The following is a 144,179-nucleotide window of genomic DNA, read 5'->3' as shown; positions in this document are numbered from 1 at the left end:
CCCACTTTAAAGACTTCAAGTGGGGGAAAAAAGTGCGGCCTATATTCGAGCCAATACGGTAATTCATCTCAACCAATGCCTGCAGTCTGGGTAAATGTGGCTCCTTCTTCAGGATGGGACAGGTGCTACAGTGCCACCTAGTGGTAGTTGTTGGTAATGTCATTCATGTTTTTATGACCTTTATGAACTCAAATCTCCGAGCTGCCTGGATGGCATTCCTGGGAGATCTCTAAATGAGCTGACCCTGAGACGCCTGAAATATTAACCCTTTATCCGTGAAGATTCTATATAGTAACTCGCCAAGTGTGTTACCCAAATCTGGTATTGATATAATTTATGAACCACATTCTTAGTACCAGATCAATAGTTCATTTTAATTTGTTCTTTGGGATAAAGTATATATGTATATATTTTCATTTTATATTATAATTTAGAGTATATATATATATATATAGTTTATTCAACGTCATACTGTACATGTCACAAACATGCTATTTATTTACAACGGCTATATCGCGTCTGTCTGCTGTCAGGCAGCACTACCAGGCATGTTTGCACGCACACGTGTGTTTGATTTGCACTAGTATTTTAGGCATGCATGCGCAAGCTTTCAATTCATTCTCATAGTCGCCAAAAGTCCCCAAGTTGTTGTGACAGTCTTGACAGCTGGGCTCTCCCAGAGAGTGTCATCATAGGAGATGTCCTCCAGAACCGAGAACTGCGCATGATGGAAAAAAGAGAGCGACTGGGGCTTTCTACGGCTGATATGGAGCATTGGAGTACTCTTTCTATATACTGGATGCGATAGCCTTGTCATTGTGAGAAAGTAAAGGCACGACCGTCGTTTAGGAAACTGGTGGTGACAAAAAAAGAGATGGGGGTCGAGAGAGATAGAGAAAAATGACGGGTGAATAGAGAGAAGTGAGAGAGAACACGAGGAAAACAGAGAAAGGGAGAGAGAAGTGGGGAGAAGGTTTTTTTTTTTGATGGGCACATAAATTGTGGCTAATGATCTGAAAATCTATTTTATGTATTTATTAAAATAAATATATCATTGTTCTTTTAAATAGGAAAAAGATTTCCCCTTTGAGCTTAATCATTTCTTGGTATCTTCTTATATTCAGGAGCCCTGGGTCTATCCCATGTGTATTTACATTCCCTCACAGGATTAGCCTTTAACACTTCTTCTGGGAGGCTGATCCACTCATCTACCACCCTCTCAGTAAAGTAAATATTTCCAATTTAACAGAAAGATGATGATGCTGTAGTACAGAATATGACCACAAGGTGGCAGCCAACACCTGGGCTAATCACTTCCATTTTATTTGCCAGGGATTTATCATTTCTAACATCCAAGTATGTTTTGTTTGTTGAGCTTTGTTTATTACACGGAGAAGACACGGCATACAAGAAAATAGCAATGTGAGCGCGGTCACGCACAGACAATCCACACGTCCAACATTGTTCACGTTAGGGCAATCACAAAACACAGAAAACAAATAAAAATAAACTACAGGCTTGGAAAGTACAGCGGTGCAAACATATCCGCAGCGGTGACCGGAAATGCATTAAAACCCCGATGTGGGGGTAAATATAAGAGTATACCGGGTATTAAACTTCCATTTGTGATAACGGATGAACAGAGTAGCCATTAACGTGCAAAGCAAGCTGGAGCAAAGTAACATTGTTTCCGAATTATTTAAAGGGACCGCAAACAGCCCCTGACAGCCCCCCCTGTAAAGAAGAATTAATACTAAAGTCCCCACCGAGTCCCTGCCAACAGCACCATACATCCTTGCATTGTACACTGACACACACTATACACTAACACACACTGTGCAGTGACACCCCCCTCACACACTATACACTGACACACTGTACACTGACACACACCGTGCGGTGACACCCCCCTCACACACTATACACTATAAACACTGTACACTGACACACACTGTGCGGTGACACCCCCCTCACACACTATACACTATAAACACTGTACACTGACACACACCGTGCGGTGACACCCCCCTCACACACTATACACTATAAACACTGTACACTGACGCACACCGTGCGGTGACACCCCCCTCACACACTATACACTATAAACACTGTACACTGACACACACCGTGCGGTGACACCCCCCTCACACACTCATTTTAACCAAGTGTAGGCGCAAAAATGGTTCAGTTGCTGGATTTAGGAAGGAGACTGTCAATTTTTTTTTAAAGTAAAACAATACTAAATAGCGCCCCTGGAGTAAAGGTGTGTTGGGTTGGCCCCTGGAGTAAAGGTGTGTTTGGGTGGCCCCTGAAGAAAAGGTGTGTTGGAGTGGCCCCTGGAGTAAAGGTGTGTTCGGGTGGTCCCTGGAGTAAAGGTGTGTTGGGGTGGTCCCTGGACTAAAGGTGTGTTGGGGTGGTCCCTGGAGTAAAGGTGTGTTGGGGTGGCCCCTGGAGTAAAGGTGTGTTCGGGTGGTCCCTGGAGTAAAGGTGTGTTGGGGTGGTCCCTGGAGTAAAGGTGTGTTGGGGTGGCCCCTGGAGTAAAGGTGTGTTCGGGTGGTCCCTGGAGTAAAGGTGTGTTGGGGTGGTCCCTGGAGTAAAGGTGTGTTGGGGTGGTCCCTGGAGTAAAGGTGTGTTGGGGTGGTCCCTGGAGTAAAGGTGTGTTGGGGTAGTCCCTGGAGTAAAGGTGTGTTGGGGTGGCCCCTGGAGTAAAGGTGTGTTGGGGTGGCCCCTGGAGTAAAGGTGTGTTCGGGTGGCCCCTGGAGTAAAGGTGTGTTCGGGTGAATCAAGGCCCATAACAGAAAAAGTGTGTAAAGTCTATCAAAATACATACATATACGCACGCACATTCACACTTGCCCTTGCAGCCACACACTAACTTGCCCGTAGACACACTTGCCATAACACACACTTTCACAAATGTTTTCTTTAGTTTTTGGTCCATTTGTTTTCGGACAACAAACTTAATTTCCTGCCCGTTTGGTTTGGACGAAATTCGAAGGGCTTTTTAAATTCAGAAATGAAATTGGTTGTAACTCAACCTCCTTCCCTTTCGGGTGAAAATGTTGAGCTTTTGGCTTAGTTTTTGTCATGCTTCATGGGGGGGGGTCTGGCCTCGTTTTCATGGATTTGTAGGAATCGTCAAGTTTGCCAATTTGCACTCATGCTGACACACACACTTATACTTACACACTTATACTTACACACACACAGACTGACACATACATATTCCTGCTAATACTGACACTCATAATAACACACGCACACACTTACTCTAACACATACATACACAGTCACGCTAACACACGCACATTCACTTTTACACACATGCATGCAGACTCACTCCCTCTCCAAGTCCCTTATCAACGCTCTCATTCTCTGCCTCTCTCCCTGCTTGTTTGCAGGCTTAATAAAACGTAATACAGAGATCTGTGGAATGCTCGCGTTTGGCTGTATTTGGGTTAATAATCACATTTCCAGAACAGGAAACAAATATTTGGCTTTTTTTTTTGTTGATCTGCTGAGAATCTGTTTACGTCTTTGGCAGACTATACAAGCCAAGCGTCCCTAAAATCATTTGAAAAGGTTTCTTTATCTTCAATTGGTTTGTCAAGTGTCCTGATTCTGTTTAAATCCTAATTATTTACTTTTCTTTTTATACTAAAAGCTCTTTTTCTTATTTAATCTTCCAGCACCATATGTGGGTGCGACTCCTACCTGGCACTGAAAAGGTTAACTCAAGCCAATTCTGCTTTAATAAAAAAAGATGAAAGAAGTTTCTTTAAAATGTTTTTTTTAAGCAAAATCGGGGGACAAGTTCTAACTTGATGGAAACAAAATTTGATAACACACAGTAGTGTATTGTGGTTGGGGATCCCAGAAGCCTGACCCAGGGAATGGTCCCAGTGGCCACCCGGCTCTCAACTCCATGCCCTGTCCATTTAGTTAAGTGCCGGGATATGATGTCATATTCCAGCGTTCTCAAGGGTGATCTTAGGGTTATTAGCTCCTAGCTGCAGTATTTCTTTTGGTTCCCCCATTACCAACACACATACTAACACGCAAGCTCACTCTAACACCTACATGGATACGCACTCTAACACCATACACATACATACATATACATTCTAACAGCATGCACTTACACATATATACAGTACATACACACACACACTATAACACCATACACTTACACATATATACAGTACATACACACACACACTATAACACCATACACTTACACATATATACATTCTAATAGCATGCACTTACACATATATACAGTACATACACACACACACACTATAACACCATACACTTACACATATATACAGTACATACACACACACACTATAACACCATACACTTACACATATATACATTCTAATAGCATGCACTTACACATATATACAGTACATACACACACACACTATAACACCATACACTTACACATATATACAGTACATACACACACACACTATAACACCATGCACTTACACATATATACAGTACATACACACACACACACTATAACACCATACACTTACACATATATACAGTACATACACACACACTATAACACCATACACTTACACATATATACAGTACATACACACACACACTATAACACCATACACTTACACATATATACAGTACATACACACACACACTATAACACCATGCACTTACACATATATACAGTACATACACACACACACACTATAACACCATACACTTACACATATATACAGTACATACACACACACTATAACACCATACACTTACACATATATACAGTACATACACACACACACTATAACACCATACACTTACACATATATACAGTACATACACACACACACACTATAACACCATACACTTACATATATATACAGTACATACACACACACACTATAACACTATGCACTTACACAAATATACAGTACATACACACACACACTATAACACCAGGCACTTACACATATATACAGTACATACACACACACACACTATAACACCATATACTTACACATATATACAGTACATACAAACACACACTATAACACCATACACTTACACATATATACAGTACATACACACACACACTATAACACCATACACTTACACATATATACAGTACATACACACACACTATAACACCATACACTTACACATATATACAGTACATACACACACACTATAACACCATACACTTACACATATATACAGTACATACACACACACACACTATAACACCAGGCACTTACACATATATACAGTACATACACACACACACTATAACACCATATACTTACACATATATACAGTACATACACACACACACTATAACACCATGCACTTACACATATATACAGTACATACACACACACACACTATAACACCATACACTTACACATATATACAGTACATACACACACACACTATAACACCATACACTTACACATATATACAGTACATACACACACACACACTATAACACCATACACTTACACATATATACAGTACATACACACACACACTATAACACCATGCACTTACACATATATACAGTACATACACACACACACTATAACACTATGCACTTACACATATATACAGTACATACACACACACACTATAACACCAGGCACTTACACATATATACAGTACATACACACACACACACTATAACACCATATACTTACACATATATACAGTACATACAAACACACACTATAACACCATACACTTACACATATATACAGTACATACACACACACACTATAACACCATACACTTACACATATATACAGTACATACACACACACACACTATAACACCATACACTTACACATATATACAGTACATACACACACACACACACACTATAACACCATATAATTACACATATATACAGTACATACACACACACACACTATAACACCATACACTTACACATATATACAGTACATACACACACACACACACTATAACACCAGGCACTTACACATATAAACAGTACATACACACACACACTATAACACCATGCACTTACACATATATACAGTACATACACACACACACTATAACACCATACACTTACACATATATACAGTACATACACACACACACTATAACACCGTGCACTTACACATATATACAGTACATACACACACACACTATAACACCATATAATTACACATATATACAGTACATACACACACACACTATAACACCATACACTTACACATATATACAGTACATACACACACACACTATAACACCATGCACTTACACATATATACAGTACATACACACACACACTATAACACCATACACTTACACATATATACAGTACATACACACACACACTATAACACCATACACTTACACATATATACAGTACATACACACACACACTATAACACCATACACTTACACATATATACAGTGTGACAGGGCCAGGCTAGCTGGCTCATATGAAGTTTAGCCGGGTCACGGAGCACTTTTGTGTCCGGTTCTGTATACCGTGACCCGGTAATATATTATATTGTGTTTATTGTGTAACCGGCCCAGAGACTGATGTGGATTCAGCCCCAGCCTTCAAAGAGACGATCCTATAATCTGGCTGGGGCTCTTAATCAGCCAGCACAGCCCTGTCTGCCCAGACGGCCCCCGCACTACAGGGGGGATAACACAGGTGGGGGAACCCATTGTATTCTGTAATCCCCTCACCTGATACATCCCCTGTATACTGATGGGATTTGTGATGGGATGTGGCTGATGGGATTGGGGGTTGGGTTCGGTACACATTGCATTGAGATTGTATAAAGTTCTGTGTGTTTGTAATAAAGAGAGTTCTTCTTGGTTTACTACGAATGGTGGTCTGGATGATCCGTGGATAGCTGAGTGCTATCCGTATGAGGGACTGACTGGTGATTCCTCAGCCCTCAAACAGGGGGACCCAGCCTTGGGTACGGTGACCCTGTAACATACAGTACATACACACACACACTATAACACCATACACTTACACATATATACAGTACATACACACACACTATAACACCATACACTTACACATATATACAGTACATACAAACACACACTATAACACCATACACTTACACATATATACAGTACATACACACACACACACTATAACACCATATAATTACACATATATACAGTACATACACACACACACTATAACACCATGCACTTACACATATATACAGTACATACACACACACTATAACACCATACACTTACACATATATACAGTACATACACACACACTATAACACCATACACTTACACATATATACAGTACATACACACACACACTATAACACCATACACTTACACATATATACAGTACATACACACACACACACTATAACACCATACACTTACACATATATACAGTACATACACACACACACTATAACACCATGCACTTACACATATATACAGTACATACACACACACACTATAACACCATGCACTTACACATATATACAGTACATACACACACACACACTATAACACCATACACTTACACATATACACACCTGCATCCAGTCTAACACCATACACCTACACATACCTACAAACTCTTACTTTGTCTCACCCTCCCCTTATCCATGTTGCTCAAACAGTTCTCCCTCCATGCCCTTCCCACCCTGCCTCTTACTCTTTCACAGGTGTGATGCCTTCCTACCACAGGGTCATCTAACACATGGTTACTGTTTGGAGGTATGTAAATGAGTCAGTTACAAAGCAGATCTCTGATTTCCGCAACCAACCCATTTAATAATTGGTGCGTTGAGGGGGGCATGACCCCCCCTATTGAGTGACCCCCAACCCAACCTGTCGGCAGAGACAAGAAAAATCCATGCCTGAAACTTTCCGGGATGGGCTACCTAGCACTCCTCCTCTGCTTGGGAAGGGGCTTTGGGTTGGGACGGGCCTAGATGCCTGTGGAGTGGGGAAAACAGCACACAAGGGCAAGGCTGGTTACACACAGGGGTTAACCCTAACAAAAACTTTAATGGAAAGGAACTGGGTGGGAGAAGAAAGTGAGATGGGGGTCTGCCCAACATGAGCAGAGAGTTGGCATGGCCACTCGTCGCTCTCCTGACCAGGCAAAGAGGAAACAGGAAACGGTCCCGGAGACTCAGGGAAGGAGCTCTTTACCCGGGGACTCTGGGTCCAACTCGAGCGTTCCGAGTCATGCCGATAACACGGCAGCTTCATTCCCAAACAGGGTGTTTCTAAACGTTGTATCTCTGTTGGGCGGGCTGGGGGTGCGGGGCAGAGGTACGTAACTTGTTTTGGTTCTAAGGACTTTAGAAATACGATGTATTATGAGCGGAACGCGGCTCCGCTACAACGATCACCTTGGACCAAGCGGGGAGTAAAACATTAAACAGAGCCGAGAGCCCAATGGTATAGCGCGCCCAAGAAAAACATGTTTATTTCCACGTTTTCTGGTTAAATAGAGTTCATGGTCACGCGTGTAGTAACTGAAGAGCCAATCATTAACCAATAAGAAGAGGATATTAATTCCATAAAACAGTGACCATGAGCATAAAATGTAAGCACCTGGACAGACGGCGCGCTCCCCGATCACCCTCCATCCCAAGCTATGCATCGTTTATCGAGAACATACGGTTCCGAGCTATCTTCTAGATAACGTTTATTGCCCCGCTGCACGATTCCGTGGGAGCTCCTCAAAATTCACGTTGAAGCCATAATAAATATTTACCTTCTTAAGTATTTATGCCTCGGACGTGGGATCATTCAAAAAGTCACAGGAACATCGATGTGAGAAAATAGAGATAAATATTCAGCATTGCGAAATGCGTTAGCAAAATTGTGCCCCTTAAGGACAATGGGCGGTCCCTAAACCCATTGAAAACAATGCATTTTGAGCCCGTGCATGTACGGGCTTTGTCATTAAGGGGTTAACTTTTTTACTTCTAGTGAAGCACCTCAACAAACATAATCAACAGCGCGGTTCTTCATGGCGGGGCGTTTAAAGACCCTTTCATGTTATTGCTGTATTAATGCCAATTTCCATAATCAAAGTGCACTAATTACTTACATTAAGGGGACACTTTAATTGAAAATAGTGCGTATTAGAGTGTGGTCTAAGTCACTTCATCTGGATTCTTTAAAACTGGAAAATAAAATTATCTTAGGGAGAAGCTGCAGCTCCAGAGTTGCAGCGGAATGCCTGCTCCATGGTTCAACATTTCTCTCCATTGATTGGCTGCTTTTGCAAAGCAGACCACATGAAAATTTAAAGAGACTGTTTAGCTATCATGTGATATGTGATTTAAAACGGGACACTCAGCTATCATGTGATATATGATTTAAAGGGACCACTCACTCACCTATAATATTATATGTGATTTAAAGGGACCACTCGCCTATAATATTATATGTGATTTGGGGGGGACACTCAGCTATAATATTATATGTGATTTAAGGGGGACACTCAGGTATAATATTATATGTGATTTAAGGGGGACACTCAGCTATAATATTATATGTGATTTAAGGGGGACACTCGCCTATAATATTATATGTGATTTAAGGGGGACACTCAGCTATCATACGATATAGGTTTTAAAGGGACCGCTCTGTTTTTATGTTGTTATTGTGTTCACGTCATTGTTATTTAACACCCCCCCCCCCCCCCCCGGGTTCGTTTCATCCTCGCAGCGTTAATCAGTCATTGAACTTTATAAGCAATGTTGCCGATGACTCTAAGTAAACAGCCTCGGGGGCATTTAAGGCTTTTGAACAAATTTAGGTAACAATTAATTTCACAGAGGGTGGGTGTCCTGGTTTTACCCAAATCCAGGGAAATCTTTCATACGGTAGATCTGCAATAAAATGCTTAATGCTTATTTTTTTAGAGGCTTCTGCAGACTGGAAATGAACCCAGAGCGCGTTCCCTTTGTTTTGAATATGTCACGTATTAGAGCTCGATGGCGTAAGACGGCGACCTGTTTATTTATATTCATAGTTTGCCTTTAACTAGACGGAGCAGCATAGAGCGCGTTGGTCATCGGAAATCTGTGCCGCTCGATTACCAGGAATCCGTCAGGACTCCAAATAATTCCGGTAGAGACACAATTCCGCCTTAAACAGAGGGGGGGGGGGTTAACAGAGAGAGCCGTAAAGCTACGGAATCCGCAACCTATAGTGGGGCTGGCCGCAGGTAGAATAGAAAGTGGGTTGAATTTTAGCAAAAAAAAGGGGTATTCAGGGTACAAGGGAAAATTTAAAACCCATGGATCCGGGGCTTATGCTCACTACCTACGGGATTATGAAGGATCCGTTCCCCTTTCTGGGCCAAATTGGCATGAACTTTAACCAGTTTGTTTCCTTCACCTGAATCAAAGCAATTAGGGATGTTTTGGATCAATTTAATGTCATCAACATACAGTACGTCTTTTTCTAGCTTTCTAACCATACATTGTTACGATTCAGTGAGATAGGAGTAAGAGAGAAAATCATTTTCAAAAATATTGTTTTCTTTTTCACCCCAGTTGTAGTTTTTCCCCCCCATAATATAAAGTTTTCAGGCAGCTGCATATCAGCCGTTTGTATGATTCTCGCTCTGTTATCTGACCCCCGATCTACTAACCCCCCCCCCCCCGACTCTTTATCATACTGCCTGTGGGGGACAATAGAATAATGGCTCAGTCTTTATCACCCAGACGGACTCTCTGACTAATGAAAGTCTATGGAGGGACGGACTTCATTAGCATCGCCATAAAGCGTCAGCTCAGTGTGGTGTTCCCAGAAAACCGGCGGGTGGCGAGATTTATTTTGAGATCGTTTTGTTTTGAAATGGAAAAATAAAGAATTAAAGACTAAAAAGCACTTTTTGGGTGAATCACAGGAATGTCGCATTTTGATTATTTCTAATAAGCAAAAGACATAAATATTTGTCTCTGACTTGTATTTGTTTTTAACCAACCATATCTGTTAAATTGCCGTAATCTAATCTCCCACCGATTAGCGCAGATCAATAAACCTGTATCGCTATCGCGTTACTTTGTCGATGTGACGAGCGTGAAATAACGTGATACGGGGGGGGGCTGCCACGAAACCGACCTTTGTGAGCGCCGATTAACCCATTCTTGGGTCAGAGGCGACAAAAACAAGTGGCGGGAAAAAAAGTTTGTTTTTTTCGCATTTTTCATTTTAAGTTGATATGTTGTATACATTTTTATGTTTTAAGTGGTTAAAGGGAATATCGCACCAAATTATTTTATTCCTAGCATCAAATTAAAAATATTTTATTTCATAAATATCGCTGTTTTTTTTTTTACCCCAGTTGCAGTTTTTTGCCCCATAATATAATGTTTTCAGGCAGCTGCATATGATTCTCGCTCTGTTATCTGATCCCCCATCTACTAAACCCCTCGACTCCTTATCATACTTCCTGCGGGGAACAATAGAATGGCTCAGTCTTAATCACCCAGACGGACTCTCTGACTAATGAAAGTCTATGGAGGGACGGACTTCATTAGCGTCGCCATAAATCAGCAGCTCAAACAGGGAAGGTCACCCACAATTGAATTCACCCATATCAATTCCCTCACTTTTTAAGCCTCTGCCACTGGGAGGCTGTTCCACTTATCTAGCACCCTCTCAGTGAAACGTCCTTATTTATTATACTTATTATTATTATATCCTATTGTTAAGTCTTTTTCGTTGTGTTTTCTGTATTGCAGCTGGTGAAAACAGCCGACTTGGACCCACAGCAGAACTATATATTTGGCTCGCACCCCCACGGGGTTTTGATAGCCGGGGGGTTCACCAATTTTTGCACAGAAGCAACGGGATTTCATGAACTTTTCCCCGGAATCACTCCGTATCTCCTGATGCTTCCGCTCTGGTTCCGAGCTCCATTTTTCAGGGATTATATTATGAGCGGGGGTAAGAACTTTCGAAATAAAAAAAGAGTATAATCACAACAAGCTTAACGATTCAGGAAAACCTGTGCGTGACATCAGTGGAGAAACGAATGCTGGGCATGCGCAGCCCCAGGCACTGAACACATTTTGTTTGTCCAGCGATTAGCAAAAACTCCATTTCTATAACCAGGAGATCCAATTTAACGCATTCTGGGTTTTTAGTCAATAAGCTGTAATTCACCCAAAAAATGAAATGTTATCAAAATAATCTAAATTCAGAAATAAATATTTTCACGACTAACGCGCGTCTTCCCATATTGGCCCTTTAAGCCCTTTAAGCAGCTGCCCTTCATTGGCTGAGGCCAGTGGAGCCCCCTGACGGTGACCAGTAGAGTCTCTCTTATGGACCTTTAACGCCTGGTGCCGAAGCCATTGGTCTCCCCAGGCCAAGTTGCTCCGAGCTGTACCTTGCCCTGCACTTTGCCAGGCGGACTTTTATGCCAACCTTTTATGTTTCTTTGTTTTTAGTAACACATTAGGGGAAGATACATTCTTTACTCTGAGTGTTCTGACTCCTTACATGGATTCTTTTGCACAATACAACGGAATGGTAGTGGAACAGCCTCCCAGCAGAAGTGGTAGAGGGTAATACAGTGAGGGTATTAAACATGCGCGGGATAGACACACGGCTCCTGAATCTAAGACGAGACCGACGACTGATTAAGGTTTGAGTCTTTACAGCAGGAGAAACGGGCGACTAGACGGGGGGCCGAATGGGGCCGATCCACCGTCAGGGTCTGGGTTTCTATGTAACGCTATTTGATCTGCCGCACCTTCTGTTTATCCAGCGACCCCCGGGGTGCAGCCGTGGGAAGGTGAGGAGCACTCAAGCTCCGTGAACACTCTGTAAGTTTGGTTACCTCGCTATTGACTTCACGCCGAACCTGCGGTAAACTCTTGAGTTTTTTCTCGGTGGCGTCTTTTAGAAAAGTCTCCACTCAACTCAACGGGGCGCCGGGACAGAGAGAGCCTACAATCATCACATAATAACTTGGCTCAGGTTACTAACATTTCCCAACAGTCATAATAACCAAAAATCACCTGAGGTCTCAATAAACAGAATTTCCCGGCAGATCGGCCCCCATCCGGCCCCCGTCTGGTCACCCGTTTCTCCTGCTGTAAAGACTCAAACCTTAATCAGTCGTTGGTCTCATCTTAGATTCAGGAGCCGTATGTCTATCCTGCGCATGTTTAACCCCCCTCACTGTATTACCCGCTACCACCTCTGCTGGGCGGCTGTTCCACTTATCTACCACTTCTGCTGGGACACTGTATTAAAACATTTTTTTTTAAAGTTAAATTGATGCAGAATATTTGTATTTTTTTATGTATTATTTTTTATTTTTTTTTATATATTTGAATATTTGTCATTTTTTTTTAGGTCTCATTCCATCAGATCGAGAAAGCGCGGCTTATTTACTGCAGAATAAACAGAAGGGAAATGCCGTTATAATCGCGGTGGGCGGGGCTCCAGAATCATTGGATGCCCGACCCGGAGCTTACACTCTACTGCTGAAAAACAGAAAGGGATTTGTCAAACTCGCGATACAACACGGGTAATGCTTTATGCTTCAATAAGGACCTGTTTATTCCTCCCCAAAAAGTTATCCCTCCCCTATCGTTAAGTTGCTGAATGTTGTTAAATGGTTCCGGCAGCCTTTGTAAGGGCGGGGTTAAGATTCTTTCTACACCAAGTGGGGCTACCTGGAGATCTCCTTCTTCAAGGGGAGTGGCTATGTAAAGGGGTGTGGCTAGTTTATATAGTGATAGGGCCCTTGGAGGGGCCCGTTAGTGGATGGGGAGTGGAGGGAGAGGGAGTTTGGCGAAACACTCATTCCCTGGCTGGAAAAAATGTCCCGGAGACCCTGGAGAGCGAGGCTTTAGCAGAAGACTCCGGGTCAAACCTGGAGAGTCCCCAGTATACCAACAACGCAAGATGCGGACAACCTGATTGGATAAGTCATAATGATGTCATAGCTCAATAGATTAATCCCCCCTCCGCTGTTCACTTTTCTTCCAAAATAAAGCCCACCCTGAATCCTCTATGGGGGGTTTTAGCGGGGGGACCGGAATGCTCGGCGGGGCAGCGCCAGCTACAATCTTTCTTTACTCGCTCATTGTGGGTCCTCGACGACGGGGGACAGCCCCGTGTCCTGAGCAAGAACGGAGACAACGAGGGCCAAGCTGATCTTTAATCCAACCTCCCAAATTCCACCCCCCCCGAAAACATAGCCACCCGCCGTTCCTTTCTAAATAAATGAAGAATAATAATTTGTTCGCTTGTTTTGTTCTTTTCTAACGTTTCTTTTCTCTCATGTTTTTAGTGCGTCTCTCGTCCCCGTTTTTTCTTTTGGGGAAAACGAACTCTTCGACCAGGTGGACAACCCAAAGGGCTCGTGGCTCCGATTCATACAGGAGAAGCTCCAGAAAGCCATGGGGGTGGCGCTGCCGCTGTTCCACGCTCGCGGGGTCTTTCAGTACAGCTTTGGTCTCTTACCCTACAGAAAGCCCATATGGACCGTAGGTGAGTCGGCGCCACTCCAGTGATCTCCAACGAGGGGCTGAAGTATTTGGAAAGGACTAAAGTATCTATGAAATGAATACATTTGTATCGAATCTCAATGTTCTAAGATTGGAACACGGAACAGCCAATAGAAGCTGAGCAGGGCACACGTTCCAGCTTCAGTTAGTCGCATACAGTCTGGCCTTCTGTAGCTCCAGTAATTCTTCCTTTCCGCTATTAAAATATCTGAATATTCTATAAAATTAGCGCCTATTATTCTGGAAAACCCAAGAAATTATAAAAGTGCAGATATTTAAACAAACAAACAAAAAAAAAAGTCAGGGTTTTAAATGTATATACATCTTATATATTTATATATATCACTTTCAGTATCAAGGGGATCTGGACACATTTTATGGCCACGTTAGCTTAATTGAACCTGATATTACAGATATGCAAATGGTGCATTTTCTGGGTGCCTGTGCATGCGCGGAGCTATATATATATACATATATATATATATATAATGTGATTACAAGATAACTTTTAAGACAAAGATACTGTTTAGCTTATTTTCTCACAAATGGTAACTCTAGTATGAAACAGTATACATGAACAAATCATCCAGGACATCCCCCTTACCCCACAACATTTGAAATGACTGGAGAGGGGGGCTTTTATTTTAGGGGGTGTAGTTAGGGGCACGAATTTCCCAATACTCTTTATATTACTTCGTGCCATTTTTTTAGCTATTTGTGTAACTGAGGGGGACATTTAGAAGAAGAATAATGGGGTTTATTTCCCCCGTTTAATTTATAAAGCCGTTCTCTGCTGTTTCTATACACATTATCGGGGCTTTTAGGGCTGCAGAACCCTGCGATCCCCTCATACCCAGCAAACATTCTGACCTCCTAGAAAAGAGGGGCATCAGGGAGGAGAGAGGGGCATCAGGGGGAGGAGAGAGGGGCATCAGGGGAGGAGAGAGGGGCATCGGGGGGAGGAGAGAGGGGCATCAGGGGAGGAAAGAGGGCTATCAGGGAGGAGAGATGGATGTCAAGGGAGGAAATAGCGGCACAGAGGAAGGTAGAGGGGCATTGGGGAGGAAAAAGGGGCAACAGGGAGGAAACAGAGGGTATCAAGGGATGAAGGAGGGGCACAGAGGAGAAAAAATGGGATTTGTGGAGCAAAGAGGGACTGGTAAAAATAAACAAGGACAGCTGGGAGGTGTATTTTGTAGATTAATGAGGACACACTTAGGAGATATGCTAGCATCTGCAGAATGTCCTATCAAGGGACCTGGGAGCCTGGATTTATGGAGTGTTAGTAAACATACTATCACAATTCTAGAAAAAATTTAATTTAATGAGTCTGTACGTTACTTAAGGCATCCGCAATTAGTTACCGAGAGAGCGCAAGAGAGCACCGCGTGGGTCATTAGCGATACCATTAGTGAGGAACACGGCAGTCCTTCCCAACACGCCTAACACGCGGTTACTTCCGGAGACTTGGCTTTAGATGGAGGGACAAACAATTGGCCTTGTGATCGGCGCTAATCGCGCACGTACTCGGCGTATTCAGCAGATTGTTTCTCTTCGCCGTTATTAATAGTATCAGCAAACTGTCCAGATGGAACGTTATAGGCGGACTTACCTAGAAAAGGGTGAAATATTAATAGAAAAAAAAAAAATCTCAGCGGAACTCTGAACATCATTTTTTTTTTTTTGCGTTATTATTAAAAAATTATACATTCTCAATAATAGATAAAAAAATATAAATAAAATAATCACTAGCCTTTATAGATACATTGATCTATTTTATAATTAGTATTTTGGAAATGTAAGTATTATTAAAAAAAAATACTTAAAAAAAATAATAATTGTAAGTATTATTTTAGAATTAATAACTAATAGTTATAGGTTTAAAAAAAAAATAAAAAATACACATTTTCCTGAGGTCCAAATAAGGTCATGAGTTTTTTACTTTAAAAAAAAAAAAAAAAAAAAAAGGTTTTATTAGAAAAAAGTTGAAAAAATACAGTCCATGTCCTGCCATGCCACGGTCTCTTCCTGGATATATAACGTTATATTATAAGATTGGCAGATACTTAGTTTCTGAACGTTAAACAAGATTCTTTTGCTGTCTGTTCCAGTTGGAAAGCCCATTAAAGTCGTCGAAAATTCAAACCCGTCGGCTGAAGAGATTGATAGGATGCACCAGACGTACATCGAGGAGCTCTGCAAACTGTTCGAAGAGCACAAAACCAAATACAACGTCCCGGCCGACAAGCACCTGACTTTTATCTGAAGGACCCTCGCACGGAATAAGGACTTTGAATATCACATGGACCCCCGGCTTATCAGATCTCATATTGCTGGCATATAACAAATCCAGAACGTGATTCTAATGTAATTGTTATTGTTCACACCATTCAGACATTCCAATAAATACAGTTTTTTTGGGGGTTTTTTACTTAGAATTGAATGCTCTACGTGAAAAAAAATATATAATTTATAAAATGTAAAAAAAAATTGCATGTTATTTCTAAAAAAAAAACTGAATAAACAAAATATAACTCAATCAATGGAATCGCAGCTTTTTCTTCTGGGGTATATTTACTAAATAGCAAGTTGCGGAAGAATTTCGATACGCGATGCCACGCTATGCACTAAAATGAATCGGTCTCTTCCCAAATCTTCATTTTACAGACTAAATAAACCCATTTATCTGTCTTTACAGATTAAAATAAGATATATACCTGTATATGTATTAGAAGCCAGCCTAATGTGCATACTATGGAAGCCACCATCTAAACTACCGGTTCTTAGGATCGCCTATTGTTATGTCGCTGATTGGTTTAGGCAGCCTTTGTAAGATTTTTTTGCCCCTTTGGGGCACAGATCCCCTTCAAGTCTTCATTGCAAGAGGGACAAAGATGGATTGGGTGCAAGTCCACCCCGCGTTCCAGGCTCCTGTATTATTTATTCTGGTTTTGTGGATATTTCCACTTGGAGCCTCTAGTGGCCGCTCTCACGGCTTTGGGAACTCTTGCTCTGATGGTGTCAGCTGGGCCTCGTTAACTGCAATCCTGCCAAGCGATCTGTCCAAGGGCCATCCTCACAAGCGATGTGTCCAAGGGCCATCCTCACAAGCGATGTGTCCAAGGGTCATCCTCACAAGCGATCTGTCCAAGGGCCATCCTCACAAGCGATCTGTCCAAGGGCAATCCTCACAAGCGATGTGTCCAAGGGCAATCCTCACAAGCGATGTGTCCAAGGGTCATCCTCACAAGCGATCTGTCCAAGGGCAATCCTCACAAGAGATCTGTCCAAGGGTCATCCTCACAAGCGATCTGTCCAAGGGCCATCCTCACAAGCGATGTGTCCAAGGGTCATCCTCACAAGCGATCTGTCCAAGGGCCATCCTCACAAGCGATCTGTCCAAGGGCAATCCTCACAAGCGATGTGTCCAAGGGCCATCCTCACAAGCGATCTGTCCAAGGGCAATCCTCACAAGCGATGTGTCCAAGGGCCATCCTCACAAGCGATGTGTCCAAGGGCCATCCTCACAAGCGATCTGTCCAAGGTCCATCCTCACAAGCGATCTGTCCAAGGGCCATCCTCACAAGCGATCTGTCCAAGGGCAATCCTCACAAGCGATCTGTCCAAGGGCCATCCTCACAAGCGATCTGTCCAAGGGCAATCCTCACAAGCGATCTGTCCAAGGGCCATCCTCACAAGCGATCTGTCCAAGTTCCATCCTCACAAGCGATCGGTCCAAGGGCCATCCTCACAAGCGATCTGTCCAAGGGCCATCCTCACAAGCGATCTGTCCAAGGTCCATCCTCACAAGCGATCTGTCCAAGGGCCATCCTCACAAGCGATCTGTCCAAGGTCCATCCTCACAAGCGATCTGTCCAAGGGCCATCCTCACAAGCGATCTGTCCAAGTTCCATCCTCACAAGCGATCTGTCCAAGGGCCATCCTCACAAGCGATCTGTCCAATAAAACATTTTCTCACAAATACAGTCTTCTTTCTCCATAAAATCCACGTTTCCATTTCCTGACCTTTTAGTTCGGACAAAATTCATGGTTGTGTCTATGGCTCTGTTCTGTAGAGTGAGGCCAACGAGAAGCTGGCCATTCGCCCAACATTGATTCATACGCATCCGATCTGCTGCTCCAATGGCGGATCAGGTGCTGCAGTGATCCGCCACCAGCGGGACATGGTACGTGAGCATAAAAGCATAAGGTCTGTCGGCTGTGCTTATGTCATTAGGCAGCTGCCGGCCTTAAAGTGCCAGACAGTGCCCCACTTTCTTCACCCGATGCCCCACTTTCTTCCCCGATGCCCTTTTTGTAGGAGTTCACAATGTTTGCCGGGTTCTACAGTCATAAAACAACCAATTTCACAACATTTTAAGAAATCTATACTAAATGTAACTGCATGCAGCCTTCTGGATTCTAATAACTTCCGGAAAAGAAGCTCCAGCCCCCCCAGACCATCCAAACTTCGCCCGACATGGTAACTTTGTAACTTTTCGCTGTTTCGAGAAGCCAATATTTTCTTCTGCACGTGATAGGAACTGAACATTAATCCTTAAACAAAACCTTTTTATGTTCCATGGTAATTAAGCCTATTTATTTCTCCCGTTCTGCACCTTGTTTTTTGGGGCAGGACTCCTGAGACCCTTCAGAATTTAGCATTTCTGGAATGTGGTTATTAAACCAAAACACAAAAGAAGTAGCGGCTTCTTTACTAAGTATTCTGATTTTTCTAAACCGCACTTCCCAACTGTCCCATTTCAAAGAGAGCAGTCCTGATTTTCAAGCACTGTCTTGACGTGCTGCCAACGGTCTTGCTTTTGCAGGCACTGGTGATCATGGTCGAAGAGGTTCACAATATGACATCATATCCAGGCTCTGTTTAATACATCATTGGGTGGATAGTTCTGGCCCAGACTCTCTTCTATCCAGCCCCCAAACGACAGGGTCCAGCTTCGAGGACTGAAATGTTTGAGGGTCTCTTAAATCTATATTGTTCAACATGATAGGCCTTCTAAGAACCTCAACAACTGTCTAGTTTGTCCAGTCCCTCTCTCTCCTCCCCTGATGCCCCCTGTCCTCCCCTGGTGCCCCCTCTCTCCTCTCCTGATGCCCCTCTCTCCTCCCCTGATGCCCCTCTTTTCTAGGAGGTCGGAATGTTTGCTGGGTATGAGGGGATCGCAGGGTTCTACAGCCCTAAAAGCCCCGATAATGCGTATAGAGACATTTTTTAGATGTTGGGCTGTATGGTGTAACACATAAATCTGCTCACATCACTCATATGAAGACACAAACAGTCGTAACCTTTGTAATGTGTCGAAGTATTCAATGAGCTCAAAGGTCTGGACACTCGTCGTGTGAATAATGCTGACCGATGATTAATGATTATTATTATTACAGTATTATGCCCTACTTCATCATAAATAAGTAAAAATAATTTGATGTCACACAGAATGATTATATTAACATATTTATATTCTAAAACTAGAGGGTCCGTGTCTTAGATAACACTAGGAGGGCGATACACTGTATTAGAGGTTACTAGAGTTAAAGGGTTAAAGGATAGACTTACGGCTCTGAATCTAAGACGAGACCAACGACTGATTAAGGTTTTTGTGAAATAACTCCAAAGACTTTGGAAATGATACGTTCAAATTACAGGGTGGTGGATAAGTGGAACAGCCTCCCAGCAGAGGTGGTAGAGGGTAATACAGTGAGGGTATTAAACATGCATGGGATAGACACACGGCTCCTGAATCTAAGACGAGACCAACGACTGATTAAGGTTTGAGTCTTTACGGCAGGAGAAACGGGCGACTAGACGGGGGCCGGATGGGGCCGATATCCCGGCGGGTATCCATTGGGAGGTTGAGAGGGAATGAGATGGACGAAGGTAGATGTGGAGATGTTGGTGGCTGGATATCTCGAAGGTGGGGAGCATGGATGGTTTCTTCCGGATGCTGGTTATGGGTATTAGGAGAGTAGATTGTAAGCTTCGCAGAACAGGTTGGCTGTTAGTGAAAGTTTACCGTTAGAATAAGTAGCATTGAGTCAGACGGAATGATTTCCTGCTTTGTTGCATTTTTTTTGGTGCTGAAGGTCATTGGATATTCAACCAACATTAGATAAAAGACACAACATGTCATTTTAATACTTATATCGTTTATTTATTAACCAAAATGAAGCGTCACCTATGACCCCATGTGATAAAATTATTAACCCCCTTAGCCTCAAAACCAGGTATTGATGAGTCTCTGTCAGCGCGGCGGGGGAACTACGTCCCGCTGTCTACGGCCGAACCGCTTTAACTCAATGTTTGAGCGTGGACTGGCCATGCCTGATCCTGAACACTGACTTATTATTTCACCAACACAAAAGACTAAAACGCTACTCCTATTTTTCCTGCATTTCTCTTTTCTTTAACAAAGTTCCGGAACACTCCGCCAACAGCCCCGTTTCTCCCACTGATTCCCCCCCGAGCGGCGTGACCGCCCTCAACACAAAGAGGGGGACTATTTCCAGTCCGGGGCAACTCGTTCTCATGAACCCCCCAGTCCACGGTTCACATTCCCGAATTTTATTATTGTCTTTCTTCTCTGGTGGGTCATTGTTTCCGACTTTATAAAAATTCTTATCAAACGGCCCCTGATTACGGCAAATAAAAAGCCAATGGAGAGGAAAAAAAAATAGCACCAGAAAATAGTTTATAAAACAGAAAAAATAGGCAAAAAGCCTTGTGGTTAATGTGAAATCCGAGACGGAGATAAAGTCAAACATCAGGCTGTCTTTGACCTTCAGAAGGTCTCTGTAATTAGCAGACGTTGGGCAGACGGACATCCCAAAGATTACAGGATCGCTGGCTTTTGTTGCGTAATATAATAATATTTGTCGCTGGAGCAGTTTGGGGAAAAGTCAGCTGATAAAATGATGCTGATCATATTCCTTAGGATATCGTTTCCTTCTGATGTGGAAGGGAACTCCCACCGAACTTTTTTTTATTAAAAATATGAAGCTGTTTTTCTTGTTAAAACGGCTTTTTTCCTTTTTCTGAGCCGATCTACTAAACTCCTGACGCCTTATCACACTGCCTGTGGGAAATAATAGAATGACTCGGTCTTAATTGCCCAGCCAGACTCTCTGACAGATAAGAGTGTATGGAGGAACGGACTTCATTAGCATCGCCATAAAGCGTCACCTCAGTGTGGTGATTGAGCAGGGAAAATCATCCAAAATATCACATGACCGACAGCAACGGCGGCTCCAGGGGTGCAGATAAAGGGAGATTATTGGAACAAAACGAGATAAAACCAGATTGCCTGAACTCCACTCCCTCGACCAATGAGATTCTCTGCAGTGGCCCGGAGACCCGGAGAAGCGGAATCTCCTTTTATATATATAACCCTCCATGCTTTCTGCATGATGCACAGCCTCACTCCATGATTGGCAATAACGTTACAAAAAAAGCACAAAAACCCAAATCAATAAAAAAAAAAAAATAATTATGCAAGGGAGGGTTTGCTTACCCCATATCTGTCTGTCCAGGAACGAGATAAAAGAGATGAGATAAGAGTTCAGCAAGTTCACAGTTTACATTTTTTCTCTTTGGTGAAGAAAAAGGGGGAAAAAACTAACTAAATACCGCTCTGACATCACAGGACAGACCCCCGTTATCACGACATATATAACACGAATATACGCAAATATTATATTCTAAATATTATTCTATATATATTTTAAATCGTCATATCCATCATACTCACTGTGTGGAGTGGGGAAAGGTCACTGTGTGGAGTGGGGAAGGTCACTGTGTGGAGTGGGTAAGGTCACTGTGTGGAGTGGGTAAGGTCACTGTGTGGAGTGGGGAAGGTCACTGTGGGGAGTGGGGAAGGTCCCTGTGTGGAGTGGGGAAGGTCACTGTGGGGAGTGGGGAAGGTCACTGTGTGGAGTGGGGAAGGTCACTGTGGGGAGTGGGTAAGGTCACTGTGTGGAGTGGGGAAGGTCACTGTGTGGAGTGGGGAAGGTCACTGTGGGGAGTGGGGAAGGTCACTGTGTGGAGTGGGGAAGGTCACTGTGTGGAGTGGGGAAAGGTCACTGTGTGGAGTGGGGAAGGTCACTGTGTGGAGTGGGGAAGGTCACTGTGGGGAGTGGGGAAGGTCACTGTGTGGAGTGGGGAAGGTCACTGTGGGGAGTGGGGAAGGTCACTGTGTGGAGTGGGGAAAGGTCACTGTGGGGAGTGGGGAAGGTCACTGTGGGGAGTGGGGAAGGTCACTATGGAGGCTGTTCCGGCTTCCCACGATGCTCTGGCATATTTTGGTAGGTATGGACGGTTTTTGTCTCTGCAAAAGATGCCCCGAGGAGGACTGGCGCCCTTCAGCCTGAGGGGGACAACCGGCCAAACTAGGGGTGAGCCCAGTTCCAGCCGGAAGCAGCACTTTGCTTCGGCATAGACTGGCAGGTGGTTGGCAGCCCCTTTGCCACATAACAGGGAGCCAATAGCCCTACCGGCCAATCGGGGCTCCCGGCAGCACCACTGCTCAATGGGCCGGTGAAAAAGGAGCATCGCTGATCTCCCAAACCGACTCATTAACACTACGGAGCAGGAACAGCTTCCTTAGGATGCATTAAGACGCGGCGTGTGCCTTTATGATATTCCGCCACATCCCGACGCCTAGCAGTACGGCCGGGTAGCGCGCATGGAGATGGCTCGTGGCCCTGCTTTGGGCTAGACCTAGGCCAGCGCTGAAGATAAATATGCCGCTGCAGGCATCCTCTAAAATAGGCTACCTCTGGAATGGTCCTATGTATACACACAATGCAGTCTATTACCTTAATTCACCTGTTTCATCGAGCTAAGCCTTGGAGAGCTGACACTGCATGACATCACACTCCATGACATCACACTGCATGACATCACACTGCAGAGCTCGACCTCAAAAGGCAACATGTGGCCTGAGGAAGAAAGGGCATTTCAATCTGTGCCCACAAACATAGATGATATAAGGTCTGCGACAGGGCAGACATTCCCGATAGAACGACTCAAATGGTGAGGGATTGAAGTAAATCAGAATAATGGCGGAGAGCGCAGCAGCTGCAGTATAATGTTGATAAATGTAAAGTAATGCATCTGGGATGTAAAAATTCCAAGGCAGAATACGTCATCGATGATACTGTCCTGTCAGTGACAACGAAACAGAGGGAGTCCTTATTTCTGATGACCTAAAGGTAAGCAAAGGTAAGCATCTCAAAAAGCAAGCACGGTGATGGGTGTATAGAGAGGGGCATTAGGGGCAGGAAGAGGGAGGGGGTTCGGCCACGTTACAAATCTCTGCTCAGGCCTCACCTAGAGCATTGGGGGCCGTTCTGGAGACCCCATCTACAAAAATGGCAAGTGGTCTGCAGGACAAAAAATGATCAAGATCGTAATACGTCTTGGAGGAAAGAAGAGAGAGAGGGGCGATGCAATGGAAACATTTAAATACCTAAAGGGGTTAACAAAGGAGGCGAGGCTTATTGGAAAGGAGGAGCAATGTAAGAACAAGAGGTCATCGTCTAAAACTAAAGGATCAAAGCCTAAGATGTAACGTAAGGAAGTTCTACTTTACGCAGTGGGTAGTAGATAAATGGATTAGTTTCCCAGTAGAAGTGGTAGAGGCTGCGTAAATTAACCCTACATCTGCAATATTCCTGAATCCTGCTTTTCACAGCTCCGCACACTAAATAATCCCACGTGGCCTGGATTCAAGACGAAAAGAAGAAATATATATAAAATCCACCAAATAATCGGAAAATAATTGGTTCATTTTAATATCTTAAAGTTCACCCCTTTCCCCAAAGGTCACATTCGTGGCTTTAGATAAGATCTGGAATGCATTGCTCCGTGATGCACTAAGCTCACTCTTTAAAGCTGCTGTTCCGCCTACTCTGCCGAATTTAACACTTTATAACTCAATTCCGCATTAGAAACATCATTCCTGGGGCTGCTGGATCCCCAAAATATTCACAGAAGTCATTCCTTTTCCATAGATTTTCGCTCCATTCATAACTTCTGATGGAACACCTATCATGTGACACGAAGGGAGACACAGGCTGTAGAAAGTTGGTGTGTGTGTGTGTGTGGCTGACAGTGGGGTGTGTGTGTGTATGTATGGTGAAATAAAAGACACTACAAAATTGAGTGCTGCTGTAAAGACTCAAATCAGTCGTTGGTCTCGTCTTAGATTCAGGAGCCGTATGTCTATCCCATGCATGTTTAATCCCCTCACTGTATTACCCTCTACCACCTAAGCTTGGAAGCTGTTCCACTCAACTACCACCCTCTCAGTTAAAGTAAAGCTTCCTTTCATTCCATCTAAACCTCTGACTCTTTAAAACAACGGAGGGCACTAGACAGAATCCCCCTAATAAAGGACTTGCTTACAAAACCCAGGACAGAGAGCACCTACATTTTTGTTGTGCAAAAAGAATTTATTTTTATAATTCTTTCCAAAAAAAACAAAAACGGTAATTCTTAACCATTCTGGGGTCTCTCAGTCAGAAAAGTCCTGCAAAAAAATGAAATAAAAGGGCCAAGTAATACTGAATATTAAAGTGTTATAATCAGAAACCCGAGGAGCAAACAAACCTTAGCGGATCTATCGTTTTTTCACTTTCTACGGCAACAGCCTATCAGTGCCTGCTTTTGTGTCACATGACAATTAAGCATTCCCTAAAGATTCATGAATACGGCAACATTTTACCCGATTAACGAATTATTCCTGGGAAAGGTTCGAGCCGCGAACAGTACTAAAAATAACGTTTCTAAGGGCGAGTAGGTGGAACCTTTAAGAGGTATAACCATTTATTTGCCCAAAAATTCAGATTTTTTATTATTTTTTTTTTTAATCAGAAAATCCTACGGAATATTCTCCCTCTGCTAGAATAAAAGTTCGAATCTCTACTTCCCGGTTCTTTATTTAACAAGATGCTAGGATTTTTATTTGAACGAACCCAGCCGACTCTATGGATCTTTTTTTTAAGTAATGGGTGAGAGGGCGAAGCTTCTGTATTGAGACAGCTTCAGACCCCGGCTTCTAATGAGACAGCTGTGCAGAAAGTATCAGGACGGTTACATCATTAAAGGTCTCTCTTGCACTCTTTCGTGTGTGCTTATCCTTTCACCTGTATTCCAGTATAGATTTCTTCACGTGAACAAAGCATGGCGTTAATAAAAATCACGCAACAGATATCCAGCGACATTGAACAGTATGGGGACTGGAAATGTATATTTTTTTTAAATTACATTTATTAAGGGAATATTAGGATTTAAAATAATGAATTAAACAGAATTAAATAATAGAGAATTAAATATGCGATTTAATGGTAATTATATTGAATTATGTATTTTGTTGTATTTTTCTTATTTTAATGTACTTAACTTATAACTCAGAGAGCAATATTTTTAATAGATCGCTGGGCTATTTGACTACCTGTTGTTCAGCATTTTAAAAATCTGGAGGGGTTTTGAAGAAAAAAACGAGTAACAATATTTTAACATACAAAATATGCTGCCCCTCTAGAAACCAGTAAGCACCATGTGATATATCAGTATATGGCACTACCGGGCTCCCATCCAGCTGTAAAGAAGAGACTTTAGTGGTCTTAAAAGCTTGCAATCTAACGCAATTCAGTTATAAAAGTATCACCTTTATCAGATTCCTTCTCCCCACTGTTACAATAGAGTTCCAGCCCTAGGCTGTAGGGGTAGTGGAGCAGTGCCTTCCCATTGGGTATATGTATATGTATATAGGCTATAGGTAGATGTATATTGGTTATATGTATATTGGTTATATGTAGATGTATATAGGTTATATGTAGATGTATATTGGTTATATGTAGATGTATATTGGTTATATTTAGCTGTATATAGGTTATATGTATATTGGTTATATGTAGATATATATTGGTTATATGTAGATGTATATTGGTTATATGTAGATGTATATTGGTTATATGTATATTGGTTATATGTAGGTGTATATTGGTTATATGTAGATGTATATAGGTTATATGTATATTGGTTATATGTAGATGTATATTGGTTATATGTAGATGTATATAGGTTATATGTAGATGTATATTGGTTATATGTATATTGGTTATATGTAGGTGTATATTGGTTATATGTAGATGTATATAGGTTATATGTTGATGTATATTGGTTATATTTAGCTGTATATAGGTTATATGTATATTGGTTATATGTAGATGTATATTGGTTATATGTAGATGTATATTGGTTATATGTAGATGTATATAGGTTATATGTAGATGTATATTGGTTATATGTAGATGTATATTGGTTATATGTAGATGTATATAGGTTACATGTAGGTGTATATTGGTTATATGTAGATGTATATTGGTTATATGTAGATGTATATAGGTTACATGTAGGTGTATATTGGTTATATGTAGATGTTTATTGGTTATATGTAGATGTATATTGGTTATATTTAGCTGTATATAGGTTATATGTATATTGGTTATATGTAGATGTATGTTGGTTATATGTAGATGTAGAGCGGTTACATGTCGGTGTATATAGGTTATATGTAGATGTATGTTGGTTATATGATGTATGTTGGTTATATGAAGATGTAGATAGGTTACATGTAGGTGTATATTGGTTATATGTAGATGTATGTTGGTTATATGTAGATGTATATAGGTTATATGTAGATGTATGTTGGTTATATGTAGATGTATATAGGTTACATGTAGGTGTATATTGGTTATATGTAGATGTTTATTGGTTATATGTAGATGTATATTGGTTATATTTAGCTGTATATAGGTTATATGTATATTGGTTATATGTAGATGTATGTTGGTTATATGTAGATGTAGAGCGGTTACATGTCGGTGTATATAGGTTATATGTAGATGTATGTTGGTTATATGATGTATGTTGGTTATATGAAGATGTAGATAGGTTACATGTAGGTGTATATTGGTTATATGTAGATGTATGTTGGTTATATGTAGATGTATATAGGTTATATGTAGATGTATGTTGGTTATATGTAGATGTATATTGGTTATATGTATATGTATATAGGTTATATGAAGATGTAGATAGGTTACATGTAGGTGTATATTGGGTATATTTAGCTGTATATAGGTTATATGTATATTGGTTATATGTATATGTATATAGGTTATATGTAGATGTATATTGGTTATATGTAGATGTATGTTGGTTATATGTATATGTATATAGGTTATATGTAGATGTATATTGGTTACATGTAGATGTATATTGGGTATATTTAGCTGTATATAGGTTATATGTATATTGGTTATATGTATATGTATATAGGTTATATGTATATTGGTTATATGTATATGTATATAGGTTATATGTATATTGGTTATATGTAGATGTATATTGGTTATATGTAGATGTATGTTGGTTATATGTAGATGTATATTGGTTATATGTAGATGTATATTGGTTACATGTAGATGTATATTGGTTACATGTAGATGTATATTGGGTATATTTAGCTGTATATAGGTTATATGTATATTGGTTATATGTATATGTATATAGGTTATATGTAGATGTATATTGGTTACATGTAGATGTATATTGGGTATATTTAGCTGTATATAGGTTATATGTATATTGGTTATATGTATATGTATATAGGTTATATGTATATTGGTTATATGTATATGTATATAGGTTATATGTATATTGGTTATATGTATATGTATATAGGTTATATGTATATTGGTTATATGTAGATGTATATTGGTTATATGTAGATGTATATTGGTTACATGTAGATGTATATTGGGTATATTTAGCTGTATATAGGTTATATGTATATTGGTTACATGTAGGTGTATATTGGTGTATATTGGTTATGATCTTGTTATACTGCTGAAGCCAAGTCCCATTACCAACACTTTCCACCTCTAAACCCCTGTTGGAAGATCCTTTAAAAAAGGAGCCACGAAGGAACGCGTACTATGGGGCGCGGGAACCTTATATGAGTACCGAGAACAAAAAGGAAAAATACAAGACAGAAGTAAGTGAAAAGCTACAGAATCTGAATCAGCGTTTCCCAACGTTTCTGCTCGAACGCCAATGGCGGCCCTTACACAAGACTGATTACAAGGGCTGCTCCTCTCCAGAGACACCAAGAGCTATTCTTCACATCGCCCACATCTAACCCAATTTCCACATTTCCTACTCGCGCTCAGCATTACACAGAAGTCTTCTTATCCCCTACAGACTATTAAGTGATGAAATGAATACGGCCCATGTCAGGGTCGGTACCAGCCAGGAATTCCTTCCCAGTTGGGTAATTTGCCGGTTTGAATTCCTATGGTTAACAGACAGACGGTGTGTTGAAAGTACACTGCCCTGATATCAAGGCCAAATTATTGCTGATCGTAATATCTGGATGTGTTTCCGACTGTCTAGACTCCGGTCAAAACCCATAATCCAATGGTTACAATGGAACACAGTTTGGAAATAAACTATAAAAAAAAAAATGAAGAAGCTACGGTATATTTTTCTTTAGGACCCTATACTGTCCCACCTTCCGATGACCCACTGCCAATATATGGTTAAAGTCTCCATCAGCATGTAGGGGAGGGTTGGCAAGGAGGGCAAAGTGGCAATCGCCCCCTTAGATTGGTCTGACTTGAATATTTTGGGCTATTGCTTCAAGCATTTTGTTATGTTTTAAGTGCAATTCCACATCATGCCACTAGGAGCATAAGGCAACTTTATCTAGCATTTGCCCACGCTGGATCCTTTCTGTGGCCCACATATGTGCTTTCAATGCACGCGTTTAGGGAAATGTGTATAGGATGGGCCTGGATATTGCCCACCGAGCATATTGCCTGCCAGTTGTTTTTTGGAACATTATAATACTGGACTACTCTGTGGACTTGGCCGCCAGGATAAATGGTGCCCGACCTCCCCGGCCAGCATGCTTTATTTATTTTTTTTAATCTATTCTTATCCTGATCTTTTGGCTTGAGATGGAGAGCAACAATTACAGTAATGCCAAGGTCTGTACTAGCCAAGAATCCCTTCCATGTTGGATAATCTGGTAGTTTAAGGTCAATCAGGTAATAGGCAGGCAGACGGTGTTGCAAGTGCGTTGTCCTCACACCCAGGGTAAGCATCGTTGACCATAATATTTAGATGCGAGTCTAACAGCCTGGACTTCTAAACAGGTACGGGCAAGAGCGCTCGAAGATGTTCAGGTTCTAATGTTTTGTGCGTTAATGTAGCCCCAATAGCTCGAAGCCAATTAAGAACCTGGTGAGGTTAGGGGTCTAGAGGTGCTACCAATATTTTACCCCACTTGGACTTCGTCCTGTACTATGTAATGGGAAGGCATCAGGACGCCATGCCGCATGTATCTGAGATTGTATCTCCAAGGCTGTCCAGCTGGTGGCCAACCACTTTGAAGAGTCTTTGTAGGATCCGTCGGCTACATTGATGATTTAGTAGGGTCCAGCTGGCCTCTGTGTCTGGAAGGCCATGGACGCCACCGGCTGCACAGAACCAGTGAAGAATAACAGAACGTTTGATTAGAGAGAGCGAAAGGTCCATGCGTTTGGATTTTCACCCTCTATTCAACCTTCCGTGTCTCCTCTACGCAGCTTCATTTACTTAATAAGCGAAAATCTACGTTCAGAGATTCCGGGATACTTGCTGGATATAGAGAGAGCAATGAAGTGCAAGTGAAAAGCTAACATCAAAGGAATTATTATGTAAATAATATCTGATTTAAAGAGGATCTCTCACCAAATATTTTATCAGCGCTGGGGCATTATTACTGTATACAGTGCTGGGGGTTATATTACTGTATACAGTGCTGGGGGTTATATTACTGTATACAGTGCTGGGGGTTATATTACTGTATACAGTGCTGGGGGTTATATTACTGTATACAGCGCTGGGGGTTATATTACTGTATACAGTGCTGGGGGTTATATTACTGTATACAGCGCGGGGGGTTATATTACTGTATACAGCGCTGGGGGGGTGATATTACTGTATACAGCGCTGGGGGGTTATATTACTGTATACAGCGCTGGGGGGGTTATATTACTGTATACAGCGCGGGGGGTTATATTACTGTATACAGTGCTGGGGGTTATTACTGTATACAGTGCTGGGGGTTATATTACTGTATACAGCGCTGGGGGGTTATATTACTGTATACAGCGCTGGGGGTTATATTACTGTATACAGCACTGGGTGGGGTTATATTACTGTATACAGTGCTGGGGGTTATATTACTGTATACAGCGCTGGGGGTTATATTACTGTATACAGTGCTGGGGGTTATATTACTGTATACAGCGCTGGGGTTATATTACTGTATACAGCGCTGGGGGGTTATATTACTGTATATAGCGCTGGGGGGTTATATTACTGTATACAGCGCTGGGTGGGGTTATATTACTGTATACAGCGCTGGGGGGGTTATATTACTGTATACAGCGCTGGGGGTTATATTACTGTATACAGCGCTGGGGGGTTATATTACTGTATACAGCGCTGGGGGGGTTATATTACTGTATACAGCGCGGGGGGTTATATTACTGTATATAGTGCCGGCGGATCAGTGACGTGTAACCGGCAGCTGCTGATATGTTTGCGCTCGTTGGCAGTATTTCTAAAAACACGTATGAAGCCGAGGCACGACGTCGCCGTTAAGGTCCTGCTGTCGTTGGTCAGTCTGTCCTAAATAAGCCCCTGTATGTGCCAAGTATGTATAGTTTGGTGAATATGTATGGTCACGCTGAAAAAGGATTGGTTGGCAAGCATTATGCACCAGGAGGCTAGCAGGCAGGTATTATGCAGCAGGAGGCTAGCAGGCAGGTATTATACAGTAGGAGGCTAGCAGGCAGGTATTATACAGTAGGAGGCTAGCAGGCAGGTATTATGCACCAGGAGGCTAGCAGGCAGGTATTATGCAGCAGGAGGCTAGCAGGCAGGTATTATACAGTAGGAGGCTAGCAGGCAGGTATTATGCAGTAGGAGGCTAGCAGGCAGGTATTATACAGTAGGAGGCTAGCAGGCAGGTATTATGCAGTAGGAGGCTAGCAGGCAGGTATTATGCAGCAGGAGGCTAGCAGGCAGGTATTATGCAGCAGGAGGCTAGCAGGCAGGTATTATACAGTAGGAGGCTAGCAGGCAGGTATTATGCAGTAGGAGGCTAGCAGGCAGGTATTATACAGTAGGAGGCTAGCAGGTAAGCACCATGCAGGAGATCTGGGGCTAGCACCTGCTCCCTGACACTCAGCTGCTGCCGTTACTATAGCCAGCTGGCCAGCACCCCGCATGCCAGAACCCGGCCACATCTCTGCATTATTTACCCTCTGGACCGGAGGACTGGCAGGTGATCCCCGCGTCTCCCCTCCTCCTGCCGTCTGTTGGTTGAGTCCGCCTGTGCTGGCTGCTATATAAAGCGGGAGCGGCGGCTGCTGGTGTCAGAGCTGCTCGGGTCTGAGCTGTCAGCCCCTCGTGTGCTGAGAAAGACCCCCCAGCGCAGCCATGAAAACCATCATCGCAGCCTATTCCGGGGTTCTAAGGGGTAAGGTTCCGGGGCTGTAAGGGGTAAGGGGAGGGGGTATACCCTGGGCTCAGGGGGTATGTGAGCCAGCAATGAGCTGTTTACCTGTTAGGAGGTCATTAACCTGCATTCAGTTAATGGCTATGTGTCCTATAACATCTACCTATATTCTATTTCATTTATCATCTGCCCTCTGGTACACAGAGGGTTAATAATTTCTCCTATTAGCTGCAATTATATGCTAAGCTTTTTCACCATCTTGTTGTTTTATTAAGGGTTAAGTATATAGCGATCTGTATTCGTGTTGGATACACTGTATCAATAATAATAGCAATCAGTTTTTTATGTTAATGATATATTATAACATTGATTAAATCTACTTCTCAAACGCTTGTGTGGCAATCTATATGGGTGGATGCCTTGGATCCATAAATCTTGATAATTACCGGTTTTTATGTATACAAGGCTTGCTTCTTGGTTGTGTTTTTTATTTGTTTATTACTTTATAATATTTATTCTTTCCAAATATAAGGTAGGCAACCAGATTATTATTCTCTATAGTAACACATTCCTTTCCTGCTCCTATAGCAGGTGGTAATAAGGTGTCCATGGAAGGGTCTAGAGGGTGGGAGTTCTATTATTGGTGCATACTGCATTCTCTTGCCCGCAGAGCTTACAATCTAATGTTACTCACCTGTCATGTTATTGACAGGACGTTACCAATGCCATTGTGTTTAGCTCAATTTCTGGAGGACGTTTTAGATAAATTGCTAATTTTTTTTTAACCCATGAATGTGGGTAGCAGCCTTCTTGTTCGTACCCCCTACTGGGAAATTAAAGGGGTTGAGGATTACCGGTTGCCCCCCCGTTATGGCGGTGGCTTATCTGCTGGGTAATCTCGGCGAGTAATTGTTTACTGGACACTTGGCTTGTTCGGTATGGAATGTGTTGCGTATAGGTAGCTGGAGGTGTGCTTATTTTAACACCGAGTGCCAGGCCTGCCCTCCAAGGCTGATGCCAGGACCCATGGGCTTGAAATTGTCTCCATGTGACCCTTGGCTGTCCTAGCACTGGTGCGGCTAGTATTGCAGTAAAACTTGTTGGCCAATCCTGTACATAGCTATATATCTTGAGGTTTTTTTTTTTATTTTTCAACCTCGCACATAAACATTATTGTAGAAAAAACAGCCTCCCAGCAGAGGTGGTAGAGGCTAATACAGCAAGGGAATTTAAACCTGCATATAACTCCTGAACCAAGACGAAGGATTGACTCGGGTTTCAGGCAGATTTTCTATTTCTATGTTAAACTGACCATCACGCTGTCCATAACAATTAACTTCAGATGTAGCTAAACCCCTGCTACTTTCTGACAGGGGCTGCCGCCACCAACTCTGCTAGAATGAGATGCAAGTGCAGGGAATCATTCTATAAAAACCCAGTGATGTTCAAATTCAACTCTGGAATGGACTGCCAGCAGAGGTGGTAGAGGCAAGCACTCTGTTGTTTGAGTAATGATCTGGTTTATGAATAGGTTTTTATTTATTTTCTCATATTCTGGTGCCAAATAACCTTGTTTTTTTTTATTATTATTATTACCGGAATGGCATTATGGCCATACGATGTTCTGTATTATAACCGTCTGTGAATGGACTATATAAAGCTTCACAAAAAATAAAGACTGATCTTCCAGCCCCGGCAGTAGCAGATAATTTAATGAATTTACAGGATAATGTATATTGTGTCGCCCCCCCCCCCCAAAAAGTACCCCATAATGGGTTGGATTACATTATTTATAACACAGTAACTTTGTACTTTGCTGTTAAGCGATACAAGCATGAAATCTGCATCTCTAGTACTGAAAGGGTTAAGGAGCGTTAGGCGACCCCCCCCCTTAATAACTGTTTACGCAGGTTAGATTTTTTTATTTATTTTTTTTAATCGTTTTTAACGCTCTCCGGCGTTTTGGTAAAAAGCCCCATCCTTGGTTTAACAGGAATAATGATTGTGAAATCTCTGGAGGACCTTGGCATGATTTATACCGGAGGATCGAGACGTGATGTAATGCAGTGTATGGGATGGGGGGGGGTCTATTCACTAAACTGCAGGAAAGTAACACTTCCTGACATCACACTGCATTACCCCAGAGGGCTTCTCCTGCAAGAAGGGTTGAGCCGGCTCCCTGTATAATGTATAGATAAATCAGCGAGCCGGCCCCCTGTATCATGTATAGTTAAATCGGTGATGTAAGTGTTAAATCTCTCGTTATAGACGGCCAACCTTGTCCTTCCTATACATTGTACGCCTCTGTCGTTAATATAGTGGTATCCTGCGCAGAATCAGGGGTATGATCCACCATGCATTGAAACCAGTATAGCTCCTGTTTTCTAGAACAGAGGTGTTCCCTACTTTACGCCGAGGGTGGTGGATAAGTGGAACAGCCTCCCAGCAGAAGTGGTAGAGGGTAATACAGCGAGGGTATTAAACATGCATGGGATAGGCCAACGGCTTCTGAATCTAGATGGGGGGCCGATCTGCCAGCGTCTATGCCTTTGAGTCAGGACTCTCTATCATTAAAATCGGGGCCCAGTGTGATCTTGGGGCCGGTATCGGAGCGTTCAGGGGGTGAAGCGTCTAATCAGAAACTTTCCAGCCGTTCTTTCCGTCGTGCGCATGAACGTTTAGTCGCGTCAAGGCGTGGAAAATCCAGATGACTCGGATCGCGTTCCTTTTTCCATCCCCTCCTGTGTCTCCCTGCCCCGCGTGTGCAGAAAATGACTTTATAAATATTTCTATGACAGCGCGGTGACACGCAATACGCCTGGTGACGGGAACTCCTGCCAGCGTTCAAGGGCAGCGCGTTCTGAGAGACGCGAGGCTTTCTTCACCGAGGTGTTGGGAACGGCGGCGTCTAAATGCGTTCATCGTGAGGCTTTCTAAGTCTCGTCGCTCTCCGGATGCCCTGAAAAGCTGATGCGTCGGGTGGACTTCATCCTGAGTTCTCCCATTAAGGGGTTAATACCGGGCTCCAAGACTATAGGTCGCATCCACTCTGTCTAAGCATCATCATAGTAAAGCATCCCCCCCCCACACACACACACACGATGACCGACATACAGCGTGTTGGTGGAATACCCTGCTTGCACACAGGTGATGGCTGAGAAGCTCCCTGATTGAAACTCTGTGTTTGAGTGATGCTTCACTATTGTATGATGGAACATGTTCCAGTAAGAGTACAAGGGGCTTCAGATCTGATGCACGTGGGTACAACGGTCATTACTAAACATACATGTCGCGATTTCGCCTTTCGTATAGAACTACTCGGTAACACACGCGTGTTAAGCTGTGCATGCGCGGAAAGTGCTCTCGTTTATTTAACGGCAGGACCTCTGGCTATGGCATGAGTCTTGGAGAAGAGGGAAGCCTTAACCCCTGTGACCTTACCGGTGAAAGGGTTAACGGTCTTCATACAAGCAGCATAGATATAAAGATGGGTCGGATGGCCGGTCAGATCCGGTGATTTATGGAACGCCCGTGGCTGACCCCGGCGCATGCAGTAACCGCGGCTCCCCGTCGCTGCTCTTCTGTTCCAGGTACCGGCTCCAGCATCCTCTCCGCCGTCCACGACTTGGCCTCCGTCCCCTGGCTCGACAAATCCAGGGTGGAGCGGCATCTCCAGATCATCTCCGTCCTGCAGTGGGTCGTCAGCTTTCTGATAATGGGTGCGTCTGGGCTTTTATTATGATAAATACGGCTCGTGCGGTTAGAGTTGGAGGGGCTGCGGCTTTCGCCCTAAATATGTCTGGATGGCCCCAAACCCCGGGGGGGGGATAAAATCATGAGTCTTTTTTTTTTTTTTTGTAGCTAACCGTCTATTATGGTACCCATAGGGCAGGTTAACACGGGGCCCCGGTATCTAAACTAAGGTGATACCCGATGCCATCGCTGCTCGTTACACGGTGATAAATTAGTAACGCTGCGGATCTGGTAACGGCTCGCTTTCCGACTCCATAAGTAAAATATTTAATTTGTAAATTGGTTAATTTTCCGTTGGTCCCAGGGGTCACCTGTACAGCGGTCCTCCTCTACGTCTTCTGCACGGACTGCTGGCTCATCGCGGCCGTATACCTCGCTTGGCTGGTGTTTGATTGGAATACTCCTCGTAAAGGTGAGTTGTGTTAAAGTAGCACAAGCTAGAGCTTCGTACCCATCAATCAATTCCCCCAAGGGGCGGGGTTATGGGAGAGCTGGCAACTTCCAGCCAAGAGGGGCCAAGCCTAGGCAAACGGCTCTAATGTAATGGTGCACAAGAGAACTGGGGGGAGGAAAAATGATGGAACAAAAGGCCATAATCTAAAACTACGGGGTTACAGGCTGTGATGTAACGTGAGGAAGCTTTATTTTAATGAGAGGGTGGTAGGTAAGTGGAGCAGCCTCCCAGTAGAAGTGGTAGAGGGTAATACTGAGGGGATTTAAATATCCATGGGATAGGCAGCGGTCCAGGATCTTTAATTCTGTGACGTCGGCTTCCTTCACTATGCACAGCGCCGGTTTTTCTTTTTCTTTATGACTTGCTATGTTGGCGTAATCTGATTTTATGTAATCGCTCTCGCTGGACTTTGCCCAACTTGTCTCTGTATTCGACGTGCGCCACTTCTTAGAAAGGGTGGGACACGATGTACCCCTATCTGGAAATGCGGGGTTCCAATGCAGTCGGTGCCGTAGGAATACACCGGATCAGAATGGCGCTGGGTTCTGAAGCGGCCCGGAGTTTAAAGCTGGTCATCTGCTGCCTTGGCAGAACGTGCTTTGTAACATCACGGGTGATGAAACTTAAAAACAAAAAAACACACCTTTTTGGTTAAAATGTCTATCCCTATCCTAGGTGGGAGGCGATCCACGTGGGTCCGGAATTGGGCTGTCTGGCGTTACTTCAGAGACTATTTTCCAATAAGGGTAAGTAAGAGAAATTCACACGCTGTCCAACATGACTTATTACATCATGAGATGATGGCGTCTTTTGGGTTTAGAGTCAAAGAACCAGAGTTGCCGTGAGATATTTGTGCTTTAAAAGGTGTCTCTACATTAAAAAGAGAACCTGGAGCCGCCGTTGCTGTCGGTCATGTGATATTTTGGGTGACTTTTTTTTCTGGCGCAATCACCACACGGAGCTGATGCTTTATGGCGATGCTTATGAGGTCCCTTTCACTATGAACCTAAATTAGTCAGAGGGGATCTCTGGTCAATTAGGACGTCTGTTGTATCGTTTAGTAAGGACTTGGTGAGCTTGTCTAGTAGATTGGGCCGAGATAACTGTGTTCTGCGGCGTTATGGACTTCATAGAGGTGCTTGTTACTCGGCCATTAATATTGGGTTTATATATGATGGCTTGTATATTGGTTAAAATGTTCATCGAAGGTATTGGTTGAAGGCAGCTTTAATTAATATGTTAATATACTATATCTGAGGGATTTGTATTCTAAATGGGGGGGGATAATTTACAGGTGCTCCTGCGCAGCTTTAATGCATACACGTCCATACGTTTAATACGTGTGCGGGGGAAATGCGCTCGTCGGATACAGCGTTGAATGTCGTCTGCCCCTTTGTACTCTGACCTTGGAATTATTCTCCGCTCAATGAATGTAAATGGACAGCGGCTTAATCTCAATAATTGGAGAAAATGACACATTTTTTTATTACTTTGGCCTTAATAGGTGATGAAAGGGTAAAGTACACGCGGCTCTATACTTTGGGCTACTGTTTATGAGCGTTGTTTGCTAGAGTCAGCAGGGGACAATTTTGGTACAAAGTTTCAAAAACGTTATATTGCCGTGGCAACCTATTGGCAGGATAATTGTCTGCTGCTGTGGTGATTTAGACTTTTTTTAACTTTTTTTTTTTTTTTTCTAACGGGAAAAATAAAAATAAATAAATACTTGAACATCAAATTAAATGGTGAAGCTTTAACAATTCTACAAACATATAGGCAGCGTTTTATCTGAGACTCTCAATGCCTTTGTCTGTAGCCAACAAGAGTTGTGTTGCATGGTGTCCACTTGGCCTCGTATGTATGTATGTATGTATGTGTGTGTATATAACATATACTTATTCCCATCCCCGCTTACTTGCTCTGGCGCATTCATTCAAGACATTCATATGGTTTTAGATGGACACAGAGTATCGTGTTTTAGCTGTTTGTGAGGACTTTGCTTCAATAGATTTCCAGAGTGGCTCAAGGTCCTCCGCTGCCTGCCCAACGCGTTCTGCCCGTGGCTGATCTGGGCTATAAACGCCGCACGTGATAACAGAGTTGGCCTTTGTGCTTTCTGTCCTTATCTGCGTGTTTGATTATTGAAAGGCTGTGCGGTTTCTGCATGTAACCAAACCAGATCTTAATAAATCGGTCATTGAATTTAAATGTTTATTATAATCTCTCTCCTTTCAGCTGGTTAAAACGCACAACCTGCTTCCTAGCAGAAACTACATCTTCGGCTACCATCCTCACGGAATAATGTGCCTGGGAGCGTTCTGTAACTTTGGCACGGAAGCCACCAACGTGTCGAAAAAGTTCCCAGGGATCAAGCCTTATCTTGCCACGCTGGCTGGGAATTTCCGCATGCCGGTGCTACGGGACTACTTGATGTCGGGAGGTCAGTATCCCCCGCCCCCCCCCCAAATCACAGAGGTTAAGAAAAGATCGGCCACAACCAGGGCAGGAGAATGTTCTATCCTGATCTGGGGTATATGCCGTTCCAGCTTTAACTTCTGTTCATTCTGCGGTATGCCAGGTGCTTCGCAGAGTCCTAGGTAGTTAAATGGCAGCGCTGCTTGACCTTGACAAAGCCGTTGCCGGAACTTTGAGGTTGGCAAGCTTCCGAAATCTTACGTTAAACACTATTGGCAAAGTTCCCTAACTACATGCTATTTTAGGCTTGATATGAAACCAGTGGCGACTCTAGAAACAATATATAGGGGGGGGCACACAAGATACCACAGTCAAACTAGGGGGGGCATTCATAATTTCCAAAAGTAATGTGCTATGGAATTATTTTAGCCCAATAACAAAAGTATAATACTTGATCATTCAACATGGGAAGCCTGAAGCCACAATTGAGTGCGACTAATCCTTGAAATAAATATTATAACACAATAAATAACTTTTCCACTAAATGATTTCAGGGCCTTGAACGTTTTGTCCCCTGAAGTCACTACAACTTCAGGAGGGCATTTTATCTCTGGATAAATATAAATTAAATAATTCCTACTGTAAGTTAAGTGCCAGGAAACAGATGACCAAACACACACACCAACACAGGCTCTGCCACACACACACCAGGACAGGCTCTGCCACACACACACACACACACACACCAGGACAGGCTCTGCCACACAGACACACACACCAGGACAGGCTCTGCCACACCAACACCTATACACACACACCCGAGGACAGGCTCTGCTACACTGATAACCAAAAACACACAAACAGCAGGACACAATCTACGTCGCAGACGTCTACATCAGGATGGATTTTTCACACTGCATTGTCGTTTATACCCCCCTTAGTGTTTTTGCCCCTTGTGTATTGATGCCCCTGCTGCCCATATATATTAGCCCCAGTTGCCGATAGCAGGTATAGATCAACACATTAACACACAAACCAAGCTTTGTATGTATAGATCAACTGAAATTCACTTGTGATCTTAGCACTGAAGGTATATATCAAATAAACAGAATCAGACATACAAATCCTGTATTTGCAGGTATACAAAAATATATGAAACGTAGCATCGCAGGTATAGATCAAATAAATACATGGAAACAGCATTGCAGGTATTAATCAACTGAATAAGACATAAATATTGTATGGAAATATATAGATATGGATCTACAGAATAACGCAAAAACCCAGCTTTGCAGGTATAGATCAATTGGAATTCACATAAAAACACAGCATTAAAAGGAATATTTAAAACCCCCTAAATTACAGGCATAGATCACAGGTTGCACACCCCAAAGCCAGCCCTGGCGTCCACACTGCCCACACAGCAATCACACTCCTATCATACCTAGGCAACCAGTAAATGCTGGTACCTAGGCATGATGGGACTGTGCTTGCTGTTAGCAATCACATTCCTATCATGCCAGGTCAGCCAGTACACGCTGGTACAGGGTGGCTGTAAGTGATGTGTAGACCCCATACTGCTGACAGCATCAATACACAAGGGGGGCAGCTAGCTAGGTTTCAGCATGTACTGGCTGACTTTGCTGTTAGCAATCACACTCCTATCATGCCATCAGTCCCCTCATGCCTAGGTTCCAGCACGTACACATCCATGCTATCACACACTCACGCATACTCATTCAAACTCCCTCCCCACCCCCTTACCTGCACTGCAGCTCCTCGATGCCGCTCCCAGACTTCAGCAGAGGGCACGGCCTCCCTCTGCGTTCTCTTGTACTGCACAGAGGCAGCAGGACTGGAGCAGTCATGTGATGTCACGTGAACTCTGCTAGGTTCCGCTTCCTCTATGCAGTACAGAAGACCCTCCCACAGGTAAGTAGCCGGGCTCAAGGTGCGGCCCGCGTAAGATCGGTTGCCCTGGCTGCCGATCTTACGCGGGCCGCACCCTCTCTCTCCTCCGCATTACAAAAAAAAATTTACATTAAATAAAAAAAAAAAAACGGGATTTAAAGTCGCATTGCGACTTTATTCCAAATTCAGCAGGGGGGGCAAGGATTAATCTAGGGGGGGCCATTGCCCCCCCCCCTGTAGCGACGCCACTGTATGAAACCTATTATGCTTTGGTAATCTCTGTCCGTTTCTCCTGCTGCTCAAACCTTAATCGGGTCTCGTCTTAGATTCAGGAGCCGTATGTCTATCCCATGCATGTTTAAATCCCCTCACTGTATTACCCTCTACCACTTCTGCTGGGAAGCAGTTCCACTTATCTACCACCCTTCCAATAAAGTAAACATCGTACCAAAGTTGAATCATAATATATCTTTAAAAAAATGTAAATAAGAGGTTTTAGAATCTATTTAGAGTGATTTAAGCTATTTATCCCATCTTCTAGGTATATGTCCAGTTGATCGGGATGCTATAGACTACATTCTGTCCAAAAATGGCACCGGAAACGCTGTAGTTATAGTTGTTGGTGGAGCTGCCGAGTCCCTGAACTGTTCACCGGGGAGAAACGTAGTCATATTAAAACAAAGAAAAGGTTTTGTAAAGATCGCCCTGCAACACGGGTAAGCGGATGCTGGCCGCAGTGACTGACGGGTACATGTGACTTATCGAGCCCATGAGTTTAATGTATCTTTATACGTCGCAGGGCTGACCTTGTTCCTATCTATTCATTCGGTGAGAATGAAGCGTATAAGCAGGTGGTGTTTGAAGAAGGCTCTTGGGGTCGGTGGATACAGAGGAAGTTCCAGAAGTACATCGGTTTTGCCCCATGCGTCTTCCACGGTTGTGGTTTCTTCTCGTCGGACAGCTGGGGTTTGGTACCTTATGCAGCACCCATAAACACTGTTGGTAGGTTTTTTTTTTTTTTTTTTATCCCGTTCAGTTTGACATATGGGTTGATGATACCGATGTTCGGATTATATATTTTTGATGAACGGGCTTCTGAGGTCCTGCAGAGTCTCGTAATATTTCACTTCTGTCAATGTTTGTCCGCTAAAAAAAAAGAATCGCGCCTTTTTTTTTTTTTTCTTGGCCCAGGGTCTCAATTTAGTCCGTGTTCTCATTTAACTCATTGGGACTTATCAGGGACTCATGGAGTCTTCTCAAAAAGCTGATCCTACACAAAGCCAGTCCTTCTAAACCTTTATTGTTACTGGAAAGCAGGCTGGAGGATTAATGTTGATAACTAGCGTTGCCACAAGTGGTTCTGGAAACCCGTTCCGGAAATGTTCAGTGTGTCCCGTTGCTTTGGTAATTTTACCGTTATGTAGACGAGGGTCACCTGCCTATTTTGTAGAATTGCTAATGCAATGGTCCAGATTCTAGATGCAATATCCTTTTTTATTCTTTTCCCCCTTGCAGTTGGCGAGCCAATTACAGTTCCCAAAATGGAAAACCCAAGCCAGAAAGACGTGGATCTGTATCACGGAATGTATCTCAACTCTCTTCTGAAACTCTTCGACAAGTATAAGACCAAGTACGGCCTCCAGGAGACCGAGGTGTTGGAAATCAACTGATGGGCTCAACAATTTAAAGCGATTTTTCACCTTGACAGCAATTGTTTGTCCCTCTTTTTTTGGGGGGGGGGAATGTATTTAGCAAAAGAGAAAAAAGTTTTACTTAGACTGCTGTTGGAAGCCGTAACGTTGGGTATCTGGTCCTTTCGGTAACTCTGTTCGCCTCGCATGACCTCTCTCTACTTTCTCCAAGCATTTCTGTGTCACGTTCCGTAGATTTTATTTCTTTTCCTTCTAAAGAGGATTTCTTTTACTTTGAGCGAGTTTCTCAAGTAAAGCCGTGTGAATTGGTGTTATAATTTGCGAGGGGGGGGGTGGAGTACAAGTCATCTAGATTGAATACCAAATGTATCGCTCTACAGCAGTTTAGGTCTCTAGAACACTAAACTTTTTGTATATTTTTCTTTTCTGCAAATATTGCTGATTCTTGTGCCAAATGCTCTCCTGGTTTGGTTGAATCCTGATGAGCCTCTCGGGATTTAATCCGGAGTGTGTTGGTGGGAACCATTCATGTGAGTTTCTGATCTGTAGCACTTAAAAGAAACTAATACTGTAACCAGAAGTGTGCATAACGGGCCGAGCAGTTAAAATATATGGTTTCTGGCCTTGAGTTTCCATCGCCATGCGGTTTGGTTGGCAAAGGTATGCAATCTTCAGTCCGTGGTGCGCCTGGAACTCCAAAGATCGTTTGTGATCAGATGAGTATAAAACGTCCTGCCGCCGTCCTAGTAGACCTCTGATGGTAAACCGATGTCTTGGCATTAGTATTGACTAGTGCCTGCGTCCCGTACACCCAGTTGTGCCCTCGGGGTGCAAGTAGCCGGTGGATTTGGCTGTTGGACTGTGTCTTCTACATGTGGTCTTCAGTGATATTAGCGTTTAAATTCCGGGGAAAGGTCCAAGTCTTCAGCTCCCAGATAGGGTCTTCTAACATTTCCTTCCCTTATCCGATGTTCCTTTCCTTTAGGAGTTGGAAGCCATGTTGGTAGACTGCTGATCCTACTGGGTGCAAAAGGAAGTTAAGCGTATAGCAACCGGTTTGTTTTACAGTAAATCTCCAGTTGCACTCCAATGTTCTAATTGGACAGATTAGAAAAATATGAGTTCCTGGGTTTTATAGAAAGGTATGTCTACGGATCGAGTCCCCTGGTGTTTGGTGTCGGTCCCTTATGGCTCCTCCTGAGATTTTCCTTGAGATGGATCTTGTGAACCCTTTATGCAGTTTCTTTGGCTTTGGTAAAAAAAAAAAAAAAAATTCCCCCTTTCTAAAAGCACAACCAATGCAATTTTTAGTGGTTATCCCTGTTTGTTTTTTGGGTACATAAACTGAAATCTACTTTGCCTTAGTTTCTGCTGTACTTGGGTCGCCCGCCTCTTCTGTCAGAATGTTCTCTGTGTTTGAAGGAGCTATAATCAGTGTTAATTTCGTAATGCGGGCATGCGTATTTGGGAAAAGTGCAATTTTTATTGTATGATTGTCCGATGAAAAATTACAATGTTTTACTAATGAGATGAATGTGTATATAATAAATATTAAATGCTCATTTGTAATAAATGGTGTATTTTTTTATTCTGTAAAAGAGACGCTAGCACAAACAATCTGCCTACATCTCACACATTAACTAATTATATATATATATATATATTATACTTTTAAAGAGCTAACACTTGGCACTTTACCAAAGAATAAAAAGGGAGGTCATTGTCCCTTAGAACCTAATCTAAGTGCCTTGAATATCCTCAGGAAAAGGGTTTAAACTTTTTTTAAATTATTTTTGATCGGTACGATTTAAAAATAAAAGGGGGGGGGCTTTAATCGGCCGTGGTCTTGTCTTAGATTCAGGAGCCCTCTCCCATGCATGTTTAATACCTTCACTGTATTGCTATAAAAGGCCTGATAATGTGTATAGAAATGGCCTTGAAAATTAAGACCCATTCCTATTCTATGTTAGTCACTTGGTTACACAAATCATGACCAGGCGGCCGTCTCCATAGATAGACATTGGCAGCGGATTGGCCGACGCGTTCAGTGACTCTAAAACGTGGCGTTGTCATAGGATGCCACCTTTTGTCCCAAGTCAGTTTGTGAGATTTTTGTCCCGGTCCCCTGTAAGCGCTACTATTGTGACATAGAAGAAAGGGCTCGGCCACCAAGTGGTAGACCCCACTCACACTCAAAGCGGGGTAGATGAGCTTAGAGCATATAAATGATCGTTCACGTTCAAACTACCTCCAAATGCAACATCAGTGCAAGCCCTGTGCGTCGGGAGCTTCATGAAATGGGTGTCCGTAGCTGGACACAAACTGAAGAGCTATATATGTGCAATGCCAACCATCGGTCGGGCGCTACCTGCCGAAATGCATAGTGCCGCCTGCTGCAAAGTTTGGAGGAGGAGGGAAGGATAATGTTACTGCTACAGCATACCAAGACATTTTACACAATTCTATGGGGTCCACATACTATCGGTCATATTATGTATGTGATCCGCGTGTTTAAAAAAATCCTCATGTCTGTACCGCAGGAAAATTCAATTGTTCCATCAATTTAACCCCCCCCCCCCGTGCTTCCTGCCCTCCAGAGCTACTCCGGTAACATGACGTTGCCGTCCTGGATATCATTCTCTGCTCGTTGGCCAGTATGAACTTTGGAATTTTTCCAGGGATTTTCTCTTGGCTGTAAAAATTTAAGTTGAATTAAAATTCAACAGTATCACAAGCTTGCTATGGTATATTAAGTATTTTTGGGGGGGAAAAATCGTTTTAGTTAAGTCTAATAACCAGAGCAACCAATTAATTGCTCTACTTTCACCATTTTGCACAAGAACTGAGTTTTTGAACACAGTTTTATATTCATACTTCTCAGATGATAAGTCTTTTACATAGGGGCTAGATTATTTCTTTGCAAAGAAGAATATACAGGATATAACGGGTTATAAGGACGGGATTAGTTATACGGGGGAGAGTATATAATATATAATATGAGGAGTATACAGGGATATAACGGGTTATAAGAACGGGATTAGTTATACGGGCCGGAGAGTATATAATATATAATATGAGGAATATACAGGAAATAACGGGTTATAAGGACGGGATTAGTTATATGGCCGGAGAGTATATAATATATAATATGAGGAATATACAGGATATAACGGGTTATAAGGACGGGATTAGTTATACGGGATGGAGAGTATATAATATATAATATGAGGAATATACAGGGATATAACGGGTTATAAGAACGGGATTAGTTATACGGGCCGGAGAGTATATAATATATAATATGAGGAATATACAGGGATATAACGGGTTATAAGGACGGGATTAGTTATATGGCCGGAGAGTATATAATATATAATATGAGGAATATACAGGATATAACGGGTTATAAGGACGGGATTAGTTATACGGGATGGAGAGTATATAATATATAATATGAGGAATATACAGGGATATAACGGGTTATAAGAACGGGATTAGTTATACGGGCCGGAGAGTATATAATATATAATATGAGGAATATACAGGGATATAACGGGTTATAAGGACGGGATTAGTTATACGGCCGGAGAGTATATAATATGAGGAATATACAGGATATAGCAGGTTATAAGGACGGGGTTAGTTATACGGGCCGGAGAGTATATAATATATAATATGAGGAATATACAGGGATATAACGGGTTATAAGGACGGGATTAGTTATACAGCCGGAGAGTATATAATATATAATATGAGGAATATACAGGGATATAACGGGTTATAAGGACGGGATTAGTTATACAGCCGGAGAGTATATAATATATAATATGAGGAATATACAGGATAATAACGGGTTATAAGGGCGGGATTAGTTATACGGCCGGAGAGTATATAATATATAATATGAGGAATATACAGGATATAACGGGTTATAAGGACGGGATTAGTTATACAGCCGGAGAGTATATAATATATAATATGAGGAATATACAGGAAATAACGGGTTATAAGGACGGGATTAGTTATACAGCCGGAGAGTATATAATATATAATATGAGGAATATACAGGGATATAACGGGATATAAGGACGGGATTAGTTATACGGCCGGAGAGTATATAATATATAATATGAGGAATATACAGGGATATAACGGGTTATAAAGACGGGATTAGTTATATGGGGGGAGAGTATATAATATATAATATGAGGAATATACAGGGATATAACGGGTTATAAGGACGGGATTAGTTATACAGCTGGAGAGTATATAATATATAATATGAGGAATATACAGGATATAACAGGTTATAAGGACGGGATTAGTTATACGGCCGGAGAGTATATAATATATAATATGAGGAATATACAGGATATAACGGGTTATAAGGACGGGATTAGTTATACAGCCGGAGAGTATATTATATATAATATGAGGAATATACAGGATATAACGGGTTATAAGGACGAGATTAGTTATACGGGCCGGAGAGTATATAATATGAGGAATATACAGGGTATAACGGGTTATAAGGACAGCATTAGTTATACGGCCAGAGAGTATATAATATATGAGGAATATACAGGGATATAACAGGTTATAAGGAGGGGATTAGTTATACGGGCCGGAGAGTATATAATATAACGAATATACAGGATATAACAGGTTATAAGGACGGGATTAGTTATACGACCGGAGAGTATATAATATATATAATATGACGAATATACAGGATATAACAGGTTATAAGGACGGGATTAGTTATACGGCCGGAGAGTATATAATATATAATATGAGGAATATACAGGATATAACGGGTTATAAGGACGGGATTAGTTATACGGCCAGAGAGTATATAATATATAATATGAGGAATATACAGGATATAACGGGTTATAAGGACGGGATTAGTTATACGGCCGGAGAGTATATAATATATAATATGAGGAATATACAGGATATAACGGGTTATAAGGACGGGATTAGTTATACAGCCGGAGAGTATATAATATATGATATGAGGAATATACAGGGATATAACGGGTTATAAGGACGGGATTAGTTATACAGCCGGAGAGTATATAATATATAATATGAGGAATATACAGGGATATAACGGGTTATAAGGACGGGATTAGTTATACAGCCGGAGAGTATATAATATATAATATGAGGAATATACAGGATATAACGGGTTATAAGGGCGGGATTAGTTATACGGCCGGAGAGTATATAATATATAATATGAGGAATATACAGGATATAACGGGTTATAAGGACGGGATTAGTTATACAGCCGGAGAGTATATAATATATAATATGAGGAATATACAGGAAATAACGGGTTATAAGGACGGGATTAGTTATACAGCCGGAGAGTATATAATATATAATATGAGGAATATACAGGGATATAACGGGATATAAGGACGGGATTAGTTATACGGCCGGAGAGTATATAATATATAATATGAGGAATATACAGGGATATAACGGGTTATAAAGACGGGATTAGTTATATGGGGGGAGAGTATATAATATATAATATGAGGAATATACAGGGATATAACGGGTTATAAGGACGGGATTAGTTATACAGCTGGAGAGTATATAATATATAATATGAGGAATATACAGGATATAACGGGTTATAAGGACGGGATTAGTTATACGGCCGGAGAGTATATAATATATAATATGAGGAATATACAGGATATAACGGGTTATAAGGACGGGATTAGTTATACAGCCGGAGAGTATATTATATATAATATGAGGAATATACAGGATATAACGGGTTATAAGGACGAGATTAGTTATACGGGCCGGAGAGTATATAATATGAGGAATATACAGGGTATAACGGGTTATAAGGACAGCATTAGTTATACGGCCAGAGAGTATATAATATATGAGGAATATACAGGGATATAACAGGTTATAAGGAGGGGATTAGTTATACGGGCCGGAGAGTATATAATATAACGAATATACAGGATATAACAGGTTATAAGGACGGGATTAGTTATACGGCCGGAGAGTATATAATATATATAATATGACGAATATACAGGATATATAACAGGTTATAAGGACGGGATTAGTTATACGGCCGGAGAGTATATAATATATAATATGAGGAATATACAGGATATAACGGGTTATAAGGACGGGATTAGTTATATGGGCTGGAGATTATATAATATATAATATGAGGAATATACAGGATATAACGGGTTATAAGGACGGGATTAGTTATATGGGCTGGAGAGTATATAATATGAGGAATATACAGGATATAACGGGTTATAAGGACGGGATGTTATACGGCCGGAGAGTATATAATATATAATATGAGGAATATACAGGGATATAACGGGTTATAAGGACGGGATTAGTTATACGGGGAGAGTATATAATATATAATATGAGGAATATACGGGATATAGCGGGTTATAAGGACGGGATTAGTTATACGGCCGGAGAGTATATAATATAGAATATGAGGAATATACAGGGATATAACAGGTTATAAAGACAGGAGTAGTTATATGGGGTGGAGAGTATATAATATGAGGAATATACAGGGGTATTAGCATGGAATTAACAACCTAACTCCCAAGTGTCCCTTTTTTGCTGGACAGTCCCGGTTAGCTGCTTTTGGATTAGGTCTCGACAGTTGGACTAAGGCAGAGACTAACACTATTTGCATCAGTAAGGTCTTAGAAAAAGAACACACCTGCCTGTTCCTTTAACACGGTTGGAACTTGGAAGACTGAATCCACGTCTGGGTTTCTAGAATACAGGGAGTTTGCTAGAACTGGCTGCAGATTAACATCCTAAACCATTAGTTTGACCTCAGTAGGGAAATTAATTGCTTCGTGCCGTGCGGTGTTTCCACCATCTACTGGATGGTTTTAAAATTACACATTTTTAGAAAAGAAAAAAAAAAATCCAGTAACACAGAAAAGTAGTAGAGAGAAAGCCAAAAAGGTGTATTTTCATATTCTGGATTTGCCCCATGGATAAAGGATATAGGGCATATAGAAAAATAATATCGTATTTTATGTACACAACTTAACCCCTTAACATCTTAAATATCTCTAACGCGAAATGTATATGTTTCCAAGAAGAAAAGGCCGGACGATTGGGTTGTATAATGTTCACAAATTCATGAAAAATTTAACTGTGAAACTGTGTTCACAATATGGTGACCACATATCACTTATACATATAGCAGACCAGCCGAGATAAAATGCTGCCCAGCAGTATGGGGGATGTACAGACTTATGGAAGGGAACCAATTAGTCAGTTATACATCCCTCATTCTGCAAGGCAGCACTTTATCTGGGTTGATCAGCAATATGTATAAACTATATGTGTCCTGGAAAACATGGCCGATGTGGTCATCCTAGTTCACAATGACAATTGAAATGCCTAAACGGAAATTCACTCAGTTCCCGATATGTCACCAGTAACAATGCGGGAAAGGTCTGTGCTGCAACAAGAAACCCCTGTTGCTTTTCACTGCCTTGGGCTGGTGATCTCCCCAACTGGTCCATGATCCCCACTGCCTGGAGCAGCTATGCAGGACAATGCCTGAAAATCAGGACTGTCCTGTCAAAAATAACACTGTTTGGAGCTATGAGTAAGAAAAACCAATGATGTCAACATGATATCATCAGACGCGCCTTTTAGTTATGAAAAACCTCTGCAATCTACTCCTAATTACATTGAACTTCTTTCTGACAAACAACTGTGCAAATAAACGTTGAAAAAGCAAGAAAAAATAAACTGAAAAAAATATATTAAAACGTTTATAAAAAAAAACATAGTTACATAAGGTTAAAAAAGACCTTCCGGTTCAACCCTTCTACCTAACCTTCCTACTCTTGATCAAAAAGAAGACAAAAAAACCCCCTAATTAAACTACTTGGAATTCAGGGGGAAAAATTCCTTCTCGACTCCAAAAGACAATCGGATTTCTTCTTGGATCAAGAAGCTCCAAAATATTAATGTTATTAATATTAATATTCTATGTATAGCCCTGTATGTCATGCCTTTTTAATACATCTCCCAGAGAAAAAACAGAAATCAGATATCCCGAATGCATAACACAAAAATAAATAAATAAATAAATGCGCAGATTATACCCCACGGGGACTACAACATTCAGCATGCTTAAGGAATAGCTGGCAAATGACTGCGCATCTTCCTAAGCTTTATGGAAGAAGCCAGCTTCCTATCCAATCGCATTTTCCCATGAGCTGGAAAAGAGGAGCGACGTTGGGTGAAAGAGGGGGCTGTGGAGAGTGAGGAGAGCCCCTGCGGTCCTGTTTTGATACAAGCAGACTGAGGTTTGTAGGGAAGCCCCTCTCAGAGAAGGACATGCAGAGATTGTAGAGAATACAGAAAAAGCAAACGCCGTCCCTGCCCGATGACTGAATATACGAGCCAGGACTCCGGCATAAGAGCGCAGCATCAGGCACGAAGGATAGAGACTCAGCCTGAGCAGACCGATGAAACAGGTTGCCTTCCACGCAGAGAGGAGTCTTACAGCAAGGTCGCCGCTATATCCAGGTCCAGCTTCTGTTTGAAAAGAACTCATCATCGGCAACAAGTGCTTTCCTTTGAAAGCCAAAAAAAGGGAAGTGCTACTCCCATCACTCCAGTCCCCATCAAGCGCACCATCACTTAGCTAGGGGTATTTTCTATCCAGGTTGTAGATTACTTTGAGGAGGGAAATACAAGCGGTTTGAGTGGTTATAAATGGAGAATACGTTTGTGTTGCTTTCATACCTGTGTGTCGTCATTCATTATTTCATGAACGGTCTTACCTCCACATTAGACAGCCACACGGAGGCGCCGCCGAGCTCTGATCTCCCAGGACTTACCTGTTGGAGTGTCGAGTGAAGAGGTAACTGTGGAGGAATATAGCGTCTGGTTCGAGTGCTGCACGGAGGTGGTCACGGGCCGGATTGACTTAGGGCCCGATGGAGCTGCAGCTCCAGGCCCCTACCTTAAAATAGGCCCAGTCAGGACCGGACTGACTGGGTCTATGCAGCCTCTACGGCCGCATTAACGCAGGGCATAAGGGGCACCCGCCCGCCGCAACTTTAAGCCCTGTGCGGCCGCAGACCCCTAAGGCCGGCCCTGGTGGGGGCTCCCCGGCCCCTAAGAGTGGCGGACCCGGTCGCAGTTGCGGCGGGCTTAAGGGGCCCTGCGTTAATGCGGCCGTAGAGGGTAGGGGCCTGGAGCTGCAGCTCCATCAGCCCCTAAGTCAATCCGGCCCTGCGGCGGGCCCAGTCGCAGTTCCTGCTTGCTCGGGCAACAAGGTAAGTAGGGTGAGGGTGGGGGGTGCAGTGAGAAGGGGCAGAGAGGAGTTAGTGAGAAATGGGGAGAGGGGGATAGATAGTGAGAGGGGGTACATAGTGAAAAGGGGGAACATAGTGAGAAGGGGCAGATAAGATGGGGAGAGGGGGTAGTGTGAATGCGTATGAGAATGAATGAATAAATGTGTGGATGAATTGCTTGAATGATTTGTGAGACTGCATTAATGAATGTATTAATGATTTGTGTGAATGAGTAAATGCGAAGATGGTACACGAAGGGTGGGCTTTAACAATAAATAAATAAATAAAAATGGGCTGCTCAGGCTTAAATGCCCGGGCCTATTTTTTGTCCAGTCCGGGCCTGGTCACGGGTGTAGAACGAGGGATTTTGGCTGTTAAAATCGATGCACATGGGGTTTCGGAACATCGTTTTTTTCAGCAGTGGCACCTAACCTGTAGAAGAAAAGCAAAAATAAGAAAATTGCATTTTTTCCTTAATTTCTGTTTGTATAACAAATAAAGCGTTACAAGTATAAACAGTGTGTGGGGAAAATAGTCTTACTTCATCAATAAGGGTTAAACAAATACATGACGGAATTTAAGCTAAAAGGCCCAGGTCTTCTGGAGAACTACGTCTGTGAAGAAGGCTACCGGACCCCCGTTTTATTCTGAGGCCTACTCCTCGCCCCCAAGGGAAGGCCAAATCCTGGAGGAATGCTCCGCTGTGGCATTTTTTGTGAGGTAAATAAACACCATGCAGCCGTAACACACGGGATATGATAATAATGGCACAAAATACCATAAAAGTATTATTTCCTGCTGTTTCTATACACATTATCGGGGCTTTTAGGGCTGTAGAACCCTGCGATACCCTTATACCCCGCAAACATTCTTCTCTCACGGGTAGCTTACCTGTTAAAATAACGCTGCCTCAAGAATTAACCAATCACAGAGCTCGTCTGATTTTTCCTCGCTGGCTGACAGATGTAAACACCAGCAGAAGGCCAATCCGGATTTGCGGAGTGGGCGTGACTCCATGTCTTCGCTGCTACACAGTGGTTAGGAGCTAGAGCGCGGGCACGTTGCGCGTGTTCCTTTATCCCCCCCCGCGCGCGCCCACGCCTCCTCGGCTTCCGTAGACCGTGCGCGCCTCTGGCGCGCGCTGCGGACCCGGAAGGAAGCGGCAGGCAGTGGTGCTTGAGAAGAGGCTGCAGCCGCTGTCACGGAGAGAATCGGCGGCCGCTGTATACTGACGCCATGAGTGGGCCTGGCACGGCCGCCCGCGGAGGGAGGGACACTTTGCACGCGTCTTCTGGACCCATCACTTCCGGAGTCGGGATAGTCTCCGGTCCCGGAGCGGCGGCCCGGTCTCTGCACGTCGAGCTGCACACCCAGCAGGTGAGATGCACAGCTCTGCACCTTCAGCTGCTTTCTGGGGTCACCCCCCCAGTCTTGCCCCCTGTTACAAGGGTGATTAGCCCTGATACGGGGCATGTACTATGTGTAGCAGATAACCGATATCATTGGGGGGCCATGAGTAACACTGACTGGCTTTGGAGCCCCCTCTGAAAACAAAAGGGTTAATGTGTGATCCTCCTCCAGCTGTAAAATGACAAGCTGTGCTTTATCCTCTCCTAGGAAATGTATAGGAAATCTATAGGTGTCATCGCGTTCCCACTCGTTAAAACCCATGGAAGTTCCGGGCAAATGACCACCATCCTCTTTGGCATGATGTATCCGAATGGGGAGGAAGGTGGGCATGCGCAGCCCGGCCGGGGGTTATTAGAACCAAGCGTTTAAGGCTGTACTGTCAGAAAGCGCTCGCTGTGTGAACGGCGACAGGGTGCCTGCGAGATATAGGAGTAATGGCACAGCTTCCTTTAATGCCGTTCTAAATGTTTAACCCTTTAAGCCCTGGATGAGGTTCCTGCTGGAAAGGTCGCGCCTTTGGCTCTCACGGCCGGCGTTTAAGGTTCCGTAATATGTGACATGTAAGCATGTAGCGTGTTTTATAACACAGCTCGTGCTAATGCTCTGTTATTATGCAGTAACATAGTCATTCAGGTTGAAAGAATAAAACCTCAGCCCATCCAGTTTATCCCTCCTTCCGACCCTTCCTGCTTTTGATCCAAAAAATCTCCAATTAAGCTATTTTTCGGATTTTAACATTGAGGAGGAAAATTCCTTCCTGACTCCAAAAGCCGATCAGATTTCTCCTCGGATCAAGAAGCCCTAAAATGTTTATACCCCTGACCCCTGAATGTCCTGCTTTTACCCTTTTCGGAGGCATCCGGTGTATCTGATGGATCCCCCTCCCTCGGCGGTGGATTCCGTACCTTTACTGCCCCCACTGTAAAGAATCCCCTCCTTTGTTATATTTACTGACTACTTACTCCGCCGCACTGAATCAACCTCCTTTTACTGTCATTTTTACAGTATTTTTCACATTATTTTCTTAATCTTTTATCTCTTGAAATAACAAATAGCCGCTTTCTGATATCTGCGACTGAACGCTCTAAGATTTTTCCGGGTAATCGGTAGTTGGGGCTCAGAAACTCGTGACCCTGTAGATATTGAGGAAAGCGCTGCCGCCGTGTAACTCGATGAATCAGCCGCGGACGTATTCCTCTTATTTTCGGCGCTCTGGATAAATATTGTACGTTAAAAACTCAATCCGCTTCAGGTGTTTTCACGCTGGAAAAAAAAGTTCCCCAAACTTTTACATATATATATATATATATTTTATGATTATTTTTTTTGGTGATTTTTTTTTTTTTTTTAATTTTTGTTTACCAGAATTTGGAATTATATGAAGAAATTGTTCAAAAAAAAGAAATAAAAATAGTTTAATAAAAAAATAAAAATTGTTTAAAAAATCTGCTACACTCCTTTTATTTAAAACCCGGCGCATTCTGGGTACGGAGCAAGAACAGCAGAGACGACAGGTTATCCTAAACTCCGCCCCCCCCCGTAGACAGTAAGATTTGATTGGTTTCCAGGCACTAAAGTTGCTTTTTTAGGCTGCAGTCCCAATGAGTAACTTTCCACAAGGTGTTACGAGACCTGCCCCGCTTCTCGCAGCCCTGCTCTTTCTGTGCCTCTCTTGTAGTCTTGATATTGATAAAAGGGGCAGATATCTGGTAGTTCGTCCTGATGGCCCTTTGTTTTCGATAATGAGCAGTAGTAGTGGATACAGAAACCCACACACCCTGCCTGCTGAATATTTCAATTAGATGGAAGCCGGGGTAGGGTTTTCCGCACCACACGCGTGTCACGAGCCGGGGCCGGAAACATTGTAATACTTGTTAAGCGAGACCCCGTGCTGACGCCTATCCAGCCCTGCCTCGTAGCGACTTCCGCCTGCGCTACAAAGCAGAGTATTAATAATGTATCATTAAGCCCCCGCGAGCCGCGGGCGCCCGCCGACACCAACGCTTTAACGGCAGAGCTTCTTTTTAACATGAAACATCTTTGATCACGGCAGGGCAGATCAATAAAACAGGGAAGATCAAACACGTTTAACCCCATAAACCTGCGATACAATTAGAATAGAGTCGGTGAGACAGGGCGCCGTCAATCCTAAAAAAAAAACAAACCCCTGCTTTTTATATCGTTTTTGGGAACACGGATGTAACCCTCGAATTATTGTCGGCCCCCAATGCCGAGCATTTGCTCTTCCGTGTAACGCGGTAACGTGTAGCTCTCAAACAGCTTGATTTCCTCTTTAAAAATACTATTTCTGCTTTAAATGAGTTATACTGTTACGGTGATTTTTTTTTCCTTTTAATCTCTATTAAATGGTCAAAGTAATAAATAAAAAATGCTCTTCTCTGACGCCAACAAATCATTTTTCCGCCGGGACCATAATTTTTTTTTTATTTTTTAATGAAAATATAGAATATTATTCCTAACGCTGCCGTTTGATTTTCTTTCTGTCCCATGAAAATTTAAAAAAAAAAATTAAAATAAAAAATAAAAAAAATGTCAGTAGTTTTGATCCGGGTCGTGCGAGTCGGTCGGTTGGTTTGGAAGGGCTGGCTTTGTGCAGCTAGAAGAGGAATTTCTGTCCCAGAAACGAATGGTGTGTAGGCCCCCCGAATGGTGTGTAGGCCCCCCGAATGGTGTGTAGGCGGCCCCCCCGAATGGTGTGTAGGCGCCCCCCGAATGGTGTGTAGGCGCCCCCCGAAAGGTGTGTAGGCGCCCCCCGAAAAGGTGTGTAGGCGCCCCCCGAAAGGTGTGTAGGCGCCCCCCGAACGGTGTGTAGGCGCCCCCCGAACGGTGTGTAGGCGCCCCCCGAACGGTGTGTAGGCGCCCCCCGAACGGTGTGTAGGCGCCCCCCGAAACGGTGTGTAGGCGCCCCCCGAATGGTGTGTAGGAGCCCACAGTCGTGGCTCATCTCCTCTTCCAATGTCTCCGTTGTCTTTTCTTCTTCTTCTACAGTATTTTTCTCTCGCCGTTCTTTTCCTGACCGGTCTCAATCTGCATATGCGATATTATTCAATATTATTCATCTTCAGTAAATAGAAGCGGATGTTTTTTGAAACATTCTGTTCCTTTAGAAAACTGCACCAAGAAACTAAATATTGATGCAGTCTTCATGGTTTGTTTTGTATTTTTAAACGTTTTTTGTTTTTTTGGGGCTTCTGTTGTGCCCTGTGTAATAAAATGGATTACAAAAGTGTTCGGGCCGCTTTCCACTTCCCTTATTATTATTATTATTATTATTATATAGAAACGGTCAGTTAATTTCCTTCCGGTTATTGTAGTTGCCGTTGGATGGGCTCAGACTGCCCCCGACCATCCGTGGCCGTCACTCCGAGGGTTTAAAGAGCGCTATCTTTTACACAAAGGGGCGACGTCCTCGCAGACAGACAGGATTCGTATCGGATTTCCGGTTATTTCCATGCTAAACAGTGCAGGAAAGACGCGTAATAACGGAGGGTAACCGCCACTTTCTTCCTTGAGGCGTGAATTTAGTAACTTGGCATTCACCGGCAGATCGGCCCCCATCCGGCCCCCGTCTAGTCGCCCGTTTCTCCTGCTGTAAAGACTCAAACCTTAATCAGTCATTGGTCTCGTCTTAGATTCAGGAGCCGGATGTCTATCCTGCGCATGTTTAATCCCCTCGCTGTATTACCCGCTACCGCCTCTGCCGGGAGGCTGCCATCGTATCTGTAAAGTAAAAAAGTCCTTAAACCCTGGACTCTCCTCCTTGGAAGCGACTTTATAAGTGAGGGGCCGACGCTTTCAATGAGACCTCTTTACCTCGAAACCTTTTTGGGGGTGATGAGTGAGGCTGGGATTTGATGGTAGAAATAAAGAGATCGGCCTCTGACTTGGGGTCTCGGGAAGTCCGCGCTCCGTAGATTCGCATCGCTGCGTCTCTATAATTCCACCCGGCAGCGTTATCTTGGAAATGTATAATAATAATGTATATAATAACAGTCCTGCCTATAAAGTGTCTATAAACAGCCTACACGTTGTTGTTGTTTTATATAGCGCCCTCATATTCCGTAGCGCTGTACAATGTGTTGTTGTTTTATATAGCGCCCTCATATTCCGTAGCGCTTGTACAATGTGTTGTTGTTTTATATAGCGCCCTCATATTCCGTAGCGCTGTACAATGTGTTGTTGTTTTATATAGCGCCCTCATATTCCGTAGCGCTGTACAATGTGTTGTTGTTTTATATAGCGCCCTCATATTCCGTAGCGCTGTACAATGTGTTGTTTTATATAGCGCCCTCATATTCCGTAGCGCTGTACAGTGTGTTGTTGTTGTTGTTTTATATAGCGCCCTCATATTCCGTAGCGCTGTACAATGTTGTTGTTTTTATATAGCGCCCTCATATTCCGTAGCGCTGTACAATGTTGTTGTTTTATATAGCGCCCTCATATTCCGTAGCGCTGTACAATGTTGTTGTTTTATATAGCGCCCTCATATTCCGTAGCGCTGTACAATGTGTTGTTGTTGTTTTTATATAGCGCCCTCATATTCCGTAGCGCTGTACAATGTGTTGTTGTTGTTTTTATATAGCGCCCTCATATTCCATAGCGCTGTACAATGGGTAGACAGCACTTAACAAGTAGTACGTAACACTACAGGTGAGGAGGGCCCGGCTCAAAGAGCTTACAATCTAGAGTGATGTATTCTGTATTGGAGACTAGTGTTCATGTCGTATCAAGTGGTTCTGCGCGGTAAGATCAGCTTTATCCAGCGTAGTTTGCCGTATTGTGTTCCATGATTTGTTTTTCCTCCCCGTTATCTTCTTAATGAGACGTTGCAGCCTCGGATGTGTTTTCCGAGCGATTGCGTAATGAAGGCGTTATGTGATAACCGCGAGAATTACAGAAACCAGAGCGAGCCGCTAAGCTGTGAGCCGGCTGCGCTATTTAAAGAAGCTTTACAATTTCTGGCGATTGCTCCTATCCTGTTCACTAGATCCACTGTATTAGCTTCTGCTGGGAGGCTGTTCCACTTATCCACCACCCTCTCAGAACAAGTCAGAACTCTAAAACGAGAGGGTCAGAGGCTTGGACTGAATGGAAGGAAGTTTTACTTTACTAATATTTTACTCTTTTGGAATAACCCCCCCCCCCCTGTATTTTATTTCTCCCCAGGAAGCGGAGGTATGTTAGAGTCCGCGTTAATGTATGTAATTATGGGAACATTTCCGTTTACAGCATGAGTCCTCATTAAAGTTCATTCCCGGGGGGGGGGGGGGAATCTTAATGAAATAAATCACCAATTTTAAACGGTAAAATAATTGTAAATCACTCTGTTTGATCCGATCTTCGGTTTGTTTCCGGCTTTCGTGCTCTCTGTTCTCGGACGTCGGGCACTCGCGGATTCTGTGCGCCGTCACATGATTTTCTCGTGAAATGAGCCCAAATCACAAGTCTCTGATTACCCCCCCCCCGTCTATGCTTGTGTTATTTGTACAAATCCCCTTTGGGGGTAGTTTCGTCCTAATTACACGCGGTTACTCGATCATGTGATTGATCCATACGGAAATGATCTGTTACAGTCAAATTTGAATGCGCCTTTTATATATATATTTATTTTACTTTTTGTCCTAGGCTAGTTGACTGTTATAATTATTTTTTTTTTTATAATTTTCATCATTTAGTATTTATTTTTTTTACTGTTTTATTTTTATCATTTATGACAGGGGCGTCCTACGTTGTACGTCACCCTCTCGCTCTCATTGGCCACGTTGTAACCCGTGTCTTGGCTTCTGTGTTTTGCAGAGACGCCTGCGCCACCTGCGATACATCGCCGCCAGGAACGTCGTCAGTAAAAGCGGCTACCGTCTCCTCGACACGTACTTCACGCTTCACCTGTGCAACGACTCCAGAATGTATAAAGGTATCGGAGAAAGGGTTAAAAATAAAATGGCGATACAAGATGCGAGCGACATTAACCCAATAACCGCCATCCGGTGTGATTCTGAAAATACAACCCGATATCCCGGCTTGGAATAAAGCAGGGTGGTCTTCACGCTGTTAAAGGGGGGACTCGCGCCATTATAGGCACTTTCATCATATGCCCCCTTGAAGCGTAATATTCCTTTATGGGGTATTTTCTCCCGGGCAGCCGTAAAGACCCGGTCTTGTCATTATTAATAACGGGGGGGGGGGGGGGGGGCTGGCGAATCGCTGACCACGAAGTGAAACTTCAGCAACTTTGGTGTCTTTATTATTTCTCTGTTACAGAATTTTACAAGAGCGAGGTCGTCCGGGACTCTCTGGTAAGCCGAGGAACATTTTCAGTCGTTTTATTGTTTTTACTTTCTTGGTTTCATTTATTTATTCATTATCTTCGAAGTACATTTTTATTAAACTGCACCATGTTTTTAAAAGAGAAGTCCCACGAGCTGGCTTTGCCGTCAGGACATTCACCTACTGATCTGTCTCACCGGGACAGAACCCCCAGCGCTGTATACATTAATAACCCCCTCCACTGGCACTGTATAAGGAATATATAACCCCCTCCTCTGGCACTGTATATATAATAACCCCCTCTACTGGCACTGTATACAGTAATATATAACCCCCTCCTCTGGCACTGTGTACATTAATAACCCCCTCCACTGGCACTGTATACAGTAATATATAACCCCCTCCTCTGGCACTGTGTACATTAATAACCCCCTCCACTGGCACTGTATACAGTAATATATAACCCCCTCCTCTGGCACTGTATATATAATAACCCCCTCTACTGGCACTGTATACAGTAATATATAACCCCCTCCTCTGGCACTGTGTACATTAATAACCCCCTCCACTGGCACTGTATACAGTAATATATAACCCCCTCCTCTGGCACTGTGTACAGTAATAACCCCCTCCTCCAGCACTGTATTCATTAATAAGCCCTAACTCCGACACTGTGTAAGTAATATAACCCCCTCCTCTGGCGCTCTATACAGTAATATAACCCCCTCCTCTGGCGCTCTAGACAGTAATATAACCCCCTCCTCCGGCGCTGTATTCATTAATAACCCCCTCCTCCGGCGCTCTATACAGTAATGTCTGTTTTTATCATTTTGCCCCAATAAACCCCCTTTATCTGCAGACCTGGAGCCGCCGTTGCTGTCAGTCATGTGATATTTTGGGTGACTTTCCCGGCTCAAACACCACACTGAGCTGATGCTTTATGGCGATGCTAATGAAGTCCGTCACTGCATAGACTTTCATTAGTCAGAGAGTCCTTCTGGGTTATTAAGACCGAGTCATAATTAATTCCCACAGGGAGTATGATAAGGAGTCGGGGTGTAGTGAGTCTTCTTCACAGCTTTGGTGAAATTGTTTCCTCTTTTATGATTTAGAACCCCACGTGGCGAAGTCTCGATTTCGGTCTGGTGCCCGACCGGCTGGACACGTCCGTGTCGTGTTTTGTGGTGCGGATTTGGGGAGGGAAGAAAGAAGTTTACCGGCTGCTCATTGAGTGGAAAGTGAATCTGGATGGCCTGCGATATTTGGGTCCTCAGGTATATCTAATGTATTCATACAGCAGTAACAGATATACTTGGCGCTTTACCATTTACGGGATGATAAAGTATAATTAGTCCTGAATCATGAACGTTCCAAACAGGGTCCAATAGGAATGAAGGGCACTGCCCCTTAGAGCTTACAGTCTAATATCAAATAATTGGGGGGGGGGGGTTAAAATGCTCCAGTTCCGTTTTGTCAGAAATTAAGTAGATTTAAGAAGTTTTCGTGTTTTTGTTGTGAATCCCCGCAAATTATTTTTTTTCCTCCGGACAAGTAGTTTTTTTTCTTTTGAAACCATAACAATATAATAATATATAATAGTAATAATATATAATAGTAATAATATAAGAATAATATATAATAGTAATATAATAATATAAGAATAATATATAATAGTAATAATATAAGAATAATATATAATAGTAATAATATAATAATATAAGAATAATATATAATAGTAATAATATAAGAATAATATATAATAGAATAGTAATAGTATAATAATATAATAGTAATAATATAAGAATAATATATAATAGTAATAATATAATAGTTATAATATAATAGTAATAGTATAATAATATAATAGTAATAATGTAATAATGTAGTAATAATATATAATAGTTATAATATAATAGTAATAGTATAATATAATAGTAATATAATATATAATAGTAATAATATATAATAGTAATAATGTAATATATAATAGTAATAATGTAATATATAATAGTAGTAATATATAATAGTAATAATAATATATAATAGTAATAATAATATATAATAGTAATAATAATATATAATAGTAATAATGTAGTAATATATAATAGTAATAATGTAGTAATATATAATAGTAATAATGTAGTAATATATAATAGTAATAATGTAGTAATATATAATAGTAATAATGTAGTAATATATAATAGTAATAATGTAGTAATAATATATAGTAGTAGTAATATATAATAGTAATAATATAATAATATATAATAGTAATAATATAATAATATATAATAGTAATAATATAATAATATATAATAGTAATAATGTAGTAATAATATATAATAGTAATAATAATATATAGTAGTAATAATATAATAATAGTAATAATGTAGTAATAATATATACCGTATTTGCTCAATTATAAGACAAGGTTTTTTTCAGAGCAAATGCTCTGAAAAATACCCCTAGTCTTATAATCGGGGTCGTCTTATAATCAGACCTCAAATAGGTCTGACTATGAGACGACTAAGATCCAGATCCCCCCCCGCAGCTGCAGGGGACCTGGATCCTCCTGTCTCCTCCCGTCTCCTCCGCCCCCCCCCCCCGCCCCGCCCCACTTACCGGTACTTCTGAGTCCCCGGTGTGTAGCTGGGGCAGCGTGTGGACGTTTACGCGATTCGCGTAGACAACTTCCGCTGCAGCAGGAAGGAGGTGTGGCTAGCAGCGGGGGTTGTCTGCTAGCCACGCCTCCTTCCGGCTGCAGCGGAAGTGCGTGGGATCTACACGCTGCCCCGGCTACATGACAGGGAAGTCAGAAGCTCCGGTAAGTTTGGAGGAGGGGGAAAGGGAGTGTTAAATGGGGGGCATAAGGCATTTCTGGAGGCAGAGTGCTCTGTGAAATGCCTTTTAACCCCCTTAATGCCACTCTGCCTCCAGAAATGCCTTTTTAACCCTCTATACGCCACTCTGCCTCCTGAATGCCTTAAACCTCCCTATATGCCACTCTGCCCCATAATATGCCTTTTAACCCTCTAAATGCCACTGTGCCCCATAATATGCCTTTTAACCCTCTAAATGCCACTGTGCCCCATAATATGCTTTTAACCCTCTAAATGCCAGAGTGGCATATAGGGGGTATAAGGCATTTCTGGAGGCAGAGTGGCACATAGGGGGTATAAGGCATTTCTGGGGCAGATGTGCATAACTGGGGGGCAGGTTGGAAAATAGAAGGAAATAAAACCAAAATATTTTTCTCAATCATCGCTTTTATTAAAAAATAGTTTAGATGAATTAACATTTACTGGTAAAACTTTTTTCCTATAGGGTCGTCTTATATTCAGGCTTTTTCTTTTTTTCCTAAATTAATATTCAGATTTGGGGGGTCGTCTTATAATCAGGGTCGTCTTATAATCGAGCAAATACGGGAATAGCAATAATGTAATAATAGTAATATATAATTTATAATATATAATAGTAATGTATTAATAGTAATATAATAGTAATAATATAAGACATAATAACAATATAAGACTTTTTTTTTTTATGAATAAAATTTTGGTGGGGGAAAAAACCCCATTTATTCACAATTTGACATATATATATAAATTATACGCGGCTGCTACGGGGGGGGGGGTCCCACTAAAATTATATTTGTTAGCCTTGCTTACCTAGTGGGGGGAAAATGTCCGTTTCTCGCGCTTTCAATATTTAGTTAAGAATGTAATATGACCGCGCGGAGCGGACGCGTTCATTCGTTACGGCGTGTGACCCGCACTAATGATCTTTATGTCTTCCAGATTCGCGCCTGTAACCCCAACGAAATCATCTTTGGCCTGAATGATGGTTATTATGGCGCTTCGTTTGAAAGCAAGGTAAGCGAACGCGGGGTTAAAAATAAGTACTTTCACCTACACGGTGCGCTCGCCGGAAACATTGTGTAATAAAATGCTTTCCTCGTTATCGCTCTCGCTTTCAATGGCGAGCGAATGTCTGTTATATTCTTTATTATGGGCTAATATTCCCCAACGCCGTACAATGAAACACGGAGCGGTTATTACCGTATTTACTCGATTATAAGACAATGTGAATGTTAATTTAGAAATAAAAGAAAAGGCCTGACCATAAGACGACCCTGTAAGGAAAGTTTTATTAGTAAATATTCATTAAACTATTTTTTCATATTTAATAAAAGCTGTGATTGGCAAAAATATTTTTTGATTTTATTTCCTTTTATTTGCCAACCTGCCTCCCCAGTTATGCACATCTGCCCCCCCCACCCCGATATGCCTTATACCCCCCTATATGCCCCCAACTTGTCTTATAATCGAGCAAATACGGTAAATATATAACAAAGACACATTTACCGATACTTCAGAAGCTGAGCCTGCCATCTAATCTTATGATACAAACTTCCTGGCAAGAATGGGGGGCTTCTGAGAGCCCCTTTCATGAGCTTATGATCTGTGTGTGTACGTTATATCCAGGATATATATAATCTATAGTTCTAGGTACATATATATCTATGTATCTATCTGTATAATAAGATTCTTTATCGCGTCGTCTCGTACGGACTGGAGCGCTTTAAGGGGAAGTTGTGACAGCGGGGCTTTCTATTCATCTTTACAGTTTATTCCAATTCTATTAATTCCCTAGATAGATAGATATATATATAATTATACCGGTATATATGTGTGTGTGTGTGTATATATTAGTGTGTGTGTGTGTGTGTGTGTGTATATATTAATGTGTGTGTATATGTGTATATATATATATATATATATATATATATATATATATATATATATATATATGTGTGTGTGTGTGTGTATGTATACCGGTATATATGTGTGTGTGTGTGTGTGTATATATGTATGTGTGTATGTATATATGTATAATATATACCGGTATATGTGTGTGTGTATATATTAATATGTGTGTGTGTGTGTATATATAGTATATATATATGTGTGTGTATATATGTATGTATACCGGTATATATGTGTGTGTGTGTATATAAGTATGTATACCTGTGTGTGTGTGTGTATATATGTATGTATACCGGTATATATGTGTGTATATATGTATGTATACCCGTGTGTGTGTGTGTATGTATACCGGTATATATGTGTGTATATATGTATGTATACCCGTGTGTGTGTGTGTATGTATACCGGTATATATGTGTGTATATATGTATGTATACCTGTGTGTGTGTGTGTGTATGTATACCGGTATATATGTGCGTATATATATATTAATGTATATGTTTGTTCTTGCAGAGCCACACAGAGTCCCAGAGGAACAGCCATCTGCAGGTGGATCAGAGCTGCGTCCGGAACTCGTATGACGTCTTCTCGTTGCTCAGGTAAGAGGGGCGCTCTCTATCCCGGACGTCCCGCTCTCGTACCCCGGATTTTACCTGCTCTCTGCCGGCGTTCTAGAATTCCCCGTTCCGAGACTCTCTCCTCCTTAGAACCCCGTCCGTCCGCAGAAGCTTTCAATCTAACCTCCTATTATTATTATTATCCTTTATTTATATAGCGCCAACAGTTTACGCAGCGCTTAATACAATCCATAAATTCAAGGGATATGACAAGACAAGAATTGACAGACTAAGACAAACCGACCCGAGCTCAGTCCAGACCGGTGACCGGTCCACATCCCCCTCGCCGCAATCAAACCCTCCTCACCCAAGCAGCCTCTCTCCTTCTGTCTCGTTGCCCCTCGACCTCCTAATAGATTGTAAGCTCAAAAGATGAATTGCATGGTCACTTTTAATGCTATCGCTGTAATAGATCCATAGTGGATTCCTCTGCTGTCCGCCGTAACAGACGATTGGGGACCCTCGAGTCCCTCCACGTGCGGAGGGCTTCCGATTGATCCATCGCTGCAGCCGTCTGACTCGCATCTCAGCCGGTTTATTGCCCCGGTCAGCTGGTAAATCAGCCGCTGCGTCGACCAGCTTTCCGCTGTGATGCGTTAAGTTGACGATTCCATTTTTAAGCAATCTGAAGCCGTGATGGCCGTGGTCCTAATCTGGGGAATTATCTTTTCTTTTTTTTTTTATGGATAATGATCCAAATATTTCCACCTGGAAAACATAACTGCAGGACTGAAAAATAACCAAGATAGATACTAATAGATACCAGTTGCAGGATTTGGGGCTAAAAAAACAAGAGTATTTAATAAATTTTTCCATAATAACTTTCATTTGTCTTCCGTCACACATCTGACAAGCATTAAACATCTTTTAACAAACCTGCGTTAAGTGCCGATTCTGCATATAAAGGGAAAACGCTGCGTGGGATTTTTTTTTACATTTTTTTTTTTTTTTTAAAAGCCACATCTTAGAAAACCGATGGCTTGTGCTTGGTGCGGCCCCGCGGATCGTCAGCTCTGCAGCACGTTTTGGGAAATTCACCAGTTCTCAGAACTATTTAGCATATTTGTTAAGTAAAAGGCGGGGGGGGGGGGGGTTACACGTGTACACTAATATTTCGAGTTACGTTTATAAAAAAAATCTGGCTATTAGATATATTAGATAATTAATTTTTTTAGACAGATGCTATTGTATGGGAGCTGTATAGCGCATGATATTACCATCCGAGGGTAACACCAGCAGGGGCATTCTGCTTAAGGTAGACCGCCAGGGGCATTTGTTTCTCCTTGGAATGTATGGGTAGATTGTGATGCCCCCTGTGCGTAACCCTAACCCTCTGCGGAGGAAGGGGGATTCTGCAGAAGCCCCCCCCATGCTTTTGTAAAGGGACATAATGAAAATGTAAAGGGACCGCATGGCATTGAAGTACAAGGTGGCTGGAGAGTCCCCTTTAAGAAACGAGTTATCTGCGATTAACAGAAATCCCTTCCCAAATGCGATGTGCGCCCGTTTGTGTCCACGTTCCAGCGCAGCGTATATGGTCAGATGGAATCGTTTTTTAATGGCCTTTCCTTCTCTACATTTATGTTTCTATGGAGTTATAATTTAGATCCTGCCGTTGGACAGATCCGTTCCCGCCTCTGGCATATAATGTATACAGTGTTCATCCTATAAGGCAGGGGCGTCCAACCTGCGGCCCTGCAGCTGCTGCAGGACTACCTCTCCCACAATGCTCTTTCAGCTAAGGGGCTGGCTGAGGAGGATGGGAGATGTAGTCCTGCAGCAGCTGGAGGGCCGCAGGTTGGACGCCCCTGCTATATGGTTTCCAGCAGGATTACAAGTAGACGAACACGATTAACGTTTGAAGAAGGCTGTTGCCGTAATTTCTGTGGCCACGAGGCGGCGCCATTACACGCTCTGTTTGGTTCCTGACGGCGTTTAAAGGTACAGTAATGCTTAACTTTAATGCTCGCGCTTTAGGGCTTTTTCTCGGTTTCATTGCTGGGATCTTACATCGCCTCCCGCCGGGATCTTACATCGCCTCCCGCCGGGATCTTACATCGCATCCCGCCGGGGTCTTACATCGCATCCCGCCGGGGTCTTACGTCGCATCCCGCCGGGGTCTTACATCGCATCCCGCTGGGGTCTTACATCACCTCCCGCCGGGATCTTACGTCCCCTCCCGCCGGGATCTTACGTCCCCTCCCGCCGGGATCTTACGTCCCCTCCCGCCGGGATCTTACGTCCCCTCCCGCCGGGATCTTACGTCCCCTCCCGCCGGGATCTTACGTCCCCTCCCGCCGGGATCTTACGTCCCCTCCCGCCGGGATCTTACGTCCCCTCCCGCCGGGATCTTACGTCCCCTCCCGCCGGGATCTTACATCACATCCTTGAATGTGAAACTTTTAATATTATTATTATTTGATTTATGTGGAGGGATTCTTTGTTTCATTTCTTTTTCTCGAACTCTAAAAAGTTACTTCAGACTGTAAGCGACCTGCGGTAATCAAAGATTATTTGGTCCTAGACTGATGACATTTGCCATCTGTCCTGTGAATATTTTATGTAGACAGACTAGATATACTTTTAGTTAAAACCTGTCGTTAGTCACAGGTGTCTCCTCTTACTGGTTAATTCTGCAATCATTCATGTCATCCATTGCAAATTCCCTATTAAGATTCTGCAGATTTTAAGGAGACCTCCTATTGGATTCTTGTTCGGTTTGGTGCCATAGGCTTTTTGTCTTTCCGAATTAGTAACATTGGGGTCATTTATAAAGGTTTGCAGCGTAACATGAATCCAAATTTCAGTATAATTGTTACAGATGCAACATTATCTTTTCGGGGGGCGTTGGCTGTTTTTTTTTCTTCTTCAGGGTTTTGTGAACAAAAATCCAATATTTTTTTTTTTATTTAATATACCTGCCGTACACAGATTGTCGGCATTGGGTAGAGATGTCTATCCAGGCTGTTAAAGAACAAAATAAATGCTTTTATTATTTTACACTGCACTGTCCTTTGCATTTATGGTTTAAAATGAATATAAGAAACCCAAGTCTAATAGCTTCAAACTAACGTATTAGTTGGTGCAATATTTGTACGCTGGGTGTTTGTCTTCTGTAAAATGCGCTGGCCCTTTATTATTAATAATAATATATGTTAATATATGTGCAAGATTCATTGTAGGCTAGCGCAGTACTTTTTTGTGGCCACCAGGTGGCACTGCTGCGCTGTCTATTATCTCACGGTGCACTTCTTGTTTTATTATAAATATATCTATATAAGATATATGTATATATCGCCATCATATTCCGCAGCGCTGTGCAATGGGATTGTGATAACTAAAAATAAAAAATGTTTATATATAAAATTTGTATAAATGTATGTATATATATATATATATATATATATATATAATGTCTGCCCCTAAGACGTGTCATTCTGTGTGTCTGTAAAAAAAAAAAAAAAAGCAAGTTAAAGATCCATCAATAAATTTGGGTTACTCAAGACTTGACTGCGCTCCGCTAGATGAGACCAGGCATTACATTGGTTGCTATGGCGATTAGACCACTTTCAAAACTTTGCTCCTTAATAACGTTCGATGAAAATACGCGAACGATCCTTAACAACGGCCGCTGACGTGAGACGCGAGTTTATATTTCAGGATGATATACGGCCGGTTTAGGATCTCTGCGACGCGCCCCCCCCCGGGGCGTTTTTACACAATGCTAGTCTGGGAATCTACCCGAAATGAATAAGCAAAGTCTAATCCTTTTATCTCGCGGAATGTTCACGTTATTGAAGTTCTTACAAATGAAACCACGTTTTTAGGTTTAGCTTTCATTTAAAATCTGGTTTTCCTGAATTAGCGAGTAAATATTTAGCGTGCCGTGGCTCGGGCTCTGATCTTTATCTCGTGGCGATGTATACACGCGTGTGGCGTAGCTTTATAATTCACGTGTGAGTGGAGATCGGCCCGAGTTGCCCTGTTAATTAGAATTTAGGCGAATTAAGAATTTATTGGCGTTGAAAAAGAATTCCGGATGCTTGATAAAGCCGGAGGGGTGTGAAGTTAGTTGGAAATTAGATATTTAACCCTTAAGACAGGTCCTTCTTTTTCCTAAAACTTCATTTTATAGATCCATACACCAAGTTATATATATATGGGTATATACACGTTTTCTTCCTGTTCTCAGGTTCTGCACGATTATTCCTCCCCGTTAAGTTATCTCTCACATGTTGTTTGGTTTAGACAGCCTTTGTAAGGGGGGGGGGGGTGTAAAAATAAAATAAAAATTGAGGTGGGACCCTGTCCCAGCATGCCCTGCGGCGGGCCAATGGGGGGGGGCAGCACCAGGAATTCATTCAGCAGTGTTGTCTGTACTTTGAGTCTACCCACATAATTGCAACAGGGTTTCTAATGATTAATTAGCATTTTAAACTTGGATCAGCGGACACAACGTGTCATTGGGACACAGGAGTGATGGGAGTGATAAAGGGCCATTGGGACACAGGAGTGATGGGAGTGATAAAGGGCCATTGGAACACAGGAGTGATAAAGGGCCATTGGGACACAGGAGTGATGGGAGTGATAAAGGGCCATTGGGACACAGGAGTGATGGGAGTGATAAAGGGCCATTGGGACACAAGAGTGATGGGAGTGATAAACATTAACCCTGTCTGTGCTGGATTTCTGAAACATTTCATGTTATTTTAATGGACAAAATCTGCCTTTCTTTCAAAAACCAGGAATTTTCTAAGTGATCCCACACTTTTGAACGGTAGTTTGTGTTTCTACGAGGTAAAAAAAATAATTAAAGGGGACTCTCTGCTATGATTTATATTAAAAAAAAAAAAAAAAAGCATATCATGTTTGAATCGTTCCTTTATGACTTTCCACTTGACCAATATTTACCGAAATAAATGTCGTAAAGAGAACGTGTGCGGTTATAGAGCGTAAAATGGTGTTGGAAACGGTTAACGTTTTCATGTTAAAATGCGTATCGGAGTCGGCTTTCTCTGCTCCCCGACGCGTTTTACTGGATCCCGATCGGAGGAAGCGTGCTAAAGTTATTGCCGGTCCTCTGTCTTGTTTGGCTCCTCCCCCTTGCTGCCTTTACCGACAGCAGGCTGCATACCCCAGTATGCTTCTTGCACATGCTCAGTAGGGTTCTCATTCAGCTCAACAGGAGCTGGGCTGAAATAATCTGGGGTAGGGGCATGTATGATATTCGGATGTTTTACTAGCGTAGCAATTGGCTACGGCTTCAGTGACTTCAGTGTGAGCGCCACTGAGCATGCGCAGGAAGTGTACGGACGAGCGCTTCCTGCTCTCCGTAGGAAGGTATTAAATGAGATGCAGGTCTAATGTTCCAGCGGTAATTACTAAACCTTCTGACCGCCAAATGACCAAAGCCGGCGGTGTCATCAGTTTTTAGTTTTATTAGATATGGCATAAAAATATACCAATTTCTTCAATTTTTTCACAAAATTACAAACCTAGTTGACAAGTTTTTTTTTATTTATTTTTTTTGTTTACTTTCTTGCTCTCGTTTTATGATGGCCGCATCTGCCCCTGCTTTGCCACTTATTCCTCCCCGAAACAGCCATTAAGTATTCGCGAAGCCTCTCCTCGCACCCGGCCGAGGCTGCTGCTTTCGCTCTTTGTCGTGGCCGAGCCTCATCTCCTGGATTTTATTTTAACGCGGGGAGCTTTGCCGTATTCCTCCCTGAACGAGGGTCTCTCACTCATGCGATCGCTGTTAATTCCCCGAGATCTGCACACTAAGCCCCCCCCCGGCGGTCCGAGGAGATCCCTCGTTGCGCATGAAGCCGCCTCTTGATGGTTCGGTGCACTCGGATACGATTGACTTACGGCTGTTACAGCCACATGTTTTAAAGTCCGCTCTTATAACGGACGGATCCCCGTGCATGCGCGGGGGTTGGCGTTTTATCCTGAACATGTGTTTTGAACATTATTTTAGAGCCCGGCAGCCTACGTTAACCTTGTGCTGCCGGGGGCCGACACGAGCTGGAAAAAACCCTTCCACGTAAACCTTTTATGTCCCGTTGCATTGTCTGCTTACTCCGTCGGACTGCGGGTTTTACCGCAAAGCAAATAAACGCTGCAGAGACGCGCGAGACGCGTTACATCCGACCGGGTGAAAGTGGGTGAAATTACGGAAATTAATTTTATCGCCAACAATTCTGCGTTCCAAGGGTCTGACCAAGACGAACTGATACGTTGGGTGAAGAGCGCTTGCCTTGCAAGCTTACAATCTAAAGTGGTTTTTTTTATTGCATGTATTGCCCACATTTCACTTTTATACAGCCTTCTCCAATCGATGGACTTTGTTTGGCTTCTTTGGATTTATATTTATTTTATAATCGAATATAGATTTGTGGAAACTTGGCGCTTGGAGGGTTAAATCCCCCTTTTTTTCCTCCTTTTGTTACGTTTTGCAGGCTTCATCGGGCTCAGTGCGCAATCAAACAAACGCAAGCTACGGTCCAGAAAGTGGGGAAGGAAATTGAAGAAAAACTACGCTTGACTTCCTCCAGCAACCAGCTGGTAATGTTTGTGAGATGGATAGAAAGATAATTTAATTATTATATATAAATAAGATATTTATTATTGTGTTATATGGCGCCATCAAATTCCGAGGCGCTGTACAACGGGTAGACAGAACATAACAAGTAGTATATAACATAACAAACTGACTAACAGAGACAACAGGTGAGGGAGGGCCCTGCGCCCAGGAGCTTACACTCTACAATTTATTATTGTGGGTATATATTATACATATTACATTTCTGTAAGGGAATTGGTATGGTCGTGGTCGCCCCCACCCCTTCTGTAATTATGCCTCTGGCCCTTCTCGTTATCTGTATGGTTAATGATTAGTAATTATTGGTAATGATTGTAAGGATGGGGAATGAATGGGTAACGCCGCTCCCCCTCCGGCTGCCCCTCGTCTCGCATGAAGCTCCGTGTCTCCTAAAGCAGTGGAGGTGGTGGCAGCGCTCCGCTCTCCGCTCTCCGCTCTCCGCTCTCCGCTCCCCGCTCCCCGTGTGAATGTAGATGGGGGGGGGGGGGCTAAATGCCCGGGGAAGGGGTTTGGTTCCGACGAAGTCTTTCTGTGTCCGCAGAAGAAGGAGACGGAGTGCCTGCGGCTGAAGATCCTGGTGCTTCAGGACGAGCTGGAGAGACAGAAGAAAGCTCTGGGCCGAGAGGTCGATCTGCTGCACAAAGAGCAGAAAGCGCTGCGAGACAGACGTGAGCGAAATAATGATATAATCATATATACACTATACGGGGCCGCTCACTGATTTATCTATACACTATACGGGGCCGCTCACTGATTTATCTATACACTATACGGGGCCGCTCACTGATTTATCTATACATTATACCGGGGGCCGCTCACTGATTTATCTATACACTATACGGGGCCGCTCACTGATTTATCTATACACTATACGGGGCCGCTCACTGATTTATCTATACACTATACGGGGCCGCTCACTGATTTATCTATACACTATACGGGGCCGCTCACTGATTTATCTATACACTATACGGGGCCGCTCACTGATTTATCTATACACTATACGGGGCCGCTCACTGATTTATCTATACACTATACGGGGCCGCTCACTGATTTATCTATACACTATACGGGGCCGCTCACTGATTTATCTATACACTATACGGGGCCGCTCACTGATTTATCTATACACTATACGGGGCCGCTCACTGATTTATCTATACACTATACGGGGCCGCTCACTGATTTATCTATACATTATACAGGGGGCCGGTCACTGATTTATCTATACATTATACAGGGGCCGGTCACTGATTTATCTATACATTATACAGGGGCCGGTCACTGATTTATCTATACATTATACAGGGGCCGGTCACTGATTTATCTATACATTATACAGGGGCCGGTCACTGATTTATCTATACATTATACAGGGGCCGGTCACTGATTTATCTATACATTATACAGGGGCCGGTCACTGATTTATCTATACATTATACAGGGGCCGGTCACTGATTTATCTATACATTATACAGGGGCCGGTCACTGATTTATCTATACATTATACAGGGGGCCGGTCACTGATTTATCTATACATTATACAGGGGCCGGTCACTGATTTATCTATACATTATACAGGGGCCGGTCACTGATTTATCTATACATTATACAGGGGCCGGTCACTGATTTATCTATACATTATACAGGGGCCGGTCACTGATTTATCTATACATTATACAGGGGCCAGTCACTGATTTATCTATACATTACACGGGGGCCGCTCGCTGATTTATCTATACATTATACGGGGCCGGTCACTGATTTATCTATACATTATACAGGGGCCGGTCACTGATTTATCTATACATTATACAGGGGCCGGTCCGCTGATTTATCTATACATTATACAGGGGCCGGTCACTGATTTATCTATACATTATACAGGGGCCAGTCACTGATTTATCTATACATTATACGGGGCCGCTCACTGATTTATCTATACATTACACGGGGCCGCTCACTGATTTATCTATACATTATACAGGGGCCGGCTCACTGATTTATCTATACATTATACAGGGGGCCGGTCACTGATTTATCTATACATTATACAGGGGCCGGTCACTGATTTATCTATACATTATACAGGGGCCGGTCACTGATTTATCTATACATTATACAGGGGGCCGGTCACTGATTTATCTATACATTATACAGGGGCCGGTCACTGATTTATCTATACATTATACAGGGGCCGGTCACTGATTTATCTATACATTATACAGGGGCCGGTCACTGATTTATCTATACATTATACAGGGGCCGGTCACTGATTTATCTATACATTATACAGGGGCCAGTCACTGATTTATCTATACATTACACGGGGGCCGCTCGCTGATTTATCTATACATTATACGGGGCCGGTCACTGATTTATCTATACATTATACAGGGGCCGGTCACTGATTTATCTATACATTATACAGGGGCCGGTCCGCTGATTTATCTATACATTATACAGGGGCCGGTCACTGATTTATCTATACATTATACAGGGGCCAGTCACTGATTTATCTATACATTATACGGGGCCGCTCACTGATTTATCTATACATTATACAGGGGCCGGCTCACTGATTTATCTATACATTATACAGGGGGCCGGTCACTGATTTATCTATACATTATACAGGGGGCCGGTCACTGATTTATCTATACATTATACAGGGGCCGGTCACTGATTTATCTATACATTATACAGGGGCCGGTCACTGATTTATCTATACATTATACAGGGGCCGGTCACTGATTTATCTATACATTATACAGGGGCCGGTCACTGATTTATCTATACATTATACAGGGGCCAGTCACTGATTTATCTATACATTACACGGGGGCCGCTCGCTGATTTATCTATACATTATACGGGGCCGGTCACTGATTTATCTATACATTATACAGGGGCCGGTCACTGATTTATCTATACATTATACAGGGGCCGGTCCGCTGATTTATCTATACATTATACAGGGGCCGGTCACTGATTTATCTATACATTATACAGGGGCCAGTCACTGATTTATCTATACATTATACGGGGCCGCTCACTGATTTATCTATACATTATACAGGGGCCGGCTCACTGATTTATCTATACATTATACAGGGGGCCGCTCACTGATTTATCTATACATTATACAGGGGCCGGTCACGGAGTTTATTAACTTCCTATATAAAATATTTAATCTAGTCAAAAACATAATATGCCGTCCGATTATCCTCTTATTTATGTATATATTTTTTACGTATATGTATTTTGGGGGGGGGCTGGAATTAAAGCCGATGCCGCCGTGTGTTTCATTAGCGCGCGTCTTGTATATTTCCCCCTAGCGTGATAACGCAATGAAGTTCTTTCTTTGAACGTTTGACTCCATGTGGAAACTTCGCTTCTCTTTATTCCCGTTTAGCGACGGTTTTGCGATCGAACATCTGACACTTTCCTCCGGCCCCCCCCCCCCCCCCCTTTGTTTTTGGGCCTTTTCATAAAAATCCCATAAAAAAATGACCTAAAATATTGAATTCCTGACTTTGAACGCCTGTGAACTCCGCTCCGTGCCGCCGAGAAGAAATGGGGCATTTTGCGGTTTTTATGGCTTCCTGCAGGCTCCGGACGAGGGGCAGAGCGATGGCGCATGGGCTTTATTTTACTTTTCACTTTATTTATCTCAGGAAATACCTTTAACGCGGAGCACGAGAAATTACAAAAGCAGAAAGAATCTCTGAGTGAGCTGAGGAAAGAATCCACGGCGAAAAGGTAACAAAAAAGAGAGTCGCGTGGACTTTATATACTTTAGAAACCTAGAATTTGCCCCCCCCGTCTAGTCGCCCGTTTCTCCTGCTGTAAAGACTCAAACCTTAATCAGTCGTTGGTCTCGTCTTAGATTCGGGAGCCGTATGTCTATCCCGCGCATGTTTAATCCCCTCGCTGTATTACCCTCTACCACTTCTGCTGGGAGGCTGTTCCACTTATCTACTACCCTCTCAGTAAAGTAAAACTTCCTTCCATTCCATCTCAGCCTCTGACTGTATAGTTTCAGGTTACGCCGCCTCGTTCTAATATTTATCCTTTGAAAATACGTTAAAAGGAAACCTTCGCCTAAATAGCGGATGTAGACACAATGAGTTGTAATGAATGTAAGTGTTTGGAACACAGGAGTGATGGGAGTGATAAAGGGCCGTTGGAGCACAGGAGTGATGGGAGTGATAAAGGGCCGTTGGAGCACAGGAGTGATGGGAGTGATAAAGGGCCGTTGGAGCACAGGAGTGATGGGAGTGATAAAGGGCCGTTGGAGCACAGGAGTGATGGGAGTGATAAAGGGCCATTGGAGCACAGGAGTGATGGGAGTGATAAAGGGCCATTGGAACACAGGAGTGATGGGAGGGATAAAGGGCCATTGGAGCACAGGAGTGATGGGAGTGATAAAGGGCCGTTGGAGCACAGGAGTGATGGGAGTGATAAAGGGCCGTTGGAGCACAGGAGTGATGGGAGTGATAAAGGGCCGTTGGAGCACAGGAGTGATGGGAGTGATAAAGGGCCATTGGAGCACAGGAGTGATGGGAGTGATAAAGGGCCATTGGAACACAGGAGTGATGGGAGGGATAAAGGGCCATTGGAGCACAGGAGTGATGGGAGTGATAAAGGGCCGTTGGAGCACAGGAGTGATGGGAGTGATAAAGGGCCGTTGGAGCACAGGAGTGATGGGAGTGATACGCGTTTTTCTACTTGGTTGTAGATGTCTCCATTCTGTGGCCCCCGTGGTCTGGAGGCTCCTGGGGTCTGTAGAGAGATTTGTCGCTTCTTACGTTTTTTGTTATCATTATTTTTTTTATAATGTCAGGGAGTCCTTCCTGAAGACCAACGCTCAGTTGACCATCCGTTGCCGGCAGCTGCTGTCTGAACTTTCCTATATTTACCCCATCGACGTGGTGAGTAATCCGCAAACCAGCGGGGAAGGCCGTCGTTATTTTACGGCGTACGATCGCTTTGTGCGTTTTTAGTGAACCTCCTACCGATCCGTCCCGCTTTTGGTTGAAAAGAATAAAAAAAAAAAAAAAGAAATGAATTCAGGTATTTTTCGCTTTCTGTCACTTAGGGGGAAACATTTCTTGTTGACTCCAAAGGCGATCAGATTCCTCCTTGCATTTAAAAAGCTCTTAAATGTTTATTCTGGTATTTGTTGCCCTGTTAATGTATATTTCTGATAGGACCGCCTCCCTCGGCGGTGGATTCCGTACCTTTAGTGTCCTCGCTGTAAAGAATCCCTTCCTTTATCTGTGGCTGTGATCAATGTCGTCGTCCCAAAAATATAAATGCTCTTGGCTCGCGATGAATTACCTGAGGAGCGGCTTTACTGGCCCAGCCGAGAGTCGCTTCATGGTTGTATTTAATGCGGGATAAATTCCCAGTCTGCACACTTCTGCTGGGAGGCTGTTCCACTTATCTACCACCCTCTCAGTAAAGTAAAACTCCCTTCCGTTCCATCTCAGTCTCTGACTCTCTAGTGTTAGATTCCGGTCTCCTCCTTTGGAATAAACTCCCCTCCTGTCCTTTTTTTAACCCCATGAAACAATGGAGTATCGGGGGAGAATCTCCTTGCCCCGCTGCGACTCCTAGGCCGGCTTTGTGGCCCCGATCTGTAAGCGAGGGAGTGTCCTTGTGCGACCTTGGTCGTTTGCCGGTCTCGTAGTAGTTCCGGCAGAGACTAACGGGCATCATTAACTTAATGGAGTTCTTCTATCCCGCCAGCTCTTTCAGCGTCTGCTCATTAAATCTCTGATTAATCCGCCGACCTGTTTGTCACTCAGCCCGCCGCGTTCCACTCAGCGTTATTCTTTCAGGCTGAAAATGAGCGGTGGTCTGGCTATTGTACCTCTTCCCGAGTTTTGTCTAAAGGCTGTCCTGTACAGCGGGCAGTTACTTTCAAGGAATCCATGTATAAAGTGGATATAGAGGCAAAGGTGATAATTGTTAACCTTATTTGCATGCGCCTACCCAGAATCCCTTGTGGTTGTGAAAGCACCATGAGATTTCTGAGGAAAAACAAGCCTTCTGGCTTGTCTGGTGTCTGTAGATGAGTGTTTAATAATACTTCTACTACCCCTTAAATTTAAGTGGAAGGGTTTCCATCACCTTTACCCACCATAACTTATGTAATGGTATTCTTTCAGGCTGCTCATCACCTCGAGTAACACTCATTACATCCGCAAATATTATTCTTACTGGGCTGCCGGTTAATGGGAATTCCCAGCCATGCATTTCTTCATACGGCTGCCCAAAAAGCAATCACCTGGCCTCAGTTCAGCCATCTCTACCACTTCTGCTGGGAGGCTGGTCCACTTACCCACCTCCCTCAGTCATTCCAGGAGTGTGATTGAAGTCGCTGTGCAGATAAGCGTGGTGTTCTGCGGCTTAGACTAAGCGGAGTTCGTCTCTACCTTTAAATGATTTCAATGGATTCTTCCAGTGAATTATTAGCCGTTTATTTAATTATTTCTCAGGAAATCTGATTTACGGAAGTAAATAAATAAATTCCGCCGGCTGCGCATGGATGGGTTTCTCTGTTTCAGACTCGTTTCTGTGGTGCTTCATGTGATTTATTCTCTTAACAGCACGACCAAAAGGACTATGTTATATGCGGCGTGAAATTACCGAATTCAGAGGATTTTCAAGGTACTGTGTATGTTGTTTTTTATTTGGGGCGGGGGGGGGCTGGGGGTTTTCCTTTCTGTTGCGCCCTTAAAAATTGGTGTAGTAGCGCGACGCCACCTGCGGGGGCACTAGCTGTCACATGAGACCGTACTGCGGAAACCAATAGCAGCCAGCCCACGTCACGTGATCGCTGTGTTCACCAATCAGGCCAATAATGCCATTTTTATATATATGTTCCTGTTGTTTGTATTATTTTTTTGTAAATATGTTTTTATATTTTTTAATATATTTTTATGTCTGTTTATATTCGTTTGGAGCGAGGGATAGAGGGAATTTTGGGCAAGTTTAGTTAGAAAGAGAACGGCACGGAATCCTCGCGTAACGGCTCCTTTTCTTCCCTGGCAGCAAAGGATGATGGGAGTGTAGCGGTGGCTCTGGGTTATACGGCCCACCTGGTCTCCATGATATCCTTCTTTCTGCAAGTCCCCCTGCGGTATCCCATCCTCCACAAGGGCTCCCGATCCGCCATCAAAGACAACATCAACGACAAGCTGACGGAGAAGGAAAGAGAGTGAGAGACCAGACTATTGTTTTCTTCTTTTTATCCTTTTTTTTTTTTTTTTTTCTCACTGTCCCCGCTCACCCCCCCGTCTGTTCCCCCCCCCCCGCAGACCCCTTCTTACCAGTCTGTGCATCCAAGCAGCCCTCGTAGAGCTATCCCGGTAGACTTGGTCCAAACACTGGTTCTCTGTTACACGGATGGGTCATCGGCGGCCCCCCAAAGACACACACGGGCCGTATTAATGAGAGCCGTTCGCTGCTGGAACGCTCGGCGGGAACATTCCTTGGCTTTCTTGTTGATCGCTCCCCGCTCGGGACCTCGAGAGATAATTATAGAGCGTCGGTTACTAGCGTAATAAAACATTCATGTGTTGATTAGTAACGTGCAATATTATTTTATTAAACCTCTGGCGTGAACACGGCCCCCCCGCGGGTTACATCTCAACGCCCCTGGTGAGTAGCAGATAGTTGGAGCGTTTCGGGGAGACCCGTGCCAGGAGCCGGGCTCAGGGGGGAGCTCTGGGAACCTGAGGTCTGGACGCTGGGAATGCGGGGGTCCCGGGTTACGAGGGTCCGGGCCCGGCAGGATGAGTTCCGGTCTCCTGTGCTGTCATCTACGTGCTGCTGAAAGGGTTAAATATACAATTGTTGAATCATTTCTAAAATATATTTAAGCGACGAGCTATCCCGGCCGTTCTTTGTGAAATGAAATAGGAGGGGGGTGAGATAGCCCCCCCCCCCATGGACTTTATCTTGCAGATTTTAGTATAATCCAAAGACTGCGAGCGCTCTCTGCGAGACGTCTGGTAGCGGGGAGGCGATTTGGCCGCGAGATTTCATCGTGCAGCAATGTGCGTTTCATCAAACCGGGAAAATCTCTCCCCGAAACGACCGGCGAGATCTGCGCAGAGTCTGTCTTCAGAAGCCTTGTTTTTAGTAAAACGAGTGTATTTGACTTGGCCGTAAGTAGCGGTTTCTGTCACGCTGATTATCTCGGGGAGCCGGCACGACTTGTCTGACCGCTTATTCCCGGATAATCACAAAACGTCCAATTTAGTTTTATTCCTTGCATTTGCTTCTAGATTTTAAGCAGTCCTCCCCGTTCTATGATTCTCGGCACTTTACAGAAAAAAAATGTTTGTCCACGGAATGAACTAAAATTACCATTTTTTTTTTATGTTTTATTTTAGCAATTTTTAATGACTTTTTTTTTTTTTTTCTTCCTCAAACTTTTAATAGTAATTTTGTTTGACAATTTAGGTTGGTTGACTTTCATGATTTCTGCTCAAACACCGCACTGAGCTGACGCTTTATGGCGATGCTAATGAAGTCCCCTCCTCCGTAGACTTTCATTAGTCAGAGAGTCCGGCTGGGTGATTAAGACCGAGCCGTTCTATTGTTTCCCACAGGCAGTATGATAAAGAGTCGGGGGGGGGGGTTAGTAGATCGGGGGTCAGATAACAGAGCGAGAATCATACAAACGGCTGATATGCAGCCACCTGAAAACTTTATATTATGGGGCAAAAAACTACAACTGGGGTAAAAAAAAAAAAAAAGTGCAGTATTTTTTTAAAGCTTATTATAAATCAGATACTGGGAATAAAAAATATGGGAAGAATTCCTTGTTGGGTTTTGTTTTGGGAAAATTAAATTCAGTTTTGTGATTACGGAGATATCGCTCTTCTCCCCTGATGCCCCTCTCTCCTCCCCCGATGCCCCTCTTTTCTAGGAGGTCAGAATGTTTGCTGGGTATGAGGGGATCGCAGGGTTCTACGGCCCTAAAAGCCCCGATAATGCGTATAGAAACAGCAGGGAACGGCTTTATAAACGGTTTAAACATAAAATAATTGTGCAAAATCATGATTTGAACTGAAATGAGGGAAACTCGTGGCCTTTAAACATATAGATTGCGCACCTCTTGCTGGATATATCCCAGCATGCACCTGTGTCCCCCTCCTCTCTTGATTGTTATAATTGGAGCAGAAAACAGGAAGTAGGAGGAGCCATTAGCGGGTGCCCAGAGTGTCCGAAATGTCACCACACACCTTGTGAACTCTTTGGTTCCGGATAGTTTATGTAACAAATCATTTTAAACGAAGGGACTCGATATTCTCCGCTGATTAAGTTCACGGATTGTTTTAAGCGCCAGAATCCCTTTAAAGGTAAATTAGCCCCAGCGATGATGTTTTTATGTAAACCGTCCAAACCCTGGATACGGTTAACTCTCTTGTCAGTCCTAGAGGTAAGAAAGAAAAAAAAATAAACGAAGGATAAGTTTCCAGCAATTAGAAAACGTTGGTGTATTTTGGGCTTGGGCACCAAAACCTGCCATTAAAATTCATTGACACGAAATATCTCACGATGACAAACTCCTCATCACCATGGAAATGCAAATGTTAAATATATATATATTTTATTTTTTTTATCTTTACTTTTTTTTGTTACTTTAACCGTTTCTCGGGTCTGTGGAAGCAGAATGATTTATTGGGACAGAGCTCTGAAATTCTTGACACCTTGGATATCGGGATTGGTGACGCGGTCCGATTTACCCCATGGACTGCCCTGATTTGAAAGGACCCGTCATAGAGCTTTTGGCATAAATCTAATTTATTAAAAGTTTTTTTGGTTTTGTTAATCGGTGCAGTTGTTTTGGGGATCATGCAGGTCTGTGGGAATGCTATTAATGTCGCTCCCCATCCTAAACCAATAAACCACAATCAGCAACTTGGCCATAGGAGATAACAGGAAGTGTTAATCTTGCGGATCCCGAGAACAGGAAGTTAAGGTGGTTGCTCCCATTGTGTACACATATGAGGGGGGGGGGTGCTGATGTTTAATTTGAATCTAAAAACCCGATTAGATTTTTTTATCAAAATAAAATGGAACATTCTAGAAAAGCGGCGGATCACTGTCACTGGCGAATTGTTAATACTTTAGTTTTTTTTTGTGTTTTTTCATCTTTCGACTCCATACTTAAATATTGACGAGCTTTTTGAAAAATTACTAATTTCCGGCCCTCCTTGTTAATTTTTGATACGCTGTAACAATGTGATACGCTGAAAAGGTTAATTCTCCGGTGAAAGCGCGCTCCGCTTGGCACGAAGGATCCGATCTATAAAACTCTGAGCCCGCGACGCCGTTTGACATGATGTCTGCTCCGTGTAACTTGCACTTTCTCTCCCCATCTGCCGACCGGCGTGAACTTATTTTTTTTTTTGTAACTTTGTGTAAATTTTGAAGAAGAGTTTTGTTTTTTTTTGTTGGACTCCCGATGTCTGCTTCGTGGTGTTTAATGCACGCGACGCTCGCGGTATCCGGAGTAACAGGCGAGGGGGTTTTGCTGAGTTTTTAGGTGGCTGTCCCCTCCGAGGTTTCAGTTCGTTAGAACGTGCGCTTACTCGGTTTCCTCTCTCTGGATTCATTCCTGCTTTCGCACTCCATCTGAAGGTGCCAGAACGTATATTGGCTTCCACCAGAGGACCCGGAGTAAGGAGTCTGATCCAGAAAGGGTTACGTGAACTCCTTAAGGGAACAGCCAGACCGGCTCTGTGGGTCAATCGGTAACTTTTTGTAACGGGCTTAACTGCAGAGGGATACGTGGGGTTAATGGCTGGAAAACCGTCTGCTAGAAGAAGACCGGTACCGATATCGCCTTTAATGCAACGCCTTGTGTGTGACGTTTACGGTTCCTTTAAGACGACGAGAGACCCACATAGCAGGCGAGGGGGGGGGCTGCTTCCGCTACCTAGAACCCAAAGTTTTCAGATAACTGTTACCGGCCCTCGCTTTGGTTTTAACCCCAGAAGGACCAGCTGATACGTTACAATGTTTCATGCAATGAGAACCCCCACGCCCGCATAAACTGGGCTTTTAGTGTGGAATTAGCCTCCGCGTTGTTAGCGTTGATTTGGTGCCGCTAATTCACCTCTTTTCACCATTTTATATATTTTTTCTTTTTTCCTAGATTCCCTCTGTATGCAAAAGGTGGAGAGAAGCTGCAGTTTGACTACGGAGTCTACCTCCTCAACAAAAACATAGCCCAGGTATCCGCCTCTCGCACACAGCGGTTATTTTCCACACCCTGTATATTTGTTTCGTTTTATTTATTGTTTTCATTTTTTTTTTTTTTTTTATTGTTCTGATTTTTTTCCCCCAATTTAGTTTTCAGGTCCAACCCTTTCATGTTCCCACATCTGCTGATTCAAAAGGTATCCCGAGAGGGTAAAAAAGAATCCTACCTGCCTCCAAAGGCTATAAAGTTATTTATTATAACCCAGAATGCCTGTGTTTGCTAGAAAGAAAAACTCCGACCGCTTACACATCTTAACTGCCCCGACTGTTGCAAAGAAAAGCTTTTCCTTTTCTTTGCTGGAATTTCTCTCGAACCTTAGAAGTTTTATGACCCGAAAGCTCCCTGGACAGATCTCTGATTTGTGCCTGCTGATCATATCCCCAATTTGTCCCATTCCTTTAACCCCTTAAACCCACAGGAGTCTTCAGAACCAGATTTTTTTTTGTCATCTTTACCATGTTTGTTAAACTAAGATTCCCCTTTTCCGTATCTGATGAACCCGCACAAATTATACGCTGTTTTATTCAGGAGAAATGGGGACATCTTAAAAATACTTAAAACATAAATAATTCGAGATAAAAGATACAAATGCTATACTAAAATAGAAAAAAAAAGTGCTTAAAATTTCTTCTCCACTGTAGGTGCCGCATCGTCTGATAAGTCTTACCCTACATACATATATATCTGTGTGTGTGTGTGTGTGTGTATATATATATATATATATAATATATACACACATATCTTTAGTTATATACCGTATTTGCTCGATTATAAGACAAGGTTTTTTTCAGAGCAAATGCTCTGAAAAATACCCCTCGTCTTATAATCGAGGTCGTCTTCTAATCAGACCTCAAAAAAATGTCTGCTGGGGCCAGGCTGCTTACCGGGCTTTGGTCGCGAGCAGCGTCTCTGCTACTAGCAGCAGGAGAACAGGAAGCTAGCAGAGTGTCACATAACTCTGCCTCCCCCCCCTCCTTCCTCTGGGGGCGGGGCCAGAGAAGTTGCTGGCACAGCCGGGCCCCTGCAGAAGTCTTCGAGTGGGAGATCTGCAGTTCAGGTAAGGGGGTGGGGGAGGGTTTTTGTGATTAATGTGTGAAGTATGTGTGATAAATGGAATGAATGAGTATTTAAATGTTTGTGAATGAGTGTGTGTGTGTGATAGCATGGATGTGTAAGGGGGGTGGTGGTGGTAGCATGGCATAGGGAGGCTGTACTCACACTCCTATCATCCCCAGGTTCCAGCATGTACTGGCTGCCTTGGCTTGATAGGAGTGTGATTGCTGTTAGCAGTTATATATACACCCCATAAATGCCTTTTAACCCCCTATATGCCACTCTGCCCCATGATATGCCTTTTAACCCCCTATATGCCACTCTGGCATATAGGGGGTGAAAAGGCATATCATGGGGCAGAGTGGCATATAGGAGGGTATAAGATTTCTGGAGGCAGAGTGGCATATAGAGGGTTTAAAGGCATTTCTGGGGGCAGAGTGGCAACCCTGGGGGCAGATGTGCATAACTGGGGGGGCAGGTTGGCAAATAAAAGGAAATAAAAATATATATATTTTTCTCAATCATAGCTTTTATTAAATATGAATAAAATAGTTTACATGAATGAATATTTACTGGTAAAACTTTTTTTCCTATAGGGTCGTCTTATATTCAGGCTTTTTGTTTTTTTCCTAAATTAATAGTTAGATTTTGGGGGGTCGTCTTATAATCAGGGCCGTCTTATAATCGAGCAAATACGGTATATTTATATAATATCCATGCTTTACACGTTACCATATATTAAATTTTTCTTAATACTTTTGGCTTAAGGGATTTGGGGGGTAGTGATTTTTTTTTTTTTTAAAGTAACTTTTTACTTTTGGTGGTAGAGCTAATGGACACTTTTTAAATAAATACTTTTTTTCTCATTTTTGGGGGGGTTTTGTTCCTAGTGCAGTATGGCTCGAGATCCCTTTGGGGACCTCTCCTACATTTTTGATCCAGTGATGTCATGATGAAATCATTGGGCTCCAAATGTGTGTTGTTTTTTTTTTTTTACTTTACACTTTACTCTCGCTGTAAAGGCTTCTGTTCAGGGCTGGTCCTCAACCAAACAGCGCCGGGGTAAGAAGCCTCTCAGTTGCCCCCTCAATACATTAAGGAATAGCCCTCTTGGGTCCTCCTGCCCCTGGGAGAACACTCCTGCTTTTAAGTCGATGTGGATGTGGACGAGCGGGACGTATTGCGGCTTCAACGGACTGAAATACTGCTTTTCTGCGAGGGGGGGGTGTATGTCTCTTCTAAAACAACCTGGCCTCAGAAGTAAATGCAATTCAAACAAAATCAAAACATGATGCGTGAAATAAGATGTTTGGGGGGGGGGGCTCTCCTTAATGCCAAAAATCCTGCTCCTCTTTTTTTTTTTTTTTTTCTCCCCCCCCCCCTTATTGACTTCCATAGCGGCTCTCAATTGTTCGTAACTTATCAAACTCGCGCTATAGACAGAGTTATACCATATAGAGAAGATATGAAGGTTACTGGCAGTGAAATCTCTCCCTTTTTGCCTTATTTTCTGTTATTTTTGTTACTCCTTCCCGTAAGCCGACGTTTGTTTAAATGTCAGCGCTGCTAACGTTCTGGCAGGCGTGCGTTTACTTTGTTCTTCGTTCAGCGCCGAGGGATCGGCGATACGGTTCGCGTATCATTTTTTTTTTCCCCCCTTAATTATTTTTGACTTTGTGGAAAGCCCCCCACCGCGCACGCTTCCTTTATTTCACGGCACGAAAGGATCACGTTCGCTTCTAACCGGGGAGCTAATACGATCGTCTCACCGCGCTCCACCGCTGGCTTCTGCCAAGTCGTGATATAACAAGATTACATTAGGCGTTATAACAAGGGAACGGATAGCGCTCTATTCCGCTCTTTAGCTGACGGTGATTAAAAAAATGGTAGTTTCAGGACAGCAGAAGTTTCTTTCATTTGATAAAGTCCTGAAAACGAATAAAAAGGTAACAATTTCACCAAAGATTCCGTTACAGATTCTAGAATAGACAACTATTTAATATATCCACAAACCATTTGTTGCCTTACGGCTCCCGAAGACGAGACCAACGGCTGAGTCTTTACAGCAGGAGAAACGGGCTGACTGGACGGGGGGCCGAGTGGGGGCCGACGCACCGGCAGCTTCAACCTTGTGCAATTTCTTAGAAATTCCAGAATTAACGTGTATAATAATGCGGAGGTTTTTTTTGGTTTTTTTTTATTTATTTATTTATTTTTAGAAGAAGAACTTGGTCTGCTTCGTGGCTTTAAATAATTAAATTGTTGCGTCTTTAAAATAAAATACTGCTGACCGGTTTAAAAAATGATCTTGCTACTTAAAAGTAAACACGAGAATTTTCAGGTTACAACGAGGCAGGGATTAGTGTTTTTATTGGACGGGCTCTGTTTTGGAACACAATCCGATAATACGCCGGGGTGGAATAATAATAAAATCTGTGAAGGTGGAGTCGGGAGGCTCGGATTGGTTATCCGTTGGAATAGTATCGGAATCCTTACACCTGTAGTGCGCTCGAGCCAAAAGTTCCAGCGTGACCTTCTCGCGACCTCCGCAAGATGCAATAAAATGGAATACTGACCTCCGTTCACCGATATCGCGCATGCGCTGCGGCAACTGGCGGCCCGATATGTTACGATCCAACAATCACTGACAAAAGCGCGTTAGAGTAACAATTACATTAGTTTACGATAGTCTTCATTTTTTTTTTTCTTTAGTAATGTAATCTTTAGTAAAATATCTTACATTAGGTTAATTTTAATGTATTTTGTAAGGTTTTATTATATATATATAAGGAATCCACGCTTTCCACCTCTCCCAAAAGCAAAACGAAACGCCGATCGCATCCGACTCGATATTCATTTTTGGAAAAATTCTAAAATCCCTTTGAGACTTTTCCCGACTTAAATAAAAATAATGTCGTCTTCTGCGTGTAGCTAATAAAGCATTTAATCCAAAATATATGCTTCAAATATTTCATTTCACCGTCCAACGTTTATGCTAAACCACAATAATTTAAATGGAGCCGGCAAATGGCTTCGTTTTTACCGACTTTCCGTAATTTACTCCATTTTTATGCCTTTTAAAGTAAGTTTTTATTTTTTTTTCCCTTTTTTTTGGTCTAATTGATTTTCGTCCTTGCGTTTTTCTATTCGCCTCTGTACTCCCCCCCCCCTTTTTTGTAGAGATAATTTGTTTTGTTTTTAACATTTTTTGACTATTATAGCCACAAACCTGGAATTTACAACTTTATTAACATTTTGATACTAAAGACAAATACAAAGTAAATAACCCCCCCCCCCTTGAGTGGATACCTCCTTTTTTGCCCCGGTTTAGGTTGTAGAGACGAGCGAAGACGTTTCTCCTCTCGCACGCGCTGCGCATGTTCCCAGCCGTCCGGCGTCGCTGTCTCTTGACCCGACGAGTACTTTGAGAGGACGTGAGCTCCGTGAATTCTATAAAGACAGATTAATGTGCTCCCCGTCCCCATGTAATCCATCACTTTTTTATGAGCCTCGAGAATAAAGGTTATTTGTTGTAAAAAGAACATAATAATAAAAAAACCCCGATCTTCCCCAAACATTGGCAGCGCTTCACTGGTCTTCATGTAGACGTCTCGTAAACGCAGTCTGCGAGTGGCTGAAACGAGCGCTAATGCACTCTATAAACTCTCTTCCTTCTATTGTTACCACTTAACTCATCCGTTTGGCCCTTGAAGGATAATCCAATCCGGGCCCACCTCGGCGCGCTAATGGAGCCCGTAGATACTACTCTGTGAAATGCAATCACCCCGGCGAGTGACATCATTCGCCGGTCACGTCCACCAATCCCCACTCGCTTTCCTTTTTTTTTTTATGACAAAAAGAGACATTTTTCCGTGCAAGACTAAAGGCCATAAAAACATCAAGGAATTGTCATTCTGGCCCATTTTACGGTAAAACGCTCCCTCCCTCCCTCCCTCCCGCGTGAACCGCACTTTCTATAAACCCATTCAATTCTCCCCAAAATATATCTAATCGGACGGATCTGTGCCGTTTAGTCTCTCTGCGAAGAGCTTTGCAGATGTTTGCTTGTAGTGGCGGACCTTATGGCGGTCATCGTTTATAGTCTTCGGGCAGTTGGGTGGTCTCAAAGTATCTTGGCTTATTGCCCCCCCCCCCCACCATAGGACGACCCTGATTTCTAGAACTGTCATTTAGAGTCCTGCTTTGACCCGTGAGAGCCTTCTGAATGCAGTCGGCCCCGTCAGAAGCTTGCGTTTGGGTCGTTCCTCCCATTCTTTCCCCATATCTACCATAAAGTCCCGCTATGCGAGAAGGATCGACACCCCCCCCCCCCACCCCCCCGTCCTATCAGATCCTCGTACCAACTCCCCCTCCTCCGTGGTACAGAGATACGGATTAAAATAAGACCGGATGAGGAGGAACCATCCAACCAATTGTAAAATTCTCATTGGAATTGTCTCATAAAATCCATTTGTGATACTTTTTCAAGGCAGATATATTTATTATTATTACTTGTTTTATTATAATTTTATTATTAATAAAATTGATATTATTGTTAATAATAATTTTATTAAAAAATACTATAAATTGTATTATAATTGTATTTTATTATTAATATCATTAGTATTATTATCAGTTTTATTAAGAATAATACAATGTATATTATTGTATTTTATTATTAATAATAACATTATTATTATTATTATTATTGGGACATGGAAGGAACATTCCATTTAGTGGCGTGGAATCCTCCGATGAGAGCTTATGATGATTGCGCATCTCGAATATTTCGGATTCAGTCCAAGTCCGCCGATACTTGTATCTCATGCTCCTTACCCCCGGACAAATAAAATGTCCTCCCCCCGTAAATAACAGCCCCCTTTTGAGGTTTTAGTTAAAAACAAATGAAACGCCTGTCTCGTCGTACGTTTTCTAGTCGGCTCCGAGCCGTTAAACAGCCGCATGCGTTGCGTAATATTTAATTTATTGTTTTTTAATCCTGAATTTTGGCTTCTTGCGGAAAGTTACAGAGTCTTTTAGCGAAGGTTTCCAGCAATGTTCTAGCGACGGATGCGCTGCATGAATGCAAGACGTAGCAACGTTCTAAACGCTGTAAACCGAGCGCCGCGTGCGTCTATCGTGTAACAAAAAATCATTCTTCGCGATATTAGATCACGGCAGACGGACTGAATGTCTTCAAAGATCTTTTTTTTTTTTTTTTTTTTTTTTTTTTTTGGGCGACGGGTAACCAAATTCTGCTGCTACTACGAGTGTTCCAAGCGGCTTATTGTCTGTCACACGTCTACGGAGTATGATGTCATCGCCATTAGACACCGGCTACGGCGGCCCCACGGATTATCGTCCGTCGGTTTAAACGACGAGCGGGATCTCGCTGTCTACCGTCGCGTGATGTCACTTTCAAGTGCCAAAGAAAATATTAGTTTCTGCTCATTTTTCTTGATTTTTTTTTGGGGGGGGGGGGGGTCCTCGCTGTCTCTGAGAACCATTTTTCAGTAAGTGTTCCAGCCAGGATATACGGAATATATCTTTATTTTCTTTATTCGTCCTGTGTCCAGCGTGTAACGATTTATCTTAAAACCAATTCTAGATTATGTCTCCGCAACTAGAATTCCTTGGCCGAGGCTTCGTTACGCGGGGTCAGAGCTGCACTTAATCCCGTCGGCTGCGCCTGGTGAAGGATTTGCGAAGCGAGGTCATTAAGCCGTCTCAATGCATTTCCATTTTATTTTTTTGGGCTCTTTTACATATAATTTAAACAAATTATTTTTTTTTGTAACAGTAGCTGTCTGCCAAACTGAGGGTCAAGTTGTAATGGGGGGGGGCAGGAGAACATGGTTGTCAAATCTTTAATGCCTTCCATGTGTCCTCTATGGCGGAGCCGCGCATGTTCCGTTCTACATTATACAGAATTATGATATTTGACAATTTGTCCGTGTCACGGAAGAATAGTAACAGTCATTATTATGTCGCGGTACTCCTTGACAACACTTTGAGCCCCCCCCCCCCACGCCATAACGGGGGAAAAGTCGCCATCTTGGTTAATGCAAGACGTGTCTTTCAGCAGTTGGTACGCAAACCTTAAAGCTGCTGTTCCACTTAGGGTGCTTCGTAAAATATTCCCAGATAAATGCTGCGCCTGATGTTTTAATTTTCTCGATGTTCCTTCTCGCTTAACTGCATTGAAATGTTTGAGATACTGGAGCTGCTTAGCAATAGAGTCCTGCCATTCTTCCAAAGCTCCTCAATTACGTGACAGCGGTCTGACCTCCTACAGCCGCTCCCCGTCTCTTCTAAAGCATCAGACCTTCGAGCGAACGCCCCGTCTGTGATGTCAAGAAAAGGGCGAGCGGAGCAGAGGGAACAAATTAAGAGGCCCCGCCGGAATGTTTTCAACCAGAAACTACGGAGAAACGGGAGGTTATTTTACAACGGGAATCCGTTACAAACATAGGACGTAATAATTTAATGATTCGGGGGGGGGGGGATTTTCTTTTCACAGATTGCATATTCACGATTCCATAGAACGAATGCGAGGCTGGTTAAATATTTCAGATTTTTTTTATATATATATATAATTTTTGTATTTAACATTTTTTTTACCTTGTTTAAACAATTAAATTTTTACATTTTTTTCATATATTTATATAATTAATTTTTTTAGCGCACACAGAGTTAAATTACAGGGCAAAAGCCTGTAAAACATGCGCTTAATTAAAGTTTCTGGCGTTTGCATTCCGCGGAGTAATCGCAGTTTTACGGCGTGTTTTATATGCTGTTTTTGGAGTTGGTTTGATGCTCGTTCAGAACTTTTAATATTTCTTTCTCTTGTTATTGCATAGCCCTCTTTTATTAACACCTAGTGCATGATTCCTCTATCTGCATTCTTGCTAATAAATGATTCATTCGCACGGACCTTGGAACATTTTTATGATTTCCATATGAGCCCAAATAGCGAGGACCTTCTCCGATTAACACATTGTACCGAGAGGCGCGGATGGCTCCCCTGTTAAAACTTCTGACCCCCTTCGCCATACTAAATCCCAAATTCCGAACCTCGCCGTTCGCCGGTAACCTGGTTGTCAACCTTTGGGTTAATATATCATGTTAATTAATATACATATATTAATATCATTTGAATATACATATATATTATATCATTTGAATATACATATATATATTATATCATGTCAAATAATATACATATATATTATATCATGTTAATTAATATACATATATATTATACATATATATTTTAATATACATATATATTATATCATTTTAATATATATATATATTATATCATGTTAGTTAATATACATATATATTATATCATTTTAATTAATATACATATATATTATTATATCATGTTAATTAATATACATATATATTTATATATTTATATCATTTTAATATACATATATTAAAATATCATGTTAATTAATATACATATATATATATTCAAATATCATGTTAATTAATATACATATATATATATTCAAATATCATGTTAATTAATATACATATATATATATATATTGTTCTTTTTCGCCACTCTCGCAGTTTTTTTTATTGGGGAAAAAATAAAATATACCGGCCTGGTCCTCTATCGTGTACGTACTTTAATAATAATAATCAGCAGGGTTATTTTAGAAAGGGTTTAGGTCGACATAGTTGTGTTATTTTGTACCTGTGTGAAACATGCATCCAAAATCTGTGTCCTGTAAAAGTAGGAATCATACGAGGTAACGGATTCATCTCTCGTCAGAGTGCTTTTGTCATTGATGGATGGAGCGGAAGGTTCGTATCTGCTCCGGAGTTCTATGTTTCTTATATGTTACGAACGCACAATATACATCTATAAATGCAGAATTCTTTAAAAACTAAATGACTTTACGTTTGGGGCGAGTGTTTTAACCTCTTCATGTTGAATATATACAGCGTGATATGCATTCCACACAAACTCGTTAACCAAGTCAGGTAAAATCCACTCTTTTTTTTTTTCTTCTTCCAGTTAAGATATCAACATGCGCTGGGCACGCCGGATTTACGCCAGACTCTCCCAAACCTAAAAACCTTCATGGAGCATGGGCTGATGGTCAGATGGTAAGTTTCCCTTAGTTTGCATAGCTATGGTGGTGTTCGCTTTAGTGAGCAGGTGGTAGAGTGAGTGGAACAGCCTCCCAGCAGAAGTGGTAGAGGGTAATGCAGTGAGGGGATTAAACATGCATGGGATAGGCATACGGCTCCTGAATCTAAGACGAGACCAACGACTGATTAAGGTTTGAGTCTTTACAGCAGGAGAAACGGGGGCCGAATGGGGGCCGATCCGCCAGCAGGTTCTACGGTCTTGTGTGCTTTTTTTTTTTTTTTATTATTTTTATTTATTATTTCGTAGCCCTGTGTGGTTTCTAGCATCAGAACCCTAGAGCGTTGTAACGTTCCACGTGCGGCTATGGGGAGCGTCTTGAGTAAGACCCCCGCTGTACGATTGACCGGCTTTCTATGGGCTTTCTAGAGAGTTTATGACACGAGACGCTGTTTATTTCTCTCCCCGATAAAACGGACCATTTTGATTCTTAACGTTTTTAAATACCGTAATGATACTGAAATTCCTTTAGGGTCCAAATGTCAGCGACGTTCTTACCAAGGCCGCCCTCACCGCAGCTCCGGGCTCTTTGCAGAGCCTTTCGTTTTGAATGTATTGCGTACCTGCCGTGTGCCGTTCGGTTTGTGTGTCCGGGGCTGCCGACGGATAACCCTGCCGCTTCTTCATTTTGTAATTGTTAAGCCTGAACGTGTCAGCTTAAACTTTGCGGTCTAACGAGGCCGTACAGAAGAACATGTCTAGGGGCCGCCTTATGCGTTTTATCAAGTCTGCGTAATCCTATTAATTTATCTGAGCCCTTCCTGATGGATATGGCATGCTTCCACGCCAACGGCGATAACTCGGCCAGCCATTATTTAGTCAACAAAGACACATTGTCGCTTCTGCTATATCCTGTCAGCCGTCTTTTAGCACTTGGTTGCTTGCATTAAAATAATAATAAAGAAAAGGCTACGATGGTGAGAAGTGATTATAATTTTGTGGCATTGACGCGGCGCTGGCTCTCCGCGAAGCTCCAGAAACGTCATATGGCACAGAACCAACTTAAACATATGACCATTTATAGTTCGCACAACAATGATGTCATAGTTTGACAAAAAGGAAGGATGAAATAATAAAAGATTAAAGATCCCCGTGGCCGCTGGGCCGTCTCATGCCATAACAATCCGCTGTGGCCTTTGGACGCTCTCCAGGCAATCAGGATCTCCTGCTTTCGGCCATCTGCTGTCTAATCCGCTGATTTCTCTAGATACCCAATTGAGTTTTATAAATTATAAATCGCTCCGAAGTGTTGGATACGAATCATTAACGCCGTATATACAGCTGACTTCGTTCAATTTATTTTTTTTATTTTCACCCCATTTATCTTTCTTTTTCTGGGAATCGGTTACTTTGTAGTTTCTGTACATCTGCTGGGCCAGCTCAGAGGGGTCTCGACGCGAGACAGTCCGTGAAGCGGTCGCGGCTGTTTGGGAAGTCTATTTTTATTGTAGGTTAAGGAGATTGTTATAGGGCTTTTCCCTTCTTAAAAACTCTTTGCTCTTTTTTTTTGTCAATTTAGTCTTTTAATATAACGTACGGTCGTCGTGACAAATGGACTGATTCATTGTTTGTTTTTCCTTGAAATAACCCACGGTTCTTTATGACTTATTATACCTTGTAAAAGGAAAGTCCATATAATATGTGTATAATATATAATCGTATAATATGTGTATAATATATAACCGTATAATATGTGTATAATATATAACCGTATAATATGTGTATAATATATAACCGTATAATGTGTATAATATATAATCGTATAATATGTGTATAATATATAACCGTATAATATATAATCTTACACATGTATTATACATTATATAATCATATATTATATGTATAATATTATATAATATATGTATTATACTTTCACGTATAATACACCAAAAGCAGGGGTAATTATATTCATAATGAAGTGTATAGTTTTAAGGAATGTAGACATGCATGGGATAGACATACGGCTCCTGAATCTAAGACGAGACCGACGACTGATTAAGGTTTGAGTCTTTACAGCAGACTCAGACTTCACGATGTTCCACAATTGACTTTGTCTTTCTTGTTACTTTCTTACAACAGTGACCGGCATCACATTTCAAGCGCCATCCCGGTTCCAAAGAGACCTCCGAGCGCCACGTTCGAAGGCCAAGACGTCGGCTTCTCCAGCAGGACGCCCACCCCGGACAAGGGTCTCCGCAAGCGAGCGAGCTCGGAAAACGAGAGGCTGCAATACAAAAGCACTCCGCCCGGCTACGTACCGGCAGGGGCCGAACCCGTCGCCATCGTAGTCCCCGTGAAAGAAGTCAGACGACACGCGTCCTCGTCTCTAGACGCCAGCGCGGACGTCTCGAAGGAAAACGACTTCTCCGAGAGCCTTAACTGTGATAGCGCGGCGACAAACGATAGCAACGACCAAAGCCAGGGAGGAAACTCCTCCGACAACTCCTGCTCCGTCAACGGGACTCTGCTTCAGAGCGAGCGAGCGGACTGCGCCAGAGCCGAGGCTCCTCACCACCCCGTACATTCCCCGCAAGCCGGCGATTTACTCTGCGCCGTGGAGCAGGCGGAGGAGATCGTCGGCACCGAAGGCCAGCTGGAGGCCTTCAACAGCATCCCCGTGGACCACGCCGTGGCCGTGGAGTGCGACGACCAAGTTCTGGGCGAGTTTGAGGAGTTCTCACGAAGGATTTACGCACTGAGCGAAAACGTGTCCAGCTTCCGCAGGCCGCGCAAAAGCTCCGACAAATAAACCGAGCTCGGCCGCTCCCGGCCCGCCGAGACCAAGCTCTTTGCACATCATGCGTTATTATTATTATTATTATTATTACAACATTCATTCCGAAAAGACTGAGCGCTTCAAAGGCTGTTCTTCTGGTGGTTGAAAGAATAAAGACCTTTCGATGTGAGGCAGAGAGGGTGCCGTGTAGGTTATGTCTCCGCTGTTTTTTCTGTTCAAAACGCTGCGCATGCGTAACTAACGGTAATCACAGCTGGACGCCTCCATAAGCGTTTAATATTTAGAATGTTACTTATGTGGCGAGTCGCCGTCCAACAGGAAAAAAATATCGGAGAGTTCATTTACAGTCTTCCTGACGTTGACCATTAGGAGGTTTTTTGGTTTTTTTTGCCCATTCCATATTTTAAAAACCTTACCCCACCTGGGTATAGTGAAAAAAAAAAATCATTAGAGCGCAAGCCTTTTGGGCTCCAAAGTGGTCGATTCCATAAGCTGGACTTTAGAAGACCATCGTTTACAGCCCGTCCGCACAGTAAGAGTTGGGGTTGGTCGGCTCCATGGGGGCCGTAGGTGTTTGTAAGCAAAGAAGCTCCTCCTCCCTCAAAAACAGAAGAGCCAATCAAAACACTAAGCAGCTTTAGAGGTTCTGTTCCACTAAAAAAAAACAAAAAAACTTTATTTAAACTTTGTAAGCCAAATAACCTTAACACAGCTGACATCCTTCCCTGCGGACTTTTAATACCCTCCGAAACTTCCAAGACGCTTTTATTCTGTTGATAATTGAACATTCTGAAGGAATTTACGTAGTCGCATAAATAAAACGAATATAAGTTACCCGCTAATTAATACCCCTCGCTAAAAACAAAAAACCTCATCGGAAAAAACTATGCATTATCAGAGGCACGTATACATTGTATGCTGGGCTTTCGATATTATCCTACGGATACAAGGCCGTTAGTCTATACTCACCAGGGTCTTCCCCGCGAGTCCTGCACCGGTCGTATAATAAGGTAGCCGCCGTCAGCCACGTGCGCGCTCGGAAAGGGGATAGGCGCGCAGGTCTTATCACGAGAACCACTGATCCATTTAAAAAGATCAACTCCACATATGGATGACATGGATCAGAGATTTTGGCCTTTATTTTTTAATAAGACGATTAAACGAGCTTTCTGTTCTCCAAATATTAACCCTTAAGGTTTAACGCCCCTGAACCCACAATATATCTTTTTTTTTTTTTTTTTTTTTCTTGCCGTATTCGTTTACTAGAATAATTGTTGCTATTTAAACCCGATATGGAATATAACCAGCATTTTAGTGATTATCTCACAGCTGGATCTGATGCGTATTTAGAGCTCGATTACTTTTTTAATGTTGGCCAATTGGGCGTCCATAGAAACTCAGCCTAACTGGGTGCAACGGGTTAAATAACCCCAAAATGATTACCCATGCGCGTCGTGCTATACCGGGGACTACATTTCACGCGGGACTAGCCTAAACCAGAGCCGGGCTAGCCGATCTCAGCCTAACTATACACGCATGTGCTGCCTATTGGCCTGGCCTGGCTAGGGGGTAAGGTTGGGTTAGTTTAAAAACAAATGCGGTTTATTTCAGTTTTTCTCTGATTTTTTTTAAAAAATTTTTTATTATTATAATTCCATGACTCGTGAACGAAGATGTCGGAAATTCAGTTGTATTTAATTACTCGAATAAATCTCAGGATCCGTGCAACCAAATGAAAACCTATCGACATGTCTGTGAATGCGTTTCTTCTATTATTCGTAGGAATCCCCCCTTCCCCCCCCTTTTTTTTTTTTTCTTTTCTTTAATTAAACGGCTTAAGGTTTGTTATGAGTTTTTTTTTTTTTTTCCCAAACCATCCTTTCGTCACGACAGAACACTGCCGCTTTCCTTGATCATGGATCTGGGCTTCTGTGTCCCTGCGCCGCCTCTAACCCAAGCCCCCCCCCCCCCCCCGAGCCGCGCCCCGGCAGAAAGCACCCGCCGGATCAAATATGCAAAATTGCGCAACAATGTAGTTATCTGCGTATTTTTGTACGTTCTCTGACTTTCTGGGATTATTTTACCGTATAATCTATTAAAGCCGCCATGCTTTGAAACGGTTACATTCATTCTTATTATTGTTAAGAGACCGTCCTAGACTTTCTGCTCATTTTGTTATTACCTAAAATTCCATGTTTTCTCTAGAAAATTTTTATTTGTGAAAGCCATATCTACCGAGGGTGGTTATCATAAAGATATGCAATTGGAAGTAATTATTTCTGAGGGCTTAAAGGTTAGTAGGCAATGTGACAAAGCAAGCAGGTTGCCAGGTTGTATAGCGAGGGGGCATTAGGGGCAGATCTCTGGTCAGGCCTCACCTAGAGTACTGGGGGACAGTTCTGGAGACCCCCATCTCTAGAAGGATATTGACATTCAGACACTCACACTAACACAACTAGACCATCAATGCCAACACACACATCCAGACACTCACGCTAACACAGCTATACACGCTAACACAGCTATACATGCTAACACAGCTATACACGCTAACACAGCTATACACGCTAACACAGCTATACACGCTAACACAGCTATACACGCTAACACAGCTATACACGCTAACACAGCTATACACGCTAACACAGCTATACACGCTAACACAGCTATACACGCTAACACCCCACGCTGTCTCACGGATCCCTCACGCCCCCAGCAGAAGCGGTAGAGGCTAATTCCGCGTTTAAACGTTTAGAGCCGAGTTACGATCCGATACGTAGAAGAGCGAGTGACTTCTCCTGCTGTGCGAGGTTTGTTCCGCCGCGATTACCTATTACTTGGCTCGGGTTCTCGGCAGCTGAAGTCTTCCAGATATTCTCAGATAGCATTTGTTCGAATGATCCGGGTTGATGTGGACAGGGAATTCGGAAACTACGGGGATGTCGAGACCGCTGGTCTGATGCTGGCCAAACACAAGCAGAGGCTAACGACCAATTGGAATGCTTAAAAACTGAAATACGCTCCGTCGTCGTGTATATAACTCGGGTCCACTAGCCAGCGTATTCCCCGTCCTGTATATAATGCCCTTTGACCCTATGTATCTCATGTACACAGAGTACGCAGTGCCTTATAGCAAATACAGCAGAATGACTCGGTATCTGCTGGGGCTGCAGCTTCTTATTGTTCTTCTTGTGACATCCGTTAAAATGTATCAAATCAATGTGTAGGTTCTTTAAAGGTCAAGACCACCCAAGAGCTCTCGCCTCACGTATTCGCTATACCCTCAGAGGGCACAGCTGTACCTTAAAACATTTTAAAGGTGCCGTTCCATTTACACAAAACATTTAATTCCACGCTCTAGTCTGTTAAGGTGCGTTTCCCAAGAACCGAGCTCCGGACCCGACTCTCCGCTTAAGAGAAACGGAAACCCAAACTGGCTGAGGGGGATAGGAGATGAAGTCCTGCAGCAGCCGGAGGGCCGCAGGTTGGACGCCCTTGCATTAGGAGAACATACCTTCTGGACGCGTCAAGGTACTCGAGTCCTTCTGTAAATTCATTTAGCCAAGTCCTCCAATCCTTATCTCGCTGGTCCGTCTGAAAATATTATTTAAATAAGTAATACTAAAATGTTAAAGAATTTCCAGTTAATTATCCAAAATTCCAAAAATTACAACATTCTGTCGGGAAAGAACGGGGGGGGGTCGATCGTTACATGGACGAGGAGGTCGTACGGGGTCTACTCTTATATTCTGTAATATTTCAGAATCGCTGACACTTTTATAACCGTGTACTTTATACAGAGATGTATGACCTGTGGAATTATTATAGTGTTTACCGCAAGAGAGATTAATTCTGCTTTACCTCCAGGACGCAGCGTTTGGAAGTTCAGGACGGGGCTGTTTACCTTACTTGTTGAAGTATTTCTGGAACCCTGAGGATCTCCAGCGTTTGGGTTAAAAACCAAAAAATCGCTCTCACCGTGAGATCAGCGAACTGAAACAAATCCTTTTCTGTTATTATCCAGCGACGATCGAATATCTTCTCGTGTTTAGGCTGTCAGCCGCCAACGGGGAGGGGGGGGGGGGGCGCGCTTCAGAAAGTCTTAGGTCAGTTCCTGATGTAGGGGAGGACGTCGCTAACATCAAACCCCCGAGTGACATAAACCGTATTTATACGCAACGCAGACGTTACCCCCGGTGGTGAAACTTTCACTCCGCAAGGCGACAGGAGAAAAAGCGGCACTAAGCTTTAGGAGGGTCTAATTAGTTACATTTTTAGTTTAATTTGAATCGGGGGGGAAAGGGAGAAGGGAAAAATAATTTTGTGTAAAGGATTAGACGTGGGCTGGGATGTCTGAGTCTTCTGAATTATAACGCAATATAAAATAAAACAGACGGTTCTAAGGTTTTCCGTTCCAGAATTGTGGTATTGATTATAGAAGAGGTGTGTATTCTAAATCATACAATGTATCGAGTATATTCAGAAGAGCACCGTGCCCTTATTTATTTTAAATATTCATATTTACTACGTGCACCGTGCGTAGAACTCACAATGGAGTCTTATGTCTCTCTCTCTGAATGACAGTCATGCCATATGAAAGTGGCGATGAGCCAGGGAACAGACTGCTGTCCATCAAGTTCATCCTCGCCGCTCATCCAGGAGCAGAAAAAAAACATCCATAGAACAGATTTCCAATTCTGCATCAAAAAGGGGGGGGAATAATTCTTGAATCCAAAATGGCCTCACTGGATCAACAACCTCTAACTAATCCCGTCCTTATAACCCGTTATATCCTGTATATTCCTCATATTATATATTATATACTCTCCGGCCGTATAACTAATCCTGTCCTTATAACCCGTTATATCCTGTATATTCCTCATATTATATATTATATACTCTCCGGCCGTATAACTAATCCCGTCCTTATAACCCGTTATATCCCTGTATATTCCTCATATTATATATTATATACTCTCCGGCCGTATAACTAATCCTGTCCTTATAACCCGTTATATCCTGTATATTCCTCATATTATATATTATATACTCTCTGGCCGTATAACTAATCCCATCCTTATAACCCATTATATCCTGTATATTCCTCATATTATATATTATATACTCTCCCCCGTATAACTAATCCCGTCCTTATAACCCGTTATATCCTGTATATTCCTCATATTATATATTATATACTCTCCGGCTGTATAACTAATCACGTCCTTATAACCCGTTATATCCTGTATATTCCTCATATTATATACCGTGTACTCTCCAGGCCGTATTTAAAGGCTTCTATTGGATCTGATAGCACAGCTTCTGTAGGTAGTGGATTCTGCATATTTACTGCTCTTTTTTTCTCCTTCAGGGAATTGGGATTGACCAATATTTTCTCTCTTGCTCTAACATTACTTTTCTCCGAGTGACTTTATTGCACATCTAATTTTGAGTGGAACCAATATGGCTGCTTTCTGTGACCTTGGAAAATCTGCTGATCAGTATCAACTGTAAATCATGTTGGAAAAGAGAACACAAAAATTATTTGAAGGTATGTAGAACTTCTTTGGCTAATAGCTTCTTTTCATAGTAATTGGTTACATTTTAAAATAAAACTATTTTGTTGGTGAAAATATTCAATATTCAGCCAAGACTGAAAATCCTATGTGATGTCCAAAACTACACGGCCCGGTACTTTTTGTAATAATCAGTCCCGGGGCAATCTGGGCATGACGGATCCAGCCATGTTATAGTGGGCATATAGCGCCCCACTTGTTACATTACATTTATTTATAAAGCTCTGGGAGATTCAGTAGTGATGTTACGATGGAGGACAATGAAAATAAAATGAAAATGCTGGTCTTGTGTGCTTACAATCTATTGGACTCTGTGCACATGCCATTCTCCTATTGGCATCTGTAGAGCTAACACACTGCCACCTAGTGGTAAACGGGTGAAAGTGCTTCCGCCACCGACTTTGTTACAGGTCCGTTTGCGGATCCGAGACCGGAACGGGATTCATATTGTAGTCAAACGATCTCTGCGGTACCTTCGTTTAGCATAAAGCAAAATTAATAACGCAGCCCGTCGCTAAGATCGCAGCTAGCGGATCAGATGCACATCAGATAACGTATGTTAAATAAACAGCCCATCCGGCCCCCGTCTAGTCGCCCCTTCCTCCAGCTGTAACGACTCTCGTCTTAGATTCAGGAGCCGTATGCCTACCCCATGTATGTTTAATACACTCACTGTATTACCCTCGACCACTTCTGCTGGGAGGCTCTCCTACTTCTCCTACATGGTATTTTGTAGGAACTGTAGAGAAAGAGACGTTAAGATTTGAGTAGTTGAAAGAGATGAATGTGGAATGTCAAACACTAAGTTCACACATGGCGCAGAAATGTTTCATTTCAACAAAAAAAACCACCCAAAAATTGTTACAGTTGACTTGTGGTCGGAGGTTTTTGAAAACCAACCTTGTTCTCACTTTGCTAAATGTGCTGGGAGAAAAACCGGCCTTTCTACAGGAGCCAAATTTATTACAAAAAGCCAGCGGTTACTTATATTCATTAAACTCACGGATATAAAGCATGGAAACGTTTATATAAAAATGTAGCTACAGTAATGGGCACATCGTTCATTCATCATAAATATAACTATATAGATAGCGCTATATACAGTAATATAACCCCAGCGCTGTATACAGTAATATAACCCCAGCGCTGTATACAGTAATATAACCCCCCCAGCGCTGTATACAGTAATATAACCCCCAGCACTGTATACAGTAATATAACCCCCAGCGCTGTATACAGTAATATAACCCCCAGCGCTGTATACAGTAATATAACCCCCCAGCGCTGTATATAGTAATATAACCCCCCAGCGCTGTATACAGTAATATAACCCCCAGCACTGTATACAGTAATATAACCCCCCAGCGCTGTATACAGTAATATAACCCCCCAGCGCTGTATACAGTAATATAACCTCCAGCGCTGTATACAGTAATATAACCCCCAGCACTGTATACAGTAATATAACCCCCAGCGCTGTATACAGTAATATAACCCCCAGCGCTGTATACAGTAAAAAAAACTGGTTTTATCTCCTTTTGCCCCAATAAACTCCCTTTATCTGCAGACCTGGAGCCGCCGTTGCTGTCAGTCATGTGATATTTTGGGTGACTTTCCCGGCTCAAACACTACACTGAGCTGATGCTTTATGGCGATCCTAATGAAGTCCGTTCCTCCATAGACTTTCATTAGTCAGAGAGTCCGACTTGGTGATTAAGAGTGAGCCATTCTATATTTCCCCACAGGCAGTATGATAAGGAGTCGGGGTGTTTAGTAGATTGGGTTTAGATAACATATGAACATATTATATTACGGGACAAAAACTACAAGTAATGTAAAGGACAAAAAAATCAATTTGTTGTTAATCTGACTCTGGCAGCCCCAAACTTCCATTAAAATGGTTCTGACGGGTCGGAGGGTATTTCAGACGCAGGCGAGGACGTGGAGTAACGGGAACGCCTTTGCTGTCATGTTGATGTAGATTTATATTTACCGACTTGGCGCAGTCATCGTTCTGACCTCACAAAGCCTCCTCTTCTCTTTTTACCGACACGAATATTCACGATATTTGTTTTAAGAACACAATGTACCAAGAAAGGCCATTCTCAGGATTTCTCTCCGAGGCGTTCGGTCGTTCGCAGCCTGAAACCTATTTGTCTTATTAGCTAATGATCTGCAAAGGCAAACGCTTCCATAAACGCGGCGACACGCCATAAACATGTTCCCCCCGAAATCACGCAATCACTCAGATTTACATATAAACTGCCAGCGGACGGCGTTTGAAAAAGAAATTACAGGATAATCGCTGCTAAATAACCCACGGAAAGAGGGAATCGTTAGAAGACTTTATGTGCAAACGGAGTCTGAACTAGACTTGTGCATTCGTCTTCGGGCGAACATGAAAACGAGCACGAAGAGGCCGTTTTTTTGTTCGTTCCGAAGGAACGTAGAACAGAATACAGTGCCGGCAAACCGTAGGCGAAGACGAAGACTCACAATCACGAAGATTCGAAGATTCTTCGTGATCGTCTTCGTTTTTGCCGCGCAACCGCCAAAATTTCAAACAGGAGTGAGCTGATCCTCGTCTGTCCAATCAGCTCACTCTTGTGACGTAACGCTAAGGGTCTCGTCCAATGCCTGTGCTGCTGTTTTTTGAATTCTGAAGGCGCCTTTATAAGACCAGAGCTTGCCTGAGAGATCCATTCATTTTTCGCTGTGACTGCTTTGGCAACACTGCTGTGCTGCATCCGAGCGTTACAGAGAGAGATTGTTCTGTTCTGTGTGAGACTGGTAAGCCTTAGCCTGCCATTTCTCACTGTGTACTTCATCCTCACTTCAGTGCTACTTAATTAATATATTTAATAATAATAATTTGATTAATTTAATTTTTTTAAAATTAATTTGTCATCAACTTTAGTGTAAGTGCTGTTGAGTTGACAGTGCACCCAGTGCCTCAGTGGCACTGGGGTGCCCTTGCCCTGGGCTGGCACTAGTGCCTATTGCCTGTCCTGCTTAAATAAATTAAATAGAATTTATAAATTACAATTTAATAGAATCTATAATTTAATAGTTCATTATAATATTATATATATATATATATTTGTCAGTCATATATATATATATACTATAGTATACTAGTGTAGAGTGTACTGTAGACATTCATCTACTAGTGTCTAATTTAAAATCAGTAATATTAATTAATATAATTAATAATTGAATTCATTATAAAATTATATATATATTTGTCAGTTATAGTTAGTAATAGTATACTAGTGTAGAGTGTACTGTAGACATTCAGAACATCTACTAGTGTCTAATCTAAAATCAGTAATATCAATAATTCTCTAATTCTTTCTTATCTTAATAGTTAATTAAATTAGCTATAAATAAAAGTAATAATATTAATTAATTACTACTAGCGTATAGTTCAGCTAATCTTATTAGTACTGGTGCTGCAGCTCTATAGTTTGTGCTTTGTTTTAGCAACAGTAAGAGACCAAGTCAATTTTTCTTAATTAATCTTTCATTTTATTTCATTTGTTTTGCTCACCTCAGTCCATCAGTGAAGTGAACTTGTTGGGCTAGTGAGTGCAGCCGCATAAGTGCTGTGTTTTTTTTTGATCAGCAAGCAGTGACGTTAACTGTTTTGCAAAGATTTTCTCATTTATTTTACATTTTATTTCAATTTTATTAAAAGTACCCTTAGTGTTTTGCTCACCTCAGTCCATCAGTGAAGTGAACTTGTTGGGCTAGTGAGTGCAGCAAGCAGTGAAGATAACCGTTTTGCTGTGACATTTTATTTTATTTCTAATTCTTTTCAAGAAAAATTGACTGTGACGAGCTGTACTAAGCAAAGCTTCAAGCTACTAGCTGTAGTACTAAAATAATTCTAATCTTCTTTAATCTTAATCTATAATATATTATAAATAATAATATTCTAATTCATAATCTATAATATAAGTAATTCTAATTCTAAATTCTAATTCATAATCTATATTCTTCTATCTATAATACATAATATATAAGTAAATTAGTTCTAATCTATTAATATTATATAACTTAATATTAATTAATAAATCATATACTGAATCTGATTTAACCTCACTTTAGCTTAGTGGGTTTGAGAGCGTCTGCCTAGAGGTAGACTTATAGTAAGGAAATATAGCTTTAGGCTAGCATAGTGGTAGGCTAAGCTCTTAGGCCCGTGTAAATTCAAATTAAAAATAAAATACTGCTAGTTATTAAATAGTTAATCTTGAGTTAATAATTTCAATAACTTTAGGATTTTGGCAGATTGCACACAGCACAGTGCAGTAGTGCATAGTTTTACTTTTTAAGCAGTAGCACTGAAGAGAACTTCCTCTAATTTTTTTGTCTTTAATTCGTTTTTCCTTTTTTTTATTTTTATTTTTTTATTTTTTTTTTTATAGTTTTTTAAACACTACACTACACTACACTACACTACACACACAACACAAAATTTGAAATGGATCCTCCTTTTGGGACTAAGGAGGGACAAGCTCCATCTACCACCACCACCACCACCAGCAGCACCACCACCAGCACCACCACTAGCTCTAAGATGCAGCCTTTGCGTCAGTCTAGTCGGCCAAGTAGGCCAAGCTCTCGCTTATCATTTGGGGAAGCATTGCTTGAAGGATCATCAAGTAAAGGAAAGGCACCAAAAGCAGGCAGTAGTAGTGCGGCTAGGCCCACAAGCTCTATGGTTTTTTACGGAAAGCCTAAAGCACCAGAAGCACGTTCAAAGTTAAAGGGTAGCACAAGTAGTACCAGCCCAGTGACTAAAAAGAAGTGCCTTTTGCCCCAAGCAGCATCTTCCCCATCCACCAGCAGCATGCAAGGTACCAAGCAGAGCCAAATTAGCAGCAAGACTCAGAGGGGTCCCAAACCAAAGCGATCTCATTCCTTTGTAGGGAAAACCACCACCACCACCACCCCCGCCTCTACCACCACTAGTGCTGCGCCTACTGTTCCCACTGGTACCGCCACGCCATGTCCTCCTAGTACCTCTAGCAAGCCACCAAGTCCTTACAAAATTTTTGTAAAGACAGTTAGAGAGAGGGCTACACATAGTGGAACTCCACCTAGCGAGGTAGCAGAGGAGCCTGAGACTGAGAGGCCAAGTGCAGAGTCTATTCTTCCTGCTCGCACTACTACTAGTCACGAGTCTCACGACGATATCAGTCTTAGCTCCAGCCTAGCAGGAATTCCATTCGATCTGGCTAATGAAGAGCTAGACTATGAGCCAGAGGAAGTAGAGGAGATGAGTGGTCAGGAATCAGATTCCTCAGGGAGCAGTGTCCAAATGACTAGTGCACAATTTTCCCCTGAGCCTCCACCTTCTCCGCTACGATCATCACCATCACCACCACCACCAGCAGCAGCAGCAGCAGCAGCAAAACCTAGCAAATCTAAAGCAATTAGCAGTCCCACTATGGCCAGTACTGTTACCACCAGTCCCACCACCACTAGTTCTGCCTCTGTTCATCCACCCCGAGCAGTAAGAGCAGCACCCAAGGCACACTCCAAGGCTATGCGCGCCCCAATTTGGGAGCACTTTGAAAATGTTGAAGAAGGGCGCTATGGAAAGTGCAAACATTGTGGGAAGCTAATAAGCAGAGGGAAAGTGTCTGGCCATTTTACCAGTGCTAGCATGAAGCATCACCTCAGCACTCAACACAACGCTGTGCTATTGGGGAAAGATGCAGAGGTAAAACTTAGTGCAGGCAGCATAGCTGGTGGCCGTGGAAAAACCCCAACAGCTTCTTCTTCTGAGCCAATAGCAGCAGCAGCAGCAGCAGCAGCAACTAGTGCTGGCAGCCAGAGACCAAGGCAGGTTGGAGCACTGCATGCCCAGCCCACCCTGGAAGAATTTGGGGCATTCCACTCCAAGAGAACGATGCCCAAACAGCAGGCCAATAAAGTAACGCGACTTATTGGTCAGTTCATTGCTGTTGGAGGGGCATCCTTCTCCATGATTGAAGGGGAGCCTTTCAAACAATTGATGGCGGCTGTGGCTCCACAATACACAGTTCCGTCACGTTCCACTTTCAGCAGGAACATTGTCCCCTCGCTGTATCGGTCCTGTGTTGCAGCAGTGAAAGAGGAGCTTTCCAAGGCTGCTGGTCAGTGTGTTCATTTCACTACAGATTTGTGGAGTGCACCTAGCGCCCAGAATGCCTTTCTTTCTTTGACAGCACACTGGTGGCAGCCCGGTGTGTCTAAGGAAGTTGCTGCAGCAGGCTACCGATCATTCCTTCTCCATGCAGAAGTGATGGATGAAAAGCACACTTCCCAAAATATTCTGCATGCGATTAGGAAAATGTTTAGCCTTTGGGTGGGAGCAGAGGCGGGCACCAATGTTGAAGTTGGTTTTGTGGTAACTGACGGAGGTGCCAATATGGTGAAAGCGCTGCGAGATGGTCATATTGTTGGTGTGCGCTGTGCAGCCCACATCATCCATCTTGTAGTGAAGGCAGCAATGTCAGAAGGAACTAATGTGGCAGCAGTAGTTCTGTCCCGCTGCAGAAAGATCGCTGGGCACTTTCACCATAGTGTTAAGGCTAGCCAACTTTTGAGGGAAGAGCAAGAGAGGTCAGGTCTTCCCGTACACTGCCTACGTCAGGATGTCAGTACACGGTGGAACTCCACGTTAGACATGCTAGAGAGGATTTTGGAGCAGCAGAGGGCAATCCATAATCTTGCCTCAGAGCACAATATTGGGATTACCTCTCCATTGAATAGGGAGGATTGGACAGTGATCGCCCAGCTAGTGGCAGTCCTTAAACCATTCAGGGATGCCACAGAAAATTTAAGCTCAAACACTGCCAGTCTGGCCCAGGTAATCCCAGTGTTCTCCCATCTAGGCAGCAAGATGGATGCGTTCCTTGGAAACCGTGAGGCTGTTCAAGGTGGCACTCTACATCCTGACGTAGCAGCCATAGTCAGGAAGCTGAAGGATCTGCTAAAAGTACACCTTCGCAAGCGAATGGAAGAGAGTCCCGAAATGATGCTAGCGTGCCTTTGTGATCCAAGAATTAAGGGAAAGCTAGCTTTGAAATTCAATGTTCTCAGTAGCTACCGGGAGCAATTGGTCAACAAGGTGCGTGACTGGCAGCGTAAAATGGGAATGCTGTCCGAGGAGGGTGAGGTGCAGGAGGAGGAAGAGATGATGTGGTCTGCTACTCCTAGCAGCAGCATCAGCAGCAGTGCCACAAGCAGCACAACACAGCTGAGTGGAGCAGCTGCGTTTTGGGAAGAGGCACTTGGCAGTATAGTTGGACCATCTGACAGAGCTAGCAGCAGAAAGGAGAGTAGTGCTGCTGAAATGGTCAAACTTTACCTCTGTGAAGTTCCTTCTGCTCCTAATGTTGATCCTCTTAGCTACTGGGATGAAAAGAAGAGTGTGTGGCCTGCACTCTCATGGGTTGCGCAGCAGCTTCTATCATGTCCGCCAACCACTGTTCAAAGTGAGCGCGTGTTTTCTATGACTGGAAACATACTGAGTCCACAGCGCTCACGCATGGCACCTCATCTGATGGAGCAGATTGCCTTTCTTAAATTCAATCTGCCCAAATTGGGTTACCCAGCTCTTAGCTTGGAAAGTTAAATTTTTTCTCTCTAATGTTTAAGGTAGTTTCTCCCCCTGGTTGCACTTGCTGCGGTGTGGCAACGCCTGCTACCTCCGCTGGTGTAGCCAGCTTACGCTAGGGCCTTGTGTCTGAGTTCTGTAGGTCTGCTCCCAAACGCCAAGGACTGACAGTGCTTGGATGCTTTGCCCTGGGGTGAAACAGGTGAGCGGGTCGTCAATTGCCCACTCATTCGCCTTTTCCAATGCTGCTGCTGCTGGTGGTGGTGCCAGTGTCTCTTCTCTGCCAGTTCGCTTCCTGGCTAGTGTCATGCCTCAAATGTCCCTTATGGTAAGGGCAGTTTCTCCCCCCTGGTTGCACTTGCTGCGGTGTGGCAACGCCTGCTACCTCCGCCAATGTAGCCAGCTTACGCTAGGGCCTTGTGTCTGAGCTCTGGAAGTCTGCTGCCAAACGTCTAAGACTGACAGTGTTTGGGTGCTTTGCCCTGGGGTGAAACAGGTGAGTGGGTCGCCAATTGCCCACTCATTCGCCTTTCCCATTTTTCAATGCTGCTGCTGCTGCTGGTGGTGGTGCCAGCATCTCTTCTCTGCCAGTTCGCTTCCTGGCTAGAGTCATGCCCAAAATGTCCCTAATTGTAAGGGCAGTTTCTCCCCCCTGGCTGCCTCTGTCTGCGGTGTGGCAACGCCTGCTACCTCCGCCGGAGTGGCCAGCTTACGCTAGGGCCTTGTGTCTGAGCTCTGGAAGTCTGCTGCCAAACGTCTAAGACTGACAGTGTTTGGGTGCTTTGCCCTGGGGTGAAACAGGTGAGTGGGTCGCCAATTGCCCACTCATTCGCCTTTTCAATGCTGCTGCTGGTGGTGGTGCCAGCATCTCTTCTCTGCCAGTTCGCTTCCTGGCTAGAGTCATGCCCAAAATGTCCCTAATGGTAAGGGCAGTTTCTCCCCCCTGGCTGCCTCTGTTTGCGGTGTGGCAACGCCTGCTACCTCCGCCGGAGTGGCCAGCTTACGCTAGGGCCTTGTGTCTGAGCTCTGGAAGTCTGCTGCCAAACGTCTAAGACTGACAGTGTTTGGGTGCTTTGCCCTGGGGTGAAACAGGTGAGCGGGTCGCCAATTGCCCACTCATTTGCCTTTCCCATTTCCTTTTCCATTTCATTATTTTCCTTCTGATACACAACCAACCAAACATAACACACACAATAACACATATAACACATATAACACACAGTGACATCACACATAACACACATACACACACACTTACAATGCACAAAACACAAGGACCTTTTCCTTGTTATTTGCCCTGGCCTTCACTCACTAATAGCATTACATTAACACTATAACTCACACTTCACCCTATAACATTTTTCCATCCACATACCTGCCAACAGACCCAACTTTTTCAGGGACAGTCCTGCTTTTTTCCAGTCCTGTCCCATCTAATTTAGCTAAACTAGGTATGCAAAATGCAAATACACATAGGTAGTTATAGCTCGGTAGGTAACGCTACTATAAACATTTAATAAATATAATCAAGTACTAAATAATAAATCTAACTTTAAAATACATTTAAATAAACCCCTATTTTTTTTTAAAAAAAAACATTAAAATTAAATTATTATTATTTAGACATAATCCATCTTTAACCAAACCAGTGCACTGCTACTAATCTTAAACATAACCGTACATTAACCCTAAGCTATTTTTTAGTTCTTGTCCAACATTTTTCCATCAGCATACCTGCCAACACACCCAAGATTTTGGTGGACAGTCCTGCTATTTTCCAGTCCTGTCCAATAAGTAAGTTGGGTTGTTGCAAAGTATGCCATTGTAAATAGGTAGCAAATGTTAGGCATGTAAAGTGGTCCAAAATCAATTTAAAAATGTAAAATATTCCCTATTCTTTTATTAAACATCTATGGACAGTACACCTCAGTACGTGTGTGCAACTCTATTGGTCGTTTCGGCAGGGGGCTCGCCTGCCATCAACGAATGAAGTGCATTCTGCAGTTCTGCAATTCACTCGTTGATGCCAGACCAGCCCCCTGCCGAAACGACCAATAGAGCTGCACACACGTACCTTCACGGCAGCTGCTGCTGCTGTGATGTGTTATTAACCCCGTATTAACCCCTGCTAGGCAACCAGGAGGAAAACGAAGATTAAACGAGCACGAAGAATGTCCGCGAATATTCGCCCGAAGAGAAGACAGGAACGGGCGAATATTCGCGGAATACGAAGATTTTTTTTCCCCCGAAGACGAGCACGAAGACGAACACGAAGAGCCCCCTGGTGCCCAAGTCTAGTCTGAACCCATGAACGTCTGCATGTGAAATGTTATTATCAGCCCATCGAGTCTACATACGTGTTTAAATCCCTCCACTGGATTCATCTCTACCACTTCTGCTGGACGGCCCTTCCACTTATCTACCACCGTTGAATTTACTGTTATCCTTAATGTGGGTTTAGGAGAGCCCTGTCCAGAAAGTTCCGTCTCTCATTAAAAGATGGAAGGAATGGGGAAAAAAAAAATGAAATCAAGCCCAAACGGAAAGGGGTTCTAGAACCTCTAGAACATAATGGATTCAGACAGCGAGAAGACAATAAGGTTTTTCATCGCACCAAAAATTAATGGGAATAATTCAAATATCAGGGGGGAAAAAGTCCAAAATTCTAGTATATTTAGCGCACCTGAACCGTAACCTCATTAAATGAAACGTTCCTTAAAACTTAAGCCTCATTCGCCAAAAAAAGGAGTTATTGGGGCGGAAAGAAAATCTGTTTTTGTCTGTTTTCCCCCCGTAACGTGGGATCGATTGAGAGAGGAAACCTTTTTTTCTCTCTCTCTCTCCCAGTCGTTTAAATCACGAAATCCCAAAGCACCAATAATTAGCCCCGGAGCAGGCAGCCTAAATCTGCCGTCCAGCGGGCCCCGGCGATGGCGGCTGAGATATAACCGCAATGCTTTAGGAGTCAGCTCTGTTCTCTCGTTCAATGCAGTTGTCTGGGAAAATCTATTAAAAGCTTGGAGAGATCTGGTTTGTTTCAGGTAAGACATTCCGACACGCGGCCCCCCGCGGGACCCTTCGGCGCGCTGGTGACTCGCTCAGGTGCATAACGCACAACCATACTGGGAAGTCATTAAATCAATTACAACTTCAAGTGCTTTAACGTTTAATCTAAAGCGAGGGCTTGGAGGCTGCTGGAATGTCCCCGAGTCCAAATCCTCTCTTCATGTCGTGTAAAACATGGCAGGGTTACGTTATAATCTGCACCGGGGCCAGCCACAGCTCATGTGATGTTACGTTGGCCAAGTGTTTTATTCCGGAGACCGCCGAGCCTTGGGGTCTCGATCGAGAAGAATAGATAATAATGATGGTGGCGGACAGACTGTATACTTCTAAAATACATGCCCTTCAGGTGCCCCTATTTAATTTGGCCGGTCCCTCTTTTGGCCCAAATCTTTATGCCCCTCTTTCCTTCCCTGATGACCATCTTTCCTCACCATGGTCCTATCTTGATGCCCCTCTTTCCTCCTTTGGTGCCCCTCTCTCCTCCCCCGATGCCCCTCTTTTCTAGGAGGTCAGAACGTTTGCTGGGTATGAGGGGATCGCAGGGTTCTACGGCCCTAAAAGCCCCGATAATGTGTATAGAAACAGCAAGACACGGCTTAATAAATAAACCCCTAAGGGACGGACGACGTAATATTACTTCCCCTTCATTAAAGAAGGATCTTGTGGAGATGTAATCCATTATTCTACACAACATTCTACAAACAGTGACACCCAGGTTGGGGACAGGACCACTTCACCTGTCTACCTTACCTGTCCATCCACCTTGCAGCGTCAGCTTCAATGTGTCTCGTGAGGTGGCGATGTGGGAGCTGTTGTCAAGGTCACAGACCCCTACCGATTCCATAGAATGACTGGCCAATCGGGGAAGGACAGATGATCTCCCCACGCAGCCCACTATGCAAAATCAGGACTGTGCGGTGAATACCGGGATGGTTGGGAGGCAGGGCCGGCCCTACAATGGAGCCGACTGGGGCAATTGCCCCAGGCGGCACTTCAGAAGGGGCGGCACTTTGCCGCCCCAAGCGTTTTTTTTTTGGTTTTTTTGAAGCGGAGGAGAGAGAGAGGGGCACCGAGTGGTTTTCGCTTACCCGCTCGGCGCCCCTCTCTCTCTCCTCTGCGGCGAGTTTCCCTGTTCGGTCTCTGTGCCGGCTTGGAATGCAGAGCGCCGGAAGTGACGTGAATTTCCGGCGCTCAGCATTACAAGCCGGCACCGTGGCAGCACAGGGAGACTCGCCGCAGGACTGTTTAAGGGTAAGTACCGGTGGGGGGGGTAGATAATGCCGCCCCCCCGGCGTCGGCGGGGGGCGGCATTTTAAACTTCGCCCCAGGCGGCGTTAAGTCTTCGGCCGGCCCTGTTGGGAGGTATGGTTTAGGTTGCACTGTGGGTAATCCCAGTATTTAGAGTCCCTTGCACCCTATGTTGCTCCTGTCTGACCCCTGTGCGGCTCGGTTACATATCTCAGCACTCGCTGCCTTCAGCAACTCTTAGTAGAAGCCGTAAGGAACATTCCGGGTTGGAATTTATTACCGTTATTTCTCAAATACTTTAAAGACCTTGCATTTGGCGTTGAGTCTCAGGAGGGGCTCTGTGTTTAGTCTGTGAAGCGGATGCCACATCGCTTGCACACGTTCAAGAATTCCTTCCCCGAGCCAGAATTCATTACCCAGCGTAATTATGCCCCTAATTGGTGTTGAAGTCGGCTTTAAGATGCTTTCGCTTCTAGCGATTATATTTATAAGGTGTTTAAAGTTCCACAGAGAGCTTGGCTGTAATCAGATTGTGATTGGATCGGTTCCTTTCTTTTTGGGGGGGGGGGGCAGCAGTGTTTAATTAATTTAATTTGCAAAGGGTTTTGTTGACGGACAATATTTTCGGTTGTGATGAGGAAAGCTTTAGAGGAATAAATTATACTTTTTTTTTGGCATATGTTGTTTATTATGGAAAAATCCATGTTTCCACCTTGAAGCAATTGTGGAAAGATTCCGTATGCCATATATATATATATATATTGCTCCATTAAAGGTCAATGGTCATGCATATCTATAAAATAAAAACATTATGAAAAGTCTAAATCCGATGAATATTTGGTGACCTCCCTTTGAAGCAGCATCAGTTCCTCGGGGTACTCGCACAGAGTATGTTAAGGTCCTCAGCAGGTAGGTTGTTCCAAACATCTTGTTGTGGACTTAGGCAGCCCCACCACTCTCTCTTCGTGTGTCCAGATGATGATGATGATGATGTCCAGATCGATGATGTCCTGATCCGTGGGGACGAAACCATCACTTCCAGGACTCCATGTTCATTTTTAAGCTGAAGATAGTTCTTGATGGCTTTGGCGGTATGTTTGGGGTCGTGCTGCCTGGGAGAGACCTCGCTGACGCGGTATCACTGCCTTGGGAGTTGTTGCCATGGCGTATGACTTTTGACATTGAACTGTCGTCAGCAGCTTCACCTTGTTAGTGAGTTTGGCTGTTGCTCACTCGGTTATATTCCCCCTACAGCTGTTTCAGTTAACGATTGCATTTTAACCTACATATTAAATTGATGATCATTAGCAGCTGTTCGGTATAATTGTTTAATCAAAGTATTTGCCCCTTCACGATTTTTCTGTTTTTACATATTTGTCACATTTTAGTGACATCCAAATAATGTCTGTATATTTTTGAAAGCATTCTTACTTTACAGTATTTTTTCACACCTGCCTAAAACTTTTGCACAATACTATATATATATATAAATATATATATATATAAACACATTTTTAATGATTATTTTTTAATGTTCTGCTTATTTAGATGATATATTTAATAAATCCCAGCTCTGTGGAATTTCATGCAAATTTCGCTCCATTTCCCATGATCCCTTGGTACAGGCCACATTGGAACCCCCCTGTCAGGCCGAGCAGAAAGTGGTAAGCCGCTGTGTCGTAGTACAGACCTCCACTGCAGCTCCCACATGGCCTTCTCGCGACGCTCTGCAGATGATCGCCAAGCGGTGGCTCTTCTGGTAATTCAGCGTGGGTGGTCCTGGCTCTTGCCACACCCTCTAGGGTCAGTCATGCCTCCTGCCTGACTCCATCCCCGCAGGCGTCCAGATTTGGGTATCTCGAATGTTGTAGTTAGCGATGATACACCACCCATGCCTCAGATTACAGATTTCAAAGTATAATTTTTGTATGATGTGTTAATATTGCTTGTTATTGGATTTAATTTAGAGAAACTAAGCAAAAAAAAAGACAAGAAATCATTTAAAACATAAAGCATGAGGTACTTGTTACAAAAGTTCTCTTGAAAAGAAGCAGACGCGTCTCTTTACAGCCTCCGCTTCCTACACAGTAACATCAGCAGATCGCTGGCTTTGGCGGGAATCCAGTTTGTGTTCTGTCTCTTGGATGAGGACACCAGGAAGTTCCTCCGCATATAAAGAGCAACCGCAAGACTCATCAAAGCCACTTTTTCCTCCATATTTTAAAAATAGTAACTTTATTTCATAGAAACCTAGGTCGGCCCCATCCGGCCCCCGTCTAGTCGCCCGTTTCTCCTTCTGTAAAGACTCAAACCTTAATCAGTCGTTGGTCTCGTCTTAGATTCAGGAGCCGTATGTCTATCCCATGCATGTTTAATCCCCTCACTGTATTGCCCTCTACCACCTCTGCCGGGAGGCTGCTCGACTTATCCAGCAACCATTGTAAAACGGAATAGGGTATCTATTAACCTAGTGTTTAATAAAAGTTGATACTTTTTATTGGGCTAATTTAGAATAACATGTAAAGTTACAAAAACTTTCAGGACCAGTTCTTCAACTGGAATCATCCGTCGTTTCATCTGATCTTCCCAAAAGACTCTATTACCACCAATATATACATTTTTCATTTAACCTACAAATTAATCATTAAATAGAAAGGATACAAAAAAAAAAAAATCAACGGGACCTCGACGGAAAACAAACATTAAAAATATAATATATTAAAATGTATTATAATTTAATTATTATAAAAAATGATATTTAAAAGGGATCCGCCCCCTTTCCGTATATTTTACGTTAAATAGCATCTTTAATTATTTGCAGCCAATACGCAGATATTTTAAATGTCTATTATTTGTTGTTTTTTACAAAACATTCTTTGGTTATAAGAATGTTAATTGGCGGACACTCGATACAGCGAGAAGCTACCAAAGATTTATCACGTTGGCATTTGATTGGTTTGTTTTCCAAAACAATATGACATTTGGTATGTAAAATTTCTATTTCTATTGGAAAAATCATCACTCGGTATTATCTGCTGCCACAGAATAGGCCGGAATTTCAAAACTTTAATGCAAAAGTTATGTTAAGACAGCCATTCATTGCAGATGCACGATACCCCATCCCCCACCCACAGTTTTTTTTTTAACATGGAATTTCCCTTAAAACCAAAAGTATGTTTTTAACATTCTATTCCAAAAAAAATTAGCATTGTTTAAAAAAATAACTTTACCTGCAACGGAAATCATTATTCTGGAAAGACGCACCTTCAAAAACTATTTTCCCCTGAATCCTGCACCGATTATAAAATGATTTACAAAAAAATCAAAAATTATAATAAATTATATATATTTTAAGGGACACAAATGTTTTATGTGTAGAATTTTATTTATTTTTTAATAAGAAATTGTACATATATTTATGTGATATAAAAAAAATAAAAAATCTGATAAATGATGTATATATTTGTTAAACTATTATTATGATAAACTTAATATATGTTTATACATTATCAAAATTAAAAACTACGATAAATAATATATATAAGTTATATTAAAAAAAATCAAAAACTATTATGGACTTTATATATTTTTATGTGATATAAAAAGTTCAAAACTTAAACTTTAGGTAAATTATACATCATGTTAAAGTGAAATAAAATATATATATATATAAAAAAAATAATATATTATATTTAGAAGTGTTATAAAAGAAACTTATTTTAAGTGATTAAAAATAACTAAAAAAAACTATAAATGATCGTTTTTTAAGTTATATAAATAAAATAAGAAACAGATCAATTATATACTGTATATATTTCTGTGATATAAATAAACATTTTAAAAAATGACCAATGATATGTATTTTTTAAGTGTTTTTTAACTTATTTGCAACGCAGCCCCAAGAATTTTTAATCTAAAAAAAAAAATTAAAAATGCAAAAATTAATTTCATAAAAGGCGTCTTTGGGGAAAAGCGTTATATTGCAGGGGTTAAATTTGAAGAGAAAATAAGTGAGCGTCGATAGCCAGGGATTAGACCGTCGCAGGTCGAAGCTCCGTGTCACTTCTCGCAAGATGTCAGCTGTTGGGTGTTTAAGCAATTGGAAAAAACTGATATCGATATCAGCCGCCTCATGTCTGGTGAATTAGTCGTTATCAGGCGTTGAAAGGAACCCATCTTTTTTGACAGCGCGCAACAGACATGGCGCATATTTGTTTAATACCCCTAAAGCTGCCCGCTGAGACAGGAATTTACCAGCCCGGCCTCGGCCGGAGAATTTCGGACTGAGGAGAAGAATGGCACAGAACGTAGAGACTTATTTTTGGTTTTCGTAGAAGATTTGGGACCGCGCTCGGTTTTTCCCCGGGACGAGTGGTCCGGGACACGTCCTCTATGTAAAAAAAAATGATATATATATTCATTCCAAACGTAGCCGGATTTAGATATTTTTATTGCCAGGATCAGGCTTCGTTAGAGGAATCCCCTGCTCCTGATTGAGCAAAGCCGTGTAAAGGTTAGAAGCCTAGGGGCTCGTGAATCCTTTATGAAGGGAAGTCTGGCCACAAGCCTGGTAACGAGCGCAGTTTCATGAATGATATTAGCATATAGGATGTATAGGGAGGAGATACCGTGTGTTCTAGAATGTGATTACCGGCCAAAAGGAACCTCTCAAGCGGTCTTGAAAATATTGGAAAGTTACTGGCTCATGGAAGACCAGCTTTAATTCTCCTGGAGGTCCCACTTATTAGTTTTTGGCACATTCGGTTCGGATGAAAAACAGGGGGGGGGCATTTTTAATTCGGTGTCCACATTCACTCTCACTCACTCACACTCTCATTCTCATTTACTCTCTCTCACGCTCTCTAAATGTTTCCCTGCCTTCTCTGGAGGATTGGGAGTGGAGGTCACCAGAGGCACCGCGATATTGCCCTGAGTTCAAGGTAGGGCAAAATGAGGATTGGAGAATCGGGGAGGGGATATCACCGAAAGCGTCTCCATTTCGGGATCCGTTACCATCAGGTTATGTCTGCAGAAATGCGGACAGAGATAGAAGATGGCGGATTGGAGATAGAAAATAAAAGATGAAGAAGATGCTGAAGTGGTCGTCAGAGAAGATAGGGAAACATTTAGAGAGCGTGAGAGAGTGAATGAGAATGAGGGCGGGACAGAGTAAGAGATAAAGTGTGAGTGAATGTGGGCCCATGTATTTCGCGGGGGGGGGGGGGTTTGGCCTCCTTTTGTGGCTTTGCACGAATCACTGAATTTACCAAAATTCGTTAAATTTGCAATTCTTACGAATCAGATAAGAACATTGATATATAGAGTACATGACTAAAAATATGTGGCCCCCCCCCTTCCTAATTATTGAGTTTAGGTGCTCCATCCACATCCGTTGCTGACAGGCGTATAAAATCAAGTCCATAGGCATCGATTCCATGAAGTTATTTTTCTTCTCAAACCAACTTACAGTAACAAGAGGTGGGAGATAACTTAATGGGGAGGAATAACGCTGCATATTTTTTATTTGCATATATTACTTATCTATAAGCATAGACCGGTTTATTTAGCGTGTAGAACTATGAAATATAGCACATGGGGAAAGAGATTCACTTTAAGACGCGGGGCCTATATGCGAGCGTGATATATGATGCCACATTCCACATTATTTTACGAACCGAAAAAAACCACCCCACGGGATATCTCAAGGGTTAAATAAAACTCTTATAACATCATTATGTACATTTCGAGAATATCATTATCTTCCCTCCAGACATTTTTCCCCCCTCCTTCGATTATCATTTCATTTTGCTTTTGGGGGTCCTATAAGGCGCCGTGTGCTACAATGTAATTTATGAAGGGGTCTCCCGTCCGGCACTTAAGTCTGCCAGGAATTCTCTATTCAACCGGTGGAACTCTAACCATATTAAATGTCAAGCGCACTCAATATTATTCGAGTTCTTTCTCAGGCACCTTGAGGATAGCAGCTCTCTGCAAACTATCCTATCCACAAAAATAATTATAAAAGGGGTCAGGGGCTCGCGGTTTTTCCGATGATTGATAGACACTTAAGTACCCGAAGGACAGGCTATTATGTTAGATCTACATTCGATAATAAAAAAAAAAGTAAAATAATAATAATAAATCGAACGACGCAACGATCTTCCTACGAAAAAAAATCTATGTTTAGGCACCAAAGAAACAGCAAAGGCGCGTCTTCAAATAACAGAGGAAGCAGGGCGACCTAACACTCGCTGTACGAGTCACTTTAGGTTCATAAAACCCCAGCCAGGTTCTGTTTGACAGAATTTATTACCTGTGTTGGACTTTGGCCAAGAACCTTGCAAATTGCTCTGCTGTTCGTGAAGTGAAAGTGGCATGGGATTTCCATTACTTGTCAGGAGCCTCTACTTCATATGTTCGGCTCTAAACTAAATGGAAGGCACAGTCTACTATAGCATCCCGCAGTAAGACATCTTGATGCTATTATTGACCTTTTGGCCACCGTCTCCATTCCAACATGGACTGTATAGAGGTTAATGTAGTGGAAATCTAATGACGCTTTCTCGTGACCGTGTGAGATGAACTAAGAATTCTGAATCTGTAAGAGAAAGGACTCTTAATCATGAGCTTTCAATGTTAGTGTTGACCTTTTGACCAAAGTCTTCGATCCAACACGAAGCTTCTCCTCATCTGGATAGAGGTTGATGAAATGGAAGTCTCCTGACATTCCCCTACGTCTGTGTAAGATGAGTTAGGAAACAAGTAGTTTTACTTTCTAACTCTATAAAAGACACTTAATCTCGACCGTTCAATGTTACTGTTGACCTTTTGTCCAAAGTCCTCATTCTAGCGTGGAACTTCCGCTCATCTGGATGGAGGTCGATCCAATGGAATTTGAATGCCGCCTGCCCACGTCAGTGTAAAACAAGTTAAGAAACAAGCAATTTTACTTTCTCAATCTATAAAAGAAAACACGCTTGAGTATGACATCACAATGTTATTCTTGACCTTTTGACCAAAGTCCTCGTTGTAACGCGGTGCTTATGTTCATCTGGGTATAGGTTAATCAAACGGAACCTTCTGAGGACATCTATTTATGATCGCAAGCAACTTTCCTTTCCGAGTCTATAAAAGACACTTAATTTGGTTGTTACGAAGTTATTCAGATTCAGTGGTAAGAAGATCAGCTGATGACCCAGTTCCCCCGCTGGTCTCTTTGAGTTTTAATAATGCCGTTAGGGGCTAAATGACTTTCAGCTAACGACTTTCCCTGCGGACATTGTTACGCAGCGGTCTATGGAAGCTGGAAAGAATTCCGTCGGATTCCGAGCTAATCTCTGTACCAGCTAAAAAGCTGAAGATGAAAGCTGGTGTCCAGTGGTGTGCAGGGAACGGTCACAGCTGCTGCTTCGCTGAGTTAGAGTACTTTGGTCTTAATCTCCTTCCAGAAACCTACGGAGAATGTTGAGGTCATGTTCCTGAGACCAAATGGTGACACATTCCATTACACTCGTCCCGGACAGATTTTTAATTGAGTGATCGTATATTTTTCAGGCGCCTCGGCCGGAGCATAGAAGTCATCTTCATCTGGTCTCCAGGATTGGCGGCGATCTTCACGTGAACATGCTAACATGGAATACCCCACCACCCTTTCCGAGAGTCATTAAGACTGTAAACTCTCACAAGCGGGGTGTGTGACACTTTTTTTTCCCTTAAATATTTCGTTTGGATCCGTGTTGGCCAGCTGTGCTTAGACTTTTTTTTTTTTTTGCACTTTAAAGTCACAGAGTTCAATGGATCTTTTTTTTACTGGCCTCTTCAGACCATTTAATTAGTGTTTTTTGTGTAACAGCAGACCTTCTTAGAGAAGCTTGTACCTCCTTAACGGAGCTTGACAAGTGTTTTACCTCTCGGAACATGTATCGTACAAAACAGCATGTACTATGGAACGCCGCATCAGCGTTTAACAACATCTCCCTGTAGCCTCCACATCAATCACTCTCTCAAAGCCTCTCCATGGGCTCGATTTAATGACCCACCAAAAATCCAGACTTTCCAGATTGTGGGCTAAATTATATTCACGGTAAGCAATTTAGCATCCGGGGCACAGATCAACTCCAACCGGTCAGATACACATAAAGCTACTATTTTCCATTTTCACTGCCACAGCTGAAGCTCATTACAAGCAGTAGACTGAATACTTCTATGTTGATTTTGGTTTTTGAGGCCTCGGTATTAACCAAATGTACTTGTTTAGTTTTTTTGCAGCTAATGATATGTCTCAACTGGAGCTTTAAAGAAATAATAATCAAATATTTTAATCCGATTTCGTTATTTTATCGAAAAGCCAAGTGTAATTCTTGTAACATCTGTTTTACTTTTTAACTTCATTTGTTATAAGGCTCAAAAACAACTGAGTTAACGTCGAAATTGAATAAAGAATAGTATATCGTCATCATCAGTAACAATCATTGAGCTAGTAATTGATGTTGTTCATTGTTTACTATCGATAATTGGTAATTGTAATTCACTATTACGATAGGGCAGAGTAAAAAATAGACACTAAAAATTATGAAATACGAAGTGGAAAATAACATTTACAATGATACAGAAGGAGAAGAGGACCTTGCTCGTATGAGCTTACAATCCATTAAATACAAAGCTATGTGGGGAATATTTACAAGAACTAGTGACCCTGCGTATGGAAGGTAGTGTACCGATCCTTTACCCCACCAGGTGGCTTCTGAGTTGCTGGACTCTCTGACTCCCCTTGGAAATAAGATGCATGCCTGCTCCTGACTCACCTATTACTCGTTTCAGCAATCAATGGCCTTTATAACCATGTCATGCTCCTAGCTTCCTTGCTAGAGCATTGTAGTTTCTGACCCCAATTGTTATCATAGGGTATTTTGTACTTTTGCTGATTCTCTGGTTTTGACCCCTGGCATGGACTCCGACAATGATGCCGGCCGTGTTGCTTCTGATCATTTGGACTCGTGGATTTCGATTTCCCTTTTGAATTATCCTTCGGTTAGCACTATTGTTCCCTTTGTGCATTATCTCAGTTCCACAGACACCGTTACCGTCTGCAACATTGCTGCCCACCCACTCTACAGACCCCGTTTTTGTCTGCCTGTTCCACAGTCCCTCTTGCCGTGAGCCTGTTCCTAGACTCCCTGCTACTTCCAGTTGTGTCTACAGATAGGACCGAAGAAAAGGTCTAAGGCTACAGCAGACAGCCGCCTGCAACTAGGCACATCAACACCCGTCTGTTTCCAGCCGAGGTCTGAGCCGGATCCTGCTCCTGACAGTATAAGAGGACTCCGATAACTCAGGAATGATTGCCGATTAAAGATATTCATGGGAACTCTCTGGGTTTGGCTCGGATTCTCTGGATGAAGAACGGATTCTCTGGACAGAAGAGTGATGCTTGGTCATGCCCTGCGTGATACGGATACCCGGGGCGAGCTCCAGCTCCCTATGTGTGGCTACCCCCTCCCAAACCACCAAAGAGGTAGAATTCCAGGTGTGATTTTATATATATATTAATTTACAAAACAAAGCAACATGCCTGCAGATCGGCCCCCGTCGGCCCCTCTAGTCCCAGCGTTTCTCCTGAAATTCCGACCTCTGTCAGTCCCGAATACTTTAAGGTTACTTGTCAAACTTTTTGTCACGCTTTTCAGCTACAGGTGCGACGCGTTCCGTGTCTCCTAACAAAAGCCGCTTAAATAAATCTCATCGGAAGACAATGCACCCCGAGATTGATTTATCGCTCGGTTTCTGAACCAACAGTTCATGCGCGGGGCAGGATTTTTTGTTATTTTTTTTTTAATTGTTACTTTTTTTTTTTTTGCTTGGCTGAGAACGACTTTAAACAAACGAACATCTGCTGAAAATCTGCTCTTTTAGAAATGATGAGGTTGAAAAGAAATCGTTCCTGTGTTACCTACAAAAAAAGTGTCAAAGTTTGCCTTAATCTTCTTCACACAATGGATTCTTCTTTTCTCGGCGATCAATCAATCACATCCTCACAGAGAAACGGCATTTTAGACTTATATAAACAGCATTTTTTTTTTTCTTCTTCTTTTTTGTTAATGGAAACATTTTCAGAGGATCACGCAAAAGAAAATCCCCTAAATGTTTATAGTCATCAGAGTTTTTTATATTACATAAAATACCCTATAAGGTGTTAGAAAATTAAGGAAAAAATAAGTCATTTTTGTCAGTATATTTTGCTGCCTATTTTATTCGCGCTCCCCATAAGCTATCGTCTACATCCAATGTAAAAATTATTTTTACAAAACAGTTAATGGGTAGGATTGGATTTTTATTAGACTTTCGGCAGAACATGAATAAGAACACGAATGCTGCGTTTTCGTCGTTCAAACCGAATAGCGAATAAACTAATACGGCGGCGGGTAAACGAACACTAAGAATCTTATAAGTCGCTGCCTCTAGCCTTCCTTAAATCTTCGTAGCATCGCAGCGGCTGTCTGAGGGCAAGGTACTGTAAGAGCCACTCTATTGGTCGCCGCCAGGAGGCTCGTCTGGCATCCACCAATGAAGAGCAGCTGCCCTTCATAGGTTGATGCCAGAGGAGGACCCTGCCGGCGACCATAGGAGTCACTCCTATGGACCTTTAAAATCCTGGCGCCAAAGCTGTTAGCACGTTACTGTATACAGTGCTGGGGGGTTATATTACTGTATACAGCGCTGGGGGTTATATTACTGTATACAGCGCTGGGGGGTTATATTACTGTATACAGTGCTGGGGGTTATATTACTGTATACAGTGCTGGGGGGTTATATTACTGTATACAGTGCTGGGGGGTTATATTACTGTATACAGCGCTGGGGGTTATATTACTGTATACAGCGCTGGGGGTTATTACTGTATACAGTGCTGGGGGGTTATTACTGTATACAGTGCTGGGGGTTATATTACTGTATACAGCGCTGGGGGGTTATATTACTGTATACAGCGCTGGGGGGTTATATTACTGGGGGGGTTATGCCCCAGTATTTTATTCCACAGACATTCCTTTTAAAATGTGGAATTTGGGAATAATGAATTAAAAGGATTTTTTCAGTAATTTTTTATGCAATTTGCCCATAATCCCATTTTCTATATTATGACCTCTGAAATTGTTCATTCAGCCAACACGCCGTAGCAGGTGCTGCATTAATCCCGGCTCACAAAAGTAAGATATTTATTACCGCTGACAGAGCCAAATTTCAAATCGCCTTGGCTGAAAAAAATTATTATTTTGTTTTTCCACATTTTTATTTCTTTTCTTATAAGTGAAAAAGAAATCGACACAAACCTCACACGTCAATCATTCTGGGCGCTTTAACTGCTGTTTACATTTAATAGTTAAAATTTTTAATTCTGATTTTGAATTAGAAATTTCATCCAAGTTAAAAAAAAAAAACAAAAAAAAACCATACTTGCGTTTCGCATTCTTCCATAACGTCCGCTCGTAAAAGACAATTATTACTTGCTTTCACATCACAATAATTACAGCCGCGTTGCATATAAACCCTTTTATTGGGTGAAACGCGGTGTTTACAAAAACTTTACAAAGCCAGCGACCCCCGCGCTGTTTTAATGAGGAATTCATACTTTCGTTTCATTTGGTTTTGTCGCTAATTTCCTTTGTTATTTTTATTCTGTATATTTAAGTATAATATTTTCCGTATGATTAAGGTTAAGGATGCGCGGGGTGGCGCCGCCCTGGGACTTACCCACCGGCTGCCCCCTGCACCTTATCGCTTGGGGGTGGGATTCGATGTCATATTGCGGTGGGGCAGATCCAGAACCTGATCTCGGAAGGGCACTTACACTAATACACACACTAACGCCATCAGACACACAATAACACACTCATACACACTATCTGCACTAACGTACCCATATTCACACTAACACACACACTAACGCCATCAGACACACAATAACACACTCATACACACTATCCGCACTAACATACCCATATTCACACTAACACACATACCCAGACACTCACGCTAACACACACACTAGCATACTCACACAAACATATCCAGACACACAAACACTCACACTAACACATACATGCTAACGCCATCAGACACACATTAACACACTCATACACACTATCCGCACTAACGTACCCATATTCACACTAACACACAGACACTCACACAGGCACTCATGCTAACACACACCCAGAAACTCATACTCATCCAGCCTCATTTTAACACTCTCACCCAGACACACAGAAACACACACTAACTCACAAACGTCCCCAGACACACAAATAGCACACACACACTAACATACCCAAACACAGACACGCACACTAACACACACACTAACTTACCAAGACACAAACACTAACACAAACACACAAATATCAGACACACACACTAACACAAACACACATAAGCAACACACACAAAGTTACCACACTTACATACCCCGACACACACACAGTCCCCCACAACTCCCTTACCATGGTCACCTTACAGTGTCCAAGAGGTCACGCTACGTTACATGAGCCTGCTGAGCCCTGTTCGTGTGAAATTACTCGGGTGTATATGCCTCTTTATGCCTATGAGAGGGAATTGCCTCGTAGCCCCCCGCATCCCCCCATGGACGCCGGGCAGAGGGAAACTATGAAAGACTGTGCCGACTCAGGGCTCTTTTGATTGGCCCAATTAGCAGCGTCTCTACAGGGAGCCTGATCACTCATAGGTCGGCTGGCTCCACCCCCTCTGCTGGGAGGCTGTTCCACTTATCTACCACCTTCTCAGTAAAGTAAAACTTCCATTCCATCTCAGCCTCCGACCCTCTAGGGAATCCCCCCCCCCCGGTACTTTGTTAAACCCCTTTAAGTATTTAAATATTATCACCGACTGGAAGGACAGCGACGCGCCGCCTGCACCTAACCTCAGGAGATAGAAATCACTAAAAGAAATTCATTAATAATCTGCTATTTCCAGCACATCTTCATAGCACTTCCTGAAGTTTTTTTGGTTAATCATTAAAAAAAAAAAATAACATTTAAAAAATGTTCAAAAAAAAAAAACAATTAAAAAAAACTCGCCCCGAGGCTGATCCCTGATCCCAGACCAGACGATTTTTATATATTTTTATATATTTTATATCGTTCTTGGGGTTTCCTGTAATGATATTAGAAGGTTTTTTTTTAATAGTCAGCGGATTTGATCATATTGTTTTATTTTCACCATTTTTTATATCCCCCCCCACATTACATTGCACCCCATAATTCACCCGGGGAGTCGCACGAGTCGCGTAAAACTATATTAACTTATTCATTTTATGAGTTGGCTAAATGTTTGATGGAGTCTCGGATTAACCTGTCGAGTACCGCGGGGATGGAGAGCGATTTATTCCGCCGGAATTCTGTTAAAGGACCCCGTTTCTCGGTTCCCTCGAAGTCATTAAAATCATTAAAACAACCATTTTTTTTTATTAAAACCATGTTATCGCATTTGCTTTTCCTTAGTGAAAATTACCTGCCCTTCCCCTTACCGTAAATTAAAATATCCCTTGGCAGGAAAACCCGAAACCTCGTAAAATTTAACCAAATATATATAAAAAAAGAAAAACTAGAATTTTTTTTTTGTTTTTTTTGAGGTCACGCAGGAAATTACAACAATTTTTCACTTCTTTAACCTAAGCAGTTAGAGGAACGCCTCGTTTGAGTTTTTCTCGCTGGCCGACCATGCGAAAGCGCTTCCCGAGGGTGACTTAAAGCAAGCAGCGGCACAGCGAGGCAGAACGGCGAGAACGGCCCCATTCGGCCCCCATTCCCTCTAAATTGCAAGCTCACAAGCTCTCTGTACCCAATCGCTTGGTCTTAGTCGGTCGTTTCTAGTTCTGTCAGACCCTTGGAATGTAGGGACTGTAACAAGCGCTGCAGGAATCGTTGGCCTTAAATAAATAAAATATAATTATACAATAATTAAGAAAGGGTAAAAACGTAAACAAAAAGTTCAGTCTTCTGCATGCATGTCTGGCGCTCGTAGAGTTAATCGCCGGGAAACGCGTAAATACCGTATTTACTCAATTATAAGACGACCCTGACTATAAGACGACCCCCCAAAATCTAACTATTAATTTAGGGAAAAAAACAAAAAGCCTGAATATAAGACGACCCTATAGGAAAAAAGTTTTACCGGTAAATATTAATTCATGTAAACTATTTTATTCATATTTAATAAAAGCTATGATTGAGAAAAATATATATTTTTTTATTTCCTTTTATTTGCCAACCTGCCCCCCCAGTTATGCACATCTGCCCCCAGGGTTGCCACTCTGCCCCCAGAAATGTCTTATACCCCCTATTTGCCACTCTGCCCCATGATGTGCCTTTTAACCCTCTATATGCCACTCTGCCTCCAGAAATGTCTTATACCCTCCTATATGCCACTCTGCCCCATGATATGCCTTTTAACCCCCTATATGCCACTCTGGCATATAGGGGGTTAAAAGGCATATCATGGGGCAGAGTGGCATATAGGGGGTTAAAAGGCATTTCTGGAGGTATATATATATATATATATATATATATATATATCTGCTAACAGCAATCACACTCCTATCAAGCCAAGGCAGCCAGTACATGCTGGAACCTGGGGATGATAGGAGTGTGATACCACCACCACCCCCCTTACACATCCATGCTATCACACACACACTCATTCACAAACATTTAAATACTCATTCATTCCATTAATCACAAAAACCCTCCCCCACCCCCTTACCTGAACTGCAGATCTCCCACTCGAAGACTTCTGCAGGGGCCGGCTGTGCGAGCAACTTCTCTGGCCCCGCCCCCAGAGGAAGGAGGGGTGAGGCAGAGTTATGTGACGCTCTGCTAGCTTCCTGTTCTCCTGCTGCTCGCAACCAAAGCACTGGTAAGCAGCCTGGCCCCAGCGGACATTTTTTTGAGGTCTGATTAGAAGACGACCTCGATTATAAGACGAGGGGTATTTTTCAGAGCATTTATAATCGAGCAAATACGGTAGTTAACATTTAGAAAAATCCGTGGATCACTTTCCGTGGAGCGGAAAGAGTTAATCTCTGACAGCTATACGCGCTCCGCGTTACAGGTGAGTCCGGCCGATTTAATCGTAATTTAATACCGAAAGCCGAGTAACGGCTCATTCGGGGGCCGTAAACAGTGCTTTCTGGCAGAATCCAACGGAGCGTCCGGAACCCTGCCGGCTCCTGCGCTACATGCCAAATATTGATGCCCGTGTAGTCAGAATGGAACGGAGGGGGCCTTGACAGGGATGCAGAGCAGGGCTAGGTCAGGGGGTCAAAGAAAGTTCAGCGGGGAGGGGGAGGAAGTGAGAGGGGTATATAAGGATGGGGCATAGGGGGGTTCGGGGCTTTTTGTTGTGCCAGCATACCCGGTGTGTTTGTCCCACCCTCCCTCCCTCCCTTTTATTTTATGATGTGTCCTGTGGTTATGTGACCTTGTTTACTAATTTTCTTTGTTTTGTTTCAGGATTTTGTCACAGCCGGGGGGCGGTAGCTTGCCAGGTTGCCGGGGGGGTGTTGTGTGGTTATTGCCACTGGTGTTCAAGGTCGGTGGGAGGTTCCTGGCTGGGCGGTTGCTGGAACCTCGGGTGGGGGAGGGGCATCATGGTATGCCCTCCCATAAGGTTATGCTTACGGTTCGGCCCCGGTTGGTCCTGGCAAGCTTACGGGGGTTTTATGGTATTTTGGGTCATTGCCGTGTTAATGCACCTTTTTATGTTTACAGGTTGCGTGGCAATGACGTCAATAAATCGGCTGTGGCCTTTATTCATCCCACGTTTGGTGTCTGTGTTTTATTGGGGGGTGTTATCTAGGATGACCTAGCCCGAGAGTCGAGGCTACCCCTGTCATATATATCCGTATATAGCGGGGTCTTCAAACTCCCCCTAATACTGTTATATACTGTCCAAGTATAGATTGGGCCTAATTTAACTATACATTATACAGGGGCCGACTCGCTGATTTAACTATACATTACACAGGGGCCGGTCACGTATTTATCTATACATTATACAGGGGCCGACTCGCTGATTTAACTATACATTACACAGGGGCCGGTCACTGATTTATCTATACATTATACAGGGGCCGGTCACTGATTTATCTATAGATTATACAGGGGCCGATCACTGATTTATCTATACATTATACAGGGGGCCAGTCACTGATTTATCTATACATTATACAGGGGCCGGCTCTCTGATTTATCTATACATTACACAGGGGCCGGCTCTCTGATTTAACTACACATTATACAGGGGGCCGGTCACTGATTTATCTATACATTATACAGGGGCAGGCTCACTGATTTATCTATACATTATACAGGGGCCGGCTCTCTGTTTTATCTATACATTATACAGGGGCAGGCTCACTGATTTATCTATACAATATACAGGGGGCCGGCTCGCTGATTTATCTATACATTATACAGGGGGCTGGCTCACTGATTTATCTATACATTATACAGGGGGCCGGTCACTGATTTATCTATACATTATACAGGGGGCCGGTCACTGATTTATTTATACATTATACAGGGGCCGGTCACTGATTTAGCTATACATTATACAGGGGCCGGTCACTGATTTATTTATACATTATACAGGGTAAAGACCCTGGCTGTGCTCTCTGGGTCTTCTTGCCTTCTAGTATATAGAAACGTGTTATTTATCACTGGAACCTCGCTAGTGATGTCATCACCAGATCTCTTTACTTACAAGAAAGATCATTGGAATCTACAAAAACCCCGAGAGTATCTTTATTTAAAAGACCAAAAAAAATAAAATATCATTTGTACACGTGCCTAAATATATATAAAACTAAATTAAACTATTTATAATTCAACAAAAGACAACAGTGAAAACACATTAAAATCACCACTGTCCAGGGTGATAAACGTAGCGTAAAGAGTAATTAAAAGTATCCAGGAAATAAATAAAACGGGACTTATTATTTATAGTTACACAGCGAGGTCAAAAAAACTTTTCTACTTTAATTTTTTTTTTTTTAAAAACCCTCGATCCCTAATTATCCAGAAAATGAGTCTTGGGAGTTTTTTTATTGCACAAAATCTTTTTTATTTTTTTATCCTCGTTGTGGTTTTGATCGCAGCACAAAGACGTTACTTTGTTTCATTAAAAATCCGGGATGATCCCAGTAATTCTCCTACTCATCGCCTATTGCGCAATCCCGTCTGTGCCGCTCTCAAGATGCGGTCAGGACCTCCGGAGAAGGCAGAGAGCCCGCGAGACGCGTTACCCGCAGACTAAAGAATACGGATCTGTGTCGGGGATTAAATCCCAATCCAATTCACCCCGGGGGGGGTAGATAAAGGTACTTTGTTTCTTTCAGGTTAGAACAAAAAGGGACGTTATTATCTGAGCCAGATTTACTTTTTATTGCTGATTGTCTTTATTTTGGATGTTCTCCCCGCACCCGGCACGATAAGACTCCCCGCAGCGCCGTTGGGTAGATGTAACCCTTTTCACCTCTTAAACTGCTCTGCGCTCTTTCTTTCCTTGGCTCGCGCTTGCTGCCGGTGAAACGGTCTGATTCGTAACGGCAGATGTTTACTGAAACGCGCCGAGAAGCCACCGACCCGACGCAAATCTCCGATGCCTGACGTCCTTTTAATTTGCCAAAAATTCGGGATAAAAAAAATGTATTTATTTTTTAAATAATTTTTTTGCAAAAATGTTAAATGTGATGAATTTATTGTCTTTTTTGCAAAACCTTAAAATGATTTAGTGAAGAATAATACACAAAAAATCCCTGTTTTTTTATGGAATTAGGGCAATTTTACTACATTATGAAAGCGGTAAAAAAAAGTTTCAATGCTCACAACCATTTTTTTTACAATATTCCTATAATTTTAACGCGTATGACAGGCGATACCACGTAATGTTTATTTTTTTTATTCCCCCCTCCCCGTCCATCAGCTCCTTTACTCTGCAGGACTGAACGCATCTCATGCTAAGCAATGCACACAGTTTAGTCGACGGGTTCCTAAGGAAGCGCTTCCCGGCTACGGATTGGCTGCTTTAAGCACACGAGTGCCGCGAAAACGGGACCTTGGAGGGAGGATGGTGCGGAGCAGCTGGGGCTGCAGCTTCTCAGAAAGGTAAATCACTTATATTATTCCTACCTACTGGTTAAAGCATTTATAAAAGGATTTTAATGTCGCCTGTTGGGCGATCAGGTCCCCTGTGTCCTGCTGCTCAATGGGCTGGTTACGGGGAGCTCTTTGATCACCCAACCAGCCCATTTACAGCTCAGCACGGCACCCATAGGCTCCATTTAGAAGACGCTACCTGCCTTTAAGAGACTGGGCACTAGGAGATGACATCCTGCTGCCATGTGCCTTAAAGGCACGGTGCGCCTTTTGTAATGCAGGGAAGGCGACAACCGTGGAGGAGGGCGTCTGGGGGTAGGTCGGGTCTATATATTTCGAGGCCTGCGGGTTTAATACATGGACCTCTTTGGGAGACATTGGATGGAAATAAAACGTTCCTCCAACCCCGGTGATGACGGAAATATACAATATGGAGCAGCTGGTTCGAAAGGTTTAAAGAGAATAAAACTTTGTTACCAGTGGTTTTTTTTTTTGTTTTTTTTTTATTATTTGTTACCAAAATGTTTCCCTTTCTGGAGAGGAATCCCTTCTATGCAGGCGATGAAGAAAGAAACGCGCGAGGCTTCGGAAGCCCCACCAAAAGCTGACATCCGTCTGAACAGATCCAGATGATTTAAAGAAAAAAAGAACGAAAAGCAGACTTTCCTATAAATATTAATAATTCATATTGTTTCGGAACGCGTGGAATTCTAAAGCGGACTCAAATCCCCCATCGAGACTTCGACCCCCCGCTTAAAAAAAGACCGCCGAACAAAACTCCTGTCATATCAAACACATAAGACTGATTTATCGGGACAGTTTAGGGGATCAAACGTTATTCGCATGGAGATATGGTCGGTCCGAACATGGTTTTTTTTTCCTCCCCAAACAGAGACACATCTGAAGGTTATTAGTAATTCTAGTTTACCCCCAGAGACCTCGAGGTCAATAATTACATTTTAGGCTTCTTAATGTATCATCCGACCCTCTTTTCATCTGCTTCCTGGATATCGCCGCAGAAGACTTTAATTCTCCGTTACAAATGTTACCAGGTAATGGAACGGGTGCTTCTAACGCTGTTGAAAAGAGATGAGGTATTAGCTTGAGCTCTATTATGTGTGGGGATCATGAAAGGGTTAATCCTTACCTATATCTCATAAGAATCATATTAAAAGGGGAAATTCCTCCACTGGAACAGTGGAATAACTACAGGGTTCAGGCCGGGGCGACCCCTGCGACCACTTGGCATGTATGTTTTTATATATATAAATATATATATGTATGTGTGTGTATGTATGTGAGCATGGATGTGTAAGTGTGTGAGTGAGCATGGATGTGTGATTTATGTAAGTGTGTTTACATATGTGTGTTTACATATGTGTGCCAGAGTATATGTTAGAGGGAGGAGGGGCAAGGGGAAAAGAAAGTACAGACAAGCAGTTTGAGGGCAATGATGGCACCGGCCAAGCTGGGGTCAAAGATGGCACAGATAAGCTGTTGGGGGGTTAGGATGGCACTGATAAGCTGTTGGGTGGTTGGGATGGCACAGATAAGCTGTTGGGGGTTGGGATGGCACAGATAAGCTGTTGGGGGGTTGGGATGGCACTGATAAGCTGTTGGGGGGTTGGGATGGCACTGATAAGCTGTTGGGGGTTGGGATGGCACTGATAAGCTGTTGGGGGGTTGGGATGGCACTGATAAGCTGTTGGGGGGTTGGGATGGCTCTGATAAGCTGTTTTGGGTCAAAGGTGGCACTCACAAGTGCAAAAGTGGCACCGTGGGACATGTTGCTCGATGAAGTTGGAGGGACCCAGGGCACTTTTCGCAGCAGGGCCCTGTGGTTTCTACATTGAAAAAAACAACTAATCACCATATGAAGTAAAAGTTATAAAAGTATCATAAAACGGAATCTTGCGTGTTTTTAAATCATTGTGATAAGATAACAACGAAGTCAAACACGTTCCATTCCACATAATCAAAGAAATGCCCCAAAGCAAACGAACCAAAACATAAAATTTGTAACAGCGACACTTTTTACACTTTTTGGACTTTTTTTCTTTTCTTATTTTTTTTTTTAACCCGCTAAAGAATCCCCCCTTTTATTCATTCAAAAGTAATAAATTCTGTTTAAATCGCTAACCAAAACATATTTCGACCCAGAGGAATATTTAATAATTGCTACCATTTGAGCCTTTATTACCGTGTTTGAAGCCGATATCCACCTGGTACGAGTTTGTAAAATAAGGTATTTTCTCCCACAGAGGATCCTGACGAAATGATTTAATTCCGTTTGACGTAGCAGTTTTTTTTTTATACACAGTTTTCAGCATATTTCAGCATATTTATAGCCGCTAATGATTTAAAGGGCAACTGTCGCCACCAGCTGTTAGCATAACTAAATGTATTTATTACAGATATCGTTACTTTGGTTTAAAGGTTTTGCAGAAAATTAGATTTCTGGCGCAGGATGGAAAAAAACCCCAAGAATTATATAATTTCCTGAATTTTTCATTAAATGGGTTTAATTAGTGAATAGGACTTTATACTTGTAGGATTTGGGATGGTAAGAGATACCCTTTAATTTTATATCTAGATATTTATTGTGGCAGAGAATTATGGGAAATTATAATAAATAATAATAATAATAATAATAATATGGTAAATTCTCGGGTATAAAAGGCACAATTTAACACCTTATTATGTTACACCCCCTTTTTTTATTCTGCATTATTGCTGCATGAGAGCGACTGTGCAGGGTTAACCCCTTCAGTGCCACAAACCCCAGCTTAAAAGAGTTAACACCAAGTCACAATGAATGCTTTGCTTCCACGGAGCCCCAGCATTGAAGGGGGGAGGGTAAAAAAATAATATAAAAAATAATTTAAAAAAATAGAAAAAATGTCAATAGCACAGAGCTGGAAGTCAAAGAGAGAAAGAGAGGGGTCACAAGGCAAAAAAAAAACCCCCAAAAAACTCACATTCATTATTAATAAAAAAATAAATATTTGATATCATATGTATTTTTTTTTTGCATTTTTATTACATAACCAATTACTATCTGATCACGGATTTTAGGTCACTGAGTATCGGATTCACTGATCAATGTCAGTGGGCTAAAAACTTACAAGATTATATTTTTGACATTATTTATTTTAACAGCCTTTAACCTAAAAAATTGCTATCTGGCCAATTGATTAATGACTCTTTAGGTCACTGATCATCATCCAGCGGCCTCCGGAGGGTTCACATCACACACAGCGACTTCCTTTATACATTAATAAATATATCATCTACTTTATGTAAAAAATATCTAAAAATAAAAATTAGTCTATAATGGAAAGAAACCGGTTTGAAAATTGAGAAGAATGACGATTGTGTTATTAGGTAATTGAAATGCAGTAAATGGTAACATCGTAGCAACCAGAAAGAAACTATAATTCAGCTTAAATGCATAAATGACGCCTTAAAAATTACTTTATCGATAACCTCCATGTGTTTAACCAGAGCTTCCTTGGCTCGGTATGTTTGCCCCTGACACAGACGGTTCATTCATTCACATTCTCTAGCTGTACAAAGCGAAGCCAAACTCAGGGATGGAGACTGTTGTGTGACAGGCGTGCGGAGAGGTGGCCAAGAAACGCTTCTGTTCGGCGTTCGTCTCTGTGTTCCCAGCCCGCGCTAAATGATGATGTATTTAATGTAGCCCCGAGACTGTAGTTTTTACCCCAGTCTCAGGGTCTTGGGGTGAATGGGCAGATTGTCAGTTTTTACTTCAGTCTCAGAATAAATGGGCAGATTCTGGGGTCTCACAGTCTGGAGCTGACCCCTTCATATTCGCCTCTGATTTAATGATATCTGAGCATCGTGATTGGTGCTTTTCTCCCTGCTTTATCACAGCTGGAATCCCTGCTTGAACACAGGTGACTCCATTCAGAATATCTTTACCTCCTGATAAGCCATGGATTCCACAAGGACCGTTATTAGAGCCTAACCTGGAGTCTCTGTGATGGGCTATTCAATGGTTAATAATGGAATAACCCAGAATAAAAAGGGTTAACAGGGTTAGCGCACCCCCCTCCCCCCCCCCCCCCCGAAGCAGTGCTGGACCTGACTGGGGGTAATTATATGACAGGCAATTAAAAAAAATAATAAATAAAAAAAATTTAAGGAGCTTTCATCTGCATTAAAGTGCAAACGCTGGCTGGAGAGCCCCTCGTTACTTTGCGTCAGGGGATTTTATTTAAAAAAAAGAATATTTGTTCAATTAACTACAAAACGTAAATTTAAAAAGACGAGTAAATTGCTTCCATCTTTACCGACTCTCTTGTCTCTTCCCTCCGGCTAATCCTGCGCTTGGTTACAGTAACGAGCTTTCCTTTTCAATATCACAGTCAGCTTTTGTTTTTAATACAAGCCGTTCGCCGGCACATCGGCCCCCATCCGGCCCCCGTCTAGTCGCGCCTTTCTCCTGCTGTAAAGACTCAAACCTTAATCAGTCGTTGGTCTCGTCTTAGATGCATGGGATACCCTCACTGTATTTCCCTCTACCACTTCTGCTGGGAGGCTGCTCCACTTATCTGCTCCTCCTTTGAAATAAACTTCCCTCCTGCCCTTTCTTAAAACTCTTTATGTATTTAAATGCCTCTCACCCATCTCCTCTCTCTTCTGTCCCCATCTCTCTCTTCTGTCCCCATCTCTCCTCTCTCTCTCCTATTTAATATTCCTCCAAAATATTCCAATATTTTTTGCCTTATATGGTAGGACCCAAAAATTAATTTCCGTTTGCAAAACACGGAATCAACATTCATTCCGTTCTCTCTCTCTAGGCGCCTCCATGTTTGATCCTCAATGTCCTTGCATGCGCGGGGGTCCAGACATTTAATGCGACTCTCCGACTCTCCGTTACGCCTGACGCTTTGAGTTACTTAGTTAATGTCACCCAATCCCCCCCGGGATGGATCAGCGCAATAAAGCCAATGATTTATGGGAAAGAGTTAAGTGGAAATCATTTCGCTGATATATACCGCAGATAAATCATATTAAATATGTGAAGAAATTACCGAGTGAATTATAGGAATTCCCGGGGGAACGCCCCCCCCCCCCGTTTGGAGCTGCTGTTTGGACACTCGAGATACATCGGGATACATCGAGATGCATAGGCCGGAGTAAATCTATCCGCATGTGGTTAGCATTACGAGGTGCGTTTATCAAGCGTGATATAAAGCGTGTTCATGGTTCAAATCGGGTTCACAAACCAACTTCATGAAGTCACTAATATAAGTTTTAGCCTCACGTAGCCCCAAAAATTAAAGCAAAGAATTGGACTTGATGTTGTCTGCCGACATAACCCGGAGTCGTCCTCCGAACAAAAATCACTTCTTTTTTTTTAACCATTCAGCATAAACCAGGAGACGTGCGTATAATTAAAAGACACATAAAGCCATATTAATGTTTTAAATCGATACATTTCGGGCAAATTAATTAAAATTGATAATAATAAAATAATAATAATAAAAAAATTGTATTTATATGATTTTCACCTTTTAATTTCCTGGTATCTCGCTTCCTGCCTCCTGATCACGACCGCTGCCTTAATAAGACCTTTTTCAAACCTTCATCTCTTTACCCATTCAAGTAAAATTCATAAAGCCGTTCCCTGCTGTTTCTATACGCATTATCGGGGCTTTTAGGGCTGTAGAACCCTGCGATCCCCTCATACCCAGCAAACATTCCGACCTCCTAATTAGGGGAGGAAAGGGGGGCCACGGGGATTTTTCGGCACAATGAGGGACTGGGCAAACTAAACAGGGACACTTGGTAGCTATGCAACATTTCTGTTGTTACAGATTACCCTTGGGTGTGGGAAAACTAGTATTTAAGGAAAGGAAGGGGGCATTCAAGGGGAAATTTCCCCCTTTTTAAGACTCCAGGCTGGCTTGACCAACTATATTTCATATGTGTGGACATATAGATGGGGGGGGCTGATAAGACGATCACTCAGCAAATCTATAATACCCAGTAATACCCATTTCTCCCTGTCTAAGGTAATTTAGGCTAATTCTATTAATTATATATATATATTTTTTTTTTATTATATTATATATATATATATTTTTTTTATTATATTTTTTATTATATTAATTATTTTTTACAGATAGGTAGAGATCATGATGCGTTTGAATATATTACAAATATTGTCCCATTTTTATTCCGACGATTACTGCATTGTTATATATTATTCGATTAGGTGAGGTCACCAATTCTGACATTCCTCAGCCATGACTTTCTTATACAAAAATATAATGTTCCGCATTTGGGAAAAGCCTTTCCTTCGATAAGCTTGGCTTAAAAAAAAAAGGTCATGTTTTTCAACGCGCTGATGACTTCTTATTATGTAGAATCTTTCAACTTATCCCGAATGACATCATGTTCAATCTCTCCTTACGATATTTAACTAGGAAGACAAACTGTGAACACAAACAAGGATTCCAGCTTTGAAACTGTTTAATGTAACTAATTTCAAGGGTCTCCTCGGTTCACGTCCGCGTCAGCGTTGCATTGAAAGGAAATCGATTTGGGGAAGAAGAAGAAAAAAAAAACAACAAAAAACACGCAGAGTCTGAGGATGACGGCTGACAGATGAGGAACGGCAGAACAATCTCAACTGTGAAAACCAGAGTAACTTCACATAACAGCTGACAACTTGTTGAAATGAAGTTTGCGGAATATTATTTTAACAAAATGTAATCATGGACAAGATTCCTATTAGAACCGTCTCAGGATTCCATGTATTATAACTCACACGGGACAGAGTTACGGCTAGAAAAAATGGCCACAAAGCTTGGTGGGTAGGCAAACATAGACCTGAAGACGTAAACAGACTAAAAATCCCATAATCCTTTGCTCTCTTTGCGATCAGAAATACTCTATAAAATATTTAGTCCACCAAGAGTAAGGTCCATAAACCCCGTTTTAGTTAATTTTATGATGGGTATTGTTTTCCGTATAAAGTACACAGACCCGGAATACCATCCGGAACACCGGAACAGTGTTGGCCAACAGTGCCACACACTACATAAGCATTGCAACCCCTTTTGCGACCGATGATTTACCACACACGTCATGAAAAGATACGGAGAGATCATGCAGGCTTAACCTTGCATTTTCCCGCTGGCTGCATCCCAGCAGCCATAAGCAGCTTCATCGACGAAGCCAGGGGCGGGCTGGGCCGGGGGGCAATAGCCCCCCCCAGGCTGCCCTGAATCTACATTAAACGGCCGCACGGCCGCCCATTTAAGTGGCCGATCCGGCCACGACAGGGCCGTCTTTAATGCCATCAGCATCTGCGAGATGCCATTGCAGCCGATGTGGCTGTGAGTCCTTAAGCGGCGGTAAGACACGCTGGCCGCTTTAAAATCATTAAGCGGCTAGCGTGCCTGCACAGTGCCGCCCAGTGTCCTGTTCTGTGTGACCCCGCCCCCCTTGAGCGGCACGTCACATTGTCAATATGATGGGCCGCTCAAGGGAGCGAAGTCACATGGAACAGCTCCTCGTGACAGCTAGAAGAGCACGTTGGAGGACAGCAGCAGTGAAGGATGGCAGCAAAAATGTAAGTATTAATAAAGTAAAAAAATAGTTGGGGTAATAGGTGGAAGGGGGGTAAAGGTACACAACAGGGTGGTTGGGGCACCACATAAATAAAGTTGGGGGGGTGGGTTCAATATACATTGGTCATTAACAATGCAAAGGGGGGCATCAATACACAAGGGAGGGGGGCTGGCTGGGGACAGCACATAAATTAATACACAAGGGCTGGGGGCACAAATCCACATGGGGCAATACACAAGGGGCATAATGTACAAAGGGGGCTGGCAGGGGGCACAAATCCACATGGAGCAATAAACAAGGGTGTGTGGGGGGGAAATACATTAAAACCAAAGTGGAAAACCAGTCTGGAAAGCATTTTGGATGTGGGTGTCAGTGTTGTAGAGCCTGTCCTGGTGTGTGTGTGTTTGGGTTCAGGTGTGGCAGAGCCTGTCCTGGTGTGTGTGTTTGGATATCAGTGTGGCAGAGCTTGTCCTGCTGTCTGTGTGTTTGGCTGTCTGTGTGGCAGAGCCTGTCCTGGTGTGTGTGTGTGTGTGTGTGTGTGTGTGTGTGTGTGTTTGGGTGTCGGTGTGGCAGAGCCTGTCCTGGTGTGTGATTGGGTGTTGATGTGGCAGAGCCTGTCCTGGTGTGTGTTTGGGTGTTGATGTGGCAGGGCCTGTTCTGGTGTGTGTGTGTTTGGCTGTCTGTGTGGCAGAGCCTTTCCTGGTGTGTGTGTGTCTAGGTGTCGGAGTGTCAGAGCCTGTTCTGGTGTGTGTGTTTGGGTGTCGGTGTGGCAGAGCTTGTCCTGGTGTGTCTGTTTGGGTGTCAGTGTGGCAGAGCCTTTCCTGGTATCAGTGTGGCAGAGCCTGTCCTGGTGTGTGTGTTTGGGTGTCGGAGTTGCAGAGCCTGTAGTGGTGTCAGGGCTGTCTGTTTGGGGACAAAATTGGCTCACGCTGGGCTGTTTGGGGACAAAGTTGGCTCACTCTGGACTGTAATTTGTTAATGTTATTTTGGTGCTGGTCATGTTCTATATGGGCAGTGTCGACACCGGGCCTGGCTTTGGGGGGGGGTGCATCCTTTGATCTATGCCTGTAATTTAGGGGGTTTTATGTATACCTTTAATGCTTAGTTATTCTGTGATTTCCAGTTGATCTGTACATGCAAAGCTGGGTTTGTGTGTTATTCTATTGATCTGTATCTGCTATGCTATGTTTCCATACATTATTAATATATATACCTGCAAATACATGGTTTGCATTTCTTATTCAGTTGATCTATACATGCACATGCTGTTTACATGTGTTTATTTGATCTATATCTAAACTACAGGGAGTAAGTAAAACAGAGGTGTGGCTTAGTGAATCAGGGACAAAAGGACTCTGGGGATGATTACAGGCAGGGGCCCAAGGAAATGCATAGGGTCCAATTTTTCCATATTTAAATTTTATTTTGTTACAAAGATTAGCTGTTTTTTAATGTATTAAACATAATTTTTTTTACTCCCAGTCCCATCACATTACATCAATATGCGTTAGAAAATCAGGAAAAGATGGGCATGGATGGTGTGCTGATTCGGTGGCGCAACGGGCCACTTGACTAGACTTGCCCCCCAGGCCTTAGGCTGCCAGCCCTCCCCTGGACGAAGCCCTAGGTTTCCTCGGTCCTCCACGAGGGGGGCAAGTTAATTATTAATATCTGAACATAAGACAAGGAGAAGAACCCAGTAAACAGTCCAAACAAATAGGCTTTGATTATTCGATTTTCTTCATTCTTATAAAATCTTCCATAAAATAGTGTCTCTTGACCTACACATTTAGCAAATCTGCTCTACATGCCATGAATGCAGCATGGGTGTTCACACGGGTGCAACAAAAATAACCCCCCAAAATTCTGGGACCTTTAAAAGACCTTCCACTCGTTAACATTGCCCCTTCCTACATGAATCAAATCCGAGATGCTCTATATAAATATTCCGCCGCTCCCTTGTTTTCTCTGAACTTGTTTTTTGTTGTTGCCAAAGGAAATAGAAGGATTGTTCTTCAAAAAAATAATAATTCAAAGGTTCTGTCTTAATGATTGTTGTTGTAACTTCAATGACTTCCCGATCTTTCCGAAGTTCTGCAGAGCGAGGAATTTAACACAAGATACAATGAGAGAGAACTTCCAGTGTCCCTGACGGTCCCGTCAAACTTTGACTCCTGTTAAAGAGCTCTGTACCTACCTTAATATGTATTAATTGAACCTGGGCTTGGAACTGGTCTTCTGGCTCAGCAAGCAACTTGCCGGTGGTCCAGTGGTCGTTTGGACCTCATAGTTACTGATACAGGTGCTCCAGTGGTAGATAGGGTCCTGCAGTTTTTGGCTGCTGGCTGGACTGGTGCGTTCATCCAGCCAGTGGCCACAACTACATCATTTGGCTACGGCGGCTGGCCTTAAAGTGACAGGGCCACTGCCCAGACCTGATTAAACCCGCAGAAGAAAAAAGTCTTAACAATGTTTTGCTCTAAAAATTGGCTCTTTCTGTGTATGTTGGACCCCCGTCCTCATATAGCATTCCTTGGCATGGCAAATAACTGGCAAGGTCAGGCAGAGGGGCAAATTCTGCCCCAAAATTTAGAGGGACCTCTCAGCTATCGTATTCATTAAAGTAAAAAGGAAGACTGCAATGGCCAGAATTACACACTGCATCAAACATGGGCGTACAAAGATAGGCTACTGCAAGCGCTCATTCTTCTGGGGGATGTGACATCACGAGGGGGTGGGACACGGTGCTAGCCCAGACAGTCTTAAGCGAGAGGGGAAGTGGGCTTGGCCAAATGTCGCCCCCTGTCTGGAGGACGAGGAAAGTGTCCCAGACCTTGGTCCCTCTTCTAAGGAACTACCAGGGCTCTTCTAAGCAGCGGCATAGGGTCCCTGTTGGACTGTGGGGTCCCCTTAGAAGATACTGGAGGAGAGAGACCCATATTCCTCATAAGTTATATGATTACAATGTATCCTAAAACAACTTGTGTTCTATTTCTTAGCTATGTATGCATATTCCTGCAGCTCCCCTGTCCCTTATTCATGTAACTCCATAGAACATCTTCATATGTCATTACCTCGAAGGATGTTTTTCAAACCCTAAACATCTAAAATAACAGATGGCGCTGAGCTTAGTGACACTTTTATTATTCTTAATATTACATTTTATTTATGGAGCTTGATGAGATTCCATATTATTATTATTATTATTATTATTATTATTATTATTAGAGCTCCAGCAGATTTCATAGTATTATTATTAATTATTATTATTATTGGGTTTTTTTTGGCGCTCCAGCAGATTCCATATTATTATTATTATTATTATTATTATTATTATTATTATTAGAGCTCCAGCAGATTTCATAGTATTATTATTATTAATTATTATTATTATTATTGGGTTTGTTTTTTTGGCGCTCCAGCAGATTCCATATTATTATTATTATTATTATTATTATTATTAGAGCTCCAGAAGATTTCCCAGTATTATTATTATTATTGTTATTTTTTTTGTGGCGCTCCAGCAGATTCCATATTATTATTATTATTACTATTAGAGCTCCAGCAGATTTCATAAAATTATTATTATTAATTATTATTATTATTATTAGGTCCAGTTTAATTTTTTTTTATATCATTATTTTTCACTTGTATTTAATTCCATTGCATTCAGTTGCTTCCTCCCTAAAATGAAGATTGGTGAACGGTCCTATGGGTTAAAAATATGCGTTAACGCAATAATCCACTCGATAGATCCGAGACTAATGTGAAACCACCTTGGGTTCTGGCATTTTCTCAAAAACCCATCGATCTCTGTAACGTTTCAGACTTTCCTGCCACTCAGCGGTCAGGGAGAGGTTGATTTTGCGTCCCAAGATACCCAGCCTTCTAAATTGTAACTGATTTCCCCTCCTGGAGATTATGAGATGAAACATTTTCCAAGCGAATGCCGGGGAGGACTTGATGAACCCTTCCTATTGATGATAAAATATTATTTAATTGCGCCATTGACTTCTTTGGTCAATAACTGTGGGCCAATAATAGAGGATAGAAGGGTATGACCTCACAAACGCTCTACTGGATGAACGGGCAAAAACTCCCCAAAATCTTGTGGAAATCCATCCCAGAAGAGCGGAAGCCGTTATTGCTGCATCATAGGGGAGATGACTTCATATTAACGTCTATGTATTTAATGTGATGTCATCAAAGCCCCTGTGGTGTAATGGTCAGGTTGTCCCAATACTTTTGTCCGTATGGGGTATATATACATACCTCATTTACTCTGTAAGTACAATTTAATATACTTTTATTGAGCAGATAAAATTAAAATGTATGAATTTGAAAAAAAAAACTTTGTTTAATTTCTCTTAAACCAAAGGGTTGTTTTGTAATTTTTGGAACGAGGTCCATTTATTAGAAAAAATCCAAGGAAAACAATTAGTGTTTATTCTGAATATGGTTAGATGATTGTAATACGCAAGATTTTGGGCTTAGCCGCTTGACTTTAAGAACAAAAATGTATCTTTATGAAATGTCGTCGAGCTCAAACGACTCAGATGGGGAAGACGGCGCTGATCCTGGAAGCTTACGATTTGAAAAGCCTTCACAGTCCCAGCCTAAAAGTTTGTGATAAAAAATATATATTTGTTTAATGTTCCCTATTTTTTATATTTTATATCATTCATATCATTCTAAAGGATGGACTATACAATAGAAAAAATGTATTAAAAAATCCCTATTTCTCCTTGAAAAAAGGGAAACCTTGGCTAAATAACATAAAGAGGGGTCATCTTAGTTGACATCATACACCTTCCTGACGGTGATATACTGCTGCGTGATTGGTTGTCTGGTATGTTGGGGGTGGGGTGTCCCCAGGGGATAATTGGCACCCTATTGGCGACATTGCCCAGTGCCATTTTTGAAAGCAAGCTAGCATCAGGTGCAGTGCTTGGGTTGCAGCCTAAAAGCAAGGATCTGGAGGCCATCTTTGCTGCTCTCAAGGCCACTCATGGACTCAGAGGGACATCTACTAACACTACTGTTCAAAACTTTGGGGTCACTTTCCAAGGAAAAGCCAATTTGGCCTTGCTTATTCCCAGCAAGTATTCCTACCTCTTAGAAAAGGGGAGGTCGGAAATACTCACAGGACTGTCCCGGGGAAAAAAACGGGGGACAGTGGGGCAACTATGGGTGTGCTACTGGATTTTCTGAAAGGAATATATTAGTATCTGTTCTCTGGGAGGTAAAGATATTCTGAATGAAGTCATCTGGATTCAAGCAGGGATTTCAGCTGTGATATAAGTAGAGCACCGATCAGGATGCTCGGATATCATTAAATCAGAGGAGGAATATGAAGGAGTCGGATCCAGAATGTGAGACCTGGAATCTGCCCCTCCACCCGAGATCCTGAGACTGCGTTAAAAACCTTAAGAATCTGCCCCATTTCACCCCGAGACTGGGGTGAAAACCCTGAGACTCGGGTATATGGCAAAGCATGTGATGTCTGACCTCGTCGGCAAATGTCTCTGCCGGGGGTATTAGGACTGAATAGGATATTCTATTGGTTTTATCGCCAATGCAGCATGCTAAGGACTTATTTGGCAAGATTATCATTTCAAAACATTACATTTATAACTATTGTCTGGGATTAAAAGTGAAACAATACAGATAAAAGCCCTTTTTTATTAAACAATGGGGAAAAAAACCAAAGCAAATAATTGTCTTTGCAAATCCAAATTGTTATGTGATGCACTGCTTGTCCCGTTCACTTATTGTACAGCTCTGCAGAATACGGTGGGCGCTATATAAATCAATAAATATGGTAGTAATAATAATGCTACACTTTTTTTTTACAAAAATAACTCATTCCGATTATTGATGTTAATATAGTGAATTTTGGCTGTTTGCCTGAAACAGTCTCTGCCTTTACAAGCTGGGAATGTTTAGCAAAAGCCCTTTCTTTGCTCTTCTAATAAATAAATATCATTATATTGTCTTAAAGACGCCCCGAGACATTCTAATCTGTAGAAGTGGCCACAGTGCATTCACTGCTTTCAATGAATTAAATGAGCATGTGACGGCGGCTTGAAAAAAAAGGTGGAACGAGGCATTCAGTGGGTGATCTTCATGGATAAACGGCTGTTGTTCTAGAATTTACAAAAGTCAACTCCTCCTTCCAACCTTCTGATCTTAAAAACTAATTTGCAAAGATTAGTTACAAGAATAACAAACTTCTGCTGGGTTAAGCCGCGATTCCCCCATTCCATTCCGCTCCTTTGTCTTTCATGAATAA

The 144,179-nt window shown here is 42.5% G+C and overlaps 3 protein-coding genes across 3 annotated transcripts in view; all 3 read left to right on the top strand.

Annotated features, from left to right (window-relative positions):
- Positions 1-16,809, top strand: part of LOC149279850 (2-acylglycerol O-acyltransferase 2-A) — a 25,705-nt gene extending 8,896 nt beyond the window's left edge. Inside the window, exons 3-6 of the mRNA XM_089500843.1 lie at positions 11,760-11,964; positions 13,384-13,558; positions 14,327-14,526; positions 16,655-16,809. Of these exons, the coding sequence (XP_089356969.1) occupies positions 11,760-11,964; positions 13,384-13,558; positions 14,327-14,526; positions 16,655-16,809 (735 nt within the window). The remainder of the gene's footprint in view (positions 1-11,759; positions 11,965-13,383; positions 13,559-14,326; positions 14,527-16,654) is intronic.
- Positions 16,810-32,118: 15,309 nt separating this feature from the next.
- Positions 32,119-42,340, top strand: LOC149279849 (diacylglycerol O-acyltransferase 2). Its single transcript, XM_089500842.1, has 8 exons — positions 32,119-32,158; positions 35,728-35,856; positions 36,195-36,302; positions 37,020-37,090; positions 38,580-38,784; positions 41,212-41,386; positions 41,470-41,672; positions 42,186-42,340. Exons 1-8 carry the CDS (start codon positions 32,119-32,121, stop codon positions 42,338-42,340), a joined length of 1,086 nt encoding a protein of 361 aa, XP_089356968.1.
- Positions 42,341-52,911: 10,571 nt separating this feature from the next.
- Positions 52,912-94,619, top strand: LOC149279848 (UV radiation resistance-associated gene protein-like). The gene is made up of 15 exons (XM_089500840.1): positions 52,912-53,052; positions 58,903-59,020; positions 59,368-59,402; positions 60,486-60,647; positions 63,171-63,245; positions 64,653-64,738; positions 71,218-71,323; positions 71,902-72,028; positions 75,038-75,122; positions 76,207-76,294; positions 77,978-78,038; positions 78,423-78,588; positions 82,543-82,621; positions 91,736-91,827; positions 93,950-94,619. The coding sequence occupies exons 1-15, from the start codon at positions 52,912-52,914 to the stop codon at positions 94,617-94,619; spliced, it is 2,091 nt and encodes a 696-aa protein (XP_089356966.1).
- The last annotated feature ends 49,560 nt before the right edge of the window (positions 94,620-144,179 follow it).

This window comes from Sceloporus occidentalis, unplaced genomic scaffold, assembly GCF_023333645.1.
Source record: "Sceloporus occidentalis isolate IW3139 unplaced genomic scaffold, rSceOcc1.0.p SCAF_160, whole genome shotgun sequence".
Classification (NCBI taxonomy): Eukaryota; Metazoa; Chordata; class Lepidosauria; order Squamata; family Phrynosomatidae; genus Sceloporus; species Sceloporus occidentalis.
Note: the sequence above shows the minus strand (reverse complement) of the source record. Positions and strands in the feature narration are given on the sequence as shown.

Bases quoted from the DNA above. Each gene is read 5' to 3' on its own strand.
- LOC149279848 (XM_089500840.1), top strand. From the start codon at position 52,912: ATGAGTGGGCCTGGCACGGCCGCCCGCGGAGGGAGGGACACTTTGCAC. The intron at 78,589-82,542 runs GTGAGAGACCAG...CTTTTTTCCTAG, and splicing joins CTGACGGAGAAGGAAAGAGA to ATTCCCTCTGTATGCAAAAG. The intron at 91,828-93,949 runs GTAAGTTTCCCT...TTCTTACAACAG, and splicing joins CATGGGCTGATGGTCAGATG to TGACCGGCATCACATTTCAA.
- LOC149279849 (XM_089500842.1), top strand. From the start codon at position 32,119: ATGAAAACCATCATCGCAGCCTATTCCGGGGTTCTAAGGG. The intron at 37,091-38,579 runs GTAAGTAAGAGA...CTCTCCTTTCAG, and splicing joins GAGACTATTTTCCAATAAGG to CTGGTTAAAACGCACAACCT. The intron at 41,673-42,185 runs GTAGGTTTTTTT...TCCCCCTTGCAG, and splicing joins AGCACCCATAAACACTGTTG to TTGGCGAGCCAATTACAGTT.